Source organism: Magnolia sinica, chromosome 8, assembly GCF_029962835.1.
Source record: "Magnolia sinica isolate HGM2019 chromosome 8, MsV1, whole genome shotgun sequence".
Taxonomy (NCBI): Eukaryota; Viridiplantae; Streptophyta; class Magnoliopsida; order Magnoliales; family Magnoliaceae; genus Magnolia; species Magnolia sinica.
Window position 1 is genome coordinate 47,527,225 of NC_080580.1, and position 144,179 is coordinate 47,671,403.

The 144,179-nt window shown below is 40.8% G+C and overlaps 2 protein-coding genes across 6 annotated transcripts; both read right to left on the bottom strand.

The window, feature by feature from the left end:
- Nucleotides 1-41,414: 41,414 nt before the first annotated feature.
- On the bottom strand, nt 41,415-116,982 carry LOC131253293 (serine/threonine-protein kinase ppk15-like). 5 transcript variants are annotated; one of them, XM_058254240.1, is made up of 8 exons: nt 116,484-116,980; nt 115,103-115,864; nt 114,272-114,593; nt 113,901-114,180; nt 102,572-102,679; nt 101,947-102,225; nt 72,532-72,675; nt 41,415-42,034 (listed from the first exon to the last, which is right to left on the bottom strand). In XM_058254240.1, exons 1-8 carry the CDS (start codon nt 116,791-116,793, stop codon nt 41,861-41,863), a joined length of 2,379 nt encoding a protein of 792 aa, XP_058110223.1. In that variant the 5' UTR covers nt 116,794-116,980; the 3' UTR covers nt 41,415-41,860. The 5 variants fall into 5 exon arrangements, with proteins under 5 accessions (XP_058110223.1, XP_058110227.1, XP_058110224.1 ...); XM_058254244.1 differs by having other exon boundaries at nt 116,512-116,644; XM_058254241.1 differs by lacking the exon at nt 72,532-72,675 and having other exon boundaries at nt 116,484-116,982.
- LOC131253294 (uncharacterized) lies at nt 88,375-89,211 on the bottom strand. The gene has a single exon (XM_058254246.1). It carries the CDS (start codon nt 89,198-89,200, stop codon nt 88,457-88,459), a length of 744 nt encoding a protein of 247 aa, XP_058110229.1. The 5' UTR covers nt 89,201-89,211; the 3' UTR covers nt 88,375-88,456.
- Nucleotides 116,983-144,179: the final 27,197 nt, after the last annotated feature.

Below are 144,179 nucleotides of genomic sequence, written 5' to 3' on the forward strand. Positions count from 1 at the left end.
TATAGATGAGCTATAAAGAATTTTTTTAATTTTTTTTAGAACGTGCAACTTCTTTTAATTTTCAGCATATATCAATGAAGACATAATGATATCTTGAGATAGTTTGCCTCTTCATAAATTTCTAAATCATGGATCATTTCAAGCATGTTCATTTATGCAATCGTCTAACATGATATTTAATGAAGAGTTGAGATAAAAATATCAACATGTTGTGATTGTTAGTATGGGATTTCTTATAAGATTTTTTGTTCTAATAGGTGACACTAGATTTAAATTTAATTAGATGATCACACACAGTTTAAGCTCTTGAGTAGTGGAGCAACGCAGTTTTTTAGACTCTTGAGTAGTGGAGTCAAGTCTCACATGATAGTCTCTATAACTCTTATGAGTTCGCTGAACTTCTCACAACTTGGTGAGTTCACAAACTGCAATCCATCAAAGGGACCTAGTGAAGCTACCGAGGTCGTGAACTCAGTTGGATTTACAAATAGGGTTGGCCGCAGTAACTCTCTACAGTTCATAGGGTGCACAAGGCGACTTTTGGGTACCAAATCCAGGGCCTTCAGTCCATCGATGAGTAAGTTTGAACCCTTCCTCATGAGTTACTACTGAAATCAAGGCAAGGATTTGGGGGTTCTTATGCATGGTTGGCTTATCTATAGACAATGGCTAAAGAGCGCACACTGTAGTTCGCGTTTTCTTCGTCTGTAAGGTCGGACTCATTCTGTTACTCCCCAAACTCGGAAACCGGGCTCACAAAATTCCTAATCACTAAATCTGATGTCGACACTTCTGTAGTACCCCATTCTCAGCTCCCAGCATCCATAGGCCAAATTCCAATCCTGAGATCCTACAAGGAGGATTCTAATGTATATTTAACTCGTAATAAGCATAACCACAAGTTTACCCAAATCACAAAAGCAACATCATCATCATATATCCACTAATATAAACATTTGAATACAGTACTGAAAGGGAAATACATATATCAAAATCAAAGCTCCAGAAGTCAGCGGCATGCTCCAAGCTCAACGCTGCTACAACCTAATGCCACCTGCATGCATCTATCGTGCATAAGCTTATAGAAAGCTTAGAGGATTGTGTAAGTATGTGCCAAGGTAAGTACCAAGTATTCAATACAATGCCATAATCATACAATATCAGAATTACTGGTAAGATCATGAATCATACGATATCAGAGTAAGCTGAAATACTAACAAGTCCATGAGTCATACGATATCAGAGTACGCAATACAGATCAGTTATGCAAATGAGGAGTCATAGAGAGCTAAATATCAGATGTCGAGGATATAATGTAATATATAAATTCTGGTAAGTCCGTCTAGGCCATATAAGTGCAGAAACATAGCAACCCAAAATGTCATATACCTGCGGATGTAATGCAATATGCAATGCGAATGAAAAGACCAAGCTGGAGTGTGAAGTTAGGATGATAGTACCTAGTATCGCAGGCTACCGGGTCCACCACAAGGTACTTCTACCGAAACCAGTCCCATACCTAAATTTGGTAGTCAGACTCAATGTGGTAAACTCCTGATCTCAGGTTAGTTGCGCGCCCCAACTGAAATCCTGGCCATTGCAAAGGTACACGTAATAAATAGCTGCGCACCACCAGCCCAAGTGGATAGTGAATGAATGAATGAATGAGTATGCAACTTCTACTCAATAAGTCCACATAACAATACCATATATCTCTAGGTCATCACCGGGGTCTAGTACACTTCAAGCTGGCTACCACCCCAACCGGCTGCGTAACCCAGTGAGTGAAAAAGACCTCAATACCCACCTACCAGTAGTATAACAATGCCTACCCGACTAGTCGATAACAGACCCATTTAGGAGCTGGTCAAACTCAGTCTAGCTTACAGCCCCCTCACTCGGATGGATAAGGCCACACCCCCTTCCAACCGACCATGACATAGTGGGAGACACAGCCTACTGGTATTCGGCACTCGGACGCTCATGTATATCCACTCGATCTAGACATTGGAGCGTCTCCGGGCCATGGAGGTTTAGGGACTTTCACCCACAGACATCTAAAGTGCCCAGATGCTCGAACCGAACATTTTAATGTCCCATCTGGCCATCCACGACATGTCTGTCGAGGCTACAACCTTGATGTCACTAGGGCGTACAGTAATCACAATCACACAATACAAGATGCAGGAGTCACACAGTCCAATCATGCACTAATCCTGCGCATACTGTGCGCTCATGTGGGATAACTCCACCTATCAGGGAATCCCATAAACCACCTGCACTATAGCATATGCAATGGTCAATCACATCTAATAACAAACATACAAATGATGCGTATGGGTATGTATCATGATGTTATGCTATTACATACTCATAATCGGTATCAATAATCGGCCTCAACATTCGACCTTGATATCTGGCCTCGATAATCAGCCTCGACAATCGACCTCGATAATCAGCCTTGATAATCGGCCTCAACGATCGGCCTCGACAGTCAGCCTCGATAATCAGCCTCGATATCCATCCTCGATAATCGGCCTCGATGATCGGCCTTGACAATCGGCCTCAACAATCAGCCTTGATAATCGGTCTAACAAAGGGCCTAAGGGAAGGTCACAATGTGGACATTTAACCATCATTGCCCATCAATGTGGACATTTAACCAACATTGCTCCCAAGAAGTAGCCCACATAGGGCTTAACATATAGTGGGCCCCTGGCCTCTCAAAAGGGCCTCATACACAACATAATGAGCCTCACACAAAGTGCCTAATATACATCACGATGGGCCATACTCACGGGCCACATATGCATCACATTAGGCCTCATTCAAGGGCCACATATACATCACATTGGGCCTCACCCATGGACCTCAAATACATCACAATGGGCCACATCCCATGGGCTTCAAATGCATCACAATGGGCCACAACCCATGTGCCTCAAATATATCAGAATGGGCCTCTACCCATGAGCCCCAAATACATCACAATGGGCCTTAACATAGGCCCCAAATACATCACAAGGGGCCTCTGACACGGGCCTAATATACATCACAAAGGGCCACATCCCATAGGCCTTAAATATATCACAATGGGCCTCTTATAAGGGCCTAATATATATATCACAATGGGCCTCACTAAATGGGCCACATATACATCGTATTGGGCCTCCCCTATGGGCCTTAAATATATCACAATGGGCCACATCCCGTGGGTTCCAAATACATCACAATAGGCCTCAACCCATGTGCCTCAAATATACCACAATGGGCCCTCACATCTAGGACCACATACATCATAATGGGCCTCATTCAAGGGCCTCGCACATATCAGCCCATGGTCCAACCAAAACGGATGGGAAACATATATGTACGTCAAGGTGGCCCTGCATGACAAGCCTAAGATGGACAGCCTGAATACAATATACACATCATGGTGGGTCCCATAGTCCTAGTAATGGACGGTGTGGATATAGACACATACATCAACAGTGGGTCCCACAGAACTTGCTGACATCATTACAACAGCTATATAGCTGGTGTGTGATACACCAGCCAATCTGTTCCACATAGGTGGGTCCCATGTAGGGCCCACCATAACGTTTATTTTCCATCCCATCTGTTTATAAGGTCACAAAGATCTGGATTAAGAAGGGAAAAAAAGGAAAATATCATATTGATCCAAACTTCTGTGACCCCAAAAAAGGTTGCAAAGGTAGACGTTCAATCCTTGCTGCTTTTTGCATGGTGGACCACCTAATAGTTAGATCTATCTTATTTTTCTTCTCAAGCCTTAGGACGAGCTCACCAAATGGCTGGACGGTTTGGATATAATACATACCTCATGATCAGACCCACACAACTAACTTGTTGATATATTTTTATTTTATTTTATTATTATTATTTTTAACGTGATTTTAGATAGTGTGGACTACCTGAGCCCTGTGTACGGCTGATTTTTGGGGTGTCCCAATTTCTAAAGGGGACCTATCAAATGCACAGTCTAGATGTTGGGCATACATCATGATGGGGTCTATTGCTGGGTCCCACAGACCCAGCCATTCGAAGTAGCTAGACGCTACTTGCTGTAGCATCCTCTGGACGCTAGCAGTAGCAGGAGCATCTGGCATTTATTCTTTTACCATGGTTTTTCATAGGTGGGGACCACATCGGGATGATCTAGTCCATTTACTGCGATCTTGGGCTCGTGATAGGTCTAATAAGTGCAATATTCAATATGTTCTGGTGTAAAGAAACATCACAGCAGTCCTTAATAGTTTTGATAGTAAATTCACTGTTTTCAATGGTGTGGCCTACTAGAGATTTGGATTAGCTTCATTTTTCAGCTCAACACCTAAAATGAACTGGGGAATTGAATGGACAGCGTGGATTAAACACATACATAATGGGTGGGGCCTGTTGTGGGTCCCACACTTCTCCCTCTTTTAAGCAGGCTGGGACACTGCAGCCCTGGACGCTAGCAGCAGCGTCCTTTGCCACCCTTTTCAAAAGGTGGGTATGCACCACCCCTCACCCATGCTGTAGTGAGATTTCATCACCTATGTGGGCCCATTTGATGGACAGTATGGTTGGTCCACTGGATGGATAGCGTAGATAGAATACATACCACGAGGTGGGCCATCATACAAGGGAAAAAAGAGAGAAGAAGAAGGAGAGAGAGAGAGAGAGACAGCGGTTGTGGGAGGGGCCCCACCACTATGGGACCCTCTTACATTACAATACATATATGTGATCAAGGTGGGCCATTGGCCACACCTAGGGACCAAGATGGGATCCCCACCATTGATTGGTGGGTCCCACTTGCCCTATGCAAGAAAATGAAAGGATCTACGTAAAGAACACCCACCATTTTCATTTTTTCTTGGTCCGATGAAATCCCTAGCTCCTCGACTTCAACTTTAACAGAGGATGATGGAGATTGGATGGTTAGATTGGGTGGTAGGGAGTGGGCCACACCAACCTTCTCCTCTCTTTGGAAAGCCATGGACAGTTCTCTCCTTTGGGGTTGCTTGGGAGAATGACAGAGAGAGAGAGGGAGAGGAGATGGGAGAGAGGGATGAGTGAAAGGTGATGGATGTACTTGACATAGTTGACTTTGGGGATGGGTGTTGTACTTAGGGATGGGTGTGAGTGATGGGAGTGATGGGATGTGTACTTAACATTTGATGTGATGGATTCTCTTGGAATTGCAAAGCACGATGTTTTCCTGGAACTGAATGCAAGCCCACATCTCCTAGCCTTGGTATTGCATTGGTGCACGAGACGTGGCGTCGGAACCGCGTGCGACGGCGCTGTCATAAGGGTACAAGTTTCGAGTCGATCCAACTTTGATATACAGGACACGACTCAGAATCACGAACAAACGCCGATAACAAATCGAGGGTCGCTGGAATTTAACTAGGAGGACCGCGAAAGCCTAAGGAACGGTATGGGCTAGGATACAGGTCTTACACATTCACAGGAGGACAATTTCATCTATTCCCCGTGATGCTGTCGGAAAGCTATATAGACAGCATTAGTGTTACGCATGACTAGCCATTCAGGACTTTTTAGCCTTTTAGGTCTTTCAGTCGCTGGCTCCATCCGCTGCCCGCATGGGTATGCATATGATGGCCTTCACGAAATTTTTAGGGCTACTGACTTCTCACTACTGCCCGAATGGCAATGATGATAGGCCTTGCGCGTAGTTGGCCATATAGGCTTGGTTAGGCTACCTTAAATGATGATAAGTTGCCATCGTTGTCGTAATAGTAATAAGCGTCTTGATTGATATATCACCACTGCTAATAATGTCCTTAACGATATTCGCACTATGCTCATAATAATATATCAGCTTGGTGATGATACCAATTTCAACGAGTTTCAGCAAAGCTTGTTCGATGATGACAACAATGGTTACTCTCTTTTAAGAAATCATTGATATGTAATCTTTGACGATATACTTGGAATTCCTCCTTTATTCAATTATCTGAAAAAGAATATATGAACATGACTTCACTTATCCTTGCCCCCTTTTGATATAAAAGCATTATGCTTATAATCTTCTGGATCAAAATTGTGACTATCTTCAGGGACGATACTTCTTGATGAAGCATGTGTTAACTGGTATACGGATACCTTGTCCATCTTAATCGACCACTCTGTATGCTCCATTAGAATATACTTCTTTTATAATATATAGCCTATCCCATTTAGGCTCAAATTTGCCCCCTGTTCTGTGGGTCACCACTATTGGTCTTTTCAACATTAACATCATGTCCCTTTTCTTGAAAGAGCGATATTTGGCTCATTTATCTAAGGCAGCCGATATTCTTACCTAATACAAATGTAGTCGCTACTAAGCTGCTATGCATTTTTCATCGAGCAGGTCCAGTTTTTTTAGCCTTATTTTTGCATTTTCATCATCTATAATTGACTGATGCACTGCCACTCTAAGTGCAACTTGTGTTTCGATTAAGATGACCGCCTCCATGCCATAAACCAATGAATATGATGTTGCTCTTGTTGTTGTTCGGTGGGTAGTCTTATACGCCCACAGTGCTTCTTGCAACTTTTCATCCTAATCATGTTGTTTGTTGTTACTGTCTTCTTTAGTATTTTCACTATTATCTTATTGAATGCCTCTGTTAATCCATTGGCCGATGGATAGTAAGGTGTTGAAAACAAGTAGTGAATACTGAATTTCTGACACAGCTTTTCCATGCCTTTCTTCTTGAAAGGGGTACTATTATCAGTAATGATTTTCTTCGGGATGCCATGGCGATATATTATCACGTGTCGGATGAAATTGACCACATCTTTTTCTTTGACATTGCACAATGCGATTGCTCCTGTCCACTTGGAGAAGTAGTCTGTTGCTGCCAGAATATATTTCTTTCCTTTGGATGAAGGCAGATTTATGAGACCAATAACATCGAGTCCCCAAGCAGTGAAAGGCCAAGAAGTGACCATCTGATAAAGATCTTCAAGGGGAATATGTATGACATCTCCGTAGATCTGACACTCGTGGTGTCGCTTCGCGTAATCTATTGTGTCTTTAAACATTGTAGGCCAATAGTACCTCATTCGATGTATTTGATGAAATAAATTTCGACCAGCCTGATGTGCCCCACATTCCCCAAAGTAAGCTTCCCTTAACATCTGACCTGCTTCTTGTTCATCAAGACAACGCAGCAGTATCCCATTGTAAGATTTTTTGTATAGCACTTCACTACATATGATGAACCTACTCGATCTCTATTTGATTTGTTGTTTTCATGCTGGGTCTTCCGTCAAAATATTATATTTGAGGTAATCTATGAACGGTAGTCACCAATCATCTGTTGTCACTTCCAAACATGATATGGGGAGCGCCTCGATGACTTCATCAATAATTCTAAAGAGGGTAGGAACCTCCTTTCTTCTATAGTCACTTGGAGTAGACTTCGGTTTGGACAGGACAGGGCTGCTGCTAGACTAGCTAGAGCGTCCGTCTTTGCATTTTCATATCGCGGTGCATGCTTGATTTCAACATGACAAAATCATTCCAATAACTGTTGGGCTTTTCGACAATACGGCAAGAGCTCTTGCTTTCTTATTTCAAGCTTAGTCATTAGTTGATTTATAATCAGCTTGGAATCTCTGAAAATCTGCAGCATCTTTATCTTCATTTCTTAGGCGATTTGCATTCCGATGATGAGAGCTTGATATTCATCTTCATTGTTTGTGCATGTGGTATCCAATGTGAAAGAGTAGGATAATAGATCACCCAGAGGAGTGACGAATATTACTCCTGCCCCCGCTCCTGATGCTTGAGAAGCATCATCGAAATACATTTGCCATGGATCTTGCGACTCAGTCATCATAACCTGCTCATTGGGGAAAATCATCACTGATGGTTTGACTTTTCGTTACGGGATGCGCTGCCAAGAAATCCGCTAGTGCTTGTCCCTTTACTGCTTTCACCGGCTCATAAGTAATCGTATATTCCAAAAGCAACAGCATCCATTTGCCCAATCTTCCCGATAACATCGGCCTTGTCATTAGAAACTTTATCGGATCTACCCTTGAGATTAAAATTATATCATGAGAGAGGCAATGGTGTCTCAATTTCTGCACTGCAAATATCAACGCCAGGCATTCTTTCTCAATCAGAGAATAATTACATTTTGCGCCTATCAGAGTTCGGCTCAAATAATAAAGAGCTGTTCTTTTCCATCTTCATTTACCTGCGCTAATAAGGCTCCCAGCGAATTCTCGGCCGCAGATATGTACAAGATAAGTGGCTTACCCTTTATAGGAGATGTCAATACTGAAGATTGTCTTAACAATTCCTTTATTAAATTGAACGCATTCTGACAGGCTTTGTCCTATACGAACTTTGTTCCTTTCTTCATCAAATGGGAAAATGGTTGACATCTCCCTACCAGATTTGAAATAAAACGGCAAATATATGCCAGTTTTCCTTGCAAGCTTTTCAATTCCTTTAATGTTTTTGGAGGCGACATATCTTGAATGGCCTTAATTTTCTCTGGATCAATCTTGATACCACTATGCCTAATAACAAAACTGAGAAATTCTCCTTATGACACTTCGAAAGCACATTTAGTTGGATTCATCTTTAGCTGCTTCTTTCTAAGTCGTCGGAAGACTGATGCCAAATGCTCATAATGTTCCTGATGATTACTTGACCTAATCACCAAATCATCTACATAACATTCAACATGTCTTGAAAGATAATTTACATTGCCCTTTGGTACGTCGCCCCTACATTCTTGAAACCAAATGACATGACCTTGTAGCAGTAAATTCCTAACGAAGTTTTGAACGATGTTGCTTCTTCGTCTTTAGGGGCCATTCAAATTTGATTATAACTAGCATAGCCATCCATGAAGGACATGACAACATATTGTGTCGTACTGCCAATCAGCAATTCTGTTATTGGGAGAGGAAAGTCATCTTTCAGGCAAGCTTCATTCAGGTCTCTGAAATCAACGCACACCCTAATCTGTCTATTTTTCTTCTTTACTGGGACAATGTTCAATATCCACTTAGGATATTTGACCTTTTTAATAAATTGGACTTTTATCAGCTTGTTCACTTCTTCTTCTATTAGAGGAACTAGGTCTGGGTGAAATTGCCTTTGCACTTACCTAATCGGCCTTTTGTCCTTAGAAATATTTAATCGATGCATTGCCACTGAGGGTTCCAAACCCAGCATTTCTGCATATGTCCAGGCAAAGACATCTTTATTTTCTTTCAGCGGTTGGACATGTTTTTTGGCTTCTTGCTCAAGAAGACCAGTGCTTATGAACGTATTTCTCGGCTCTTCTTCTATACCCAGATTTACTTCTCGCAAACTATCAATCGTCGGTTGCCCCTCATCTTCCTTCTTCTTTGGAGTTGTCTCAGGATGCTTGAGTATCTCAGGATCTGTCTCTGATGGCTGATCGACTGTGACCATATTCACCGAAGATTCTGCCCCAATCCTTGAAATTTTTCTCGTCTCTTCTGACTGACTCCAATAGGGATCTAAATTCCTTTTCCATGATTTAAACCAATTGGTTCTTCGTAATCAAAACCCATGCTTTTCATAATTTTCTTGCTTGTCGGACTGTATTTCTTAAGATCACGAGATTTCAATTTTCCGTGATATACATTATTCTCAACCTTTTCTTCTGTCTTTGCTTCTGAAGGGGCATAAAATTCAATTGGCTCTAGATATTTTGTGCTGGCTTTGACATGAAATCTTTCCAGAATAGCTGGAAATGGCTTATTTCTTTCAGTACATGGCAATGGCATTGTGTAATTTGACTGTAAAATTTTCAATTGTTCAGGCGATAATAACGTTAATGGCAGCTATCCTAGTTGTCTCAGATTTTTTGGCACAAAATAGAACTTCTTCTTTGCTTCTGAAACTCCAGACGGTTTTGCCTTTTCAAATTCCTCTTTCATAGCTTTCGCATGAACATATCCCAAGGCTTTGTTTTCATCACCCTTTCTCTCTTCCTCTCTGGCAAATCCGCCATAATAACTAGCGTCTGCAAAGAAGGCTTCAGCTTCTATATATGGCTTCGCATTAGCCATAACTTTATATTGTATTCCATTCTTATAGTACTTGAAACATTGGTGTAGGATAAAAGGTAGTATGCCGTACTGATGTATCTATGGTCTTCCCAAAAGGAGATTGTATGTCGTGACTATGTTAATTACATGGCAGACAACATTAGTAGTTAATTCTCCTATTTCCAATGTCATTGTAATTTTATCGAGCGCACGCTGCCCAATTTGATTAAAGCCTTGTATCATCATTCCGCTAGGGTGCAATTCAAAATGATGGTAGCACAATTTATTCAACATCGTTAGTGGTAATAAATTTACCACAGACCAATTGTTGAGCATAATCCGCTTAACCTCCCTTCCCCAGATGTGGCCTACTATCATTAGTGGCCTATTATGCCCTATATCACAGGCTAGATCATCGTTAGAGAAGGAAACTACTGGCATGCAGTCCTCTTCTTCTTCACATTCTTCATTTTCCATTTTCGCAAACAATGTTTATTTGACATTGTGGTCGAATAACGCTTGAATCAGACTTTGCCAAAAGTTGTCTGATAACTTTAGCATGTCATAAACGCTTAACCGAGCCGGTATGCCTTTCAAGTGACTTACTACATCATAATTCACCTTTGTTGCTTCATTCTTTTCTTCCTTTTCACCACTGTTACATTGATCGTCGACGATCTCTTTTCTTGTGACTCCGGTTTTCTGCCTTGGGGGACTTACAATTCTTTTTCCTGATTGCAATGTGATTACTGTAGCCTTTCCTATCATTTTACGATTTTCTTTCCCTGTTCTTTCATGAATACCTTCCTGAACTGTTTGTACATTCACTGTCGCCTTTGTGTCTCTTTCTTTCTCTTTTTCAATCACTATCTCCCCCTATTTATCATTCATTGCATTATGCATTTCAATGTGTAACATCTCAGAAAAATCCGTACAAGGACCCGAGTACCACCTCTGGCAGAAATCACTAAGGACCGTATTCTGTGAAAATTAGACGAAAACTAATTAAATACTAAACTGAATTAATCCGTGAATTAACTTGAACCACTATCTATACAAACGGTAGGACCCAAACCCATCAAAATTGCTAACTCAACATTACTTAAAAACCTAGGAGAAATCCCAAAAGCCAGTTGCGCTTGGGAGAACATGGAAACTCCGTATCGGACCTAGACCGCACGTCGAAAGTCCGATGAATGTGAAACTATAGAATTATGACCGGCTTATTGGGCTTGACAACCATGGTGGGAATCGAGTCTAGATGGTGCCTCAAAATAGACAACTTGAGCCCTAAGCGAAGTGTGTAAGAAATGCAAATATCCTTCGAAAAAGTATTGAAACTTAAGTGAATTGGACCATTGGCTTGCTGGTGAAATTGAAAATTTTAGACCATCAGTTTCTGGTCAAACTTCACCTATGGATCAAGGAAATTTCCCTACACATATTTGTATGCTTGTGGCCCTAATCGAGTGACAACAGCCGTTGATCTGATACAGTCTGTCACGGTTGATCGGTCTATCCAAACGGGCTGAAATCGCATCCTAGCCTAGATCCATTGTCAGGGAACTTACTCTGTGACATAGATAGGTAATGGACCCCCAGATGAGTCACATTTGTCAGAAACAGTCGTCCTTTGGCTGTAACCTAACTATACCATGTCCCTATGGCCATTTACACCAGTTCTGGGCCTATATAATGCCCTTAAACCACTCCATTTCTATTCCATACGAATTTCTCTAACCTTAGGAGAGAGAAGAGAGAAAAGAAGAGAAAAAGAGTGAGGAGAAGAGAGAGAGTTCGGGAGATCATTGCCGTGATTCACTCCACACTCCTCGAGCTGATTTGCCTTCCCACATCGCTACACGGCTCATTTCAACTACAATTTGGGTAAGAAATCTTAACCCTAATCTTGATTTAGGAATTCAAATAAAGTAATCGATAAAATAGCTAACCTATTTCAATGTTTAGGTAACCGTTGTTCTATATACGGGAGTATAGGATTCGAACTGAGTTTGAAACGAGCAATTGGACGAAAGGTGTGGACTATAAACATTTAAGTTATGGTTTTCAAGGCTTTCAATGTCAGCAATGATTTATGTCTGAATTGATTGCTGCCATATGAACTTAGTTACGATGTTTTCGACAAATTATACATGTGTGAACTATGTTGAATATATGATGCATTCCATGTGTTTGTTAAAATTTTTGAATGAATATGAAATTGTGATTTGTGCTTGTCATGACTATAAATCTAGGATCCATGTTAGCCGTGTGTATCACGACCTCTTTATGTAATGACTTGTTATGGTTCATGTCGTAACTAATCTAGTCTATGTATTTGGTGAAGTGTAACTTAAGTGTCTGATAAAATGTCTGAATGAGAAAATGTTAATGATTTGTATTTATTAAGTGTATTAAGATAGGATTCTCAATTACCTCAATCATATGTATAGTTTCTTTCATGTAATCATACTTACCGCTATACAATTTATGGATAAAATGCAAGTGCTTTGTGACATGTTCAATGTGTTTGATGAAATGCTCAAATGAGGGTTGTATTTGGATTGTTTTTTAAATGCTAATATGCTTATCACATGTATCTATTCATTGCATCTAAGTAAGATTGGGACTACAATGTAGTCTAGGCAATCGGTAACAATTCCCATTTGGGTGGCTAAATTAGTCTCACCCCATTTGATACGTTCAATGAATCTGAGTCGTACGATGATTATCGACAATGGTTAGGCCACGTGGAGTGCTTATGCGCTCCATGTCGATTAATTCAGCATGCACTCGTACCAATCAAACTTATCTAATAAATCGATTGGCCTATTATGTGTCTACCATGTATGAACGTTGCTGCTTGAATCTAAGGTACCACATACCGATGTAAAGGCTTGTTTTAACCACGATATGATGATCCGCTAAGACTCATGAGCCAGGCATGGTGGTATGGGACACCGTGGTCGAGCTGTCGGCTTACGCTGGGGTGACGAGCCTCCCCGTAGTGACCAGTGAGCAACCCAAACTCGTTAGCCAAATATGGTGGTATGGGACACTGATTCGAGTTGTCGGCGTATGTTCAGGTGATGAGCCTCCCGTAGTGACCTCGAGTATAAACACTTGAATTTGCCTATCCACTGCTTTTATAGGGGGTGATGCCTTACAACTTGTCTATCGTATGTGACTAACTAGGATTGACAACCCTAGATGGATCCCCGTTTAAGTTAATGATGTAAAGGGAGGTATCTAAGCTTCCCAAATCTGCTGCATGAAAAGACTAAATAAATACTCGACTAATACGACCATGCATCATATTGCATGTGCTTTGGCGAGGAAGTACACGTTTAGGGAGGTTGCCATGCGCGAATGGTTGATGAAGTCACTTGAGGGAGCTTTGTGCCAAGACATGCATCATTACTGCACACCATCCTTGCATTAACAAGAGTAGCTAGGAAGTGATTGTTGTATTACTTTATCATTACTACTTGATTGAATTGATAACATGTTAACCTTTGCCTTATAGTACCACTAAGTTGATCACTCACTCCCACTCTGGGATAGTGTTTTAAAACACTAACCAGACTCTACTATAGATGTAGGTGATGAGGACTTATATGCAGTGGAGTTGGATTTTGTAGCTGTAAGACCCGTATCCTAGCCCGTACCATCTCGTAGGCTTCCACGGTCCTCCCCGTAGAATTTCGGCGACCCGCGATCTTTATCGGCAGTTGCGCACGACCCCAAGTCGTATCCTGTATTCCAAAGCCAGCTCGATCTGAAACTTGTACCCTAGCGACCGCGCTGTCGCCGCGGTTCCGATACCGTGACTTGCGCGCCAAGGCGATACCCAGGTCAGGAGATGTGGGCCTGCGTTAAGTTTGAGAAAACGCCGCGCATTTGTAAAATCCCAAGAGAATCTCTACAACCTTTCAAATCAATCCCATCAATCATGTCAATGTCAAGTACTCCCATCACCTCACACCACATCCCCAAGTATACCACCCCTCCCCTAAAGTCAACACTCTCTTACAACCAAGTACACCTACCCATCACTCACCATCCCTCTCTCCCATCACTCCTCTCCCATCATCTCTCTCTCTCTCTCATTCTCCCAAGCAACCCCAAAGAAAAAATCGTCCATGGTTTTTATGGAGAAGCCATGTGTGGCCCACCTTCCTATCTTCCATCCCCACCCTCCAAAACCAATCTTAACCGTTGAAGTTTGTCCTTTGGAGCTCTAGATTGTGTTGGCGGAAGAAGGAATAGGCGATCAAAGGTGGGTGCTTCTATAGGCTAGATGTTTATATTTTTATGATGGGCCAAGTGAGGCCTACCGATCAATGGAATGGATCTCACTTTGGACCCTAAGAGGTGGTCGATGGCCCACCTTGATTATCATTTGCTGTATGATTGAATGCAAGGGAGGACCCATAGTGTCGGGGTCCTCCATCACACGTGTCCCACTCCTTTTCTCTCTCTCTCTCCCTCTCTTTTTATTTATTTATCTTTGTGTGTGATGATATGGCTGTATAGCCCACTTGGATGGACCCCACCATGAAGCATGTATTGGATCCGAGTCATTTGTAGGTGAGGCCCACTTTCTATGTGTTGCTCCACACCACCTAGCCATGTGGTGGCCCACCGGGGTAGGGCCCACCTTAAAACGTTTTATGCGCCAGAACGTCCAGTGTCCCCTGGACGCTGGACGTGAAACACAAATATCAGCTTTGTTCACAAGCTTTTTTGGTGGCCCACTTGTTTAGGCCCCAACTTGATGAATGGATTCAATCCACGCCGTCCATCCTATTTACCAGTTCATTTTAGGCGTTGAGCCAAAAAATGAGGTTAATCTGACTCTCAGGCGGGCCATAGCATAGAACACAGTGTGTCTGCTATTAAAATCCACCTTGACATTTTGATGCACCAAAAATATATGCAATAGGGGACTCGTTTGGCTTGTCTTGAGCCATGGAGGCCATTGGGCGGGGTGGATCCATCATACGTGGGCCCTACACGTGAAAAACCATGAAATAACGTGATTTTAAAAAAAATATATGAGAACGACAGCATTGCTGCTGCTGCTGACAAGGAGAAGATGCCAGGCATCCTGCGCGGTGGCGGACGGGCCAGGGACCACAGCTCCAGCCGTGGGCCCCACCATGATGTATATTTGCCATCCAACCCGTTCATTCGGTGGGCCAACTTCTGAGGCGGGCCCCCTCCGAATTTCAGCCACATCCAAGACTCAGGTGGTCCACATTATAGGAAATAGTGGGATTGAATGTATACCATTAAAACCCTTTTTGGGTCCACAGAAGTTTTGGATCAAGATGAAATTTGTTCTTTTTTTCTCTTCATCTAGGTCTGCGTGACCTTATGGACAGAATGGATGGCATATAAGCATTATGGTGGGCCCCACGTGGGACCCACCATTGATATATGTATTGTATTCACACCGTCCAGCGGACGGTGGAGCCACGGTGATGCATGTGTTTTTACCATGCCGTCCAGCCATTTTGCGGGCTGCTGGATGGCTAGTGGGCCCCCACCATGTTGCATGTGCTGTATCCTAGCCGTCCACCGTCTTTGGACGGTGGGGCCCACCCCATGTGTGGGGTAGCACAGTGATGTATGTTGCAGTCCAGGCCTTCCAAGGCCTGGATGTTAGATACGTATAATATATATTATATTATATTATATTATATTATATTATATTATATTATATATATTATATTATATAATATATATATTATAATCATGCTGAGGTGGTGGGCCCTACGTGGAACCCACCTCCCTCCCTTATATGCAGAAAAGCTGCACGTCCAGCAACAGTCATATTTTTTATATATTTTATATCCATGCATGACTTTTAATGCATAAAGTTGTTGTTGTAGCTATAGTGTGTGTGTGTGTATATATATATATATATATATATATATATATTTCATATATATACACAGGAGAGTGAGCCCACCACCAGGTGTTGTATACGGTAGTAAGCTCCATGGGTCCCATCTGTCTCCCCCACACCGTCTATCTATGGGACCCACCCTGGTGCATGTGTTGTATCCAAACCGTCCAACCATCAGTGAGATCATTTTAGGACATGGGTTAAATGAGTGAGGTCCAGAGTTCAAGTAGACCCCACCAATTGCAATAAATAGTGGGATATAGTGACATCCACCGTTTAAAACTTCTTAGGAGCCACGGTGGTTCCCACTCAAGTTGATAATTGTTTTTATTTCACCTATCTCTATGTTAACTTGTGAATAGGTCGGATCTCAAACACATAAGGGTGGGCCCAATTTGATATACATTTGGCCCATTTGACTCGGCCATTTAAATCGGCCCATTGATTCGGCCCATTTGACTAGGCCCGATGCGATGTGCTTAGGGCCCAGTTGGTTAGGCAAATGTGATATATGGGGCCGTTGTTGAGGCCCACCTTGATATGTATGAGGCCCATATGGCTAGGCCCATCTTGATGTAGTTATGGCCCATCCATTGGGGCCCACCTTTGATATGTATGAGACCCATTTGTGAGGCCTACCTTTGATATGTTTATGGCCCGTTGTTGAGGCCCACTTGATGTAATGAGGCCCATATGATGTGGCCCATTTAATGTATTTGGAGTCCACAGGTTAAGGCCCATTGTGATGTATTAGGGCCCATGGGTTGAGGCCCATTGTGATATATTAGGGCCCATGGATTGAGGCCCATTGTGATGTATTTGAGGCCCATTGTGATGAGACCCATTGTAGTGTATTCAAGGCTTGTTATTGAGGCCCACCTTAATGTATATGAGGCCCATTATTAAGGCCCACCGTGATGTGTATGAGGCCCGTTGTTGAGGCCCACCTTGACATATATAAGGACCATATGATGAGACTCATTTGATATATTTGAGGCCCATTGGGATGTATAGAAGGTCTATTGCATTGTGAGATTCTACCATGATGTATATGATGATGTTTTTGACGGTCATGCCTTGGGAGCAATGATGGTTTGACATCCACATTGATGGGCAATGATGGTTAGACGTCCTCATTGTAACCTTCCCTTAGGCCTCGTTAGGCCCATTCTCTTCGTGGGTTAACCTAACTAAGTGGGGCCCATTCGCCATAGACGGATGGCTCTGTGCTTTCGGATTTGATATAACCACAGCCGAGTACTGATCTTTATACTATGGTTGATCGGCTGATCATTTATAGACCCCACTTGGTTTATCTGTTGATTATCGGTGCCATTGCCATGACCGATTTGTCGATTTCGATTATTGACCGATCTCAATTGTCATGGTCGATTGCCGAATATCGATTGAGGCTAATTATCGATCGAGGCCAATTACCGATTCTGATTTGTCTTGGCCAATTGTTGATTATCGATCGAGGCCAATTACCGATTCTGATTTATCTTGGCAATTGTTGATTATTGATCGAGGCTGATTATCGATCAAGGCCAATTTTCGATTCTGATTTGTCTTGGCCAATTGTTGATTATAGATTGAGGCCAATTACCGATTCTGATTTGTCTTGGCTAATTGATTGATTATCGATCGAGGCCAATTACCGATTCTGATTTGTCTTGGCTAATTGTTGATTATCAATCGAGGCCAATTACTGATTCTGATTTGTCTTGGCTAATTGTTGATTATCGATCGAGGCCAATTACCGATTCTGATTTGTCTTAGCCGATTGCCGAATATCGATCTAGGCTGAATATCGATCGAGGCCGATTACTGATTCTGATCTATCTTGGCCGATCGCTGAATATTGATCGAGGCTGATTATCAATTCCGATTGTTGAGGCCGATTTTGATTGCCGAGGTCGATTGTCAAGACCTATATGATGTATATGCGATCCATAGTTGAGGCCCATTGTGATGCATTGGAGGGTCAGGCGATGGAGTCCATTGTGATGTATGATAAGCCCATGTGAAAGGTCCATTGTGGTGTGTATTATGCTATTGAGAGGGACCCATGGTGTTGTACGCTTGGCCCTTATGTGAGGCCATGGGTCCACCATTCCTTGGGGGACAATGTTGGTTAAATGTCTACATTGTTGTGATTGATTGTCGATGCCGGATATTGATACTGATTATGAGTATATGACTGCATAGCATCATGATCATGCCCATATGCATCATTTGCATATTTGTTATGAGATGTGGTTGACCATTGCATATGCCATTGGGCAGGATGTTATGAGACTCCCTGATAGGCGGAGGTTATCTCACATGAGCGCACGATATACGCAGGATTTATGCATGATTGGATTATATGACTCATGCATCTTACATTATGATTACTGTATGCCCTAGCAACATCAGGGTCGTGGCCTCTACAGGCATATCGTGGATGGCCAGATGGGACACCGAAAATCTGTTCTACATGGGGTGCTATAGATATGCATGGGTGAAAGTCCCTAAACCCTCTTGGTTCCAGAAGTTGCTCCAACGTCTAGACCGAGTGGATGCACGAGCGCATGAGAGTCGTATACCATTAGGCCGCGTCTCCCACTATGTCGTGGTCGGGCAATGCTAGGCTGAGTTTGACCAGCTCGAGGAATGGGTCCGCTATCGACGAGCTAGGCCCGATATTGGCAGGCGGATAGTGAGGTCTCTTCCACTCGCCTTGTTGAGCGCGATGGGGCGACAATCTGGTTTGGAGTGTAATAGACCCCGATGATTTTCTCAGAGAGCAACCGTACTGATATGTGGACTTATTGAGAAGGAATTGCATATTCATTCATTCATTCATTCCCTATCCACTCAGGCTGGTAGTGCATAACTATTTATTATGTGTACCATTGCATAGTAAGGATTTCTGTTGGGCGCACGACTAACTTGAGATCAGGAGTTTACCACGTTGAGTCTGACTATCCAAAGTTAGGTATGGGACTGGTTTGGATAGAAGTCCCTTGCGGTGAACCCCGTAGCCTGCGATACTGCGTACTATCATCCCGACTTCACATTCCAGCATGGCTATTTCATTCGCACCGCATATTACATTGCATCTGCAGTACTTAGCATTTTGGGTTACTATATTTTTGCACTTATATGGCCTAGATGAGGTTGATGGTATTTGTGTCTCGTCAAGATTTGCATATTGCATTGCATCCTCAGCATCTGTTATTGTCTTATTATGTTTTGCATCGCATAGCCTTGGTATGGCCAATAGCACTCATGGACTTACCAGTATATTTTTGCTTACTCTGATATCTTATAATTCATGATATTGTCAGTATTTTCACTTATTCTGATGATGTATGATTTATGAGCTTTATTGTATACCTGACACTTACCTTACACACACTTTCACCACCCTCTAAGCTTTCTATAAGCTTATGCACGATAGATGCGTGCAGGTGGCGTTAGGCTGCAGTAGCGTTGAGCTTGGAGCGTGTAGCTGTCTTCTGGAGCTTTGATTTCGGCATATGTATTTCCCTTTCAGCTCTATACTCAAATGATTATATTAGTGGACATGTGATGATGATGTTGCCTTTGTGATTCGGGTAATCTTGTGGTTATGCTTATTGCGAGTTAAATGTACACAAAGAAAAAAAAATCCTCCTTGTAGAATTCCAGGATCGGAATCTGGTGTATGGACGCTAGGAGCTGAGAATGGGGTACCATGGAGCTGTCGGCACCGGATTTGGCGATCGGGATTCCTGTGAATCCGATTTTCGAGTTTGGGGCGTGACAGTAGATGAGGAGGAAGAGTTCTCCTATGTTCAGCTCTCTAGCAGGTCTATGTAGACTTCGTGCTGCTTCGATGGGATTACAAGGATACATGGATTAGCTGGATACTCCACATTTTGACATTTTATTTAGTTTGAACCAATACATATATAAATTTCAGCCTGGTTATATGATCATACTCCAGAGGTTGTTGAACCCTTGCTTGTTCATATATATATATATATATATATATATATTAGTCTTTCACTTGCTTGAGTAAATTATATCTGGAATCTGGAGTATGATATGTTATTTTAGTATAATCCCCCTCATTTTAATGCACTAATATGGGCAACATTTAAACATCATTATATATGTTGCATAAATGATGCATTGGATCTTGGGAGTTGAGCTTTACTTGACCCTCAAAATTCGGGGCGTTACACAACGTGTAACAATTTTCTGTTCGGTGCGACAATGATAGTAGCAGAAATCCCTTTCTCTCATTCTTGTTGCATCTTCGGGATGCTTGGTGCAGGTAATTCTATCATACCGGTCTTCAATAGTTGGTTCATCATGGGAACGACATCTTCCTTATCAAACGCGAACCCTTCATGAGAATTAAGTGATCTGGGCCTCTTTCCTCTGAATCTGTTCCTAGGACAACTTGATTCTTCTTTCCGTTCTATCCTTTTTTTTTTCTCCTGAATCTCGTCTCCTGGCTTCTTTTCTCATGATCCACAGTGTTTACGATCAACCTAATGGGTCCTCTCCTGGCCGCTTCATAGTGAAATGCTGGCATTTTTTGTGTCATCAGCTCTAATGCATGGGCTTGGGTGGCTAGGTCACGGAAAGTCTTGATATCGGCGCTGGTACGCCCAAACGCGATTCCCATCTCCATGGAATTCAAGCACATCTTGACCTGCTCTTTTTCTTCTGGCAACTGTCTGCAAGAGGCTCCCAATATTTTCCATCTGTTTATGAATTTCTCCACAGGCTCCCCTTCTCTCTATCGTACAGAAGCTAACACTGTAATACTAACGTCGTGTTCAGAAGAAATTCTACATGAAAGCGTCCTGCATTTGTTCCCAAGTGCGTATCGATCCTTGAGCTAGACTAGAATACAATCGGCATGCCTTGTCAAGAAGATCCGAACAATCGTAAGCAATATTGTGGTATCGTGGAGAAATTTCCCATGCTGGTGATGAAGTGCATCAAATGTTCCTCTGGTGATCCGTGCCCATTAAACTTTTGAAAGTCTGGATGCTTGAAGTTAACTGGAAAAGGGACGTCTTCCACTTCCCTTGGATATGGTGTTCTATATCTGAATCGGCCGACATTCTCATGCTCCCTTTCTGTTTTGACAGCATCCTTAACAACTTGCCATACTTCCTCTTGAGTTATGGTCCTCACTGCTGGAGCAGATCCGTGTGATCCTAACCATGGTGGCTGAAAGCCCTCGAGTTGGTGTTCTTGTCTATTCATCATGCCCATCATTAGAGGAGCCGCCATCTGGGCCACGTTGTACATGAGAGTTGTCAAAGCCTCTCTAAGATTTCTACACTCTTCCATTAGTGTTCTCTGTGCTTGTGTCATTTCATTCATACAGTCTTCCATGGTCGACATAGTTTCCTGATTCATTTCGGCCATGTGTACTGTAGCTTCCCCACTTCCTGATGAAGCTATAGTTGGAGTAGGATAGGAATATATTGATGTGATGGGGCTTACGAAGAGGGGAGTCTCGTTCAATTTTCTTGTACTTCTGCTGCAACTGATTGATCGAGGTGATATAGAAGTAGGTGATCCTACGAGTAGTGCCTTTTCTTTTTGTTCTTTTGTCCATCGAACTCTTGGAGCAATCAAAGTCAGGGAAGTCACGTGATGTTAACTGCGGAACTGTTTGCCCAGGATATATTGCAAGAGGGGCTAATTCTTGGCAGTGTTCCGTGTTATTGGTCCCCAGGCTCTTGGCGAAGGTAAACCTATTCTGAAGCTTCTTGCATTTCGAGTTCTCATCCTTTGAGATGTCACGACAATCCAGTCCTCATCACCTTCCAGTGCTTGAGGTGAAGCAGACACGACTCCAACCATTGTTTAGGTTAAGTCATTTTTGCTTACAGGAGATAGGGTTTCGCGCCTTGGAGGTTGATCTGGTGCATATTCCACTATGAGTCCAGTTGCAGTGAAATAAAAGTTCACCTTTCTCATTGAGTTTTCCATCGATCGTAGTTCACAATTTTATCTTTTTAACTTTAAAATAAAACATGAAATTACAATTATTATTTGAATAGTAATGTAATCTACTTGAGAGATGAAGGGGAGGATGTTCTCACTGAGAGTCACCATTTTAGCGTCAAAAAGACACCAAATGTCATGCCCCAAACTTGGAAACCGGGCTCAGAAAATTTTCAATTGCAAAATCCGGTGCCAACAGCCTCTGTAGTACCCCATTCTTGGCTTCCAATGTCCATACGCCAGATTCCGATCCTGGGATCCTACAAGGAGGATTTTCAACATGAATTTGTCTTATTAGAAGCATAACTACAAGTATACCCAAATCACAAGAACAACATCATCATCACATATCTACTAATATAATCATTTGAGTACAATGCTGAAAAGGAAATACATGCATATAATAAAATCTTCACAAAACTCAGTCGCACGCTCCTTCTCCAGCTTGACTGTAACCTATTATCACCTGCACACACCTATCGTGCATACGCTTATAGAAAGCTTAGAGGGTGGTGAAAGTGTGTAAGCAGTATATGCGTGCTCAGAATGTAATATCAGAGTAAATGGAAATACTGGTAAGTCCACGAACCAAACAATATCAGAGTAAGCAGAAATACTGACAAGTCCATAAAATATCATCAACCTCATCCAGGATATGCAATGAAAAGACATAGTAAGCCAATGCCATATACTGAGAAAGTAATGTAAATCGGTTATTGTAACGCCCTGAAATTCGGGGGTCGAGCATAACTCAGCTCCCGAGTTTCAAAACATCACTTATGCAACATATTAAATTGATGGATGTATGTTGTCTGTATGAGTGCATAAAACATGGAATAGATTAAGCCAAACTGCAAACATAATTTAGGGATAAGTGAAAGACGTAAGCGGAAGACTTAAAGAAACATATGTGTACATGTGCAAGTCCCTGAAATACGTATACATGCCAGGTCATAATTACAAGTGTTGCTTTCAAAAATACAAGTATCAAATGACATCATCTAGTACAATTACAAAGGAAACCCAGAATCCCCACATATCAGGACATGACTCACATGAACTCGCCTGAGAACTGCATAAAAGAAAATGCGTCCTCATCATCCTCGTACTCCTGCTCTGCCTCAGGCGTCGCGTCAGCATCTGCATCTAAGACAGGGTCTGGTTGGTGTTGAAACATCGTCCCAGAATGTGGGAGTGAGTGATCAACTCAGTGGAATTATACAGTAAAAGTTAACATGATATCAAATCAATCAAGCAGTAATGATAAGGCAATACAATCAACACGTTCTAAGTACTCTTGTTAATGTAAGGATGTATGAAGAAATGATGTATGCCCTCGCTTGCACTCCCTCGGCGTCTTCATCTTACGGTACGCATGACAACCTCCCGCAGTGCCAACAACTCCTACGCACATGCAATGCAGTGCATGAACATGATTACCAAGTTGTTATTAGTCCTTTTCAGACAGTAAGATTGGAAAGCTAAGATACCTCCCTCATATCAATTTCCAAACAGTGATCCATTCTAGGGTCGTCAGTCCTAGACAATCTCATACGATCATATGGTTTTAGGTCGCTGCAAAGGGCTCGTCACCAATCAATGCGCGCCTATCATACCTTAGTTACTATTCTAAGGCTCGTCGCCTCAATGCAGTAGCAAGGTATGCTCGAGGTCACTACAAAGGGCTCGTCACCAATCAGTGTGGGCTGACAGCACGAATATAGTGTCCCATACCACCATAATCGGTTCACGAGTCTGGTGTGCTCACTGGTCACTACGGGGAGGCTCGTCTCCCCAGCATAGGCCGACAGCTTGACCACGGTGTCTCATACCACCATGCCCGGCTCATGAGTCTTAGCGGATCAAGGTACAATGGTTAACGGGATTACATCAGTAAGTTTGGTACCCTAGATTCAAACAATAGCGTCCATACATGGTGAACATCCATCAGGACAATCGGGTTACTTGACAAACTCGACTAGCACGAGCGCACGTTGAGTTAAACGACATAGAGTGCGCAAACACTCCGTGTGGCCAAACCACTGCCGACAACCCTAAAACGACTCGGGTTCGTCAAACACGTCTTTCGTGGTGAAAATAACCTCGGCCACGAACTCAAGGTTTGTTACCGATTTCCTGGACTATTTCATAGTCCCAAACACATTCAATTATAATAGATATTCATATTAACAATTTAGAACAGTAATGGAACAACAATTCAAATCATACAATATATGAGCATTTGAAGAATATCAACTTAATATGGATTTCAACATAAGTAGAGCTTGAACGTAGATAACAAAGAATGTAAATTGAATGTAAGAAATCATACACACCAATAGGAGAGTTGAGAATCTCTTCTCAACACCCATAATAGGTTAATATATTACACACTTAACCATTCAGACATTTCTACAAACACTTAAACTACATAGTTCAACATACATGACGTATGTTGGTGATAACACATTTGGACAATTCTTTTCGACAAGGAGTTGACACACATACAACTAGCACAAGTACACGACAATTAATCATGGCAAACACATATTCATATTTTATACGTATACGATACTTTCTACATATACATAGAATACACAAATCTTAATATAACTCATATATAACAGAAACGCAATATAAACATCACAGTTGGCATGCGAAATTGCATTCACAACAATAATAAACCATTACCCAACATTGAAAGTCTTGAAAACCATAACTTATACGAATATAGTCTGCACCTTAAACAAGAAAAAGCACACAGATCTGATTCAGACGATAAGTCTCCGTCAACGGCGACTAGAAAACCTAAGGCATGAATAGAAATGAGCTACATCAACACATAGACTATTCTAAGCTCTAACACAAGCTAGGGTTTAATTAACTTACCTAAGAAGGAACTTAGAATCGCCGGAATAACGATTCAAAAGTGATGGTTTAGGGATACAGAGTAACAGGAAAGAAACTCAAGATGATTCACCAACTTCTCTCTCACTTTCTCTCTCTTTTCCTCTCTCTTTCTTAGCTAGGGTTTAGGAAATTCGTATGGAATAGAGAGTGAGGGTTTTAAGGTCTATATATAGGCCTAACATTGATGAAAATAGCCCCAGGGCCAAGGTATACTTAGGTTATAACCAAATCGGGTCTATTCCGATCCAACGGAACACTTTCGGTGGTCCTTTCTCCATGTACGGTCGGACTTAAGCTCACTGACCATGGATTTAGGTCAGGCTGAGTTTTCGTACTGATCGGATTTACATATCAGCCATGGCGGACCACTCTCAATTCAACGGTCATCGAAACTCGATCAGGTCCACCGGCGCTATGACATGCCAGGGCCATCTTCCCTGATCCGAGGGTGAAATTGGGTCAAAATCCAATGGTCAGAAAGCTTAGAATCGGCGCGTAAGCGACACGACTCAGATTTCATAAAATCATATTTAATTTCTCAACTTTCTCACACTCTTTACTCCGGACTCAAGCAAATCGACCCAGGACATCATCTGGACTTGAATTTTGAGGTGATGGTCAAGCCCAACAAGATGACCAAAATTTTCTAAGATCGTCTCTGTCGGACTTTCGACGCGTGGTCCAGGTCTGATACAAGGATTCCAAGTACTCCCGAGAGCAACTGGATTTAGCGTTGAATCCTAGATTTCAGAGTAACATAGCGCTAATGATTTTACAGGTTTTGAGTCCTGCAGATCAAATTTAAAGTGATTGGTGCAAATTTCATAAGCAATCGAGTTTAGTGTTAATTAACCCACACATAACTTCTAAGAAAAATAGAGGTAGTACTCGGGTCTTGGCACGAAATTTTTCGGGTCATTACAGTTATGTAATGCGAAAACATAATGAACTAGATATCAGATGTTGAGGATGCAATACAATATGCAATTCGGAAGAGCTACGAATACCATCAGCCTCATCTAGGTCATATAAATGTAAAAACATAGCAACCCAAAATGCTATATGCCGAGGATATAATGCAATATGCAATATGTGGTGCGAATGAAATGACCAAGCTGCAGTGTGAAGTCGGGATGATAGTACGTGGTATCGCAGGCTATGGAGCTTATCACAAAGGACTTCTATCCAAACCAGTCCCATACCTAAATTTGGATAGATATACTCAAGTGGTAAGCTCCTAATCTCAGGTTATTCGCGTGCCCCAACTAAAATCTTAACCACTGCGAAAGTACACATAACAATTAGTTGCGCACCACCAGCCCAAGTGGATAGTTAATGAATGAATGAATGAATGGTTGAGATGGGAGATGACAGGGTAGGAAAGTGGGCCACACTTGTTGTTTTGGGAAGGCTTGGAGATCTTGGACGTTTGGGTGTTTCTCTTGGGGTTGGAGAGTGAAGATATAAATGAGAGAGAGAGAGAGAAATGGTGGAAAAAAGGGATGGATGGAATGGTTGTTGTAAGGGATGGGAATGGGAAAGCATGGGTTGGGTTGAAATTTGTGTAAAGGAGATATGGGTATGAAGAGAGAGAGAGTTAACTTGTGAGGGGGGTGAGGTGGCATGGGGTATGGGTGATGTACTTGAGATAGGGTGTGTACTTAATTGATTGATTGATGGGACATGTTGTAGAGATTCTCTAGAAATTCGCAACGCGAGGCATTTCTTCAGAATGAACGCGGGCCCACATCTTTTGGCTTGGGTATCGCCTCGATGCGCGAGACGAGGCGTCGGAACCGCAACGACGGCACAGTAGCAAGGATATAAGTTTCGATTCGAACCGACTTTGATGTATAGGACATAACTAAGGATCATGCGCAAATGTCGATAACAAATCGCGGGTCGTCAGAATTCGACTGGGAGGACTACGGAGGCCTACAGAACGGTACAGGCTAGGATACGGGTCTTACACTAAACTACAACGAAAGTCCTGTAACCTTCTCAATGTTAACATTAAATAAGATAAGTTCCCAGTAGAGTCGCCATTTTATTTCAAACAAGAAACAAATGCATTTGATTTGGGAGATTATCTTATTTAAATATAACAGAGAGAGTGTATCAAGGACAATCATCGTATTATTAATATTGAGTTCGTTTACATCCTCGGGTATCCCTTGATTCTGAGATAGATAATTTAGAATACAACAAATTGATAGAGTTTGAATAGTGAATCTGAATATCAAATCCGGCAGCACTTCAACATGTGATTTGGTCATCTCTTTAAGAGGAATATTGTGCGGATTCGATCTTCTGATTTCTCTTTCTAAAGCTTGTACAAAAGAAGACTAGAACCTGATCATTTTGGCAGCATTTCGACCCTTATCATTACTGAGTGCATGGCAGTCTGGTTGCGCGGACCCATGCAAACCCTAGGCTTCTCTTTAGTCCTACCTTCATTCTTCTCTGTAGCTCTGCACCTCTTTCAAAATCTTCAATCGAAAAGGCTGAGCTTAAAGTCCTAAAGGGGGGGGGGGGGGGGTGAATAGGACTATGCCAAATTAAAAAATAAATGCGAAATTACAAAGATAAACAAAGATAGATAGCACAATTATAAGAACCTCAAATGCATAAGTATTGAGAGGTTGATACAAACTGAGTTCTAAGGACAACCTTACACCAAAAACTAAGGTTTATGGTAGGACAACCTGATTTCTAGAACATTTATAAGTATTAAAAACTTGAACTTAGAAGGAGGTAAAGAAAATAATCTAAATTATTACAACATTCACCACAAGTGTATAAAAGGAAATTAAAACATTCAGCACCACACATACATCACCAAAAGCATCCATCAAATACTGAGAATTATAGTGGTTCGTGTGTGTACACCAACTATTTGAAAAACAGCCACACAACTACTTCACTCCCAATATCCTCTCCCACCGGATATTGGCTTTCACTATCAAATAAGGTTTTCCAAGGTTCACCTTAAAACCTTCACAATTGTGTTTTTAGATGGGCTTACACAATTACAAAAATCCTACACTCTGAGATTTTCTGGCTTATCTCAGACAAAACCAAAAATACGATTTTCCTGGCTGAATCTCACAAACCACAAAAGATACATAAAATTAAATTGTACTTATCTGAAAATTCTCCTTCTAATAAAGCCTGGTAGAACCAATCCGATGTAGACGAAGATGTTCAATATCCGGTCTCACAAATAAAAGGGTTCTAGGTCTAAATGATTTTTAGATTAAATCAACCTAGGCTAGCCTGATTTGATTTTGTTATCAAAGAGGGTTAAATCACAATTCCATTCTTTAATGAAATAAAGTTGAATGGAGATTACAAAAGCAATTACAAAAAGCTATTTAAGAGAATCTAAAATGAACACAATATAGCTTAAGAACTGTAGGAACTTATCTCTCAGAGTGATGCCTTGATTATGCTTGGAATGAATGAAAAACTCTGAGATTCATCCTCTATTTATAGGTGAAAATATTATTCACTCGACTGGTCTAAGGGTCGGTTCGATTGGTCGAAGGACCAACCACATTTCAAAATTTCTGGCGTGATAAGATAAGATCGTTACTCAACTGGTCGAGTGGAACCAGAAAAGCTTGCTGGACTTTGAGTCGAGCACTGCACGACTAGTCGACACTGTTCACTCGACTGGTCGAGGGTTCAACAGAAAATTCTGAAAATTCACAACAAATCTTGGATTGGTCGAGCCAGTGCTTAGACTAGTCGTACAAAGACTAGGACCAGTCAAGGAAATGACCTATAAATTTATGTAATGACCCAAATAAAATATGCAATGAATATGACCTAACCTATGGTCAATTTAGGGTTATCCATACCTTATTTGTGAGTTTGAACCATCGAAACATCGATCACTTCGGTAACCCGTTCACTTGAAATACATGAAGCTTGTGTTCCAAATCTTGAACTTGAGCTTGAGCTAGGGCTTGAGTTCTTGATTCTTTAAAGTAATAACAATGAGCTTTCAACTTGAACTTGAGCCTTGAACTTCTGTTCTTGCACTTGAACTTGTAATCCTTAAACTTCGATAATGTTCTTCAACTTGAATACATAGAAAAGTTTGGTGATGACGAAGATGACTCATAATGTATGAAGTTGATCTATCCATCTCATTAAAACAAGATACAAATTCTAAGTAGTTTGGCACAAAAAAATTTGACAACTCCGGATGCTAGATTTACAAGATAGCATTTTCAATCTCTCCCTTTGTCAAACTTGTGACAAAACTGACTAGAGAATCATGCACTAGTTCAATAAAGAATCATGCACCCGTCATGGTACAACAACTCCCCCTTAATCCAAGCGAGGTGATTTGTAGAACCTGTATTAATCTAGCCCAGGAGTTGTGGGGCCGTGTTTATTTTGAGAAAACGCCGCACGTTGCGAATTCCGAGAGAATCTCTACCATCCATCATATTAATCAATCAATCACAAATCAAGTACAAAACCCATCCCTCTCTTACACAAGCCTTCAATCTCTCTCTCTCTCTCCACCCATCCCTCTCTCATCCAAAATTCAACCAAGCCCATACCCTCCATGTCATTTTCTTAAAACATCCATTCCTTCCATCCTTTTCATCCCATCACCCTCTATCTCCATCTCATTCTATCCCAAGCTTCCATAATAGAAAAAAATTCTAATGAGAGAAGAACTCAAGAGAAGGCCGGCCTTCCTACCCCCTCATCTCACCATCCAACCATCCAAACTTCATCATCAACCATCAAAGAGAGAGCCGAGGAGCTTAGCATTTCAATGAGCCAAAAAGGAGTGAAATCAGTGGGTGTTTATAGGATTAGATTTGCATTTTTATGATGGGCCAAGTGGGGCCTACCGATTGATGGTATGGATCTCACTTTGGACCCTAGGTGTGGCTGATGGCCCACCATGATTTATATGATCATCCCATGATGGGGCCATTCTCCATAGACCCCATCATGATATTTATTTTCCCATTGTGAATGGTCATCTACAACTTGCAATTAATGGTGGAAAGGGATCTCCACCGTTGACTTTGATTGTTGGGCCCACATGTAATGGGACCCACTTGATGTATTTTTTGTAATGCATGGAAGGGAGGGCCCATAGTGTCGGGGTCCCTCCATCGCACGCCGTCTCTCTCTCTCTCTCTCTCTCTCTCTCTCTCTCTCTCTCTCTCTCCTTTCCTTGTTGTAAGCCACTTTGATGTACAATATATCCGGACCATCAGTTCAGTGGGCCGTCCCCACTGTCCAACCGAGGCCCACCCTTGCCGCCCATTTGGACAAACCCTGATGAAGGGAAAATACAAATTTCTGCTTGATTCAAAACTATTGGCGGGCCACACATGGGACCCACCACCATGTATGCATTGTATATCTTGGTCGTCCCATCTGGACGGGCCTGGACGAAGGAAAACAAATATCAGCTTGGTTGGGTGGGCCACACGTGGCACCACCCTGATGTATGTGTTTTGCCACACTGTCCAGACCCTGGACGGTGGGGCCTACCTTGATATATGTATTTACATCCAGGTCGTCCAAGGCCTGGACGCTAGATCAAAAAAAAATAAAAATAATAATTAATTAATTAATATAATTAATATGATATATAGCATATGTATATGTGGTGGGCCCCACGTTGGACCCACCTGCTGTAAAACGGATTGGCTAGTGTACTGCACATAGCTATATAGCTGCTGTATTGGCATCAGTAAGTAATGGGGGTTTGATCCTGAGGTATGAGTTTGATCCACACCGTCCATTGATAGTGGGACCCACCCCATGTATATCATCCACCGTCTAGCCCATGGACGGTGGATCCCAACCTGATGTAAGTGTTTTATTTACACTGTCCATATGACGGTGGGCCCTACCGTGATATATGTAATTATCCCACCGTCCATCTGGACGGTGGGGACCACCGTGATATATGTGTTTTACCTGCGCCACCCATCTATTTTCTTGTGGGACCCACCTCTATGTATGTATTCTACATCCACGTCATCCATCTGCCAGCAGGACGTGGGACACACCATGATGTATGTACATTGTCTACACTATCCGTGAGACCCACTGCACATGTGAAGTCCACACCGTCCATCCCTGGGTCCCACCTTGTGATGTGTTGTATACTCACACTATCCATCCACGTAGCCCTCACGTGATGTACGTGTTTAATCCAAGTAGTCCATCTGGTGGGGCCCATTTGGAATGTGCAAGGCCCACCTATTGTGTGCATAAGGCCCACCTACTATATGCAGGGCCCACTTGATATATGTGAGGTCATTGTGGCCGTATGTGAAGCCTATTATGGCTGTATGCGGGGCCCGTTGTGGCCCAAGTAATGGGGCTCATTGTGATGTGTATGAGGACCATGAGATGCGGCCTAGTTGATGTATATGAGGCCCATGTGATGTGGCCCACTTGATGTATACAAGGCTCATGTGATGTGGCCCACTTGATGTATATGAGGCCCATTTGATGAGGCCCAGGTGATGTATTTGTGACCTATTTGGCGAGGCCCAATATGATGCATTTGGGGCCCATTTGATGAGGCTGGATGTGATATATATTGGCCCATATGTTGAAGCCCAATATGATGTATTTGCAGCCCATTTGATGAGACCCGATGTGATGGATATGAGGCCCATGAGTGAGGCCCAATGTGATGCATATGTGGCCCATGAGTGAGGCCCATCATGATGTGTATTAGGCCCTTGAGTGAGGCCCATGGTGATGTATATTAGGCCCTTGTGTGAGGCCATGGGCCCACTATACGTTTGGCTCTATGTGGGCCACTCCTTGGGAGTAATGTTTGTTAAATGTCCACATTGATGGGTGATGATGGTTAAATGTCCACATTGTGACCTTCCCTTAGGCCTTTGTTAGGCCCATTCTCATTATTCTAGGTCAACCCAAATCATTGGGCCCCATTAATGTTGCATGGTCCATCATTGTCATAGATGGATGGCTCCGTGTTATCGGATTTGGCAAATCCATGGCCGAGGGCTGATCTTTATATTTTGGATTAGATCGGTTGTTCATCTATGGACCCGCCTTGCATATAGGCCAATTATTGATGTCGATTATCGATACCGATTATGAGTCTGTGACAGCATAACATCATGATACATGCCCATATGCATCATCTGCATATTTGTTATGAGATGTGATTGACCATTGCATATGCCATAGGGCAGGTTGTTTATGGGACTCCCTAATATGAGTCGTTTCACATGAGCGCACGGTATGCGTAAGATTGACGCATAATTGGACTGCGTGACTTATGCATCTTGTATTTTATCATATGACTACTGTACACCTTAGCGATATCAGGGCCGTAGTTTCCACAAGCATATCGTGGATGACCAGATGGAACACCGGAATCTTTTTTTACATGGGGTATCATAGATGTCCCTAGGTGAAAGTCTCTAAACCTCCGTGGCTAGGAGATGCTCCAATGTTAGACCAAGTGAATACATGAACACTCGAGTATTGAATACTAGTAGGTTGTGTCTCCCACTGTGTCATGGTTGGTTGAAAGGGGGTGTGGCCTTACCCACCCGAGGGTAGGGGGCATATCTAGGCTGAGTTTGACTAGCTCATAAATGGGTCCGCTATCAACGTGCCAGGTAAATATTGGCTAACTATTGGCCACGCGGATAGTGAGATCTCTTCCACTTGCATGGTTACGCGTTCAGTGGGCGACAATCTGTATAGAGTGTATTAGACCCCGGTGATGATCTCAGAGATGTACGGTACTAATATGTGGACTTATTGAACAGGAATTACATACTCAGCATTTTACTCATTCATTCATTCATTCGTTATTCAATTGTGCTGGTGGTGTGCAACTAATTTGATATGTGTACCTTCACAATGGCCATGATTTGAGTTAGGTGCGTGACTAACTTGAGATCAGGAGTTTACCACATTGAGTCTAGCTATCCAAATTTAGGTATGGGACTAGTTTGGATAGAAGTCCCTTATGATGGACCCCACAACTTGCGATACTACGTACTATCATCCCGACTTCACGCTCTAGCTTGGTCATTTTATTCGCACTGCATATTACATTACATTCTCAGCATATAGCATTTGGTTTACTATGCTCATGTATTACATATTCTGAATGAGGTTGATGGTATTATGGACTCGCCAGGATGTACATATTGCATTACATCCATGGCATATGGCATTTAGGTTGCTATGTTTCTGCATTTATATGGCCTAGATGAGACTGATAGTATTCATGGACTCGTCAGGATTTGCATATTGCATTGCATCCTCAGTATATGACATTTGGTTTACTATGTCTCCGCATTATATAGCTGATCTACATTACTTCCTCAGTATATGATATTGGCTTACTATATTTTTGCATCACATAGCCTAGATAAGACTGATGATATTTATGGACTTACCAGCATATTGCCGCATTGATCTGATATTGCATATATGGCACTTACCTTGCGCACATACTTACACCACCCTCTAAGCTTTCTATAAACTTATGCACGATAGATGCGTGCAGGTGGCGTTAGGTCACAGCAGCGTTGAGCTTGGAGCGTGCAGTTATCTTCTGGAGCTTTGATTTTCAATATATGTATTTCCCTTTCAGCACTATATTCAACTGTTTATATTAGTGGATATGTGATGATGATGTTGCCTTTGTGATTTGGATAAACTTGTGGTTATGCTTCTTACTAGATAAATGTACACCGGAAAATCCTCATTATAGGATCCCAGGATTGGAATCTGGCGTATGGGCACTGGGAGCCGAGAATGGGGTACTACAGAGGCTGTCGGCACCGGATTCGGTGATCGAGAATTTTGTGAGCCCAGTTTCCGAGTTTGGGGCGTGACATTCGTGACATGGGACCCACCTTTCATCAGACCTAATCTTTCATGAACAACATGTCCTGAAATCCTTTGCGCCGACCCGCGCAACTGGTATCACTGTTTGCATGGACCCGCCCAACCGATATGGTTTGCGCAAACCCGCGCAACCCCTTAAAGACACATCTTTCTTTCATCTTTTTGTTTCTCCTTTTTTTATTTTTTTCAATCTTCAATCTTTCTTCTTCTTTTTATGCCTCAACATTTGGTTTCCCTACTCCACTCCTAATGGATGCACTCAACTCATGAGTGTACCAAATTTCATTATCAGAGGTTTTAAATCAAGTTCACCGTTAATCTTTACAATCATACATAAGAACTGGCTCCCTGAGAGACTTACATGATTTTTTATAGGCTTTCCATGAACCTCTATCCTAGTCCAAAGACCCACTTTTACTTCCACTGGAGGCTCCCTCAAAGACTCACACATACATACCTGTATAGGGTGGCATACAAAAGGACTTGATTTAGGTCCAACATAAGAACCAAGGTCCTACACAAGAATCTAATCGAGTTTGGCAATCAAACTCTTACATTCAATCCTACACAAGGAATGAGTGTACATGGACTCATTTGATGACACTTGTCGAATTGAGCTCCATTGATGTGTCGTCTTAGGTTGCTTGATTGATACTCTCCCGTGCTTCAAACACTCCCATTTTACTCCCCCGATCATTATATCAATGCTTTGTCAATGCTTCAACTCTAAGATCAAACACCATATATAAACTTCTCCTTTGAGGTGAATAAGGTGATAAGATGTTGGTTAAATCTCCAACAACTAATGGAAGGTTGTAATTTCCAAGGGATTTACCTAAATGGGTCTTCTAGAGTATTTATACAAAGGGTATACCAATATGGGTGGCTCTAATCTCTAAAAAATTATAGAGTTCAAGCTCATATTCAAGGTGGAGTTGAAATCCTCACTAAAGTGTTAATGTCATGGAAGATGACTTAGACCTCATTGGTTTAGAGCGTTACGATGAAGGATATAAACGTGTAATCACATGGGCTTCAATTGCATGAAAAACCTATCCAAATGCATAAGAACCAAATGCCCTTTATAAGAAATTGATTTGTAATGGCTAGTTAACAGCTAGTTAACGGTTGTTTCAATATGATCGAAGGGCCATTCAATGGGATCGAAGGACCTTCAATGGGATCGAACCCTTTGTCAATCCCATCGAGAAAATTTAGAATTTCTCCGATGGTTGTTTGACTCATTCTTCGATCTGATTGAATAGAGTTTCGATTGGATCGAGTCCTATCGATAGCCTGTCGATGGGATTAAAGTCTACTCGAAAACTATTATTTTGGGCATACGATTACACGGCAGCGTAGAACATCTTCTAGCCTTATCATATTCCATTTTGGCTCCTAAGGCTAAGAGATGATCAACAAGGTTTTCTTATTAAGCCATGATCATCTAAAGGTTAAAAGGGTTGTTTTGGGTCAAAGGTTATGGTCACCAAGGCACCTCATTTACATGTTCTTTGCTCCTTGATGCTTATGTCCACTTGTGTCTTTGGTCTTTAGTTTCCAAGGGCTCAACCGATTAAATGACACATAGACTCACGTAATTGACAAAAAAGATGCACAAATCAATGCAATAACAGGTTCACCTGAGATATGAATTTACTTAATTTTTTGGATCATGCCCTAAAATGAGCTGTCAAAATGTTGGACAACGTGTATGTAAGGAACATACATTAGCGTGGCACCACAGTGATCCCACTCATTGAAGTCACACCCCCTATGAGAGCATCAAAGATTTTTTATTTTTTTTTTCCAATTTGGAAACATCATCAGTCTTCTTAAGTGGGAGCGGATTAGATGTTACCCGGGTAACAACTTACCAGGTGTTGCCCTTACCGTGGGGCCCACCTTAATGAATGTGTTTGATATCCGTGACACATACTTTTAAAGCTCATTTAAGGACTTTATCGAAAAACTTAAGCTGATCTAAGTCTCTGGTGGACCACACCACTGGAATAAGTGGTGAATGACCATTAAAAACTTTTTGTAGGCCACAAAAGTTTTGGATCAAGCTAATCTTTGTATTTTCCCTTCATCCAGTTCTGGTTGACCTTACAACAGATTGGATGGCAAATAAACAATATGGACCTACTTAGAGCGGGCCATGAGAAGTTTTTAATGGTGACCGTTCAATCATCACTTTCTTGTGGCTTGGTCCACTTGAGATTTGGATATGATTAATTTTTTGAATGTGTCTTAAAATAGGCTTAAAACGGATGGATGGAGTGGAAAGGGAAACATCCACTAAGTTGTTATCCGATAACACCTAATTCGCACCCTTGTGGGAAATTAATTAAAATAACATTTAATTATGACGTAATAAAGGCGTTGACTTCAGAATTTGAAGCCATTATTTATTTAGCCTTCTGGGTACTTTATTTATGTTTTTAGGACAAAAATGCTCCTCTACCAGCTGTCCCCTCGTACAACCATAACTTTTTAGTGAAGTCAAGAGGACCTTTTGAAAATGTCAGTATGAGTCCCACTAAATCAATGATTGAGGCTACCCCTCAATCAATTTGATCCGCTCACTTTAATTGGACAGCCGTTAACCTACAATAGGGTCATTTTGAAAAGAAAAAAAAAAACAAATAGAGCTGTCTGTGGCCCACAACTGCATTAATTTATAAGTTAATTTCAAACTGTTTTTTTCTCCGGTGTAGTCACGATGAGTTTTGCCTTCAAACTTGGGTAGATTGCATGAAATTAAAACCCATTTTATGTGGGCGGCTTGGATCTATTATAAGATGATTTAGTGGGCTCTACACAAGATGTGGGATGGGTTCAATAGGTGGGTCCCTTGCACGAAAAGGTCATTTAGACTTTTCTTTCTCTTTCTTCTTCATTTTTTTCATGGGAGGGGACCATTTGGCACACCTCTGTGGGACCCATTCCGATAAGCTTCCAACATCATTCCCTCCATTATGGTGAGCTTCTAAGCGCTTTTTAAGGATTTCTACCCACACTCTCTGACGTAAAAGATATAATGGCCAAAGGTAGGTTTATGTTAGGATAATAGTAGATTTTGTGTATGTGCGATTTATTTTTTTTATTTTTTAAATTTTTTATTTTTTTGGGGTATCAATGATGGGAGTTTGTGAAAGGGAGGAGGGTGTGTGACTCCTTTTATAATTAGTTTTTTTTTATGGGTGTGAATGGTAGGAGTTTGTGAAAGGGATAAATTTTATAATGGAGGAATGTTGTAACTGATAAATTTTGCAATGGATGAATGTGATAAATGTTGAAATGGATGAATGTTTACTAAAAGAGGGACAAAAGTTTCACAAAAATAGCCATAACTCTCTCGTTACATGTCCGATTTGGGTAATCTTGTACTCGTTGGAAAGATAATTTGATGAAATTTCAAATGAATTTTGAATCATCTCATTTGGACACCATTTAGTTGTGCAAATGTGGGCCCAAAGTTACTATGGATAGCTGGTACTCACCGTAGATCATCGATCCCACGAAACCGATCATAACTCCCTCATTAGATGTCTAATTTGGGTGATCTTATACTCATTTGAAAGGTAATTTGATGAACTTTCAAATGGATCTGTTATCACATTAGTTGGACACCATTTCATTTCCTAAAAGTGGGTCCAAATTTAGTGTGGATTGCCGATACTCACTATGGATCACCAGTCCCACGAAAACAATCATAACTCCCTCGTTACATGTCCGATTGGGTGATCATGTAATTATTGGAAAGGTAATTTGATGAAATTTCAAATGAATTTAGAACTACCTCATTTAGATGCTAATTGGTTGTGCAAAAATATCCCCAAAGTTCATCTATTCCCAAACTTATTTTAATAAATGCCAAAGTTCATCATGACATTTATTAAAATAAGTTTGAGGACATATGAACTTGGTGGCCAATTTTAGGCAATCAAATAGTGTTCAAATGAGACAATTCTAAAGCCATTTGAAAGTTCATCAAATTACCTTTCCAGCAAGTATAAGATCACCTAAATCAGACATATCATTGGAGTTATGACTATTTTCGTGGGATCTGCGATCCATAGAGAGTATCCATGATCCACAGTAACTTTAGGCCCATTTTTTGGAAATTAAATAGTATCCAAATGAAGTGGTTATAAATACATTTAAAATTTCATCAAATTAATTTTTCAAATAGTATAAGATCACCCAAATCGAAAATCTAACAAGGGAGTTATAATCATTTTCGTGGGACTGATGATCCATAGAAACTTTAGGCCCACTTTTAGGCAATCAAATGGTTCCAAATGAGGTGTTTCCAAATTTATTAGAAAGTTCATCAAATTAGATTTCCAACAAGTACAAGATCACCCAAATAAAACATGTAACGAGGGAGTAATGACCATTTTCGTAGGACCTGTGATCCATAGTGAGTACCAGCGATCAACAGTAACTTTGGGACCACTTTTAGGTGATTAAATGGTGTCCGGATGAGGTTTTTCCAAAGCTATTTGAAATTTCATCAAATTACCTTTCCAACAAGTACAAGATCACCCAAATAGAACATGTAATGAGGGAGTGATGACCGTTTTTGTGGGACTGGTGATCCACAATGAGAACCGGTGATCCACGATAACTTTGGGTCCACTTTTAAGCAATCAAATAGTGTCCAAATGAGCTCTTTCCAAATGCATTTGAAATTTTCTCAAATTACATTTCCAACAAGTATAGGATCACCCAAATCAAATATGTAACAAGGGAGTAATGACCGTTTTCGTGGAACCAACGATCCACAGTAACTTTGGGGCCACTTTTGAGTGATAAAATGGTGTCCAAATGAGGTGTTTCCAAATCCATTTGAAATTTTATTAAATTATCTTTCACAACGAGTATAAAACCACCCAAATCGGACATGTAACAAGGGGGTTATGACCATTTCCATGGAACTAGTGATCCATAGTGAGTACCAGGAATCCACGATGAGTATTGACGATCCACGGTAACTTTGTCCCCACTTTTCGAGAAAATTCATCACATTCATCCATTATAACATTCTTCCATTAAAAAAATTAATTCCTTTTACAAACTCTCACCATTCATATCCATAAAAAAATAAAAATAATAAAAAATTTATAAAGGGAATGACCATAACCTCATTCCTTTCACAAAATCCTATTATTGATACCCAATAAAAAATAAATAAATAAATAAATAAATAATTTTTTTAAAAAATGCAAAATCAACTGTTATTCAAACATAAACCTACATTTGTTCATCATAGCTTTTATGTTGGAAAGTGTGGCTGAATATCTATTAAAAAAAAAAAAAAACACTTAAAAGCTCAAGATAATGGAGGGAATGACGCTAGAAGCTCACTGGAGTGAGTTCCACGGAAGTGACAATAGTCTTAATGGCCAAATGGTCCCCTCTCATAAAAAAAACATGAATAAGAAAGAGAAGGAAAATATTAAATGGCTTTCTCATGCAAGGAGCCCAATATTAAACCCATCACACATCTTGTGTGGAGCCCACTAGATCATCTTGTAGCAGATGCAAGCTGTCCACATAAAACAAGTTTTAATTTCATGTCATCTGCCAAAGTCTGAGGGTAAAACTCACAAATGAAGCACATCGGAGGAAATAAATTAGAATTAACTTACGACATTAATATAGTTGTAGGCCGCAGACAACTCCATTTTTTAAAATGACCTTATTATGAGTTCACAGTTGTCCTATTAAAGTAAACAGATCAAATCGGACGAGGGATAACTCAATCATTGATTTAGTGGGGCCCACGTTGTCATTCTCAAAAGGCTTTCTAGACTTACCCGAAAGCTACAGCCGTATAAGAGAACGGCTGGTAGAAAGGCATTTTCATCCTCCAAAAATGTAAAAAGTACCCAAAGTGCTAAATAAATAATGACTTCATGTGTTGAAAGTGAGGTGAGTGCCCAAAGTGCTAAATAATTAATTTCCCCGCCATTGCTAAGTTTGGAATGCAATTTCCTAGGAAAGCCTTTTAATACAAAAGCTTCGAGCTAGAAAGTGAGGTGAGAGCCACCGTGATGTTTGTGAGAAATCTACCTCTTCCATCTGTTTTGCAAGCTCATTTTAGGACATGTGACAAAAAATGAGGTGGATTTAAAACTCCAGTGGGCCATATGAGAGGAAAAAGTGAGGATTCAATGATCACAGTTGAAATATTCATATAGCCATGAAAGTTTTGTATCATGTTGAGTTTTTTATACTCTCACTTCATCTCAGTGGGAATGAATTTATAAAAGGTTTGGGGTTTGGGTGGCATATAAACATCAAGGTGGAGCCAATGAAGGTTTCCATCCCTCAAGTGTGGCCCACGTAAGTTTAAGATCCACCTAATTTTTTGTTGCATATTCTAAAATGAGCTTGTAAAACGGTTCACAAATATCACGGTGGGCCCCACCTAACATGCCACGGCAAGAACTTCCTGCGAAAAGGCCTGGGGAGAAATTCCGTGTCCCTAAGTTTGACTGCACAACTGCACACAACAAATGTTGAGTTGAGGGGACGCGGTTTGGTACTTCCACACCTGTCCCGAGTCCTCTGAGGTGAACACCGTGGTGTATGGATTTTATCAACACCATTCTAACTATTTTGCCAGACAATTTTAGGTTATAAACCCAAAAATGAGGCAGATCCAAAGGCTCAAGTAGACCCCACAGTGGGGATTAAACGTCTACAGTTGAAAACTTCAAGGGTCACAAAAGATTTGGATCAAGCTGATATTTGTGTTTTCCCTTCAAGGTCTATATGATCTTATGAACAGGTTGGATGGAAAATAAATATCAGAGTGGGCCCTAGGAAGGTTTTGAGGGTGGCTGTCATTGCTCTTATGCGGTTTCACTTAAGATTGGATCTGCATGTATGTGTTTTATCCCTGCCATCCATCCATGTCAACAGATCATTTTAGTGCACCATCTAAAAAATTAAGCAGATCCAAGGCTCAAGTGGACCATACACAGGGGATTGAACGGCCCGTGTTAAAAATTTCTTAGTGCTGATATTTTGTTTTCCCATCATCTAGGTTAAAATGACCCAATCAATAGTTTCCATGGCAAATAAACATCACCATGGGCCCTAGGAAAGTTTCAACAACGAGCATCATTATCCCCATTGTTTCTTGTGGTGTGTGGTCCACTTAAGCTTTGGATCTAACTCATTTTTGAGCTCATCCCATAAAATAATCTAGCAAAATGGTTAGACGGGTGGATAAAAGATATACATTATGGTAGGCCCCTTAAGTTTTGGATCAAGCTGATAATAGCATTTTTACCTTCATCCGGTTGGGACACACTTTATGAATAGCTTGGATGGCATGAAAACACCATGGTGAGGCCAAGATGGTTTCAATGGTGGGTGTCTCCATATCTAGTATTTTGGCCCACTTGAGTTTCAAATCTGCAGGATGTTTGGGAAGAGATGTAATTTCAAGTATGAATAGGATCAATGGGATTAGGATGTACAGTTGAGTTTGGACTAAGCTCAAGTCATACTAGAAACAAATTGTTTTGAGTTTTAAATAACAAATATAATTAAATAAAGGAAAAAAAATAAAATAAAAATGTCTATGAGAAGCTAAAGATGATAATGCAAATATTTCTCATATAGCAATGAAACTCATAAGCGGGTCAGCAGATTTGCAATCAAACATATAAATCAATAATAAATGTCCCCCTCAAAAAAATAAAATATAAAAACATGTAGCTACAATAGAATGCCCTGCTAATCTCAGACACACTTGTGAGGAAGTGTGCACCCGTGCAGTTTGATTTATTGCTTAGGCAGTCAACCTAAGTAGAAAAATAAAAACAAGGTTCCATGCTCGGATGCGTGGGTCCCACTGCCTATGTGAACCAATCAAATTGCAGATCACTCAATTTCATAACTATACAAGACTATACATGATATATGATAAGGTAAAAGAAAAAAGAAAAAAAGACAAACCAGCAACACCACACCAAATCTGCTTAGCAGTAGCACTGACTCTGAGATTTTTTAAAAAGTTATTGAACAGGAACAGGGTAGTGATTAATATGGGTGGGATAACCATGGATGTTCTAGTGCCTCTGTAGCTGTGGGCCGCTTATCCGGGTTTGTTTGAAGCAATTCTCTAACAAATTCAATAAATTCCATGTCGGAAACTTCAAGCCGATGTACCAGTGAGGATTTCTCTGGGATTATATACTCCAGCTGGTCAGTTTCCTGAAAGGGAAATAATCCATTTAAAAGAGTGAAATTATATCTTCTTCTCCTCCATTCATTTATAAGATTAAAAAAAAAAAAATTTGTCCTAGTCAGATATGGATGGGTAATACAGCCACACAACATTTTCATTGTAGATGGGAATCAAAAGGCTATTGGAAAATCAAACTGCAAATGCATCAATGGAAACAAAGATAGCTATCCTGGAAAGAGGATTATTACTGAGCAATGTATCTTGCAAATCGGTTTGTATGCAAATCAATCATCTTCCAAATTGAGAAGAGGATGTTTTTATTATTCTCCAACATTTCCACCCACCCAAACATCAAACTCCAGATAAACTTGTCATGAAATGATTAGATTATTTTTATTTGAAACTGCTGTACATGTATACCACAAAGGATACCAATTGCATATTCCAATGTTAGCGGATACTTTGTACACTGTGTAGGGTCAAGACTAACATACAATAGTTGCAACTGAAATAGATATTGCACCTCAAATGCTATGTACTTAGTTACGCCAAGCGGAGAATGTAAGTCTTATGTCTATGGTAACATAAATCACAAAGATCATGCACTAGGGTTTTCAATGGCCCGGGCCTAAGCTAGCAAATGTAGACTTTTGAATAGCTCTGGCCCAATGGCCTTTCCTGAATAGTTCAAAACAACCTTAGGCCTGGCCTTATTTACAGCCCTCACATACGGTGAGAGACAGTGCCAGGCATTGTACACGGAGAATGGCCTAAACAATACTTGTTGGCTCTTCTGTGCTGATTCCCACTATCACGGAAACATGACAAAACACTGAGTTGATCAAGAGGTTGTAAGCAGGTAAAAGAAGGAAAGAGGGCTCGGTCATTCCAGAACAAAAGGGAGGAATTGGAGATGGTTCTCTTAACAAATTACACAGCCAAATGAATCAAAGCCTTTGGTTTGGGCAAAAGTATTAAAAATCAGTTGTACATTTGATGTGTAGTATAGTGACAAGGAATAGATATACAATGTTGATCTTATAGGTTATTTCAGTCATCATGATTGCCTACAAGCATATTCAATCCAACAGGGTTTAGTGTTTGCATGTTCTCTCAGAAATTTATAAAGAGAAAAGGCCGAGGCCAGAATATACAATCGGGAAAACTATACACGGACCCAAGAGCTAAATAAGCTCAACCCGGTTGGCCGGAAATTGAGCTACAACCCTCGCAGCCACAGTCCATTCTATTACATGAAATTTCGCCGCCCTAAGCACATCCTCTACACAACGCAATTGATTCCTGAAAGTTCAGTTGTTCCTTTCCAACCATAATCCTGCCAACAGCACGAGCCGCTACACTTTCTGATCTGCCCTCCCCCCACCACCTTTGTGCCACATGAGAAAGAATTGACCAATGGATTCTGGCGAAACCCACATAGTTCCAAAAAGGTTGAAGAACTTATGCCACACCTGACGCACAAAGTCGCAATGAATGAATATGTGATTCACTGATTCCTCATCCTGAAAGCACATCAAGCATACATTTGGGAGAATCGTATTTCTTTTCTGAGATTATCAACTCTCAGAACCTTGCTGCTCCCCACTAAACAAGCAAAAGCCACCACCTTAGAGGGTGTGCCATATTGCCATACTAAAGCAGATGGGCTTGGCCCACCACTTATATCACCTCCCTCCAAAAACCTTTTAGAAGGATCTAACCGAAAATCTCCTGGATCTATCTTTTAGCCACACCAACGAGTCCGATCCGGATAATACCGGCCTCACCTTATCAAGCAGGGAGAGCAAAGCCGGTAGCTCCTCAACCTCTTCGTCTACTAAATTCTTTATGCAAGGTGGAGACCATATACAACTCTCTCCTAGGATCGAAAAGCACCTTGCCACTACTAGGCCTTCCCCCAAAGCAGCCCTCGACAACCATGGAAAAACCACCCCCAATTTTTGCTCCCCCACCTAGATGTCTTCCCCAAACCTGATTTTCAGCTCATTCCCTAATGAAAACCCAACGCCTTCCCACACCTTTTTCCTCATCCGAGCTATCCCCTTCCACACCGAGGGATGCGGATTGCATCCTACCCCCGCCCGGACGGTAATCCGTCTGGGCAGGGCTCTGTGGGGCCTACCGTGATGTAAGTGTTTTATCCACGCTGTTAATCGTTTTTCTCATATCATTTTAACATATGAGACAAAAAATAAGGCAGTTCCAGGGATTAAGTGGACCACAAAGTGTGGATTGAACGTCCACCATCAAAAACTTCTTGGGAGCTAGAGAAGTTTCGGATCAAGCTGATATTTGTTTTTTCACTTCATCCACGTCTACATGACCTTATTAATAGATTGGTAAAAAAACATCATGGTGGCCCTTAGAAAGGTTTCAATGGTGGGTGTCATTATCACTGCAGCTTCATTTGAGGTGGTCCAATGGAGCTGTTTGTAAGAAGATGAGAATGATAAACCTAACATTGCTCCACATGGGTTAGAACTGGAACTTCAAAGTAAGCCGATTGCGCCATTCCCTCACCGCTTGATTGCAATAAAACCTCTAGCTAACTCACAGGATATTCTAGAGGTGTTGAAACAAGTGAAAGTCAGCATCCCTCTACTGGACGCTATGAAATAAATCCCCTCTTACGCCAAATTTCTGAAAGATTTATGTACAACCAAGAAACGACAAAGCATTCAAAAGAAAAATTTTCTGACAAAAAAGGTGAGTGTCATCCTCAAGCAAGATGTGCCACAAAAATATAAAGATCCCGGTGGCTCAACTATCACCTGTATAACTGGGAATCACCAGATTGAGCATGCGCTTCTTGATTTGGGAGCGAGTGTTAATTTGATTCCCTTCTCGGTATATAAACAATTGGGTCTAGGTGAATTAAAACCCACCCGGACCACATTACAACTTGCCGGTCATTTAGTTCGTGTACCGAGAGGGATGATTGAGGATGTGTTGGTCCAGGTTGATAACTTCTACTATCTAGTAGACTTTATTGTCTTAGATACTCAACCCATCGTAGATATGAGCACTCAAATTCCCATCATTCTTGTTCGCCCATTCCTCGCTACAACAAATGCAATCATTAATGGAATTATGAATTTATCTTTCGAAAATATAACATTGGAGCTCAACATCTTTTTCAATATGAGTAAACAAGCAGAGAATGATGACGATACCCACGACATTAATATGATGAATTCTTTCGTGGAAGATAGAGCACTCCTGACTCTATACTTTGACCTTCTATAGACGTGCTTGGCCCACTCCCCTAATTTAGATGATGGCACCATTAGGGAGATGGATGCCTTGCTTGATGCTGCGCCGATACTTGAAATTAACCGGTGGAGGCCACAATTTAAAAAATTGCCCCAAACCGATGTAGTGCCTCTACAGTTTAGCCTCAAGGCACCGAAGATTGACTTGAAACCTTTACCTGCTGATCTTAAATATGTGTACTTAGGTTAAAATGAGACATACTTGGTGGTTGTTTCTTCCCACCTTGAGCAAGAACAAGAGAGTATGCTTATTTTTACTCTCATTAAGCATAAAGGAGCCCTTGGATGGTCGATTGCGGATCTCATGGGAATTGATCTTTTAATTTGTACTGACTGCATTAATCTCGAGGATAATGTGAAAACCTTCTGACAACCACAAAGTCGATTAAATCCAAACATGAAGTGGTTAAAGGAGAGGTACTTAAATTGTTGGATGTGAGTATCATATACCCTATATCCGACAATCAATGGGTGAGTCCAACTCAGGTGGTTTCTAAGAAGTCCAAAATCACCATCGTAGCCAATGCCAACAATGAACTTGTACCAACTAGAGTCACCACTGGTTGGAGAATGTGCATTGATTGCAGAAAATTGAATACCATAACGAGGAAGGACCACTTTGCTTTGCTCTTCATTGATCAAATTTTGGAAAAGTTAGCTGGTCATTCTTACTACTACTTCCTTGATAGGTATTCGGGCTACAATCAGATAGAGATAGCCCTTGAAGATCAAGAGAAGACAACATTCACATACCCCTATGACACCTTTGCTTACTGAAGGATGCCATTTGGACTATGTAATGCCCCCGCCACCTTTCAGTGATGCATGTTGAGTATATTTTCTGACATGGTGGGGCAATATTTAGAGGTCTTCATGGACGACTTCTCTGTCTTTGGTCTATCCTTCAGCGAGTGTCTAGAAAATCTAAAAAATGTGTTGAAGCGATGCGAGGAAAATAATTTGGTTCTGAATTAGGAGAAATGTCATTTCATGGTTCCCAAGGGAATTGTGCTTGGACACATAATTTCGTCCAAGGGAATTGAGGTAGACAAGGCAAAAATTGATCTTATCTTTAACCTACCTCCACCAAAGAGCATATGTGACGTGCGATCCCTCCTAAGACATGCCAGATTTTATAGACAATTCATAAAGGACTTTAGTCATCTCTCTCGTCCTTCATGCAATCTACTTTAAAAGGATGAACCATACGAGTGGACTGAACAATGCCAAGAAGCTTTCACTAAGCTCAAGGGCATGTTAACTACCGTACCTATAATGCAACCACTCGATTGGAGTATACCTTTTGAGATTATGTGTGATGCATCTGATTATGGTATTGGGGCGGTGTTAGGCCAGAGAGATTGTGCGATGCATCTGACTATGCCATTGGGGCGGTGTTAGGCCAAAGAAAAGAGAAGAAGCCCTACGTGATTCACTATGCAAGTAGAACTATAAATTCAGCCCAACTGAACTACACTACTATGGAGAAGGAACTCTTAGCCGTAGTGTTCGCTTTGGACAAATTTAGGTCCTACTTAATCGGATCCAAGATCATGTGGCGCTGAAGTACCTTCTTTCTAAGAAGGATGCCAAGCCTCGCATGAGAAGATGGACCCTCCTACTATAAGAATTTAATATTGAAATACGAGACAAAAAAAAAAAGAAAAAAAAAAAGAAAAAAGAGTTGAGAACATAGTAGCTGACCACCTTTCTCGACTTGACCTCCCTAATTCCCTTGAGCCTATTAATGATATGTTCCTTGACAAATAATTGTTTAAACTCTACCAATTACCTTGGTTTGCTGACATTACGAATTATCTTGCCACAGGTTTCACGTCGACATATTGGACTGCACAAGATGAGAAAAAAATCTTTGTCAAGGTACGTTAAGTTCTTCTAGGATGATCCTTATCTGTTTAAATATTGCCCAGACCAAATTCTAAGGAGATGTGTGCCAGACAATGAACATCAGAGTGTCATCTCCTTTTCCCTCTCAGGCCTGTGGTGGTCATTTCTCTGCTAAAAAGACCACGGCTAAAATTTTGCAGTGTGGCTTTTACTGTCCCACTATGTTCAGAGATACTCATGAGTTTTGCAAAGCTTGTGAGCGTTGTCAGAAATTGGGAGGATTGTCCTATTGAAATATGATGCCACTAAACCCAATTCTTATCATTGAAGCATTCGATTGCTGGGGCATCGATTTCATGGGACCATTCCCCCAATCCTTTGGAAATATTTACATATTGTTGGCAGTAGACTGTGTCACTAAGTAGGTCGAAGCGATCCGGTGTAGAAATAATGATCATCGAACAGTCATTAGATTCCTAAAAGAAAACATCATTTCCCGGTTCGGAATGCCTCAGGCCATCCTTAGTGATGGAGGGTTAAACTTTTGCAATAGGCCATTTGAGAACTTAATGAAGAAATTTGGCATCTCCCATAAAGTGAGCACTCCATACCACCCACAGACAAGCAAGCAAGCTGAGATTTCCAACAGGGAAATTAAACAAATTATGGAAAAAAGGTTAACCTTGACCGTAAGGATTGGTCAATCCGCTTAACCGATGCTTTATGGGCTTACCGTACAGCTTTTAAGATCTCCATTGGAATGTCTCCCTTTAGACTCGTCTATAGGAAAGCTTGTCACTTGCCTGTGGAATTGGAACATAGAGCCTACTGAGCTATCAAAAATTTAAACTTTAACTTAAACAACGATGGCTCGTTGCTTAAGCTTCAATTAAATGAACTTGAGGAAATCTGAAACGACGCATACGAGAACTCGAGAATTTACAAGGATAGGATGAAGGTGTTCCATGACTGGAACATCCTTCGGAAATCATTTACACCAAATCAAAAAGTCCTGTACAATTCTCAGTTACATCTTTTTTCGGGAAAACTTTGATCTCGTTGGACCAACCCTTTCACTGTTACCAATGTCTATCCTCACAGGGCTGTCGAGATAAAGAATCCGACAAATGGCAATGTTTTCAAAGTGAATGGACATCGTCTAAAGCCATTTGTTGAGAAGTTTAATTCACAGGATATGTCCATACCTCTGATTGATCCCGTGTATCAGGATTGACCTCCTAGTTTGATAGAGGTGTAGTTAGGTTTATTGCTTTCATAGAATTTGGGATTAGGATAGAATGTTTTTTAGTAAGTTTAATCTTCATGCTAACCCATCTACATGTTGAGAACTTTGGAAAAGCTTCAATTCTCCTTCTTCAGGTACTACCTTTCCATCACTTCTCCTTTCTTTTCGTTGTCTCATGTGCAATGCATGCTTATATCTTTTACTTTGAGGATGATGTAGATTTTAGGTTGGGGGTGTGGATTAGGTAAAATAATCAGTGTTTTTTTAGTCGTTAAGCAAAAATTTTGAAAATTTTCAATTTCTCAAATTAAAAACCTATTTGGAAAGTGATAGGTTGTGTAATTAAAAATGCCTTGAGTATGATGATAAGATGGAGATTGAACTTTGAATTGTTGGAGTTTGATCAACCAAGTAGACTATCATCTAAGTTCTTGCATTTAATTGATTAAGAGGAAGTTTGAATATCATGTTAATTAAGAGGAAGTTTGAATATCATGTTAATCTAAGTCACAAGCCACATTCAAATTGCTTTATGTGAATTGTACTAGAATTTCCGATTGTTAGTATGTTTATCATTAATAGATATTGAGGATTAAGTCTGGAGAATACTATCTGGCTTAAAAAGATAAAAAGAACCTATTAGAAAACAGAGAGATTGACAAAAAGTTCATGATAATTTAAAGAAAAAAAGAATTCACTGAAAAAAAATGAAAAGACTAGAAAAGAATGTGAAAATGAAGACCGTCGATATAAAATCTAAAAGTGGAAAAAGAAGGAAAAGGTGATAAATTCGAAATCAGTACTTGATTTCTCAATTAATCTTAATGTGGTGAACATGGCTAAAATTATGAAAAGATGGTATTTTTAAGGAAAGTAAGTAAAATTCACTAAGCACATTGGAAACCTGATATATGAACTTACGTCCTTAAGTGATTGATACAAAACTTACTTGATTAATTGCTCATATGATTCAGCTCTAGGTTTTCAATTTTTCACTCGCACCTCTTTGGATTATACTCATTCATGCTTGTTTACACAAAAGATTGTTTTCTGAAAGAGGATTGCAATTCGAGAATTAAAGATTATGCCACGCATGCTTTGCTCGAGACTAGAAAAATGCTGGTTGGGGGGAGTTTTGAGACTCGAATATTGCATATTTAACCCTTTAATTACATTAGTTTGCTTGGCATTTAATTGATAATTTGATTTAATTATATATGTTTTTGTCATGCGAGGTGATTCGGGAGCTTATGATAAATATGTGCTTAAAAGGACGGGTATAGAGCTCAAAAGAAGATAATGAAGAATTAGAGATTTGGAAGTCATTAATGAAGAATTCACATGCCAAAGATCCAAGGAAACCAAGTAAGGAATGAAGAGAAACGAAGATTTGAAGTGAAGAAAAGGAATCCTAAAAATTGTCCTGAAAAAAAATATTCTGAAATTCCGAGCTAGAAAAACATAGTCCTGAAATAATTCCAGAATAGCCTTCGATGACATCGAAGGTGCAATCGAAGCCAGTTCGATGCATTGATAAATTCAGGAATTTCGGGATAAACTCGCTGGATAGTTCTGGACGATTTTCGATGACATCAAAGCCATTTTCGATGACATCGAAGGTGTCATCGAAGGCGTATGCGGAGTGTGTAAATTTGAGGCAGTTTGCGGATTTTTCCAACTCGATGCGAAAGTTTGAGTTGCAAAACTATATAAAGGAGCTCCTAGGCTATTTTAAACCATCTTCTGGGGTTTTGAAAGGGAGAGGAGGCCTAGGTGGAGCGCCGATGACGTTTTTCTACTTCGATATCTTCATGGGTTCTAAAAGATCTTTTTTGGTTTTTCTTATGCTTTTGAGTTAGCTATGACTAGCTAATCTCTTAGCTAGGGGTAAGAGGTGAAGCTTGTAGCGTGTTGGGATGTTTATTTTGCTTTGATTCTTGTTTATGTTAAACTTCATTGATTTCTAGTTTAAATTTAAGGAATGTTTTTAGTTTTCTATGGTTTATTGTGACTCAAATTTCAATAGATGCTGCGATAGCTCTGAATATCTTCTTTTCCATTATAAGATTGTGAGATCGGTAAATCCCGTTGTTCACCATCGTCTCCTGGGCATGATAGGATGATGGAATCCCTTCCAATCATCACAATACTCCTTCATGTGTGAACAAATTCAATGCAAAGTTCAGATTGTGCTTCAATTATTTTATCTTCCAACTGGATAGGATAGAACTTTGATTCCAGTTGTGTTTATTGAATCAAGCAACGTAGCATCTTGATAGCTACAAGTGGGTCCTTGGGGCTCTAGTTTCCTTTTGATTGATTGATACTTGTTCACAATTACTTCTTTTATTCCAGAATTTAGATTAGTTTTTTATTCTAGTTCTACTTCTAGTTACTTTCAAAATATGTTCAAATTTAGTACCTGCAGATTCGACCTCGGTCTCACCGAGTTATTACTACATCGCGACCCTGCACTTGGGGTTGTGAACAACGAACCATTCACCAATACCAAAAACTTTATTGAAGTAATGCATGCACGAATCCATGCTCGCCATCTCTCTCCACATCCTAACTGACGAAGCATGTAATCAAGAAAGTCTCAATCAACATGATCATACGCCTTTTGAACATCCAGCTTGCAGACCACCCCTTTATCTTTCTCCTATGACATGTATCTATACTTTCATTGGCCATCAACACGCTATCTGCAATCTGCCTTCCCAATACAAATGCTCCCTGGGATTTTGATATGACTCCCCCAATTGCCTTTTTGAACCTCAATGCCAGGATCTTGGCCAGGATTTTGTACGACCCACCAAATAGACTGATAGACCTGTAATCCAATAAGCTTTCTGCACCTTCCTTCGGGATCAATGTTATGAACGTAGCACCAAGCTCCGTAGGTGGCAAACCTGAAAAAATTCGTTAATGAAATCAACTACTTCCTTTTAAAAAACTATCTCGGAGTTGGGGGGTGAAAAAGCTTGTTCTCTCAGATCATGGTCGTGCAAATTTGGGGAATGGGGAGGTGAAAGGTCTCCTCCTCCCATTAGAACTTGTTGATTCTTTGCTCTTACTTGTACGCTCTTTGCATATAATTGAGAGGATTAATTTGGGATTTTCTTTTGCCTTTTTTCCTCTTTGATCTGATTTGGTGTGGAATTGGAACAACCAGTTTTGGGCCAATGTGGTTCAAATTTTTTAACATAGGCTGAATTGGCCTTGTATCACCTATCATATCCAACTGATATGGATACAACACAGTCATGTCAGCCAATAAGAAACCCTTATTGCAAGCCATTATTTGAGCTTGATGGAGGATGATCTGAGATTATCTGGACCTTTGGGAAGGTTAGCAATGATGATATGAACAATTTTGGTTGTCAACATCTGTCTCATAACCCATATAAAATGGGGCCATTGGATGGATCAAGTTCACTTAGCTATATTTAGTGTTCCAAATATAATTGATATATTGATAATATCGCTAAATATTATCAGTATTGCTAGGTCAGCAATACAGATAGTGCTGCCAAGGTAAATTTCTAAACATCACTGATATTTTTTTATATTATCAGTGATATTTCACATTAATATGAATATTGGCAACATTTCATGATAAATCGACTAAATGATTTTTTTGGTGAGAATCTTTTATAAAAATTGCTTGGTATTGGCAATATCAGCGATATTTAAGTTGATACTTGCGTAATTCATTGGAAATTCAATGAAAAATTAAGAAATATCCCCCCACAAAAAAGAAAAAAAGCCTCCATTTTTGTGGGAGGATTTTGTTCCTCAAGTGATTTCCATCACTCCTCTTTCTTTGTTTGAATTGGAGCTAGGATTCGGGGTGAAATCTCAACACGAAGTAGAGGTGGGCCAGAAGTCAAAGGTGAGAAAACATTTCATGAAAATTTCATCTTCTTTTTTAATTTTAGCATGGATTGCGTAGAATTATGCTGAAGTGAAAGGAAATAGAAAAGAGAAATAAAAGACATGGGAAACACCCCAACCCCCCCCCCCCCCCACCAAAAAAATCCCAAAATTACCCCTTAATTGCAACATGGCATTGTGTATATTAAATGCATGTGATAAACTAAATAAAGGGACATGAGGACAAAACTCAAGACAAGGTGGGCGGTACAATGGTATAGCCCAGGCATTAATACTCCCCTAAAGTTGGACCACATGCCTAGCTTGGAATAAATACAAATAGACTGACTGTAACCAAGAGCTTTGGTGAATGCATCATCAAATTGATCCTAAGAAAATATACGGCGAGCAAATTTCACCACTAAAAACCTTTCACTTGTGAAATGACAATCGACTTCAATATGCTTGGTTCTCTCATGATAAAGTGGATCGATTGTAATGTGGGAGTCTATTTGAGTTATCACAAAATAACTGCACCATTTGCCGATCGAGGGCGTCATCTTCTCCGTCGATTGGGTAAACCCATCGTAATCCAATGGGCCCCATCTGTCGATCGGAGACGTTCATCTGGAGGCCCACTTTAACAGATGATCATCCCCAAGGTTACATGTCATCCATGCATTCAAAACAGCCCCTACCTAGCCAATCTTTTCTAACCCATCTCAAAATGAAATTGATTAATAACTCAACTAACTGCTTGCTTAGTTGCTTCAAGCTCTCAAAAATAGGATTAACGTGGCTTATAAAACCCACTCTTTTAGGGCTGCCATCCGAAATAAATAAAAGAAAAAAAGGAGAGAAGGTGAGAGCGTCGCTGCCGCACCAGTTTGAGTCGGGCGGACTCAGTCCAGACGTCGTTGTAAGTAGTAGAGGGAGAGAGTAAGGAAGGAAAGAGAGAAAGAGAAGTCAAGAGAGAAGATAGAGAGAAAGAAGAAAGAAACGAGAAACCAAGAGAGAGGACGCTGTCCTCTTTCTTCATGCTGACCGCACCTTCAACCATGGTGTTGCTAAGGTAGAAGGAGAAGAAAGGAAAGAAAGAAGTAGGAAGAGCAGAGATGAGGGAAGAAGCACAAAGAAGGTCATGCTTTGGGCGTTGTAATAGGATGTCGAGGTAAGACAGTTGCTGGCTCGGTCTAACTCACTGAGTTGGAGAGTTCTAGAGGTGGTTCACGTCCAGGACCTGTTGGAATCTAGAGAACGAGAAGAGAGAGGGGGTTGTGAGTTGGTTTGCTGGGCAAACCGAGACTAATTCCGACTGGTTTGCCTCAACCAAACAGGTGCACTGGCGGGTCGAGCTGACTTGACCCAGTCGGGTATTCATCAAGGTCGAAAGCCTTGTTTTAGGCTGGGGCTAATGCTAGGTGTTCTAACAGAAGAAGAGGAGTGAGAAAGAAGAGGAAGAAGAAGAAGAAGAAGAAGAGGAAGAAGGGAGAGAGAGCAGGGAGGTTGCAGCTGCTGTCCGGTCAAAACCGAGTCGCCTCGGTTCAAGCTGAGTTTGACAGTGTTGAGGTAGGCCTAGTCCAGCCTGGCTTCAACAGGAAAAGAGGGGCAAGGAGGAAGAGAGTGGGCCTGATGAGTCTACTCGACTGAAGCTCACCCAGCCCAAATGAGTTGATCCAGGTTGAGGTGAGTCAACTTAGCTTCTTGCAATGGTTAACCCTGATAATGCAATTAAATATTTAGTCAGTTCCTTAGTTGCAAGTATGTGAATGATATTGGTGCAGATCATTTTTGTTGAGAAGTATAGATCATTTTGAGCCGGGCTAGACCCAAGTTAACTTGGAGTTCTGGTAAGCAAGCCCTACTTTATCTAGAATGTTCATTATACCTAATTAGTGACTAATTTAAGATTTGAGATTACACATTTCTTGGATTTAAATTACGCTTTACCTTATCTAGTTGTACCAATTTGAATCTAACCCGAATACACATTAGGAACCTTAATCATTTGGACGCATCCAAATCTATTCTACCCTAACCATTGACATGTGATATTTTAGGTTAATCAAGTGTTTTGAGTCCTTTAATGATCTCCAACCAAGCAAGAAATAAATCTACGCTCTAAGGTGAGGACTCACCCTTTGAGCTTCCCACTTAAATTCATCAATCTAGACATAAATGATGTCTTGATTTCTCTCATCGGGTTGCTTATCTTACTACATGAATATCCTAACATGTTGCGCAACTGATCTTGTGTTAGATAATGGACATATCTCTTTAAATTTGGCAAGCATAATTGATTTGATGTCCACATGCTATTTTCAGTTGTATAAGATACTAATTGATTAGATGTTACTACTTGTGATCAATTGATGGATTGAATGGGACTTGTTGCGGACTTACCATCTTGCGGTCTATATTTGACCTATGCTGCTTTGATCGTATATTTGTCTTCTATGGCAGGGACCGCATATTTGCCCTACGTGGCTCAGATCGCTTATTTGCCCTTTGTGGCTTTGATGGAACATTGGCGCCCTTTTTGTGGCTTGTTAATTCTCTCTTCATCTTGCAGTGTTCAGTCGTATGGTCATTTCTGGATGGAGCTGAAGTTCGCTTGTCAATTTTCTAACCATCTTGCGTAGTACACATACGATTTGATTTCCATCTGAAGTAGAGTTTTGTATGTTGGTTTTCTAGCCATCTTACGATGTTTAGTCGTACTATGATTTCCGGGTGGAGTGGGAATTCGCTTATCGATTTTCTAACCATCTTGTGGTGTTCACGTATGATATGATTTCCGGGTGGTCTAGAGTTTGTATGTTAATTGTCTCTTCATCTTGCGGTGTTTAGTCGTACTGCGATTTTCAGGTGGAGCGGGAGTTCGCTTATCGATTTTTTAGCCATCTTGTTGTGTTCACGTACGATATGAATTCTGGGTGAAGTAGATGTTTGTATGATGTTCTCTCTTCATCTTGCGGTGTTCAGTCGTACTATGATTTCCAGGTGGAGCGGGAGTCTATTTATCGATTTTCTAGCCATCTTGCAGTGTTCACGTACAATATGATTTCCGGGTGAAGTAGATGTTTGTATGTTAATTCTCTCTTCCTCTTGCAGTATTCAATCATATTGTGATTTCCTGGTGGAGCTGAAGTTCGCTTATCGATTTTCTACCCATCTTGCGGTGTTCACATACGATATGATTTCAGGGTGAAGTAGAGGTTTAAAGCTTGATTTTCTAGCCATTTTGCAAAGTTTGTATGATTGATTATTCAGCTATTTAGACACATCCACTTGCATTGAGATTGCTATTATATTCTGCTTATGATGAAATTATGTTAACTGGCTTATTTTTGAATATATGACCATGATTTTAACTTGCATTGTTTAATATGTCTCTTCTCATATATTGTGATTTATATTGGATTATGAATGATGGGTGTGTAATCTTAGAGGGTACTCACTGCGATAGTCATTGACGCTATCAAACCATATCAGTTGATGCAGGTGCAAAGCGAGCCGAAGCTATTCACTAGATTGCTAGAGCAGATCGGGTAGCTGAGGAGTTAGATGGGGTCCCTGCGACCCATATTAAGCTCCACCATTAGATGATAGATTCATGTTTTCGTTTAATGAACTTTTGTTATTTGGATTGTATAAGTCCTGTATGGGCACTACATTAAGACTAAACTTTAAAGGCTAACACTCGGGTTTTTGGAAAACGAGTTGTATACTCGGGTTTCAAAAAACCGGGGCGTTAGAAGTCTACTCACAATGAAAATGACAAGATGGTACAACCAATCATGACGTGCCATCTAACATATCTTCTTCAGAAACTTGTGGTCTAGTAAGTTATCCAGATATATCTGATATTCCTATTGCCCAAAAAAAAAAAAAAGGGTAAGAATACATGTGTCGATCATCCCATCTTTAAATATGATCCCTTTCATCGCTTATCTCCAAATTTCAACAACTTTGCCCTGTTCTAGTCTTCTCGCTTTGTTCCTTAGTTATATGAGGAAGTGATGGGTGCACTTCATCAGAATAATAACTTACCACTCTTTTGACTAGTAAACATGTTGTGGGTTACAAATGACTCTACACAATCAAGTTCCATCATGGGTATACTCAAACAGTTGGTGTTGATTACATGAAACCTCCTCTTATATGGCCAAGTTAAATTACATTCGGGTTATACTATCTGTAGTTGTTAATTATGGGTGAACCCTCTTCTAAGTTGACATAAAAAGTGCCTTCTTTCATAGTGATCTTATGGAGGAAGTTTATATGAAGCAACCTTCAAGATTTTTTGCTAAGGGAGAGTCTGACAAAGTGTAAACTTTGAAAAGCAATTTATGGGTTACAATAGTCTCTACGTGCATGGTTTGACAAGTTCAACAAAGGTTGTATTAAAACTATGGCTTTATTTGAAGTCATGCTCATCATTCCATTATTGTACGTAAAGGTATCTCAGTTCTCATTGTGCTTGTAGTATATGCACATGATATTGTTGTTACATGAAGTAATAACAAGAGGATTGAAAAAATAAAGTATGTTCAACAACATTTCCTCATAAAAGATTTGGGTCATCTTCGATACTTTGTTGGTGTGGAAGTAGCCAGATCCAAAGGAGTTAATTTATCTCAGTAGAAATATGTTTTGGATTTACTTATAGAGATGGATAATCTTGAGACTAAGTTAGTTGTCACTCAAATGGATTCTAATCATAAGCTTGTAAGGGATCAAGGAGATGCAATGGAAGATCCAAGGAAGTACAGAAGATTAGTTGGAAGTTTTATTTACTTAAACCATTACTCGACCAGACATATCCTATGTAGTGAGTGTGTTAAGCTAGTTCATGAATTCTTTAAAAGTACCTCACATGGAAGTAGTAATTTGAATTTTGCACCAGGTCAAAAGAGCACTAGGTCAAAAAAAATTTATATATAAATGGAATGGTCATTTTTAGGTAACGGGATATTCAAATGTAGATTGGGCAGGTTCTTTAATAGCTAAACAATCCATTGCTGGATATTTGTACATATGTCAGAGGAAATCTAGTCACATGGCAAAACAAGAAGCAGTGAGGTAGCCCGATGAGTGCCAAAGCAGAATATAGAGCAATGGCTCATACCTCCTGTGAGTTGATATGGATCAAGAAATTGTTGCAACTAGTGGGATTTATAGTGCACCTACCTATGCAATTATTTTGTGACAATGGTGTTGCTTCACATATAGAAAACAATCCAGTCTATCATGAAAGAACTAAAAACATCAAAGTCCACCATCACTTCATACATAAGAAAGTTTCCAGTGGTGAAATCTCTACTCTGTATGTTCGATCTTAGGACCAACTTGCTAATGTGTTCACCAAGGCACTTCGTTTCACTCAGGCTAAGCACATACTCCAAGCATGACATAGATAATATCTATGCTCCAACTTGATGGGGAGTGTTAATGAATGTGATATGGACCTATAGAAACCACTTAGATGGGTTACTTTGGTATAGGACATGGAGGGGATTTTTGCTTTTATTATTAATTACAATATATGCAGTTATGAAACTTCCATAATATAAAATAAGGGGGATGTGAACCCAAACTTCAGCCTATTCTCTTCTCTCTACATTTTCTTTACTTCTTTCTTCTTCTCTATTCTATCTCTCCTTCTACTATTTTACAATCTTCATTTTATAAGGTACTCCTGATGCATATCAGAAAAGTTCTCTAATTGATAGGCATTCCACTATTGGATATTGCCCACTTGTGGGAGGTAATTTAGTTACCTAGAAGAGAAAGAAGTAGAGTGTGGTTACATGATCTAGCAAAGAAGCTTCTAAATGAAATGGAGTTTGTGACTACTCTAATGTAGTTGTTCTGTGATAATTGAGTAGAACCACTCGTGTTGCAAGAAATCGGCTTTTAATGAGAAAACCAAGCATACTGATGTCGACTATCATTTCATAACGGAGGTCTCAGGTGGTGAAATCTCTAAGCTAGTCAAATCTCAATGTCAGGTAGTTGATGTCTGATGTTGGACAATGGAAACTACCATAGGATGCAAGATGAGAGATCAATTACGTATTAATTTCAGCAATCAACATTTAAAATCAAACATATGCACAAAATAGATTCAGAAATTCAGATTTGTTACACAAAGGTCCTAGGTTATCACATACGTGATACACGAAAATATAAAATAATTCGAGAGTGGCCCACTTGGAAGTAGGGACTTTTAATCTATAGTGGGTAGTGTAACAGCCACGTGAATAGACAATGATGCAAATAAAATTCTGGTTTGGGAAATGTTTTACGAAAAAAATAAAAAATAAAAAAATCAGATTTCGATAGGGTTTTAGGTTCATGAATTGAGATTTGGAAGTTGGGGTCCTGGTGGTTTAAAGGATAAAGGAATGAGGTAGCGTTGGAAGGAGATCACGTAGGGAAAGGATACGAAACAAGGCCCACACATTAATAAACGTACGGATGCACGTACGTGTGTGTGTGCAAGCGGGCGGGCGAGTCAACACATGGATGGGTAGGGAGAAAGAAGAAAAGGGATGGATTGGGTTATGGTTTTGACGGGTTTAGAAAGGTTGTAAGGGAAGGGAAGTAAGGAAGAAAAGAGAAAAGGATGAATACCTTGTTGGAGAAGAGAGAGAGGAATAAAGCACCTTGGAGGAGTCAACTAACAAATAAGCCTCTACCCTTCCACAATTCAATTGGAAGGGGAGGTTTCTTGCAAACCTAAAAAACAAAGAGGAAAAATACCTTCACATAAGAGTCTCTCTCTCTCTCTCTCTCTCTCTCTCTCTCTCTCTCTCTCTCTCTCTCTCTCTGTTTTCTTTTTTTTTTCTTCTCAATCTTCTCCAGTAGGGTTGGACAAAAGGATACGAAATAGGGCGAAGACCCATATGAACGCACGTGCGTGCGTGTGTGCATGCGGGCAAGTCAACACATGGATGGGTAGGGAGAAATAAGAAAAGGGATGGATTGGTTTAGAGGGTTTTGACAGGTTTAGAAAGGTTGTGAGGAAAGGAAAGTGAGGAAGAAAAGAGAAAAAGATGAATACCTTGTTGGAGAAGAGAGAGGAATAAAGCACCTTGAAGGAGTCCACCACCAAATAAGCCTTTACCCTTCCACAATTTAATTGGAAGGGAGGGTTTCTCGCAAACCCTAAAAAACAAAGAGGAAAAATACCTTCACATAAGAGACTCTCTCTCTCTCTCTCTCTCTCTCTCTCTCTCTCTCTCTCTCTCTCTCCATGCTTTTATAATGAAATATCAAAATAATTACAACTATGCCACTCACTTAACCGAAATGGCCCATTATCTAAAATAAGAAAACTAATATTTACTATCAATCTCAACCGTCAAATAAATCCTAAAATTAATAATAAAAACATAGAGGAAGCAAGATCAGATTCCAAGGGGCCCAGATATAGAAGATCAGGTGGATTTAGTGGCCCGATGGCCTGATCGACAAGATCCAACAGTTGGATCAACACGAAATAAAAACCATATGACAAAAATGGTCTCCTAAGCAGCCCACATGCATCATCCCAAAGTGGGGTCTTCCTAATGCACGTCCAATGCATGTGGGATCTTCAAAATGGCCCAGAGAGTCCCATTTAGAACTCGTCTCACATCCACAAAGAGAGTTGCACTGATGTGGGTGGTCGCCTCCATCTCTGGTACACCCAAGTAGGTCGTCTGATATCCCCATCAATGTCTTTACTAAAGTGCTAGGGAAAAATCATTTTGACAGTATTTTTTGCGTGTGGGGCATCAATGACGTGCGTGTGTGCGTGTCTATATATACATACATACATATGTAGATATATATATATATATATAAATACATGTGTATATATATGTATGTATATACATATATATACATGTGTAAAAGATACAAAAAATCCAAAACTTAAGATATCGTACGATATTATCGTCGATATCGTGCGATATATCGTCGATATCGTACGATACATTGTCGACATCGCCGATACAACCCACCCCGATTTAGATATCGCGGTATTTCCGCCTCCATTATTGTCGGAAATCGACAAATAGAGTCACGGACAGTCACGGGTGCGTTTGCAGGGGACTCACAAGTCCCACTGTAGCCAACAACCCCCGACGATAAAAAGCCGATGCCGTAGGTGGTGGAGAATAAAAAAAAAAAAAGAGGGAGAGAGAAATCGGAGACATACCTGTAGCCGGAGGTTGTAGCAGTGATCGGAGGTGGGCCATTCGACAGGTAAGTAGCCTTCTTCCTCTTTCTTCGAATTTTTCTTGATATTTTCTTCAATTTCTCGGTTCCTTCGCTGATTGGAGCATGCCTGTGCGGATTTCTCGGCGAGAAATCAGGCCGGATTTGAGGAAACGGAAGAGAAATCCTCTCCGGAACCCTCGCCGCGTGAAGGAGAGGGAAGGCTCTCGCGACGGACGGGGAAAATGAAGGAGACGTGCGGGACGGGTTGAAACAGGGATCGGTGCATCCCGTGGTTTACTGAGCACGTTCTTATCGTACTCAGTAAACTCAGTTGGGCCCACCTGTAAAGTATGTGGTCTATCCACGCCGTCCATCTGTTTTCCCATTTAAATTTAGGGGTTTATCCCAAAACTTAGAGAGGGCCAGTGGATCATACCACATGAAACAGTGGAGGTGTTTTAACGGTGGATGTTCAATTCAACTGTTTTGTAATTTGTGGCCCATTCAAACATTATATATGGTTTATTTTTGGGATAAAGCCCTGAAATTATCTAGTAAAATGAATGGACGGATCCGATAATATACATAAATCGTGGTGGACCTCAAGAAATTTTTAATGGTGAACGTCACTCTCTCCACTGTTTTCTGTGGTGGGGTCCACTCGAGCGCTGGATCTGACTTATTTTTTGGCTCACGCCCTAAAATGATCTGTTGAAATGGATGGACGGTGTGGATAGCAAAAATACATCATGGTGGGACCCACGTAACTTGGTGGCGTCACTTGAAATCGGATTGCGTACTGAGTTACTCAGTACGCTTTTATCGTACGGAGTAAACTCAGTTGGGCCCACTGTTAATGTATATGGTTTATCCACACCGTCCATCCATTTTTACTGATAATTTTAGGGGTTAATACCAAAATTGAAGTGAATCCAAAGCTCAAGGGACCATTACAAGGGAAACAGTGTGGAATAATGATTTCCACCGTTGAAATCTTCCTAGGGTCCAAATTAATTTTCATTTGTCATACAACCTGTTCATTAGATCTCAAAGACATGGATGAAGAGAAAACACAAACATCAACTTCATCCAAAACTTCTTTGGCCTCCAAAAAATTTCCAATGGTAGAGGTTCAATCAAACTGTTTCCTGTAATGTGGTCCACTTGAGATTTTAATTTGCTTCATTTTTGTGCTGTAGCTCTAAAATTATCTGCTAATATGAATTAACGGAGTGGATAAATTAAATAAATAACAGTGGACCCCACACAGTTTACTCAGTACGCTAAGGGTATTGAGTTACTCAGTACGCAATCCGCTTCGGACGCGGATTTCCTGCGAAAGGGCGCTGGAAAACTGGGTGGGGCCCAACGTGATGTTTTTAACAAATCCACCCCGTACATCAGTTTTCTGAGCTCATTTTAGTACTAAAGACCAAAAATGAGAAGGATCCAAAACTCAAGTGGGCCGCACTAGAGTAAAAGGTGGGTAGGAAAATTCCTACCGTTGAAAACTTTCTGGAGTAGTTTGTGATGTTTAAATGATTATGTAGACCGTTAAAAACGTCAATACTACTTGGATGAACTTAAAACACAAATATTAGCCTGATTCAAAACTTCTGTGGCCCACAAATATTTCAACTGTGTACCTTCAATAATCACATTTTAGGTCCACTTGACTATTGGATACGGTTCATTTTTGGCCTATCATCCTAAAAATATCTCGGAAAATGGATGGCCGGGGTGGATTTCTCAAAAACATCACATTGGGCCCCACCCAGGTTTCCAGAGGCTTTCGCAGGAAATCCGCGTCCATCCGGTTCCGCGCAGGACGGGAACGGATTGGCTACTCCCCTTGACACCAGCCCCGTGGCTGGTGTTCGGTGGTATGTGGGCCCCACCATGATGTATGTGTTTCATCCATTCCGTTCATACATTTTAAAAGATCATTTTAGCCCTTCATACTAAAAATAAGAGTGATATAAATCTTAGTGGACCACACCACATGAAAACAATAGTGATTGGATATCCAACATTTAAATCCTCCTAAGGCCTAATGTACTGTTTATCTGAAATCCAATCTGTTGATTAGGTCATAAAGACCCAGATGAAGGGAAAAAACAAAGATCAACTTGATCCAATACTTTTAATGCCCCAAAAGGTTTTTAATGGTCAAAATTCATTCAACACTGTTTCCGGTGGTGTGGTCCAATTGAGGTTTGGATATACTTAATTTTTTGGCTAAAGCCCTAACATTATCAGGTAAAATGGATGGACGGAGTGGATAAAATACATAAATCAAAGTGGACCCCACAGATTTTACTCAGTGCGCTAAGCGTACTGAGTTACGCAGTACGCAATCCGCTTCCTGCTGTAAAAGGGGAGCACTGATGCTCCTCGAGCTCCAGCTGTACGAACGGTTCAAAGGAGATCAAAGTTACATTCATTTATTTATCAGGGCCCACTGTGGATTGCTTTGGTTAGGCAATCCTAACCATTGCATGTATGGCTTAGTCAAAGGATGGCTACCAAAAAGTGATGGGGATGGGTACCATCTTGCCTGATTGACGCTCGGGATAGGCAGGGGCTCTGAGGGCCCCACCATGATGTATGGGTTTTATCCACACCGTTCATCCATTTTGTCGTATCAAAATAGGCAGATCCAAGGCTCAAGTGGACTACACTAATGGAAGAAACGGTGATGATGAAGCAAGCAGTGGAAACCAGATTAAGGAAAACCATATTAGATTTCGAGCATCCATAGGTGGTGAAATTCCAATAGCGTGAGTGTGTGGGGTTGTGTCTGTGCGTGTGTTAAAAAAAAGAAAAAAGCAAAAAAAAAAAAGCTCTAAGGCTCCCAATAAGCTTTTAACGGTGTGCGTTCAAACACCACGGTGTGGTCCACTTCATCGTGGGATCTGCCTTGTTTTGGGCTTATACGCTGAAAATGATATGGAAAAATGGATGGACAGTGTGGATAAAATCCATACATCAAGGTGGCCCCACAGAGGCCCTGCTTGTGCTGAGCTTTTGAGATACGTGGGGTAGTACCCAATCTACGTCCACAAGATATAAGACCAAATAAAAAATGAATTAGATCATCGGTTTGGTATGATTTTCACTGGGTAGTCTAGCAAATATGTTCTAGACTTGATGGACAGTTCAGATTGATTGATGGAATTGTCAAAATGCCCCACTTCAACTAGAGGCACACTAGGTTATGTTGCTATGAGCCCAGCGCAGCATTTCTAAACACAGTAATAAAAAGGTAACGTGAACGCATGGCCAAGATAAAAAAAGAAAACAAGTTTTTCCCATCTATTTTGAAAAAAATGCTCCAGCGCCTTCGGGGTACTGTAAGTTATAGTACTTCTAGTTGCACCATGATACTTGAATAGTCCAATCTATTGATCTGTACCGTCCATTAGATGCACAATACATGTCATGGAGAACCATGTAAAAATCACACCAATCGGGCAAATCTAAGCGTCCAATGCCATGTACATGTGGATGGTGCTCTATGGACTATTCCTTAAAATAATCTAACAAAATGGATGAGTGTCATGGATATACAGCACATGCCCCAAGGTGGGCCCTAACAAGTACTAATATAATATTATTTTACAGATAAAATATGTCGGGAGGAAGAGGAGGTAGGCAACCTGATATAGGGTGGACGTACGGTCGGCCCATTCCCGATAATCGATTCGGGAGTATATGTAATTTGTGTGGTCATGTATCGAGGAGTGGTGGGGTAACCCGCTTAAAGGAGCATTTAGCGGGAGGGTATCGCAATGTTGTGGATTGCCCGAAGTGCCCACAGGATGTGCGAGAACAGATGAGGACCATATTGACAAAAAATGTGAAGACAAAAGATGAACGACATGCACGGGAGAGGGAGATTAGGGAGGAGTTGGGGCGGCCACCATATGCAGGTGAGGATGATGTAGTGGATCTCGATAATGATGATGATCCCGAATACAGACGTGCAATTCAAGAGTCCATACAGGATCAGTGGGAGAGGGATCAGGATAGGAGATGGGACACAAGTAGGCCTAGATTTGAGGGGTCTATCCATGAGCGTGGTGGGGGGAGTGGAGCAGGAGGGAGTGGAGCAAGGGAGAGTGTTAAGGGTGGATCAGGGGAGGGTAGTAGGCGGGGAGGAATATGGGGCATGGGCAGGAGTAGCAGCATGCGGGTACCGGATCTACCTTCAGATCCGAGGATGTACAAAGAGGCAGGAGGGACACAAAAGAAAATAAAAGAGATGTTTAGTGGAGGGGATGTGAGGAAAAAAGTTGGAAAATTTATAGCAAAATTTTTTATATATGATCAAATCCCCGCAAATGCCGCAGCAAGCCCGCACTTTAAAAATATGATAAGTGAAGTGCAGCGTGGGGGTGAGGGTGTGCAGCCTCCCACACCCGCCCAGATCATGGGAAAATACTTGGATGATGAACATGCAGAAATGAAGACATACGTTGATTCGTATCGGCAGTCATGGGAGATGTACGGCTGCACCGTCATGTGTGACGGTTGGACCTGACCGACGAAGATGTCGATTATAAATTTTATGGTCTATTCCAGGGGACGGGCGGTGTTCCTAAAGAGTATAGATGCGAGTAGTAAGATCAAGGATTTTAACTACATTTACAAACTAATGCACAACGTCATGCAAGATGTTGGGAGGAGAAATATTGTGCAGTTTGTTACGGATAATGGGAGTGCATTTGTTAAGGCGGGGAAGGATATTCAGAGCAAGTATCATATGTATTGGACCCCCTGCGCAGCCCATTGCATCGATCTCATGCTGGAGGCGATCGGGGATAGGCCATCGGTGAAGACTGTAATTACTGATGCACGGCTTATCACAAACTTTGTATACAACCACAGCTGGTTATTAGCCGCAATGCGCGAGAGGTGTGGTGGGGATATAGTGCGCCCTGGAGCGACGCGGTTCGCCACAAATTATATTGCCTTAAGTAGCCTTCTCAAACACAAACAAGGGTTACGAGAGCTTTTCGCCTCTCATGATTATGTAGAATGGAAAAAGAGGTTGACAAAAGTAACCTATAGAATTGAAGAGTTGGTGCTGGGAAATTCATTTTGGGATAAAGTGCGTGGTGTTGTGGGTATTATAGAGCCTATTTATGTGGTGTTGAGGATGGTGGATAATGAGACAAATCCGTCGATGGGGTCGTTGTATCCGTCTATACAGCTGATGAAAGAGGCTATCATGGTTAAAGCTCCCAATGCATATAAGTGGGTGCATGCAATAATAGACGATCATTGGGAAATGACGCTTTCTCACCCACTACATCAGGCTGGTAAGTACCTATATGGATTTTTTTTCCCATATGCAATAATAAATGAGGGTTGTATTGATGTGTATATGTTGGTTTTCAGCATATTTCCTAAATCCCAAATACCACTACAGCCGGAACCTCTTCGATGATAATTCTTTAAAGAGGGCTGTGCATGAGGTGTACGATCACTTATTCCTCGACTGTCCAGGGAAAGGCACCTTTGGTAGTGAGGTAAATACGTTCCGCACTTACATTCTCCTTATCTTCATCTCAATCATTAAATACTTATTCTAGTTGCTATACACCATCAACAGATTGTTAAATTCCGTGAGGCAGTTGGGATGTTTGGGTGTCACCCTGCAGTGAAGTCAAGGAACGCCATAATGCCATGTGAGTCACTGTAGTAAACTTAACTTTTATATTATTTTGAAAAATCTAGGATAATGAAATAATCTTATGATATACAGGCGAATGGTGGTCCATGTATGGGACTGACTATGAGGTTTTATAACGATTGGCTGTCCATGTGCTTGCATAGATAGTGTCCTCGTCACCCTGTGAAAGGAATTGGAGTACATTCTCCCTTATACATACAAATAAACGTAATAGAATACGGTATGAGAGGCTTCAAAAGCTAGTGTATTGTCACTACAATATGAAGTTATGAGAGAGGTTGCTTCACTCGGAAGGAAGAAGAAAAGCACAGGAAGACCCACTGGACCTGATGACGATCGGACAGCATGCATATGTTGAGGATGCGGAGGATGACCTAGTTTACCAGTGGGTTAGGTCGGATGACTTAGATACCTCGGATGGGCGACCAGAGTCACATATTGCGGCAGAAGCAGAGACACAAGGGATTAATGTTGACAAACATGTGGAGCAGCAGAGGTCTCCCGATGAGGCATTCGACCCATTAACGAGGAGTCCGGAGGGCAGCCCGTGGCAGTCACTATCACGCGGGACACGTGGCGAGGAAGCATTATCTGACACCGAGACTGAGTAAGAGAGTGATGCAGGAAATGAGTCTGGTGATGATGATGGCGGCGATAAGGGTGACAATGACTCTGATGACAATAAGGATGATGATGATGGTGGTGGTGGTGGCGACGGGGATGGTGGCGACACGGGTGGGAGTCAGGATAAGAGGCCTCTTAGCCCTTTTACCGGGGAGGAGAATTTCGATCATTCCACGCAGGACCCTGACCATGGTTCTCGTCCAGGAGAACCACGACCTCGTCTTGTTTACAATAAAACATACACGCGTCAAAAGCTACTGCAGAAAAAGAAGACTCATAAACTTTCAGATTTTGAGGAGGAGCTGCTAGCAAAATGCATGAGGGACACAAGCGTTCGTGGCAAGCGAGGTGGCTCTAGATTTGGATCACGGACGAGGGAGGGGAGCTCGAGTTACAGGCCACAACATGAATCTGGATCACAAACACTGGAGAGTAGCTCGAGTTCTGTGCCACAGTATGGGCATGGATATGGACCTAGTGGATATGCGACGAGTGACTCCAGCAGTTACGGCACATCATTTTTCAACCCTGGTCAGGAGTTCACTTCTGCATATGGGCAAGGATATGAGCAGCAGTATGGATATGGCCAACAATATGGATACCAAGGAGCTTCATATGTGCCCTTCCCAGATCCATATCAGTTACAGACTGTGACGATTACACAGTACCCACAAATGGGCGTATTGATTCAGTTTGGAGAGGATGAGTACCAGCGTTATGTAAGGGAGTATCTTAACTGGTACCACTCTACTATGACTTGGGCACAATATTGTCGAATTATGGAGCAGCAGTACTATGCCCAGCCTCGTCGAGATGGAGATGATGATTACGAGCCACCACGCAACTCTATGTGGGTCGAGACCACAACTAGTCCCTATCATTGATATGTATATTTATCAAATTTTACTTCTTCAGTTCTTATTTTGCTTTTCAATGAATTGGTTGTGTTTTCATACATGACTATGATATATTTATAAATATCATCCATTCAATTTAAATATAGTTGCATTAGTTCAGTTAAACACCGCATAACTTAGGACCCTATACAAAGGAAATTTATTATGTGCATATTTTTTTGAGATATTATGATTTAAAAGTATGTATTAAGGGCTTTTTTAACAATCCCCAAAGTTCCATTAAAAATTCAACCATTTTCCCAATGTTTCCCAAAATGTGGGATAAATTATGCGATACAAATGATATATCCCGTGCGATAACCGATACATATCTGTATTCCAATGATGCGATACATTGTGCGTGTCTATATATACATACATACATATGTAGATATATATATATATATATAAATACATGTGTATATATATGTATGTATATACATATATATACATGTGTATATGTATATATGTATATACATACATATATGCATGTGTGTGTGTGTGCATGTGTATACATACATATATACATATATGTATGTATATGTGTGTGTGTATGTATATATATGTATGTATGTATACATATATGTATATATATGTGTGTGTGTGTGTGTGTGTGTGTGTGTGTGTGTGTGTGTGTGTAGATTGAGGGAGAGTGTTGAAGTTACTGAACATCTGCATCATACAACCCAATTGGATGATGTGCGTGTCTATACATACATACATACATAAATATATTAGTTGAGGGAGAGTGTTGAAGTTACTGAACATCTGCATCATACAACCCATTTGGATGACTGTAATACACGGTCCATCTTTACTCTTTTTTCTAGCATTGAAGTCCCTCACTTGTCACATTTGAGAGTCTTAAGATGCAATGGTGCATATATCAATTTGTAAAAAGTGAAGGGAATTTTCGGCATTTTCGTTTTTTTGTTTTTTAAACTCAAGTCATTAAAAGCAAGGGAGGATGGGTCATAAACTACAAAAAGAAACTAGAAGACGATACAGTTTTCTAAGGCAATTCTAACAAACAAACGTCAATGTGGTTATGATGCTCCGAACTTTCAAAACCCATAGCACTGAGTTGGATGCTTGCATAAGGATAAAGGGATCTGCCTTCCTCAAGATCTCCAGATTGTTCAGAGTTCTGAACTCTAGACGTGCGGGTTATTTAAAATTTAGGGTGAAGTGGACTTACCCGCTAGGCTACAAATGTAACTTCCTATTGTTGGAAATACTTTTAACATGATTAAACTAATGAATACTGATCAACCCTTCATGAACTGGTATTCTAGGATTTTTTGGTTTAAGAGTATTCCCTCTTACTTGGTCCCCTGTAACATTCAATACTCACACCTGTACTAGATAAACTTAGCAGCATGGAGATTTCCCAAAACATTTGTATGGTAAACACTATCACAGATTTCTTTAAGGGTCCATATCCCAGTTTAATTCATATGTTGGTTTTCAATTCATTTCTGAAATCAATGAAAGCATTGACATGAAGATCGTTCGCCATTCAACATAATTTTTTATTGGTGTAAAGGTCACAATGCTGTCCCAAAAATAATTTGAAAACCTCTAAAGCTCAAATGCTGTCCCATACATTCAGGGGTGTGATTCAAGAGTATCCAAGACTAAATAAATATGTTTCAATAGATTTTGCTTCCTATGAAATATGGACATTGGGTCTCTTGGTATGTGATTCTGCAACAAAACAAACCAGCCAAGTAGTAATCTTTCCAGTGCAATGCTATCTTATCAAAGCAGCAACAATGACAACGTCTTCACAAATCTAGCCATGGGGATTTTCATTTACCCCATTGGAAATTACTACAAAATGCACCCCTTCCAGTTTGTATATATGGTAGTATGGCTACAACATGAAATCCAAAATTTCCAACCTCTAACATCTATCCAATGTGCAGGTCCTGGATCAGGGGGATCCTTACTCTTGCTTGGGTGGTAGACTTTGAGGAGTTTCAACACCCGGTCAAGGGTTCGAGTATCCATAGGTGGTGAAATTCCACTGTGGCATGTGTGCGTGGGGGTGTGCATGCGTGTGTAAAAAATAAAAATACAAAAAAAATAAAAATAAAAAAAGGTCCTAGATTAGGGTAAGAAGACACAAAGCTAAGATGAAGATGTCAAAACACAAACACCTGTAGCTGTAGAATATCAATTGAAGATAGTCGACGAGACATCGAGTGCCAAACCATGATTCATGAAATATACAAGGTGCACAAACCGGTGACGCCAGGTATTCCATAATGGTAACGGTGGCCGTAACAGCCACCACCATGACCTTTATGATACGGGCTGTAACGGCCATAACAGTCTTTTTTTTTTTTTAATTACTGGAAAAAAAAAAAAAAACCTCAAAAAACCTGTATCGGCCCTGTAATGGACCGTTACGGGTCATTTTTTTCCGTAACGGCAATTACAGCTGTTACAACCCCATAACATGTAACTGTTGCCACTGTTGCCCTTACCTAACGGCCTTTATAGCCTCAGTCAATAAACCGGTTATTTGAGTGGGCATTTTCCCATTGCATATAAACGGTTGGCAACATTTTGATTTGAAACGACCATTAACAAATATCATGGAAAAGCTAAGAATCCCTAGGGAGGACTTTTTCACTGTTGCTCACTAATGTTGTCTAACCTGATGAACGGTGTGGATCTCTAAAGGTGGCCCCAATATCTGCCAAATGCTGGCTCAATGTGTTTATGTTGTACTTTTCTATCTGTACAAGACATGATGATTGGATCAGGCCAATGGGCCAGACCATTCACCACAAGCCAACCCAGCCCAGCCCTCAAGTTGCCTCTAACCCGAGATAGGGTGTGTATTGGCAGTAGATAGGGTGTGTGGGGGCCACCATGTTGTACATCCTTCATCAATGGGATGTATGTGTTTTAATCCATGTCATTCATCCGCATATCATATCACTTAATACAAGCTCGCCAAATGGATGGACGGTTTGGATTCAACACATATCTCGTGATCAGACCCACATGTACAATAGCTATATAGCTGGTTTGATGTACACCAGCCAATCAGCTTACCACTTGTATAGCAGCTATAATAGCTGATTGCGCGACATGTCAATACAATTATGTATTGGAAGTATGGTGAGATACGTCACCAGCAGCTATGTTTTAGTGGTTGACTTTAATACAACAACTATTTAGTTGGTATACATCACGTGGATTCTAACAAGTGGGTCTTATTGTACGGAAATCATCAATGAGATGCAATGGATTAACGGTGTGGATTTAAACATATATGGGCCCACTTATCAGAATAAGAATGTGTGTACTTAGCCATTCCGTTTCTCAAATACATCAGCTAGTGGTGTATTTCAATACAACAACATCAGCCACTAATAGCTATGTTGTATTTCAACACAACAACATCAGCCAAACCGATCTCCACGTGTGCTTAAGATATGGCATAATGTAGAACAACCATTATGACCACCCCCCCCCCCCCCCCCCCCACGTGTACGAAAGCTATGGTACGATGCATATTTGTGGTGTACACGCATGTGGTACATCATGTGGACCAATCCATAAATCAACAAAATGGTATACATGATCCAATACCATTTGAAAGCCTTGGATTCCAATCCAAAAAGAAAGGATGAGCCACTTACCTTTTTAGATGAAAATAATCGGAGATCCGCCATTGAATGCTCTGATACCACTGTAGGGAAGCACAGAAGATGAGCCCTCAAGATCTGACGGTCTACACGAGTTTTGGAACCCTTACAAAGCAGAAGATTGACGCTCCAACGGTCCACCTATCTACTACTGGAGCAGATGGATCTATTCACACCTCTGATCCTACGGTATAAGTGACCCTGGATTGCGATCTATAGATTAGATCGTCCCAAGGACAAGCCAAAATGGACAGACTACTGTGCACACTATATCTCTCTCCATATACTCTCAATATTTCTTATGATTGATTACGAGAGAGAGTCCCATCCTTTATATAGGAAGGAATGAGAGTTTGGATGAGATTGGATGATACCATATCATCCGATCACATCCCCATCTCCCAGCAAAAATCAAATTCATATTTGAATTTGAAATTTAACTAAAAAGAAGAGGCCGGAAAAGGCATGGGACATACCCACTAGTGATTGCTCACCAGTGGGCCCCACTGGCCTATGTCCAACAGTTATCACAACCACACCTAAACATAATAGGCTAATAAGAATGGGTGTAGAATGAGAGCATTGAATTGGTTATAACCACTGCAGTTCACTAATGATAAGTGATAATCCAAATGCTACTAAAGCACCTAGGAAGGTCACCCACCTCTTATCTCCACGTAAAAGCTTAGCCAAGGGGATTTCAACAGGAACATAGTAACGTTATACAATTACGATGAACAGTCTCAAAGTACTAAATACATGGGTGATTGCATCATGCTCCAATTCAGGCTTTAGCGTTTTGGTTTTATACAGTCCAGAACATTCACTTACATATTCATCTAATAAAATTTCTCATCCATTTACTGAAATATGAGCAGCTCAACGAACAGGGAAATAATTACTTTCATAAATGATCCTCCTTAAGTTGGGACAATTTTCTAGAGTTACATATCAAAGAAAGTCCAGCTGGAATGTTCTACACTTTAATCTGGTCTATGTAATTCTTTTGTTGCATTCCTATTAGCGAAATAATTAATAAACAAAGTAAGCTGTCCAAAAATTTCATTTAACAATATTCAATAAAAGAAACAATAAGGTAGACATTATGTAACACATTTCGAGGTTTCTACTCTATTCAAGTTAAGAGAGGGAGATTGCAAAGGAACCTCATTTCTATGATAAAGATCGTAGTCACTTGTGAAATACTTGTGCGTCTCCTGTCCCCCCACTAGCATCTCCATGTCAAAAGGACCAAGCATCCCAATCATGCGTGCAAGCAACATCACTAATGAATCATTTGGAAACAGAACCTGTGGACGACAGAGAGAAACAGAAAAAGAAACACATGATTATGGTACTTTCATGGGTCTATGATGAGAAAAAGATACCTATAGAACAAGCATCATTAAAAAAAAATTTAAAAAAAAAAAAAATTCAAATAAAAAAAATAATTTTTATCATTATATCTTTATTATAGGTCACCTTGGAATGAAGAGAAGTAGGGCACAATATCATCATAATAGCATAGTCCTAGCTATTTGTAGTCAGCTTTCTCAGCATTGCTTGGCAAAGTTTCAACAACTAACTGCCCACCTGATATCAACCTCCTCAAAAGGAGAAGACATGTAAGGCTAGCTATATGAAAGGTTCCCTGATATGTTCCTTGTGCCTCTAAGTATAGTAGCTTCATTTTTCCCCCTTACCATAATGATGAAGAGGCTATTTGGTTTCTCAACTTTGCAAACCAGAAGCCCTTGTTGGTTTTTGCACGAAGTATAGATTGTTGCAAGAGCTCATGAGGTTTATTAATATCCGTGCACAAAATGAAGCAATGCCCAATGTTCGAGCAATTGGTATTGCTACAAGTTTCGCTGGTTGGAGATAAAGATATAATATCATTATCGCTGATAATATCACTGATAACTAGAAATGTGGGGGAAAAAAAAAAAAGGGAAAAACATGGGGACAATGGTGGAATTTTTCAATGAAACTTCAGAACATGCCTAAATACACATATTCGCATATTTAGGAATAAAAAAAACTTGCAAAAAGAATGCATTACATAATATGTTTTCATTTAATGGGGCCCAAAAAAGCATGTGTTGCCATAAGAAATCACTCCACGGTGGGCCCTACAAAGTTTTCCATGGTGGGCATTCAATCCCCACTATTTTCTGTGGTGGGGTCCACTTGAGCTTTGGATCTGCATCATTTTTGGGCTTGGCGTGGATAAAATACATACATCACGTGGGCTTCACAAAGTGCGACGGATGACATGCAAGAACTTAGAAATTGCAAATGTGACACAAGTAGTCAAATTAAACCGTCCAAATTATGGTACCTAGTGTAGATGGATCATGGAACCAAAATTACGGTTATTCCATCATCTAAGTAGCAGATTTATAAACATTTATTGGATGGTTAAACGGAAAATATCCAAAGGTCATGTTTCCATAAACAGGCATCCATGGATAAGAGGCTAGAATTGTTCTCTCTGCCACATGTACAATTTATGACTGGCTATGTAGCCCAAACCTTAAGAAGATTTAAATATCAGGTGGACCACACCACTAGAAACAAGGATAAATGATCATTAAAAACTTTTTATGGGCCACAAAAGTTTTGGATCAAGCTGATCTTTGTGTTTTCCCTTCATCCAGGTCTGCTTGACATTATCAACAGGTTGGATGGCAAATAAACATTTCAAAAACTGGTTTTACAATGGGCCCTTTGGAATTTTTAATGGAAAGGCACTCAATCACCATTGTTTCTTGTGGTGTGGTCCACCCAAGATTTGGATCTACTTAATTTTTGGGATCACGCCCTAAAATGGGCCGGAGAAATGGCAAGACAATGCAGATATACAACACATCATCAAGGTGGGCTCCGTGGTAAGGTAACGGATAACAACTAATCTGGTCCCCTTTTTAATATGGATCTCCTGGTTTTGGGTGCGGCTTCGGTGGATCCTCTGAGGTAGGTTAGATCCTTGACCGTGAGGCACACCATGATGTCTGTGAATTATATCCACATTGTCTATCCATTTTGAAAACTCATTTTATGGCATCATCACAAAAATGAAGCAGATCCAAACCTCAGGTGGGACCATAATACAAAAACAATGGTAATTGATCATTAAAAATTTATCGTGGGCCACAAGTTTTGGATCAACCTAATATTTGTGATGTCTCATATAGAAACAGTGGTAATTGATCATTAAAAATTTATCGTGGACCACAAAAGTTTTGGTCAACCTAATATTTGTGTTGTCTCTTCATCTAGGTCTTTGTGACCTTATCAACAAGTTGGATGGAAAATAAATGTGCTGGTGACATGGTCCACCTAAGATATGAATCTTGTTCATTTTTTGGATTATTACATAAAATAAGTTGTCAAAATGTATGGACGGTGTGGATGTAAGGCACATACATCACAGTGGGACCCACAATCAGGGATCCACTAACCTTGGTGGCCACCCAAACCGTGCCCCCGATTTCCACCTCACTTCTCAAAATAAGGGCAGAGAGGAAGTTTTTAATGGTGAGTGTTCAACGACCACTATTTCTGGTGGTGGTTCACCTAAAACTTGTATCTAATTCATTTTTTGGACCAAGCCCTAACATGAACTGGCAAAGCAAATGGGAGGTGTGGATATGATGCATGCATCGAGGTCGGCCTACGATCAGGGTCGCACCTACATCACTGGTTATGAGTCGCAACCAGGTTGCACTCCACTACCGACCGCGCTCAAAATGAAGCAGCTGATCATTAGGAAGTGACGCAGTTGATCAACGTGAGTAGCGATCGTACAAACTTCGGTCTCGACCGTCCTTTTTGCAATATAACTCGCTGCCGACCGATCCCGATACATACAAATTTGTTCGTCTATAAATTCTAAATCTGTTGAATCGATCGTATCTTTGGCGTAAAAGGAGCTGCCCTGTTCTCGTAATTTGTACATCATACCAGAGCGATACGACTGTAGTGTTTGGAGCATCAACCGATTGAATTGATGAACCTAAACACATCGTAGCTTGTGGTACCAAGCCCTTTCATATTTGCAACTCATGTCGGCCGATTCTTGTTGCTCAATATGGCAATTATTTACTCTATGTTAGGAGGCTTTTTCATAGCAATATGCCATGGTGGTTAGCCGCTTCAGTTTCTGGAGTAGTTCTCCCAGCCGATCGTTTAGTTTGGTCGAAGGATTATGACCGAGCAAGCAAGAGGCATCAGCGACAAACTTTTTCACGTTAGATGGTAGGAAACAAAAAGTGAAATCTTTCAATCCTTCCTCCAAGATCTCCTGAAGAAAAGAATCAGCACCAACACTAAGGGGAGGTATCTTGACAGCCATTACTAAAAGCTAGATTAGAAAGGATAATGGCTAAATTAGGAATCCGATATCATTTAAATAGCAAGTCATGTGAGGCCGTTATTTGTAAGTGGCACAATATTAGGATTCGCACATCGTAGTTCATGCTAGACGTGGGCGGTTAAAGCGAGAAATTTGGAAGTGGGATGAATCGTGAGAAAAGCAAGGAAGAACATGTCCAAGATGGTTAATAAAGCAGTTAAGTTGTAAAAGCTCAATAGTCATTCATTTACAAAAGAAAATTACAAATCAAAGGATAAAAGAGTTTGCAAGAACGTTTCGGCCATCCCTAGTCGTCTTTTGGCATCCCATAGTAATGCCTCCTCTTTCGTCGATGATCGAGATAATCGGCCGATGTCTTCTACTCTAAGGCGTGCTGCAGGGACTAATTTGGAGATTTCTTCAAGTGTCTCATCACGTTCTGCTCAATTATCAACCACATGTTTCCACAATGTAATCAGCTCGGCCTCTAAGGTCACAATTCTGGCCTCTTACGTTCTCAATTTCCATTTCAGCAGCTTTTGCGACAACATTCTTGGCTGCGAGCTCTTGAGCAATTTCCTGTGCGCTAGCTTTTTCGAGATCGGTCACTCGCTTTTTTGCTTCAAGACTAGTGACAATTGCCTTGGCTCGACAATATATGTCAAGCATTCCCTAAAGTTCCGGGAGAGGTGGTAGTCTGGCCGTTAGAGATGGATCCAAATGGGACATCATGCATGCCAAATCGACTAACTGGCCGATCTTGGTTATCAATTCAGTGTCAAAGGTTTTGACCAATCCTTTCTGAATAGCAATCCTTTCTGAAGGAGGTCGTGCAACTCAATTTGTAAACTCTGGAGATTGTCATGTTGGAGAGGAGACGTCGTTGTGGGTATTTCTCCAACAATGGCTTTCTCAAGAAGGGAGATCACATCGTCAACAGAAGAAGGAATGATGGAAGTTGAAGTATCGACCTCATGAACAGCCAGTGAAGGAGGTGAGGGAGGAATTGTATCAGCCACGTCCACTTTGGCCGGTTCATTAGGTGTATCGGCCGAAACAACTTCAGGCTATTAATCTGCATCAACTGGTAGTCGTTCTAAAACTTCAACGCAAACTTGGTCGATCAGCTTTGCAGGAGAATCGGTTGTCGCTTCTTCTTCGGTTATGACCCTTTCAGTTTCGTTCGATCGATCAAAAACTTCTATCACCTCGGTCGCAATAGGCTCGGTCAGAGCCAGGATCTCCCTTATCACTATGGGTGACGAAACCATGGCTAATTTGAAAGGTTGAGTAGGAGAGATTGAAACTCTTTGCTGCACAACTAATACTGACAGAGAAGGAACCTGCAGGGAATCATTAGTGTCAACTCCAGGTGAAGTATCTTTTGTGTTGGTCATCGTCTTTGAATCCAAAGGTATTGCTATCGTAGAAGTCAGAGTAGGATCGTTGAGAATCACAGGAGTGATCACGGTTGTAGCTATTGTGGTCGTCGTTTCTGGGATCTACGGTATAATTGCAGTCAATGGGATTGCCAGTATTAGCTGCACACTCCGTTCTTGGACTGTCATTGCCATCTCCTTAGGTAATTCTCCAGTCACTGAAAAGAATCAAGCAAAGGATGTGAGCATATGAGTGAAGGTATCAGTCTAGGGAAAGACATGAGCAAATGGTTTCCACCTAAATTAGACCGAATCGCCTGTCTAACTGGCAGACCTCTGACAGCTTCAGGATTTTTTATTATAGTTGCTAACGGCCGAACAGCAGTAGGAAATGGCGGAGGTTGGGGACAATAAGGCTTGAGATATCTTTCAAACGGAAGGTTAGGATCATTCAATCCATTTGTAGCTTTGGTCTAGTTGTTCCAGGATTTGTTAAAATGAGTCTCCTCATGTTGTTTTATGCCCTCGGCCATTTCATAGGAATAATCAGCCATGCTAAAGTCAGGCCGGTACTTTAAAATAATTTTCGAAGGCCGCTACGGTTTCAGCCGAAGAAGTGTCCAATGATTTTCTGGACCTTGACAGTGATTGATTTTTTATCGTTGGGGAAGGTTTGGAAGGAACTGTTTGTTGTAAAGAAAGGATAGGAAATTTTGAAGGAGGACTAATACCTCCTAAGTCGGAAATCTTCCTTTGGGCCATCTGTGGCCGAGCAGCTACCAAAATGTTGAGGTGTTCTTGAGTGATATGTGGAACATTTGGATATGGGGGTTCGACTACCAATGTAGAAACTGCATTAGTCCGTCTTGTCTTCACTCTTGTCGTCCTTTTAGCAGTAGTAGTAGGGACAGCGGGGAGAGCTCTCTTCTTATTCTCCGCTAAGCCTGGAAGAGAGCAGAACTGATGTAAGAGTTCTTTGGTACTTCGACTGCCTAAAAGCTTGGCATATTGGCGCTTCCACCAGGATATAAAGTTATCCAGCATTGTCGGGTGTTCTGGATACACTGGCATCTAAAGAGTGACTGCTTCTTTGAGATAAGACAAGTTAAGGGATGCGTAAAATTCCTTGTCGATAACTATCACACCGCCAAATAGAGGTTGGTTATTAGTTACGTGAATAAGAGGACAGGGGATGTGCTGTACAAAGCCCAACTATCGGGCGAACAGAGAAGGATGATACTATTCAATTCCAGCTTTTGCGTTTTTCCCTTTCTCAATAACGCCTCCGAAAGCCAGATCTCGACCAATAACAAAGCAATTCCAATCATGATGAAGCTAACAGACCACATGTTCATTAGTAGGGTCAAACTATCCAGTAAGCCATTCCAGGCCGTAAGCATTTGTCTTTGCGAAGGGCACGAAGGACGTACTGTTGTTAGAAAGACTAAGAGAGAAGAATTCTTGCAGATATGCAGCAACAGTGGTAATCTCTATGGGGATATGCATAATTTGGTCGCCATAGGAAGAAATATATGTTCCTGTTTGAAGAATTGTGGCCGAAAATACGCAACGAACCACATTTGTGCAAGCTATATAGGGCCCCTAGCTGAGTATAATCCTCTCGAATTAACTTCATAGAGACATCTGTACAAATGGCTGAGATGAACGACGTTAATGCTATTCACTGACCTTGGACAAGGCTTTCAGCCAAAGCAACGTACTCGGTCGTGACTTGTTGAGCATTAACGCATAGGAGATGTTGGGAAATCTAAAAAAGGAGGAAAGCGAGATGCTCGAGTTTTTCGACCAGTCCTATAAGTTTGCGTAAGAGTTCATGAAATTGGTGTACCCTTCAGCACTCTTGTTAGGAAAATTCGTGTGTTGTCCAGCTTTGGCTTTCGCATGGTAGGGCATACCGAAAGCGGTAAGTTCGGTAAGATGGCAAATGTCCTTGATGGAAATACTCATCGGCCCGCAACCGAACATAAAAGTGTTGGTGGAGATGCTCCAAAACGATGTTAGGGATAGAAGAAGAGGGATATTGGAGAGATATTCGGAAACAGAGGTTTTAATACATTCGAAGATACCTAGTTCTTTCCATAAATTTCCGAATTGGGCTGATACTCTGATGAACCAATCTTCCCATCCAGGAAGAGGTTTCGGCCATAACCTCGGAAATTTGAATGCATTCGTTGTATCGGGTATATTTCTGGATTGAATCAAGATATTACTTCCCAAGCAAATTGGGAAGAATGGATCTAGAAGTTGTAGCGATTCAGCCAAAATATCTGGAGAAAATGAGGGACCTAAGCCATAAGCATCCTCATGAATCGAAGACTTGAAAATTATGTCTTTCAAACAATGGTCTGCAAAGAGATCCATCACGGACATGATGTCTTTTTGGTCGAAAGAGGGTCCAGATGAAGAAGCCATAATCGCAAAAAAGAGATAAGAGTAAAGGAAGAAAAAGATAAGAGATTGTATGAAGTTCGAATATAAAGCCACACACACACACACACACACACACAAGGAGTTAGAGGCAACATTAATTAGGAGGCACACCTCTTCTAGTAGAACGGCTCTTTTTTTTACGACACATGTCTATTTGAGACACATTTACCGTTTTATATCAACGTGATTGATGCTGGTGATAGGAAACACGTGTGAACATTTAATATCTACTCAAATGTTGCAGCCCTTTTCTCCAAAAAGATAACGACGAGGGGGGCAATGTTCATACCCTATTTCAACCAGATCCTGTTTCTGTCAAACTCGTGTGAGTCACACGTGCACAAGGTTAACGGTCGAAGAATTATTCTAAGAATGTGCGATCGAATCTCAGAAGAATGCTATCACATGTCGTGCACGCCATAAGCAATCATTGTGGCGCGACCGAACTCAAGTGTTTAAACAAATTGGTTAATCAGTGGTTAAGTTCATGTAGATTCTGAACGGATGTCAAACGTCTAGGAATGCAAGATCGTGGGAAGAATCTGGAAGCAGAGTAAGGGCAGAGGTAGTTATAGTAACCATCAGATCATGGAAGGATCCATAATGGTTGGATCAAAGCTATAAATAGAAGAAGATTTCAGCAGGAAAAATCATCTCATACCAACCCAAACAAATCAACAAATCAATTAGCTATCAACTATCCTGTTGAATTTACATTTCATAGTGTAATCGCTACTTTTATCAAGTAATTTCTTTCCTTTAGAGTAATCATTTACTTATCACATTTACTTGCTTTCTTTAGCATAATCCTTTAGAGTAATCATTTACTTGCTTTCTTTAGCATAATTCATAGCGTAAACACAATAGTCGATAGTTGTAACTGTAGTCTAAGTACTCACTAGCAGTTGATTTTGATTTTTCGCTTTACATTCCACTCTTCATGCATTAAGGAAGTCGTTTTGTACAAAAGGCAAGGAGAAACCCATCATCAGAAGACGAACCCCACTATCTAACTATCGCCAAATCCATTTACACTTTGAACAACTGGCTGAATAGGCGACCAATCTCCTCAAATCTCAGTCATACTCGGTGTCTATCTACTTTGGCGCTCGGGGTCATTGTTGTTCGGTTTAAATTAGAACCGCAATCCCAATTCTGGCATGCCCATGCACTCGTCACCTGTGCTGGAGAAAGGAACGTCAAATCAAGGGCGAACACACCCTTCAAATCTAGAGGAACAAATTCCCTGAGACATCCTAGATCTACATTGCGTGCAACTTACACCATGGAAATTAATTTTCGACGGGTCGAGGATGCATGAGTGTCTGGAGCAGGGGTCGTATTGATTGCCCCCAATAGAAATCAACAAGAGTTAGCATTTTAGTTAGAATCTGAATGTACTAACAATCAAGCAGAGCATGAGGCTATGATAATCGGCCTAGAATTGTTACTGGAATTACGAGCGAAGAAGGTGATGATAATTGGTGATTCATGACTGGTAATAAATCAGATGGCGGGATCATTCAAATGTACCAGCCCGTCATTGTTACCATATTACGTTGTAGCAATCCAACTAATCGACCGATTCGAGGAGGTCAAATTGATGCACATTGCCAAAGAATACAATGCAAACACCAATGAAATGACACAATTAGATGCAAGCCTAGAAGCGCATGGAGGGGATCGGTCGATTGGTCAATCACGGTCCAGAGAAGGTCTTTGCCTTCTATTTCTAGAGGGAGAATATAATGAAAATCTGCCAAATATAGGTGGAGGAAAATGATTGGAGAACCCCCTTCATGAGATACCTGCAAAACCTACAAGTTAAGGCCGATAGAAGTATACGAAGATCGTCCACAAATTACGTGATGGTCGACAATGAGTTACATAGAAAAGGAGCCGATGGACTGTTGCTTCGGTGCCTATCTAAAAAAGAAGCTATGATGGTCATGGAGGGTGTTCATGAAGGAATTTGTGGGGCCCACTAGGCAGGAAGAAAGATGAAGCTTACACTAAGATGCTATGAGTATTTCTGGCCAGAAATGATGGCCAATTGCGTTCAGTATGCGAAAGGCTGTGAAGCCTGCCAAAGGAGCGGGCTGGTCTAACACGTACCCGTGACCGAGTTGCACCCAATAGTAAAACCTTGGGCATTTAGAGGGTGGGCAATAGACCTGATCAGTCAGATTCATCCACCTTCAACCCGAATTGATACATTAATTATAGTAGCAACCGATTACTTTACCAAATGGGTTGAAGCGAGACCTATGAGGAAAGTCAGTCACGAGGAAATTATTGGCTTCATCGAAACTAATATTGTCCATTGGTTTGGAGTGCTAGAATCCATTACCATGGATCGAGGAGCTGCCTTTTTAGCCAAAGAAGTGCGAGCGATGGTCGATCGATACGGTATAAAAATCCTGCATTCGACCCCTTATTACGCCCAAGCTAATGGTCAAGACAAAGTCAGTAAGAAAGTAATCAAGAATATCCTGAGGAAGATGATACGAGGGAACCCATGGGAGTGGCATATCAAATTATCGGAGGCCTTATGGGCTTACAGAGTGTCGCCCTGCATGAGCACTGGGGTCAGTCCGTTTGCATTGACTTACGGACATGACGCAGTTCTTCCCTTGGAAATCACGGTCCCATCACTACGGATTGCGTACCAAGCCCAATTAACTCCGCCAGAATTCACAGAGGCGATGCTAGTCGAACTTGAGGACCTAGACGAAGTCCGCATCAAAGCTTTAAATTCGGTCATGGCCAACAAAGCAACCATAGCAAGGGCTTATAACAGAAGAGTAGAAGGGAAATCCTTCGGGGAGGGTGACACGGTCTGCAAGATGGTTTTGCCCGTCGGCTAGAAAGACCGAGCGTTAGGTAAATGGTCGCCCACTTGGGAAGGACCATATATCGTTGAGCAAGTCCTCGGAGGAGGAGCCTATCATTGAGCAAGTCCTCGGAGGTCGTTTCTTAAAGCAGCGCTTTCCTTCATTATGGGAAGTCATGAAAAATCAGGCCAAACAAAGTGGATAAAATAGATATTTCATTTCAAATAAAGCCCTAGAATGAGGGTTTGTTACTTACAATAGATATTGTATAATAAAGGCCATTTAGTTACAAGAGATTTGCAGATGATGAAGAAGAAGAGGGCCAAGATGGGAACTATAGATGGGCCGATTTGATATCTTCAAACCTTTTAGTGGCCTCAACTTCCGCTTCCCTCGTCGCGTTATGCCTCTCAGACCATGAAGCTTGTTGACTCAAAAGCTCCTCAGAAGTGCGATCAATGTAGGCCAGGCGACGGTCGATGGCCACATGCTCTAACTCGGCCGATCTCTTTTTAGCCTCACTGACCTCAGTACGGCCCCGATAGAGAGCTATCTAGGACTCGACGAAGGCGACCAAGTCAGTGTTTTATGGCCAATCGTGGTTCGGATAGAGCCGATTAGTCTCAACCAAGTCAGTGAAGAGGTGGTCATGAGCACGCTTTAACGTCCATAGCATTTTCTTGTTAAACTTGAGCTCTCGAGTCCAGTACAACCTGTTTTTCCAAGCTGCTTCAGAGCGGGCTGGCAGAGCCCTGCATTCGGCATGAAGGGCCGATAAGCGAGATAGAGCAAAGGAACACTGCTTGATTCCTATGTCTGCTTCGGAGAAATCATCTCCGAGTTGTCGAAGTTCTGAAATGATTTTCAGAATCTCCTGAGGAGGTCGTTGGTCTTCAGGGAGATCATCAACGTCCCTAAGAAAAGGGAAGGGATTGCCCATAAAGGAAGAGCGCGAAAAAGACTCAATGTCTTTTTAAAATATTTCCTCCATTATCTTGATCAACAGAGCAAAGAAATCCATGAGTGTCGAAGTTGCTGCAACTAGGATTCTGGTTTGAATTAGTTCATGGTACAATTTGCAATCCAAGTACCGTTTATATAGGCTAGAGATTCAACAGTTAAGGCACTTGGGATTCGAAGCGACTACTGGCTATTCGAGGTTAGGTGAACCGTTTCCCGAAATTCCGGGAATACAGTGAAGTAAATACGATTTTTTGGGAAAAGAAAGCGGCGCTACAATCATGGTCGAGGTATGGCATTCACGTACAAGGGAAGCCTACCATGCGTCCATACCATGACACTGGAGCCACAAACAATGAGGCAAGTACAAAAGTATGACTGGGAGGGAATACAATTTTTCCAAGGACGTTCTTATTTAACATAAAATTTACTGCCTTGCCAGTCATCGACTGCATGGCTACAAGAGGGAAACAAAAACAAAACATCTAAAAATGACCAAATGATCTACATCTTCATTTTCTCGAAATCATCAAGGAGAACTTGCATTTCTGCTTCAGCCTTCTCTTTAGATGGAGCCCAGCCAAGCCTTCTTCTATGACGAGTGGTAGGAAATGAAGTAGTTGGTCGACACAGGTTCCGGTCAAGGAAACTTCACTTTTGGTCGCCTTCCAAGCACTGTAACGCAACATGGTGCGGTTGAACTAATGAGCCTAAGCACATCGCAACCATTTGTACCAGGCTAGTTCATATTTGTCGTTCATCTTGACAAACTCTACTTTGGTCGTGTCTTGCTGTTGCGAGTAACATGAGTTCACTTGTTGTGAGTAATATAGACTGCAACAGCGCGTCCCCATGGCATGCAAACACTTCAGCTTTCGAACAAGTTCTTCAAGCTGGAGGTTTGATTCAAATAAAGGGAGGCCGTCTATCGAGCAAGAGACATCAGTCGCAAATCTATTAGCGTCAGAAAGCAAGCTGGAGAAAGCATAAGCCATAATCAAGGGTTTCCTTCTAATGCGGGCATCAGTGGTGCGCCGTTTAGAGTGTACCAAAGGAGGAGGCGTCGCCGACAGAGTACCAGAGAGGGGGAGTTGATGTGGATGGACAACAGGTCCATTGGACCCACTTTCTGACGTGCTACGAGTGCAGGAGCGGCATGTTCACCCCGACTATAGATCCATGGGTCAGATTTCACACCCTACTACATGGGTGTTTTAGTTTTTGACTTTTTTGTTATTTTTCTTATTTCAGGGGCTTTATTGCAACTTTCTTTATTTTTCATTTTTTTTGTTATTTTTCTTGTTTCTAAGGGTTTTAGTGCACTTTTATTTTTTCCATATCTTATATATACGTTGTGAGGAACCCTATTTTCGTTATTATTATTGAACGAATAAGAATTCGTCTATTTTCTTCCTCTTTATTCAAGAGAATAGGGTTTCAGGATTAACACTTGGGTGTTGAGGATTCCACCCTGATTTCGGGTTTCCCTCTTTCTAAGATCTTCGAGGTGCAGGAAAAGGTAAGAATCATCCTCCTCCTTTTCCTTTGACGACAAAGGACCTATACCTTCTTCATCTCGAACCCCTCATCGTTCACCCCTTTCGTTTTTCTCTGGATACCCCTTTCTAGTTCAAACGGAAAAGAGGGATGGTTAGTCAGTAGAATCAGATCTAAGCTTACTCGTGGACTGACTTATGTCAGATCTAGGATATCCTCATATCCCGAAGTCCTCCCTTTTTATTGTTTACGTGATCTTATGCTAAGGGGCGTGATCCTGACGGAATAACCTCATCTTTGTGTTGAGATTTACCTAATCCCTTTGTTTGGAAACAATTAGTTAATTGGTTTATTTATTTGAATATTCTTTAACCTGATTATACATGCATCTAAGGTTAGGTTATCACGTCCCTGCATCACCTTTAAGTAAGATTTAGCACCGGTAATGAGGGGATGAGTGGAAGCCATTGAAATATATTGAGATCGTAAGGAATGGTAAAAAATGAAAGATGGGACACCGTTTAAATAAACAGGTGTTTAGCACCCACAATCTAAATGGGGTATGGCGATAATGCCGCCACATGTTCTTGATCGTTAGGAAAATGGGGAGTGGGAAGCCCAAAAACAGCCCACGTTTCACCGAGTTTTTAGAGATTGGTCAACAATCGATTGCAAATGACAAGTCCAAAGAATCAAAAGAGGCATAAAAAGGGCTCAATGGCCATCCATATATGAAGTAAAATGATTATATTAGTTCAAATGTTAAGAAATTCTGTAAAGACCCTCTGGCCATTCCCAGTCGTCCCTTTACAGCCTGTAATGACGCCTTCTTCTTGGTTGCTGATCGAGAAAGCCGACCGATGTCCTTTACTTGGGAGTGTGTGATAACAGCTAATTTGAGGACCTCGTCTTCGGTCCTGATGCATTCTCTATGTTCGTCCGCGAACTCCCTCTTCAACGTGAGCAGCTCGGCCTCCAACGCTACAATTTTATCTTCTAGGTTTTCTAGCTTGGTCCTAAAAGCCTTCACAGCAAAATTCTTGGTTGTGAGTTCCTAAGCGATATCCAGCGCAGAAGACCTCCTGGACTCGGCCGCAACTTGCTCCGCCTCAAGGCAAGCAATTAAAATACCTGCGTGGTAGCACGTTTCAAATAGCCCTTGAAGCTCCAGAAGAGAGGACACTTTGGCTGCCAAAGCAAGGCGCAAATTGATTCAACTAATCGGTTGAGCCTCTCGACCGATTCAACATCAAAGGCTCCCGTTAGTCGTTTTTTAAGGAGGGTATGAAGTTCGGCCCTTATGTCTTGCAGGTCATTGGAAGGAGAAGGGGGTTCGACCGCAGTTACATCTCCAATAAGGGCCATCTCGAGTGAAAAAATGATATCATCCACAGAGGGGAGGCCTTCATTGCCAGGAATGGAAGCAACACCTTCGGACGTAATCGCTTGAGCAGATGATGGAGGTGGGTTGGGATCAACCATTTCAACCTCAGTCATCCCTACAACAACCTCGCTCGAAGATGTTCCAATAAATCCGACCGCAACGGGTTGCCCAATATCGACTAAAGTTTTGACCAAGACTGATTCAGCAATCTCCACTGAGACATCCGTTGTTGTGCCCTCTTCGGTCCTATCCTTTTTAGTCTCGACCGATTCAGTTTACTCCGTAGTTTTAGACTCGGCCGAAGCCGGAGTCTTTTCGACCGCTACATGAGATGGAGTGGTAAAGCAAGAACAATCGCGAGACTACATGGATAGGTAGGTGATATCACAATCCACTTCTGAATAGTTGGTATGGGGTTAGATGGAGATTACCCTGCACATTCCGAATGATCAGGAATGGTAATGACCTTCGATCGACTGCAAGGATGAGATTCTTCTTCACCGACAATTGTCACCGAGTAAAGAGACACGACTTCGGTGGCCACGGGACTGGGAGCCTTCAAAATCACTAGGGTGACAATGGTCGTGGCTGCGATGGTTGTTGAGGTCACAACTGTCGGAGGGAGCGCAGTCAGTGGGATCGTCGGTATCGGTGGCATATCCTAGCGTTGAGTCGTCACCATTTTTACTATGGCCGGTGGCAGTTCTCGTGTCACTGCAAAAAGAGCAAAAGAAGGATTTTAAGAAAAAGATGCGCAAATAAGTATTCAATGCAAACAAGATATATAAATAGGCAATTTCTACCTAAGTTAAATCGAACGGCATGGACGATTGGGCAATCTTTCACAGCTTGAGGATTTTTTATTACGGTCGCCAACGGCCATGATGAGGTAGGAAATGGTGGTGGATTAGGATGCTAAGGTGTGTGATATTTCTCATCGAAAGGGGACTTGGGATTATTCAATCTTTCTCTATCCCGCCACCATTTATTCCAACACTTATTGAAATGGGCTTCCTCGTGGCATTTTATGCCTTCGATTTCTTGCGAGTAATCCGTGACGGTAAGTCCAGGCCAGTACTTCGTCCTGAAATATGTTTTAAAAGCAGATACAGACTCGGCCGAGGAAGTACTCAATGACCTACCAGATCTGGATAGCGACCGATCTCCTACTACTGGATGAGAATTGAGAGGATTAGAGAGTTGGAAAGTATGGGTAGGAATTTTTGGAGGTTGGCTAAAGATACCTCACAAGTCCAAAATCTTCTTCGAAGCCATTCGTTGTGGTCGAGCAAGTGAAAGAATCTCTAATTGTTCCTCTGAAAGTTCCTGGCTCGATGGGGGAGGAACTTCAGCTGTCAAGGTTGGAGTAAAAGAAATAGCAACCGACCTCATTCTCGCCCGGCTTGTCAGTCTCTTAGCAGTAAGAGTAGGTGGCATTGCGGCGGTCCTCTTTTTGCCCTTCTCTGTACCCAGCTGGGAACAGAATCAGGAAGTAAGCCCTGTTGCATCCCTACCACCTAAGAATTTGGTGTAATGACGATCCCACCATGTTATGAGACTATCCATCGCCCGAGGAGAGTCAAGATAGCTTGGAATCTTCAAGACAAGTGCTTCTTTGCAGTATGAGTTGCTAAGAGATATGTAGAGATTAGCATTGGTCATTATCAAACAATCATAATGAGGTTGATTGCATGTCTAATGAGTGAGGAGGCATGAGATGCACTGGACTAGGCTAACTTGTTGAGCAAACATGCGCTGGATGGTATTGCTTGATCCCAACCTTGGCATTTTCTCCCATTACGATCGTGCCATAGTAAGCAAGGTCGCGACTGATGACGCAGCTGGTCCAAGCTTGATGCGAGCGACCGGCCCAGTACTCATCGTTAGGCTCAAATCGTCCCGTAAGCCACCCCAGTCCATAGACTTCTCCCTCTGAAAAGGGCATGAAGGATTGTTCTTCCTTGAACTTGTCAAGGGAAAAAATCCTCTAAGATAATCTTCGACCATGATCTTCTCTGGATGGATGTGAAGAATTCAGTCGCCAACAGAAGAATATAACTTGTTGGTTTGTGTATGATGATTGAAGAGAGAAGGCCGGAAGTATGCAAAGAACCACATCTGTAGGAGCCAAAGTGGTCCTCCCGCGGAGTGTAGGCCTTTGTGAATAACCTCGTATAAACCCCGGTACAAGTGACCGAGAACATACGGTGTCAAGGCTATTCGATGGCCTTAGGCGAGGTATTCGGCCAAGACGACATATTCGGAGGTGACTTGATGGGCACCGACATAGCAAATGATGACAAATCCAAAGAAGAAGGCGACATGCTCATCTTCTTCGAACGGACCCTCAAATTTGTGCTGGGCCTTCATGAAGTTGGTGTAGCCTTTATATGCCTTGCTCAGGTTACCTTTGCGTCTCTTCATGGCAACACCCGCATAATACGTCATCCCGAAGGGTAACAGCTTGGTCAGATGGCATACGTCTTTGATGGTCGAACTCATCTGACCACAGCCAAATACGAAAGTATGGGTGGAGGAGCTCCAAAATGTCGAAAGTGCAAGCAGAACAGATGGATTGACTTCATACTCAAGAAGAGAGAGCTTTATGCACTCAAAAATGCCCATATTTCTCCACGATTCTTCATGATGGGACAACACCTGAACAAACCAGTCCTCCCATTCTGGAAGAGGCTTCGACCATGTTCTAGGAGTCTTCGGTGCGTTCGTTGCGTCAGGGATAGATCCAGATTTGATTAGGATCTCTTCTCCTGGGCAGATAGGGAAAAATGGATCTAAAGGTTGAACTTCACCAACCGAAACATTCGGAGAAAATGTTGGACTGAGGTAGAGAACATTTTCGCCTAAAGGAGATGTGAAGATAATCTCTTCCGTGCATCTCTTCACAAGTAGATCCATCATTGCCATTATGTCTTTCTGATCGAACGAAGGAGCAGATGATGAGCAAGTAGCCATTGCAAGGGAAACAAGAAAGAGAAGAGATTCAAGAAGAAAGTTGCAAAGGAAGAAGCAATTTGAAAGTGTAAAGAAATCAGATTTGTAGTGATGAATATATAGACGCAAGAAAAGGGGAAAGGGGGCGTTTATTGCAAATTCGAGATTATTTCAGCAGAATGGCTAGAAGAGACGTGTAAACAGGGGATTCATTCAACGCCTCGATTCGAAACGACCAGCAATAAAGAAAACCTGCCTAAGGCATTTTATATTAGGCAACACGTGCGGCCATTTATGACAACATTATTAAAGCATCAAACGTCGCTCTCAATTTCATCAAAAGGACAGCGATGAGGGGGGCAATGTTTGTACCCGTTCCGTCTGAGCCCCGTCTCAACCAATCAGGTTCGTTTACGTGTGATATGTACGAGCACGAGTGGTACGATTGAACGATTTCCTGAGATATGTATGGTTATAGTTTGGAAAACAAAGCCATAGTATAACAGTCATGACCGAACATTGTTAAAGCGGTTGATGGGGTTAGCGAATTGAGTTTACACTAAGGGATGATAGATATGCAACAATTGAAGTCGCATGATCACTTGACATGTGGCTAAAGGAAATGGTAAGTGAAGAACGTGCAAAGCATTCATAAACAAAGTAATGACGAACGGTTATTATAACCATCAGGATGTGGGAAAAATCTAGAATGGCTGAACTAAGGCTATAAGTAGAAGAAGATTACAACAAAACAATTCGTCTCACACCAACCCAATCCAACCAAATTTATTTTTCATTTATCTTGCAGATTTATGTTCCTTAGTGTAATCAGTTACTTTCCTTGTTAAGAAAATTACATTCTATAGTGTAATCTTTACTTCCTAAGCTTGTTGTTTTACATTCTGTAGTATAATCCGTAGAGGTAACCGAGTAGCTGGTAATCTTTAGCTGTAATTTGAATGTGAGCTCGTGCGTAGTAATCAGTTTCACCATTAGAAAGGCATTCTTCCGGCAATCTGCACAACTGACTATAAGGCTTTCTTTTTTGTTTCACTTTGTTTTGTGTTGAGAAGTCCTTTCGTACGGAAGGCAAGAGAGTAACTCAATTTCACAGGACGAACCCCACCCTCTGAATATCGCCTAACCTGATCTTACATTGAGCGAGTGGCTGAGTAGGCAACCGACCTCTTCAGATCTCGATCATACCTTGTGTCTGCCTATCTTGGCGCTCGGGGTCACTGTTGTTCGGCTTGAATTGAGGCCACAATTTCAATTCTGGCATGCCTGCCCGTTACTACTTGTGCTAGGAAAGACAACGATCGAACACATATCACCCTCAAACAGACAGTCAAACTGAGGTTGTCAATAGGAGTCTTGGAAATCTACTTACATGCCTTGTGGGTGATCACGTTTGAACTTGGGATACAGTTTTACATATAGTCGAGTGAGCATATAATAGTTCCATTAATAGGTCCATAGGCATGAGTCCATTTGAGATGTGCATGGCTACAAACCCAGGAAACCTGTAGATCTCATACCTATGTCTGTGTCCCATAGGCTATCTGAGATAACACATGAGCGTGCACATCACGTACATGAGTTACATAGTGAGATCAGGAAGCGAATTAATGTAAGTAATGAAAAATACAAAGCGTTTGCTGATTCTCATCGCAGATTTCATGAATTCCAAGTAGGAGATTATGTCATAGTTCGTATGAGGCCTGAACGGTTCCCACATGTGGTCATTAAAAAGTTACAAGCACAGCGCAGGACCATACAAAATAATGCAGAAACTGGGTCCTAATGCGTATGTAGTAGACCTTCCACCTATCATGGGAATTAATTCTACTTTTAATGTGGAAGATCTAGTACAATACAAGGGTCTTACTACTTCGCTTGTTGATCCATCCACAGACCCTCCCACTAACCATGACCCAGTCCCAAACCCATGGCCCCTACCTAATCAATCATCTGAGCCTTTACCACCTTTACCCTCCCTGCTTGCTAGAAGCGAACAAATTCAAGACATACTGGATGCACAAGCAATTTCCACTCGACATGGGGAATTTCAGAAATTCCTCGTCAAATTGAAGTATAGGCCGATTTCAAATAGTATGTGGATTACAAAGGACGAGCTACAACATTTTGACCCAAACATTTTGGAGCGCTACAGGAGTTTTAGTCCGCCAGAGGTGAACTCTTCTCAGCCGAGGAGAGTTGATGAGGACATCTAGGCGAGTACCCGTGATCGTACTAAAGACCCCATGTGCATGTGCAAGCATCTAGAAGACCCCACACTAGAAAGTGCACATGAGCTGCTTTATGAAGTGATCCAGACTGTTGGATTGGAGGGACGTGACGATCGGGTCGTTGAATCACATGATCGGGTCATTAATCGTGAATCATCCACACTAGTTTTTCTTAGACTTTATCAGCTTATAGGATTTAGTTTTGTTTATGTTATGTTTGGACACCATTATGAATGTTTTTAGTTGATTTTATTTACACTAGAGGCATTTTCATTAAAATTCACAAAACAGGGAGGTTATTGTAATTATTGAAACTTCTTAGAGCTATAAAAGAGGGTGGGCATGTGACTCTCTCCTTTATTGGATTTTGTGAAAAAAAAAAACCTTCTTCTTCTTCCATCTTCATGAGATTTGAAGATACTTTCATGTGATTTGTAAGGGAGATTGGTGTGAGGTTAATCTTCATCAACGGAGGTGTGAGGTCTCCATCTATCCTCATATCACCATCCCTTCATTCTCCATCAAGGTATTTTCTTCAAAGTTCTTCGATTCTCCATTCCCAAATCTTCATCTTCTTCTAAACTTAACTTTCCCATACCTATCAACAATCCAAACCCTAAAGGGCCTAAACGCATCCAACCTAGCCACACGTGTGACCGTACGGCCACACGTGTGAACCTCTCGGGTTGGCCGTACGGCCACACCTTGTATTTTTTTGGTTTCCCATCACCCTTAAATCAAAACCATCTTTTCTCTTTCCCAAAACCCTAACCCTAAACCTAGAAATCCCTTTCCTATTTCCCTAATTCACGAAACCCTAGCTCATCCCATTCTTCAATTAACCCTAGTCTTTACATCCTATCCCTCTTAAACCCTAATTCCCCACATCTTCATACCTCAAACCTTTTAACCCATTCACCCAATTTGATCCCATGAACCCTAATTCCTAGATTTCCTCAATTTCCTAAAATCTTAATCTCACCCTGGGTAGTATTGGGTCTTCTACTTTGAAGTAGGCTTTCCCTATGCTAATTGGATGTCCCTACATCCATTAGATCCTTGTTTCCTTTGCTTAATGATCTTGTGTAATGATGCTTAGTAACCGAGGCTAGGATTGTGCATGATCTTCTTTGGTTTTCTTAGTATTGGTAATGATAATGGCAAGTTTTATGATTTTTTGTTAATTACCTTAATTTTGCTACTTGATCTCACGTAATATTTAGTACATGCATCGGTCCTACATTAGTACCCTTCATCATGAATGTGCCCATATCTCTTATAAGTAGTTCCACAGCTAGGGGATCCCTTCAAATGCCTTACTATATGAGTAACAACATCTCAACGAGGGGTTCTAGGAGCTTGCATGAATTGACTTACAAGTTTACAACAACTCACAGCAAATGTTTAGTATGGGTGATTGTCAGGTATATAAGCTTGCCAACCAACATATGACACTTGCCTGGATCATCAAACAAATCTCCTAAATCTACAACTAACCTCTGGTTAGGATCCATAGGAGTATCAATTGATTTGGACCCAAGCATACCAGTCTCTAATAGTAAGTCTATAATATACTTCCCTTGGGAAAGATATAACTCATGCCTTGGACTTGGCCACTTCAATACCTACAAATATTGCATCTTACCCAAGTTCTTGGTTTGGAAATTATGCCAAAGAAACGCTTTGAGATGATTTATGCTACCGTCATCATGGCCAATGGTCCAAGATCACTTAATTCTAATGTAGCATTCTTCCCCATGGGACAAATGATTGGAGGTGGCCATGACAGTGGTGATCTTCATCTTCTTAATTCTTCAAGCAATGTTAGATCAACTTTCCAAATTTCGGGTTGAGAAAAGCCAAAAAAAAATAAAAAGAGAGCAGATTATTTATTGAAATTGTTGCCCAGGACATTTTCTTGTCGATAATTTGATACTGCTATTTCCTTCTTTATTCATGTCCAATAATTATTGTGGTTTTCTTATGCGGAACGTGTCAACTTGCCAAACATTTCCAAACATTATATCCTAGTAGTGTAAATTAAGGATGTGTGGTTCCTTTTTCACTATCTTAATAGTCCTTCGGGCTAACATGTATCGGAAATATTTCAATAATATTGCCAATGTATCGATGTCACCAAAAATCCATTTATTAAAAAATATATATATATTTCAATTTTTTATGGGTGCATGGTTGTATGATGAAATGCATGCTTTTATATGTATATGTATGCATGCACGGATGGATGGATGGTTGGATGATTGGTTGGATGGATGGATGGATGATTGGTTGGATGGATGGATGGATGATTGGTTGGATGGATGGATGGATGGATGGATGTGTGTGTGTGTGTGTGTGCGTGCACGCATGCATGGATAGATGGATGGATCATGCATGTGTTTGTATGTATGTATGTGCATGTATTGATGGATGGATGGATCCACCATTTTTCCCACGTTTCCCCAATGTTTCCATGAGTCAACGATGTGTGCTTTTAAGCCCCATTCAATGAAGACTTGTTTATGTGATTCCTAAATATGCAAATATGTGAATTTTGGCATCTCCTGTAGTATCATTGAAAAAAATCACCATTTCCCAATGTTTCTTTAATGCTTCCTTGAATCAGCATTACATGTTTTTAAACCCCCATAAAGAGAAACTTATTATGGATGCATCTTTTTTATTCAATTATTTGATTCATAAATATGCAAATATGTGTATTCTAGCATATCTTGAAGTTTCATTGAGAAATTCCACCATTTCCTCATGTTTCCCCCAATTTTTCTCTTAACCAGCAATACATTTCTATATATCAGCAATAATACTGGCAATATCGATACATGTTTCCGTATCCCCAGGCAGTGATACATGTAACGATACCGATACTATGACCATTGGGTCAAACTGGCGCATTCTACAATACATGTTAAAGTTGAGATAGGCATGCTTGTCCAATCACAGCAACAATCAGAGCATGTAAATTGGAGTCCAACTTTATAAGGGCAACGCTACATCAACAAAGAACCAATTGACTGTAGAAGCAAGAAGCAACACCTAAAATGTGGAGAGCACTAACACGAAAGGAGGTGTTGTGATCTATAATGCTATCTAATGGGAACGGTTCTGATCCAACATGTAGCCTTTACAATCAACTATAGACAACAAAATGCATTAAAAAGCGAAATCAATCTAGTGGATTGCTACCCGCCTATTAACTCGAAGATGAGTTCCTTCCAACTGATGGGAATAATTTAAGCAAGAACAATCAAAAGAAGCATGCGATGAAGAAGTGGGTTCCAAAAGCCCAATTTGCATATCATATGCAAGGTGTGCTTTAACAACTATTACAATCCCGTATTTGTCATTACGTAATGGTAACAGTAATGGTGCTACATTATGAGGTCGTAATGGTTGTTACGGGAAAAATGACCCGTGACGGCCATTACGGGGTCGATACATTTTTTCTAGTTGTTTTTCAGAGAGAGAGAGAGAGAGAGAGAGAGAGAGAGAGAGAGAGAGAGAGAGAGAGAGAGAGAGAGTAACAGTCATTACGGCCACTACTACGGAATACCATGATCACATGGTTTGTCCAATGGGCCTCAAAAGTACTGTTAGAGATTTTTAAGAGATGAGCAAGATATTCCGTAATGGTAATGGTGGGTATAACAGTTCACACTGTTATCTTCACATTACGACCGTATTACGCCCCTTATAATGGTCAAATTATTTATTTATTGCAAAAAAAAAAAAAAAAAAAAAAATCCAAAAAACTATGGAAAAAATCCCTGATATTTAAATGATTCCAAATTTGAATTCTTTTTTTTTTCTTTTTTCTTTTTTTACTTTGTTAATGATGGCATAATGGTCCACTCTTTGGTGAGAATGTTGTCTCGGCCTGTTGATGATTTTATGAACTTGGAAGGCTTAGGTAGTCTATTCTATGGCACTCATCCCACTAATGCATATTCCTAAGCTTGTGATCATTCCCCCAAATAATTTTAAGGAAAATTTTGAAATTAAATTCGAATAAATAGTACCGCCAATTTGAGGGAACACTCGAATGCCCCAAATCAGCTTGCTTCTCACTTGGCTACCCAATGTTTACCGTAGGCACAATAACTAGTACACCAAAGGCGCCTCCTTCCGGGTCCTCTTGTACTAGGGAAGGTCCTCTCAATGCTCTAATGCCCAATCCTCCCTCCTACTTTGGGCCCTGGCCAGATCCCCTCATCTTTTTGCCTTTGTGAGTTTCCCCTATTTTGCCAGAAAGACCTAAGCCTGGTCCCTAACTCCCTCTTCCATGGCTTCTTTACCCAACCCTCATCCCGCACCCGAGTATGACCTACTCAACCATCTTCAAAGAATTTTGGCTGAAATACCAAATGCAAGTTAGAATTGAAAGTCGAAAACACAACGTTTAATCGAGGAGTGGAGAGGAGAGGTGGAAGAAAAGGCTCGGGATGGATATAGGAGTCTTTGAGAGAGCCATATGCGGTGAGAGTCACACATAAGGTAACGAGGGGGGGTTTGTGTCTATACATGTAGTGTGGTGGTTGGGCCTACCCTCTTTGTTCCATGATCAATGGGTCTTTTAGAGCTACTCACTCCATTCAAGTAGGCAACATTTTAACGGGATATGAAATCATTGGTGTTCGATCTAATGGATTCATCCCACTAATGCATATCCCTAAGCATTTGACATCATTTTCCCCAATTAATTATAAAAAATAAAATAAATTTAGATTAATGATGTCGTCAATTTGGGAGACCACTCGAATGCCCCAAATCAGTCCAAAATTCACACAATCTATGGAAATTACCCCATAATGCATATCTGTAAGCATTTGACAACATTCCCTCCAAAAAAATCTTTGACATTAAACTCCAATGAATAATGTCGCCAATTTAGGGGATTGTTAGAATGGCTCCAAGTTGGCCCCGTATTTATGCAATCTATGACATTCATTCTACTAATGTTTATCCCTAAGCATTTGATCTCATCTCCCACTCAAATGCCCCAAATCGATCCAAAATTTATGCAAAAACAATGGCCCCCATCCTACTAATACAATGGACCTTACATTATGCTTATTTCATTATCCGACTAGCATTTGATCTCATCTCCCACTCAAATGCCCCAAATCGATCCAAAATTTATGCAAAAACAATGGCACCCATCCCTACTAATACAATGGACCTTAAATTATGCTTATTTCATTATCCGACTATCAGATCAGTGGAAATTTATTAGACGGTGAAGAATTAAAAATGTTCAACGGTCTATTTTAACAAACAAGTGTCTGCAAATCAATGGTTAGGATCATTAAAAAATGTATGATTTGGGGACTGTAACTCAGCAGCAGTGGGTCCTACATTTTAAAAGGTTTTGCTTGATCTAATGTACGCGACATGTATACTTTTTGAGACGTGCAAGTGTATCAGGCATTACGCCATCAAAGTATCATATAAATGAGTTCATAAAACTGTGGCTAATGCTGGTACGTCACCGACCATTTCAGGCCCGTAACAGCCACTTCATGGCCTGGTCCACTTATTTGGAATGGGCCGTTACAACCACATAACGCATAACAACCCAAACCATTTCCTTTACGTATTAACCGTTACATAACCATAACGCAATACCTTGGAGATGGGTATCTTTTCTGTGGGTCTATCTTGATTCTTACCAAGTCTTTAAAGGGATAATGGTTTTCTATTTCGAGAGACTTCAGTTATTGGAGAAATTTACTTGAATATAAAAATATGTTGTGGGATCTCTAATAAGATATATTTTTATCTTAGAGATTCATATTAGGTGCCGTTTGGTAAGCTCAAAATTGAGGTCTGAAAATTAATCAAAGTGCCTTGAAGTGCTGAATTTTAGTACTTATAAGTACTGAAATATCTGTTTGGTAATTTATTTGAAAAAAGTTCTAATATCTGAGAATAAGCACTTCTTTCACAAAAACCAGTTTGGTAAACACAAATCACAAATGTCTGAAAATTGATAATTTGTCATATTTGCCCCTATTGTTTCAATTCTATCTTTTGTAGAGTATGAGATGAAACCTGTTATCACCATATCACAAAATTTGGCACACCTATGCCCAATCCACATACATCTCTCAAACATATTCCTATGATTGATGGACCTTGTACTATATTGTTTTTTTATAGAATAATCATAACCCTTTGAATGGTGTCCTTGAATTGGATTAGCTAATACGAGAAACACAACATCTCATATTTAATTGATAAAGGTTGATTTGAAGGTTGGGCTCATCTCTTCTTCTTCTTGTTTCCTCTTTTTTTTTTTTTTTTTTTTTTGCATGGTCCACCCATGGCAGACCCCATGTTGATAGTACCATTGGGCGCACCTGTACAAGGTGCACCACTATAACTTGGAGACCTAGAGTACTTCTCTATATATAATATATAATATATATAGCTTGAGACAAGGATAGCCCTAGCTTGGCCCAAAATTATTGGGGCTTTTACATTTTGGCCAAAGCTCATCCCATGGGCCTAAAAGGCATGCTAGTATAAGAGAAATTGTTTTAAAATGAAGTGGCCCACTTTGATGTATGTGTGAAATCCACACCATCACACCATTTTGCTAGCTTGTTTTAGGGCATGAACCCAAAAATGAGGCAGATCCAAGTCTCATGTGGGCCACACCACAGGAAACAATTGTAATTGAACACGCGCCATTAAAAATTTCTTAAGGGCCACAAAAGTTTTGGATCAAGCTAATATTTGTGTTTTCCCTTCATCCATGTATGTGCAACCTACTCAATAGGTTAGACAATAAATAAACATTACAATGGGCCCTAGGAAGTTTTTTAATTGTGAGTGTTCAATCACCACTTTTCCAATATTGTGGTCCGTTTGAGATTTGGATCGGCCTCTTTTTTTGGGCTCATGCCATAAATAATCTGGAAAACTGGATGGGCGATGTGGATAAAATGCATACATCATGGTGGGGCCCACAATGCATGCGAATGCAATCCATGTCTTTATGTGATAATCCCGCCAGCATTGCACAAGTAGGCTAGAAAAAAATGATGTGGCCCAACTTGATATATGTGTGAAATCCAAGCTATCCCACCATTTTGCCAGCTTATTTTAGGGCATGAGCCTAAAAATGAGGCAGATCCAAAACTCGGGTGGATCACACCATAGGAAAATACAGTAATTGAATGCTCACCATTAAAAACTTCTTGGGGGCCACAAAAGTTTTAGACAAACTTGACATTTGTGTTTTCCTTTCATCCCTATCTATGTGAACTAATCAACAGGTTGGATGGAAACATAAACATTAAAGTGGGTCGTATGAAGTTTTTAATGGTAGGCGTTCAATCACCATTGTTTTCCTGTGGTGTGGTCCACCTGAGATTTGAATCTACTACATTTTTGGGACCATACCCAAGAATGATCCGAAGAAACCGATGGACAGCTTGGATATACAACACATACATCGAGGTGGGCCCTATGGTTAGGGCAGCATCCACCAACGTGTTACGTGGTGAAACCTAAACTGCTGAAGTCCATAATGGATATCCCAGTATAGATCATGGCACCAGAGGCTGGTAACGTGTTGACATGCTAAAGTTTTATAGGCCCCACCATGATGTATGTGTTAGATCCACACCATTCATCCTTTTTTTTTTCAGATTATTTTAGGTCATGATCCAAAAAATGAGGCAAAACCAAAGTTCAAGTGGACCACACCACATAAAACAGTGGGGATTGAATGCCTACAATTGAAAACTTCTTAGGGCCATGGAAGTTTTGGATCAAGCTGATATTTATTTATTTTTCCTTCATCCAGGTCTGTGACCTTATGAACAGATTGGATGACAAATAAACATCATTGTGGGCACTAGGAAGGTTTCAATGGTGGGTGTCACTAACTCCACAGCTTTCTGTGGTGTGGTCCACTTGAACTTTAGGTTGCCTCATTTTTTGGTTCATGCCCTAAAATGGTCTAGCAAAATGGATGGACGGTGTGGATGTAACACATACGTTATGATGAGGTCTAAAGAACTTTGCCACATGAAAGCATCTTCTAACCTGCGCAATTAGAGAGCTTAGACCAAAAGTAATTTCAAAGAGGGTAAAGTTGTCATTTAAAAAATATTTTAACTCAAAATCACATACCGCATTCCGTGTTAAGTGTTAAGCCAAAAGAGGAAAGCTTTAACAAAAACTATTTTTTCAGTGAAATTCAAATTAAGCACTTAAATTCTTGGATTTACCAAGCGAACTGAATTAGGGAAAATTACTGAAAATAGCTCGTTTCAGTGATAAGCACTGAAATTAAGTTTTACCAAACAGGCCCTCAGTGTGGTGCCTTTGGATTTTTATTTTTTTTCTATTTAAGATAATTGAGATTTATATATACGTATATGTGTGTGTGCGCGCGCGTGTGTGTGCACGTGCGTGTGTAGATGTCATAGGACAATGAAGTTTGGAATAGGAAAAAGGAGTTCAGGAAGAAGCACTCTCTTGTAGACAGAAAATCCCATAAAATCAACCCCTTTGATTGTGTGGTGTATGCGAAACTCGTTCTTCACCTCTTATTATTTTCTTTCCACCTTGCATCAAGTTGAGGTTAGACTAGGCACGGGATGGAATTCCTCAACCCGACCCCAGGTTAGGACCAACCCAAACCTGATCTTGGATTACACGTATGGTTACTATAGTAAGAAATCTATGAAAGAATCTTTGATACTCTGGCAGGGTGTGAAAATGATATGCAGGCACTTAAAAATTATGTAGAATTTGCATGCTTGGAATACGAACAATTCAGATTGAATTCTCCAAATTGTGTGCCCCTGTCTAGATGTACTGCAAACCAAAGATTATGCTTCATTGATTAGCTGATCATCTGACTGGTGGATCTTATTGGACAGTTAAAATGAAAATATCAAACAGCCCTATTTGGAGAACAAGTGTCCATGATTCAGAGGTTGGGATTGTTCAAAAATCTTTAATTGGTTCAATGTGAGTTAGTGTATGCCTCGTGTACAAGTTCTACGTGCCTGTGCATCACGCTTCATATACAGTTTCAACTAATTCCCCATATAGTGTAAAGATTAAAGAGTAGTGATCCAGTGCCTGTGCATCACGCTTCATATACAGTTTCAACTAACTCCCCATATAGTGTAAAGATTAAAGAGTAGTGATCCAGTAGGGTGTAAGGAACCTTCCCATGGGCACAGTTGATTTGGCTCATTGGCATCCCATCACCCATCTGGCCTGTAAATAAGGTCCAGTCCACTATTTGCCAATAGGATGATCCAAAACATTCTGTCAGGGGCATAAATATGAATGGCAAGATTGTTGGAAGAAGATAGGTCCAGTCAGGGATGTTTAGGACCATCTTTTGTTATGATTTATATACAACAGTGGAACAAGCTCCCTCTGTGTGTGTGTGTGTGTGTGTGTGTTTGCTAATATTATTATAATCAAGGACATAGCGTGGGTTGGCATCAAAAGAAAGGGTATTTTGGTCATCTAAATAGGTAACAACCCCCCTTCCGCCCTCTTGATGTTACTATTAACGTAGGGTGGTTTATATCCAAAGAAAGGGGTATTTTAGTCATCTAAGAAGGAAACAACTCATCTCCCCCTTCTCTCAGTATATTCCATGTTAGCAACTCTCCCTCCCTCCCTCCCTCCCTCTCATTCAGGACAATCACATATGATGAGGCCTGAATGCTTGCTTAAGGATCCCATACTCTCTATGGACATGTTGGTGGCTTGCCCGTTGTACATGTTGAATATGTAAAACCAATCGGGTATGGGGGTTTTGATACTCTGGTTAAGGTATGCAAAAATGTTTATGTAACGACCGTAACGGTAATGGTGGCCACCGTTACACATTACGGGGATGTGTTACAGCCGTTACAGATCGTAACGGTGACGGTGGTGGCCATTACGGCTTTACCGTTATGGGATACCATAACTTTGGTGCATATGACACATGATAGGTTCGCCGCCCAGTAGTTGTAAATGTGGCATGCATTGACTCGAAGTAAACTGACTAAATTGTGGGGCCCATTGTTGCTAGGTCATGGACCAAAAGTCAAATTGATTGGACAATCATAGCCTCCGATTTGTGTGGCGCTTATTTGTTGATACAGGGCCATTGGATATTTTCATTTTTGACGGTTCAATAGGCCCCTAGCTCTAGTTGCAACCCAGCCCAACTCAACCTGACCAAATAGACTAGCAGTGGGTTATGGTTGAAGATATGGTAGTCGGGTCGAACCTTAGTTGGGGAGCTTGGGTTGGGTCGGGCCATAGGTTGACCCAGTTGGATGTCAGTTTGGGCTCGGGTTGACCTTCAACCCATACCAACCCGCCCAATTTTCACTCCTAGGAACCATTGCAAAAAATAAAAAACATATATATATATATATATATATATATATATATATATATATATATATATATAACCAACAGGTGAAATTGAGAACTATAGTAGAAGAAAGATTAGATTAGTAGACTTACATCACCAGAGCAAAGCTCAGCCAAGATGCACCCAAGTGACCAAATGTCAATCTTTTTATCATACGCGAGACCCAAGATAACTTCAGGGGCCCTATAAGAACGAGATTGTACGTATGAGCACAAGCTGTCTGTCTGAAAGCAACTACTTCCAAGGTCAATAACCTTTATCTCGCATCTGCTGTAACTTTTGATGAGAATATTTTCAGGCTTTAGATCACAATGAATAATTCCTAAATAGTGCAGGTACTCCAATGCCTCCAAACATTGCCGAGTTATGCTCTGACAAAAGGAACAACCAAACAGCAACCAGTTACCATCCACGATGGCTTATCAAATAATGTTTTCTATAATTCTTCACTTAATGCTTTTTGAAAAAATAAAATAACCATATTCTTTATTTTCTCAGCAAAAACTGTGATGTTCTATAATTACAATTTTGAGAATTATAAAATATGGGAACTCAAATTTATAGCTTTAAGATCTTGTATGCATCATCCCATAATTATAAGCCAACAAATGAACCACTAAACACTAAAGATTGATGACCTACATCATATGAATAGAAAACAAGACATTTGGCCAGAAATAGAAGCATTTCCAAATCATGAGATCCATCAAAACAAACCTGCAACCTGGGCAAAGTGAAATAAATCTCTCCCCCAGATTCGTGATTAAATTTCTGGAATTCATATAAATTTGCCCGCAGAAGCTCGCAGACAATGAAAAGATGTTCCTGTAGGGTTTTCAAAACCATCATCCAAGGGTTAGATGCAATCAAGTTAAGAAGACAGCGTCAAGTTATTTCTTCATTTGATACCGTTAAGGAAAAACTGCATGATGTATATTTATGAGAATGTCTCACAAGCATCCAGGTTTAGATGAGAATTCGTGAAACTATCTGTATATGTGATCCACTATGATGTGTGATCGGCATCGAATCCACCGAGCAGAATCCCCCCACCACGAAAATGGAACTCCCCAAAAATCAGCCTGATCCAATCATCAGGTGGCGCACATGATACAAAACAATGGACAGCCACAAAAACACTCCGAATTCACGTGGGAGCCCACCTGATAGTTGGATCAGCTTGACTTTCAAGGGCATTCTGTTTTCATGGTGGGGTGAGCCTTCTCATCTACAACTAGTTGCATATGAGACACTTCCCTGTATGTACATACAGATGCACAAATGAAGAACCACTATAACAGAGTACAAAAATGGCAAACACATCCCATGAAAATAATTAAAATGCCGAAGAGGGTAACAAATTTGAATCAGATTGAAAAAGAGGAACAAGAAAAACAAGGCTAGATGCAGGACATGAAATTCAAATATGATATACAAGAATTCAGGCTTATGATCACATTAGTTTAGAAACAACTACACAAATTCCATATCTCACATGAAAGTCCAAACATTCAATTAAGGGGAATCTATGCAGGTCCAGGCCTACACAGGCTAGGGCTGAAAAAATAAAAATTATAGGCCAAACGATACTCAAAGGGAAATAGAATTCAGCCATACATGCATCGTAATCAGCCTCTAATCCAAGGGATTCCCCAATTTCAATTCGAGGAACTCTAGGATGAGAAAAAAGGGAAAACAAATTATGGATAATGCAAACTAGGACTAGGGTTATGAAACTAGGTAAGAAAAAATGGGAAACAAATTATGGATAATGCAAACTAGGACTAGGGTTATGAAACTAGGTAAGAAAAAAGAAAAGAGAAGGAAATCCTGAACCTGGAATAGATCTCGCATGCGGGCAGCGGGGCAGGGTACCGGCGCACGTGCGCAGTAGGGAGCCGCACGTGTGGAGGAGACCCGAATCCCAAAAGGGACTTCTTGGCCTTGGTCGGCCAGGGGAGGTCCCCAAACCCTCCAAATTTGATGACGATCTGACGTATAGTTGAGGTGCGGTGCTCTGTCGAAGTTTCAGCCCTCCTGCAGGGCCAGATTCTGGAAACTAGCGGTAGAAAGACAAATAGCTGCAAAACAAGTGGATTTGAGGCGAAAATGATCGAAGGATGGATGAAATAAGATAGAGGGGCAGATTGGGATAAACGTGATTTCGCACTACAGTAATTAGCCCTTCGAAAAGGGAGGGTTTCGCACCCACTTGAATTTAGCCCTTCGAAAAGGAAGATCTTCGCACCAACTTGAATTTTTTCACAACTCAAAAACTCAGAGAGTAGAAAAAAACTTGCAGGAATTTTTATTAAACTTGAATGAATCAAAAGAACTACAAGGGGTGCCTATTTATAGGGAAAACTCTATACCCCAAAACTCGCGCCATACGCGCAACCTATTACTTGGCAATGAAGTAAACCAAAATAAAAATTAATCAAAGAAATCTAAAGCATTTATGATATTCTAAATAACATAAATAATCAAAATCCTAAAATATGAAATAAATCCGACTAGTGGGCCCCGATCATAAGATCTCATGATGGGCTTTACTTGATTATCGAGCCCACTCCAATGAACCAAAACTCTGTCTTCTAAATAAGAGGCCCTCCCTAGACGTCGTCATCGAGCCAGATCGACGGTGGGGCCCTCCCTCTCCTTGCGTAGGAGCGGCATGCGTGCGCGTGATGTCCCCATCACTAGTTACATGCATAAAGGAATCAAGTGAATGCTACATTTTGAAACAAGGACAAAATGGTTACCAATTTAAAGTAAAATAAATTGGATAAAGCTTGCCATTGAGAAGCAATTCTAATGCAGAGACATTTTCACACCGGGCTCGAGTGGGGTTGCCCGTGGGATGTAGGGGCACACTAGGGGTGGGCAGCCCGTGTCAGGCGGATGGCTCGTGTGAGGCCGTACCCATGTGATGTGGAGCCCATGAGAGGGGGTTCGGCCAAGATCCTAACCCAAGGGATGTGGGGCCTAGGCTATGAGATAAAGAGATTGATTCGCCATGATCTATTAGTTCGAGCTTTTAGAGCAAGTGGTTAATTGTCATATATCAAATTCCATTATCATAAACTAGAAACATATTAACGCAAAAAAGTCAGCAAGTAACAACTTTCTTTCACTAAAGTACAGCACCACCACGTGTTTACACAGCATACTCATTTCTTAACGCCAGCTGGCCAACTGTTCTACATAAAAGTGTGTCCTCATTTCTCTCTAAGCCTCGGCACCAAATCTAATGCTTCTATCTTCCATCTTCTTTTTTCAACCAATTTAAGAACATGGCTTCCTAAATCCCTAATTCTTCTTATTAAACATGGAACCTTAATGCTCCAAAGAAATATACCATAAGAAACCCGACCATCAATAGAATGCTTCACATGGGAAGACCTTAATGTAAGTTTTAAATTTAGAAGACATACCTCCCCAATGGCAAAAAAGTCATATAGAAGGCAAACTTTTGAGACCCATAGGCAAGAAGCTGCTCCTAGCAGATGAATATGAAGCATGCGTGGAAAAAAATGGTACAAATACAAAAGATGAAGCACAAAGCCACAGCATTAGTTAATCCAGATTAATAGACCACATGAAGTCACTAGAAGGAACCTCATGACAAACACAATGGCAATGTCCCTGGAGAAGAAGCAACTCAAAGGAACCCTTTGAAAGAGTAAAACATTTGACTTTGCCAATGGAGGAGCAATCATGAGCTTCATTTACAGTCAAGCCTGGCTTCTTACCGAGATGCAAAGGTGTAATTGTGACATAGTGCAGCCTAGGTCGATACGGTTCGTAACTAAATTCATCGCCTTAAGCAGCCTTCAAAAACATAAGGACTCAAACGCCTATTTTCCTCAGCTAAGTGGGGTGAATGAGATAAGAGTGATACTCCTAGGGGGAGGACTTCGAGAATTTCAATTTGGTCCCAAGGTAAGGAATAACCAGTTACACGAAACGATGCAGTCAATACAGCCAAAATCACACCCGTAACCCAAGTCAATTCACAAAGTTTTTTGAATCCACCTGTGAGATACACACGAAATAGGTGTAGGATCATCATCATTAGCACCATCATACTTTCTGACCATCGATCAACTGATCGGATTAACCAACCAAAGTTGGCTTCAGTCATTATGTATTGAATAGAGGCAAAAGCCTCCGCAACGGTCGGACGATAGTATCATAGAAAAACCGGTAGCTAATTGTACTAAAAAAATAAAGTGTTCTTATTCGAACTGCCATGTCAACAGGTCTTGAGTATGTCTTGGGCGGTCACCACACTAGCTTGTTATGCTCATCACTGAACAAGATACTCCAACCTTGACCAAAAAATCATTAAACACGACACGACCATGGCTAGGAGCAGCACGTCCTATATCATAACCGAGTCACCATGACCCATATTACAGCTGTTAGATCCAAGTCGCCTATTGTGATAAGACCGACCTTTACCAACATCTCCTCAACCATGTCCACTATAACCACCAATCACCGAACTATGTAGCAGAGATCTATCATGAGAACTAGAGGCAACATTTAACCCCACTTTCCGACAACTTTCTTCTCATTGAAGCAAAAAAAAAAAAAAAAAAAAAGTTGTGTACTCATAATTGAGCCCAGCTAATAGATCAAATATTTGTTGCTTTTCAATCTCCACCTTACGCTCTTGATCACAATAGTGGGATTAGTCTATGATGGCCCAACTCAAACCACAACACTCTAAGAGCCTTATAGTAATCTCTCGAGGACCTCTCCCCCCGACGAAAATTTGCAATTTCTCGTGTTAATTGAAACGCGTGAGCTCCATTCTTTCTTCTTCTTCTTCTTTTCTTTAGAAGTTGCAGTAGCTATGGAGTCCCAAATCTCTTTATTAGATTCACATTACATAAACATGTCACTAATTTCAAGCTTCATCGAGTGAAGTAAACACACAATTATCATTATATTGTCACCTACCCAATTTGCATGAGTAGGATCAATTTTATCAGGTTCCAAAATGGTCTCATCTAGATGTCCTAGCTTCTTCTGGCCTTTAAAGAAGAGACGGGCTAACTTAGACCATGCTAAATAATTTTCATCATCAAACTTGATAGTGAAAATATGCAATTTTGGATTACCATTCAATCCCGACTACATTGACTCCTCTTGGTATCATTTAAGAACTCAAGTCATCACTTGAATGAGAAGTACCTTCCATGGTTACTCTGGAAGTACTTTAAAGTACACCAAGGTGTTCCATAACGGTAATGGTGACCGTAACCTTTACGGTACAGGCTATTATGGCTGTTATGGCCTTTCTTAGTTTTTTGGGAAAAAAAAACATGTTTCAAGACAACTACAAGGCCATTACGGCCGGTTTTTTCTCTAACGGCTGTTACAACCGTTTCAGCCTCATAACGCGTAATGGTTATGGCCGCTGCCATTACATTATGCACAAGGTGCTCATGGCCCTAAGACACCATGGAGTCTGTAGTTGAGAACATCAACCTAGAACATCAAGCAAAAGAAGGGTCATATGACAACCTCTCTTCACAAAAAATCATCCTCACTTTCTCAAATCTCATCGTAATGTCATGTATTTTTATCCTAGAGATTGCACATGCCCAACCGCATTAAATAAATGTGGAAATTTCCAACAAAAAAAAAAAAAACCATAAGAACACGACACAATAAAAAACACATCGGATCTCCAAAAAAAATCTACTTTAGGTAAAACACCACCAAATACTAACTAAAATATCCAAAAAAAAAAAAAAAAATCATAATAATTCTTCTAAATTGATCATCTTCTAGATCCAACACTTCTCTTCTTCATTGGGCCATTTGATGGTAAACTATTGTAACAGTGGCTATATCGGTCACCACTGTTATAGATAAGGGAATCGACTATAACGACCAATACAGCTGTTAGTGTTATACCCCCCGTATCGATTGATTTTTTTCCCAAAAAAATCCAAATAATCTAAATATTCCAAATATATATTCTTTTTTTAACAAGTTTATGGTAGTGTAACAATCCACTCGTTGGTGAGAATATTATCTCAGGCCTCTTGTCTTGTCTGATAATTGCATTAACCTGACAAGCTTAGATTGATATCAAATTGGCCCACAATTCATGCAAGTTATAGCACTCATCACGCTAGTGCACATCCCTAAGCATATAATATCATTCCCCCAAAGAGATTTTTAAAAAAAATTGAAATTAAATTTGGATGAATAATGTCACCGATTTAGAGGGCCATTCGAATGCCCCCAAAATAGTCCTGAAATTCATCTAACGTGTGGCATTCATCCCACTACTGCATATCCCTAAGCATTTTACATCACTCCTCCCAAATAATAATAAGAAAAAAGTTAAAATTAAATTCAGATGAATAGTGTCGATGATTTTTATTTTTTTTTGGGGCGGGGGGGCACTCATTATGACACCTATACCACTAATGCATGTCCCTAACCATTTGACATCATTTCTCCCAATAAAATTTAAGAAAAATTGGAATTAAATACAAATGAATAGTGTTGGCGATTTGGAGATGATTTGGGGGACCACACAATGCCCCAATTTGCCCTCAAATTCATAAAATCTATTGGCATTCATTCCACTAATGTATTTGGCCCTAGATTGGTAAACATTTATTGGATGGTGAAGAATGAAAAATATCCAATGGTCCCAAATTATGCAGTTGGCCCTAACTTATGTTTATTTCATCATCCTATGATCAGATAATTTGAAATTTACTAGACAATGAAGAATTAAAAATATTTAATGGTCCTATTTCAACAAATAACCGCCCATAAATCAATGGTTAACATCATTCACACAATCTGATTTTGGGATTTTAACTTAACAATAGTGGGCCCTACATTTTAATGGATTTTGTTTCCATTAATACATGCCAGGCAAACAAATTTCATGTGTATACACTTCATACTCCACTAGACTAGTGGGCATTGCACTAACCGTGGGATCCACCATGATGTATGTGTGTACATCCATGTCGTCCATCATTTTTTCCAGCTCATTTAAGGGCATAGTCCTGAAAAATGAACCATATCCAAATCTCGGCTTGAGATTTGGATCTGCTTCATTTTAGGGACCATGCCCAAAAATGAGCAAGAAAAATTGATGGGCAGTGTGGATATACAACACATACATCAAGATGGGCCCCACGGTCAAGGAAATAGTGCAAGTGCACTTAGCGTAATATGCCACCTAAGTATTTTAAAAAAGAAAAAGTTTTAATACTTGGTTGTAAAAGGGCCACATACGCCAGTCTAGTTTAAAGATTAGAAAGAGGAGGGAAACCGAAAAGTGAGAGAGAGGGGGGGGGGGGGGGGGAGGAGGTTGGAGAGAGAGGGTAGCAATGTCGCACCAAAAGGGGGAAGGAAGAAGAAGAAGAAGAAGAAGAAGAGTAGCAGCATTGTCGCAACAGTGGTAGCAGGAGGAGGAGAAGAAAAGAGGTATGCATTTTTTTTCTTCAAGGGTTACTGTGCATAACGGCCCTGGGCGACTATTACAAGAATTGTAATGGCCATTACGCTTCGAAAATTCCAACCAGTTCAGACCCATATCGCGTAACAGTCATGGCCATTACCCTTACATATCGGTTGTTATGGGCTTATACAAAATTGATATGGCATACCTTGCTCGTACAGCGTGATGAGAGATTGAGATCAAAAGTGGGCCCAACCAAGAACATCGTCAACCAACACTAAAGCTTGGCTCTAATACGCAGTAGAAAGTAGGAATGGAGAAAGGGGAAAAAAGAGAGGAGAAGACCAGAGAAGAAAAGAAGGGAAAGAGAAAGGAAAGAGTCTTAGGCCACAATAGTCACTTATGTTGGCTCCAATTGCTAACACAATAACACTTACATTATCAAGAAAGTAAAGTATGGTACTCTACCGGATCTCTCTCTCTCTCTCTCTACACAAAACACATCTCCCAATTGTGCACAGATGTCCAACATGCTATCATGCCTCTCATCTCATGACAGTTGCCCTCCCAGTAGGTGGACACAATTAGGAAGTCTCGTGTATAAGAAGAGGTAAGCAAGAAGTCGTGGAAGGCTCCCTTAGAGGAGGAGGAGGAACAACAAATTTCCCTTGAGATGAGTAGAATGGGATATCCTAAAAGGTGGCATCTATAAAAACGAACCACTAGCTCAAGATTTTAAGAGCAAAGCATTTGTATCCACCGTATGCAAGGGCGGGCAGCCCACTACACAGCAAGCTTGGGCTTGTGCTCAAGATGTGTGAGATTCATTACATAACGATAAAGGTACCGCAATGTCTGTTATGGTGTAACAATTAAATTCTATTATTACGGTCTAAAAAAGGCTTTTTTTTTTTTTCTTTTGGGTCTATTTAAATCAATGCATTTATAATGTTTTCCATTTTTTCCGTTTCTCTCACATATTCAAGCAATTCTAATCCATTTTCGACCTTATTTGCAACTCATTTACGGATTAAAATGAGGCCGTTTTTACTGATTTGGCATAATTAAATCTCCATGGTCCATTTTGGAGAAATTTCGAAAAAGAGGTAATTTGTTTTTTGAAATTTCTTATTGGATTAAATGTAGTGTGTGTTGGTGTGTGTGTGCGTGTGTGTTTGAAATTTCTTATTGGATCAAGTGTGTGATGCTTAAATGTAGAGATTCATGCCCTTTTTGTCATCTTAATCACGACTGCTTTTTTTTCTTTTTTTTTGGATGATTTTCGAATGAACAATGTATTTTATGAAGAAGCCCAAAAAACCTTCTTTTTTTTTTCCTTTGAAAATTAATGTGGATGCATAAAATATATGTAAGATGCTCAAATATGCAGATTCATGCCTTGTTTTGGATATGTAATCACAATTGCTATTTTAAAATAATAATAATGATAATTTCATCTGATTTTCAAAAGAAAAAAATGCATTTTCCTTTAAAATTTAATGTTGCTACATGGAATAGATGTAAGATGCTCAAATGTATAGATTCATGCCTTTATTTTTGTCATCTTAACCATAATTAACTTTTTTTTTTTAAATTTCAGAGATTTTCAGATGAGCAATGCAATTTATAAAATAAAATAAAATAAAAACATACAATGCATTTTTCTTCAAAACTTAATGTTAATGCATGAAATATATGTAGAATGCTCAAATGAATAAATTCATGCTCCGTTTTTTTTGTCATGTTAACCACAATTGTTATTTTTTATAAGTTTTTTTTTTTTATTTCAAGTAATTTTTAGATGAACAGTGTAATTTATGAAAGAAAAGCAAAAGAATGCATTTTTTTCTTTGAAATTTAATGTTGATGCATGTAATATATGTAGAGTGCTCAAATGTACAAATTCATGCATTTTTTTTGTCATGTTCATCAAAATTGCTATTATTTAAAATTTTTAATTTTAGCTGATTTTTTAATAAACAGCATATCTTGTGGAAAAACCCCCCAAAAAATGTTTTTTTTCTTTGAAACTTAATGTTGATGCATGAAATATATGTAGAATACTCAAATGTATAGACTCACTCCTCTTTTCAAATGAATAGGGCATTTTATGAAAGAAAAAAAAGTTACATTTTTTCTTTAAAACTCAACGTTGATGCATGGAATATATGTAGGATGTTCAAATGAACATATTCACGCCTTTTTATTATGACAAATCATTCACTCATTGTTGTATATATGATGCAAGACAATTAACCACTTGCTCTAAAAGCTCGAATTGATAGAGCATGGTAAATCAATCCCTTTATCTCATAGCCCAAGCCCCACATCCCATGGTTTAGGACCTCGGCTGAACCCCCCTCGTGGACCCCACTTCACATGGGTTCCGCTTCACACGAGCTACCAACTTCACAAGGGTTAGCCACCCCGAGTGTGCCCCTGCATCCCACAGGCCACCCCACTTGAGCCCGTTGTGAAAATGCCCCTGCATTACCATAGCTAATATAATCTTATCATTGATCTGATATATTTAGAAAAATTAAATTTAGGAGTTTTATTGTCAATCTAAGCCTATCAACTTCATAAAATTATCAGACAAGCTAAAACAATATTCTCACCAAAGAGTGTCATCAACATGGTCAAACCCAAATATAATACATATTTAGAATCCTCTAATTATTTGGTTTTTTTTTTCCAATATTTTGAATCCTCTAATTATTACGGCCATTATGTGTAATGGAAATGGTGGGGACCGTTATGTCCACTGTTTCTGTTACGTCATACCTTGTTTGTGCTTGGGCTTGGGGGCATGGGTGCTTTAGGCACTATTGGCAAAAAGATATAGAATATGGAAAAGTGTAAGAAGATCATAATTCGTATCTAGAGCTTAGTTGAATGAGAGATTGCACTAGAATCAAGGATCAATTGAATAGATGAAATTTCATTCTTGACAAGCTAAATTTCAATTGCTATATAATGGTTGGATCACCCATTTTGATCATAAAGGTGATTTAAATTTTCAGCAAGCCAAAGCCTCAATCACTTCTAAATTACCATAAGTGTTAAACATTGATATGAAAGGAGCTACCAACCACCGCAAGCAGTTATATGCATTGTCCAATGTTTTACATATATAAGGTATAGATGGAAATACACTTGTCATTAGGATTTAAGAAATTTAAATTAAAAAAAAAAATGACAAAAATAGAAACTTCAAGAAGAAAGTATGGAAAAATACAGATTAACAACTAAAAGTCAGTCCACAACATGAATAAAATAAATAATAATAATAATTAAATGTAGAAATCATTTTGGTAGTTTGAGCGATCATTATTATTACCATAACCTTGTTCAAACTATTATTTTGGGGAGGCATGGAAATATGACGGATACACCCTTTTTTTATTTTTTTACATCAATGGTCCATGGATGATTCACTTCTCCTTTTCATTGATATCTTCACTTCTTTCCTGTCTCTCACAAAACAAGATGAAATTACACATTTGGACCATTTCTTCTCTTGTCGACCCCAATTCATTGGGATAAGGCTCAGATGATCATCATCATTTCTCTTGAGGTCATCTATCACCTCCTCCCAGAAACTTTCTTGTTTCTTTTCTTCTAGATATGTACATGATCTTTTAAAAAAAAAAAAAAAATGCAATGGCTTCCAAAGTAACCACGTTCCCAAACCCAAAAAAGGAAAAAGAATAAAGAAAATCAAATTTTGGTATAGTTCCATCGATCAATGTTGCACCACAGGCACCTATTGGAGAAACCAGGACAATACAAAAAGGTCAATGAAGTAAGTTTTAAATTTTGGTCAGTGTGTCTTGCCATGGAGGAAAAGATGGTACAGGAGATTGCAATATCCATAGTATCCACGGATATCAGCCGATACTATTAATATTGCATGTGAGGGATATGAAACCAAGCTTCAGTTCACGTTCTTCCCTGTATTGTGCAATATTTCCCAAAATATAGCAATGGATAGACCATATACTAATACATTGCGATATTTTGAAAATATCATAATGATAAACTCATTTGTATTGTTGATACCATTGATACGTATCGTTGATACCATTGCCAGCTCCCTTTGTAATTTTTTTTTTTTTAAATATTCGCAAGAATCCCCAAAAATTAGTCTTTGTTAATTTTTTTGCTTTGGTTACCTTCCTAAGGTGATTTCGACCGCTCCTTAGTACCAGGTTGAAAATGCCCCTGCATTACCTGGGATCCACCAATATGGTACCAGGTTCATCTTCAGTACAAAATACATGAGTACCCCTGGGTGCATATACAAATGCTGAAAGATCTTGACAGAAAACCGGACAAGAATAAATGAAAATTAACAGTACAAAATTTTGGAGTGAGTGCCCTACCATTGTACGCATTTTTTTCCTATCATTAGGAAGAGAAATTGAAATGAAGGGATAGAAAACATCAGTTTGCATGTTAGAGATATGAACCCATGCATGCTTTTAATGGTATTGAAGACAGATGATTCTGATATGAGTCATGTGATCCTCAAACTGAAAAGTGGAGAAAAGAAATACATCAGAGCTCCATATATTAATTTAGTTTTCAACCACACACCTGATGATAGAAGTAGTCATAAAGGCGTAAAATGTGGCGTTCATCCACGGGGTCATGTTTGTTCACAAACTTTAGGAGCTTGATCTCATCTAGACTCTGATCGAAAAAATCCTTATCATTTTTTATTATTTTCAGACAAACGTCCATGCCAGTCTGAAGATCGTGTGCCTGAATAACCTTGCTGAAAGCAGCAGAACCAAGGTATTCGGTGACATAATATCTGCCCGCTATGATTGTGTTCAAAACAATAGGAAGATCTTTGTTCTCTTCAAATCCGGTCCTGTAGAGAATTATACACATGAGTACAGGAGAATCATTATAGATTAAGTAAACCAGTAAATTTTCAGTCGGAAGGTCAACAGCAGGGAAACCTGTTTTTCCGATGTATAATTCTCAGATCAAATATTTCATATTCTTCTTCTTGGTTGTCATACATCAGAAGCTCACTGGCGATACAATTCTCCTCTGTATCCCTAACAGTTCCATTATCTTCGGATTCTATAATCATTGCTCCACCATCTCCTCTTTCACATTCATCATTTCCACCAGGTAAGGAAGCTTTTTCGGCATTATGAAGATGTGAATCAGAGTATTGTTGGAACTCCTTGTCATCGTCAATCTTAACTTTTGAACTTCTTTTATTAGAGTAGTTGGAACTCCTGCTACTTTTATGGTTTGACAGAGAACCACCATCTGCAAAGTTCAAAAGCTTCATGAGTTGAGCATGCACCAAGTAGACAATAAGACAATACATGGGACCATGGATACTACACCTGAATAAAGGAAAATCCATAATAGAAGCAGCACAATAAATAGCAACAGGAGCAAACAATATTCGACAGAGCAATTTGCTCGCCTCAACAACTGTACAAATGGGACACGCCTTTTCATAAAGCAAACCATTCATTTGGTGAGCTATACCATGGAAGGTAGTACCATAAAAATCCTCATCAGGTGATCCAAACTGTCTGGTTGGTTCAATCTTTTTACCTGATGGTTAGCCATATTTGTCCATTTGCAAGCCAGTGTGGCTGGGATTTCCTGACGCCCATGCTGTGAGAGAGCCCACCAGATGAGAGGATTAATTACTAAAAATGGGCCTACAAACAACATATACACAGGCCAAACAAAAAGCAGTTGGTTCTTGAACCAATCGCCTCAAACAGAAATCATAAAAATGAAGCAAAGAACATGTCTCTTACTTGTGGAATTAGTCCTTGTAGTCATCATCAAATCAAGCATCTGCAATTCCTTCTCAGGAAACTGAGACACAAAATCTTGCTTATTTCTAGATGAATTTGTACCATGGAGCGAATGACATGTTACATTCTGTTCCCAAAAAACTGCTGAAGGGCATTCATCCACAAGCTTTGAGGGCAATTCATCCAGCTCGGTTGTTTGAAAGATCTTTGGGTCGTCAGACATCAGCTCATAACAGCACCCATAAAGAGGGATGTGAGACTCCTTAACCTCCTCCCTATCACTCCGCCCATAGTCCGCATCCTCTGATCCCAACCTATAATATCCCTTGAACCCAGAGCAGCAAGCACAGGGAGGAGTCATGACCGTATCAAGTATTCTGGAATGTAGGTGGCCTTTCCCATCATCTCCTGAGGTATCATCAACACTTGTAAACGCCACCTCACTAGAATAATTAATGCTTGTCACTGAATGAAATCCTCCAGAAACAAGATTCAAAACGGCACCAGTTTTCCCAAATTGATCCTCTGCACCGATGGTCATCACGAACTTATCTTCACTCAGACAGCCAGAGTCATCCGTGGATCCAAAGCACGGTTGATTGTGAAATCCTCCCTCTCTATCGTTGCACCAAAATGAATCATTGAGGACTTCAAGGTCATTGTATTCACGAGCGGTCCCGAATTCAGAGAGTCTATCAGATGATTCGTCTTCGCATTTGATCTGAGCAGTGGCAGACCAGAGTCCAAATGGGTTCACCAAATCTGTTTAAAATGTGGAGCCTGTCATAAGTCCAAATGAAAAAGAAGGCAGGCAAAGAATCTGGCAAGACCCATCATCATAAGTGGAGCCATCAAAAATCTAAAAAAATAAGTGTTCCAATTCACAAACAAATTGATTTTTGTGTTGCAATTGAGCTGAAAATCAAACCCAAAAACAGATGAACAAGATTTCATTCAGAAGCATAGTACACTAGCTGACCCAAATTACAGCATCATCATCTGTGACAGCATATGGTATAGGTGAGGCCCATATTTGGTTTATTCAAGATTATTCATCCGGCTGGGCCGTCATAAATGGTGGACCAACCAGAAATATCCTCCTCCTCCCCCCCCCCACCAAAAAAAAAAAAAAAAAAAATCCCAGCTACCGGATTCAGAATCGATAGCCATGTCCTCTTTTCAGCTCATCCATTCACAAGCCAATTATTGGATATGGCTAACATTGTCCAGAGATGAACAGCCAAGTACTGTATTGAATGAGAAATTCTGGAAATTTTAATGCTTAAACATTGTAAGATTTTAAATTTCTAAGAAAAATCAAAGCATAGGAATTTTCCAAGGCAGAATTCATACAAAGAAACCAATCAGCCTTTATGTGTACCAGAAGGAGAAGAAGAGCCCATGCTTACGAAAGCGGACGAAGAGTCAGAACTGGAACTAGAATCGTTGTCTGCATCTGCGGACGTCTCTCGCAGCTGGAAAGGTCTGCGTCCTACCATAATTCTGACGGGTGGAGGAGGGGTAGGCAGTTGAGTGAAGTCGATAAAACGAACCGAAGAAGAAGAAGAAAGTGAAGAGACCGGATCATTGCCTCTGTCGACAATGTCGTCTCTGAGAGCGGATTCGGCCTCCAGGAATCCGTTACGACGAAGGAATTCGAAGACGGAAGGGACGTCGGGATTCGTGCACATGGTGGGATGATGGAGAATGCGAATGTAAACAAGGAGTGAGAAAAGAGGTCAAAAGGAGGAAGTGACAATTGCAATCGTTGCTGCATGCTTGAGGAAGGATCTCCTTCCTTTCTTCTTTCTGCTGTAAAACTACTCAATGGGTCAGCAACGAAAGATATCTCACCAACTTTGAAAAGCAGGGTTTTGGTGGGGTTTCTCCATGCGGGGCCCTTTTGTTATAGCCGTGAACGAGGAACCATGTTTCCACGTGGCGCCTCCATTGCTGTACACGTGTCTTTTCATTCTTTCTTTTGACGTGGATTAGGTGGCGTGGTGATGTGTTCGGCGCTGTGAGGGCCACTTTGATATGTTTGTTTTATATCGACGCCATCCATCCGTTTTTCCGTTCATTTTAGGGCTTAAAGCCAAAAAAGATGAAGCAAATCCGAAACTCAAGTGGACCACACCACACGAAAAGAGTGGGGATAATGACAATCACCGTTGAAATTTTCCTAGGGCTCATCGTAATGTTTATTTGCCATCCAAACTGTTGATAAGGTCACACAGACCTGGACGAAGGGAAAACACAAATATCAGCCTGATCCAAAACTTTTGTGGCCCCAATAAGCTTTTAATGAGAGGCGTTCAATCACCACTGCTTCATATGATGTGGTCCACTTGAGCTCCAGATCATTTTCAGCTTTGGACTCATGCCTAATATGAGGGGGAGAAAATGGATGGACGGCGTGGATATAAAACACATACATCAGGATGGCCCCATAGCGCCCAACAGATCAACACAGCCCATGTTCCGCGTCCCTGTACTTTTTTTTAATTTTGGGGGAAGAAAAGTAAGTATGGATTTTTTATAGTCTGGCATGGTGTGAAGGATGATACACAGGCATAAATGGCATGCGAGCCACCAGTAGGAGCTGTGCCGAGAAACGAGTGGACTTACCATATGTAGTGCACCCGAGCTGATAGCCTTCTTCTCCCACCAACCACACTGACACGTAACCAAATGTCACTCGTGTACGAGATCAAACCGCTCATCACGCGCCTGGCATACTCACTAGATAGGTAACACGTGTACTACAGAAATTTATGATCAAAGAAATTAAACGACCTATTACATTAAAATTAATATATATATATATACCTAAATTACTATCAACGCAGACAATCTACGCCAAGTGTCTTGGATCTCGCACAGGTTCACTCGCGCGGGTATAATTGGTTTCTTTCTTCTTCTTCTTTATTTTTTTTATTTTTTTTCTTTTTATTTAAACTTTACGGTGAGAAGTCATGAGGTGGGAGGGTTGGACGAGACCTGCCATCTAGACATTGCTTTCCATTTCAAAATGAAAAGACATGCTAACAAGAATCACAGAGAGATGACTTCGATAGATAGAGCGGCTGCATTACAAGTTCTGATACACTCATTTTTATTTTTATTTCTCAAGCCAATAAGTCACATACCTAGGGTATCCAATCCGTGGTTATCACCTCATTTGAAAATCAACGCAATCTACTTACTACACTCAGTGATTCCAATGGCTTTCCATTGAATTTGATGCAGCCTCTCTCTCGCTCTTTTCTTTTGTTGTGCCTTTCCTAATGTGGGACACTCATTGGCCTGATTTTCATATCAGGTTATTATGATGGCATGGCCCAACTTTTGCACCGACTGGATATTTTATATATTTGAGGTGACGGTGAAAAAATAGTTGTAAGAAAATTTCCAATATTATATATGTTAGGAAGTATGAAAGGTGAGCCCTTAAGATCTGACGGTCTACAAGAGTTTTGGAACCCTCACAAAGCAGAAGATTAATGCTCTAATAGCCCGCCTATCTACTACTGGAGCAGATGGATTTATTCACACCTCTGATCCTACGGTATAGATGGCCCCGGATCAAGATGTATGGATTAAATCGTCCCAAGGACAAGACAAAATGAACAAATTACTGTGCACACTATATCTTTTTGTATACGCTCAGTATTTCTTATGATTGATTGCATTTTATGAGAGAAAAGATATCCCTTTATATAAGAAAGGAAGGAGATGGGATGAGACTAGGTTATCCGGTCTTCTCCCTATCTCCTATCCAAAATCAAATTCAAAATTAAATTTGAAATTTCAACATAAAGGAAAAAGCCGAAAGAAGCTTAAACATATGAGACCCACCCACTAGTGATTGTTTACCAGTGGGCCCAACTGGCCTACGTCCAACATCTCCCACTCAATCACATTGTGGGATAGGCACAAAAATTTGACCATCTAACTCGTCTAATAACAATCAAAGACCAAACATCGCGATCAAAAGAATCATAGGCGTGGGACCAGTTGGATCACCGTAATCTTCTCATAGGTACTTAAGTACTAAGTAACTACCTAACTAGTACTCAATAACCCAAGTTTTGCGATGCTTGTCCTAATCCGTATGACCACCCCGGATGAAGTTAACTCCCTGGAACGCCCTGAAATTCAGAGGTCGAGCATAACTCAGCTCCCGAGTTTCAAAACATCACTTATACAACATATTTAATGATGGATGTATGTTGTCTGTATGAGGACATAAAACATGGAATAGATTAAGCCAAACTGCAAACATAATTCAGGGATAAGTGAAAGACGCAAGCGGAAGACTTAGAGAAACATATGTGTACATGTGTAAGTCCCTGAAATACGTATACATACCAGGTCATATTACAAGTGTTGCTATCAAAATACAAGCATTAAAAGACATTATCTATTCCAAAAGAAACCCAGAATTCCCGCGCATCAGGACATAGCTCACTAGAACCCGCCTGAAAACTGCATGAAAGAAAATGTAGCCTCATCATCCTCGAACTCCTGCTCTGCCTTAGAGGTCGCATCAACATCTGCAACTAAGACAGAGTCTGGTTGGTGTTTAAGCACCGCCCCAGAACGTGGAAGTGAGTGATCAATTCAGTGGAACAATACAGCAAAGGTTAACATATTATCAATTCAATCAAGCAGTAATAATAAAGAAGAACAATCAAACATGTCCTAATTACTCTTGTTAGTACAAGGATGAATGTAGAATGATGCATGCCCTCGCTTATACACCCTCAGCGTCTTCATCTTACGTTATGCATGACATCACCTCAAGTGCTCCACCTCTTCCAGGCACATGCAATGCGGTGTATAAACATGATTACAAGTTGTTATTAGTCCTTTTCATACAGCAGGATTGGGAAGCTAAAGTACCTTCCTCATATCAATTTCCACACAGTGATCCATTTTAGGGTCGTCATTCCTAGGCAATCTCAGACGATCATATGGTTTTAGGTCGTTGCAAAGGGCTCGTCACCAATCAATGCACGCTTATCATACCTTCGTTACTACAATAAGGCTCGTCACCTCAATGCGATATCCAGGTATGCTCGAGGTCACTACAAAGGGCTCGTCACCAATCAATGTAGGCCGACAGCACGAATATAGTGTCCCATACCACCATAATCGGCTCACGAGTTTGGTGTGCTCACTGGTCACTACGGGGGAGGCTCGTCACCCCAGCGTAGGCCGACAACTCGACCACGGTGTCCCATACCACCATGTCTGGCTCATGAGTCTTAGCGGATCAAGGTACAACGGTTAACAGTATTTCATCGGTAAGTTTGGTACTCTAGATTCAAACAATAGCATCTATACATGGTGAACATACATCGGACAATTGGGTTACTTGACGAACTCGACTAGCACGAGCGCACGTTGGGTTGAACGACATAGAGTGCGCAAACACTCCGTGTGGCCAAACCACTGCCGACAACTTTAATACGACTCGGGTTTGTCAAATCACGTCCTTCGTGACGAAAGCAACCTCAGCCACGAACTCAAGGCCGATTACCGATTTCCTGGACTATTTCCTAGTCCCAACACATTCCACAACAACAGATATTCATATCAACAATTTAGAATAATAATGGAACAACAATTCAAATCATGTAGTATGTGAGCATTTGCAGAATATCAACTTAGCATGGATTTAAACATAAGTAATACTTGAAATTAAACAACAAGGAAAGTGACTTGCATGTGGGTAATCATACACACCAATAGGAGAGTTGAGGATCGCTTCTCAATGCCCGCAAATAAGATAGTATGCTACCCCCTAGACCATACAGACATTTCTACAAACACTTAGAATACATAGTTCAACATACATGACGCATGTTGAAATACACGCATTTGGACAATTCCTTTTGCCAAGGAGTTGACACACATACAATTAGCATAAGTACACGACAAATAACCATGGCAAACACATGTTCATATTTTATACGTATACGGTACTTCCTATATATACATAGAATACACAAATCTCAACACATGGCATGTATATCAGGAATACGATATAAACATAACATTTAGCATGTGAAATCTCATCCATAACAGGAATAAACCATTAACTGACATTGAAAGCCTTGAAAACCATAACCTATACGAATATAGTCCGCACCTTAAACCAGAAAAGAACACCGAACTGATTCAGACGATATGTCTTCGTCAACGGCGACAAGATAACCTAAAGCAAGAATAGAAATGAGCTACTGCAACACATAGACTATTCTAAGCTCTAAAACAGATTAGGGTTAGGTTAACTTACCTAAGGATGAACTTAGAATCGCCGGAATAACGATTCAAATGTGATGGTTTAAGGATGAAGAATAATAGGAAAGAATCTAAGATGATTCACCAACTTCTCTCTCACTTTCTCTCTCTTTTCCTCTCTCTTTCTTAGCTAGGGTTAGGAAATTCGTATGGAAAGGAGAGTGAGGGTTTTAAGGTCTTTATATAGGCCTAACATTGATGAAAATAGCCCCAGGGCCAAGGTATACTTAGGTTATAACCAAATCAGGCCTCTCTCGATCCAACGAAGCACTTCTGGTGGTCCTTTTTCCACGTGCGGTCGGACTTAAGCTCACTGACCATAGGTCTAGGTCAGGCTGAGTTTTCGTACCGATCGGCTTTACAGATCAGCCGTGGCAGACCACACTCAATTCAACGGTCACCAAAACTCGCTCAGGTCCACAAGCATAAAGACATGCCTGGGCCACCTTCCCTAATCCGAGGATAAAATTAGGTCAGAATCCAACGGTCAGATTGCTTAAAATCGTCGCGCAAGCGACACGACTCAGATTTCATAAAAGCACACTTAATTTCTCACCGTTCTCACACTCTTCACTCCGAACTCAGTCAAATCGACCCAGAACATCATCTGGACTTGATTTTTAAGGTGATGGCCAAGTCCAACATGGTGACCACAACCGACTAAGATCATCACTATCGGACTTTCGACGCGCTGTCCAGGTCCGATCCAAAGCTTCTAAAAATTTCCAAGAGCAACTGGATTTAGCGATGAATCCCAGATTTCAGAGTAACATAGCGCTAACTATTTTATAGGTTTTGAGTCATGCAGATCAAATTTAAAGTGATTGATGCAAATTTTACAAGCAATCGAGTTAGCGCTAATTACCCCACAAAGAGCTCCTAAGAAAAATAGAGGTAGTACTCGGGTCTTGGCACAAAATTTTTCAGGTCATTACACTCCCGATCTGGAATACTCGGCCAACATACGCATTTATCCAACTTATCGAGTTATTCTGAAAACTTGATTTTTCACAAACTTCAACTAAAACCAATTTAAAGCAATACTTATATATATGCTTTTTAAGAAAAATATTGTTTACAAAAGTCTAATAAAAACAACTCGATATTGCCGGCAGATAAGTCTTCAAGCACGTATTTATAGTTGTAGAAACTTAGTGTAGCTGTCACGGGATCTTCCCCATGCAGATGTGTAATTTGGAATTAATCAAGCCGTTTTCCTAACGTAACTGAGTCTGGCCAATCAAGGACATTTCGTCATAGTATACTAAAGTAGCGACACTCAATCTCATCCTCATATACATAAGAGGAGGGTAGCTAAGGACACAAAGAGTCACATATGGGACTAGCTACTCGCACGTTGCAATGCTTTGATCGAATCAAAGCAATCTATAGGTAAAAGGTCCTACCACGTGGCTACAATCCACGTTGTAAAGTAGACAATACTAGGTGAATGTCGAGTCTACAATACGCAGGTCATTCTACATGAGGTACGACTTATCTCATAACCTCATAACCTGGCTATAAATTCAGGCCATAACATTAATCGCATGAAAAATGAATGATGCGATTATGTTATTTGACTTTATCAATTTCATCTTCAATCTTAAAAGATTGTAGGTGGATACAACTCACTCATATCATCATCCTTTATTATTCATAATAAAGAGAAATTCATACCTCAATGTATAAACATAGCCCCAAATGTACCTCTCTCGTACATTCAAGGTTGGTCAACCCATGCGAGTGGGCAACCGGCCTGCCGACAAAAATAGAAATCCTACATGATCTCAAGGTAAATGCTGATGATCTACTTACCTAGTGTATATTAGTGTTCAATACTGAATAAATGGAATGTGTATTCATTAATGAAAGATCAAAGGTACTACAAAACAAGTACATCACTCAAGCTTTCCTCAATCCCATCTGCCGAACATGAACATGAAATAGATCTCTAGCTATAGGTTTCATCATGGGATCAGCCATCATCTCCTTGGTAGAAATGTAGCTAAGGGCAACCTTCTTATCTCTTACTTGATCACAGACGTAATGATACTTGATCTCAATGTGCTTAGATTTCTAGTGGTGTTTAGGGTCCTTTGCCAAGTCAATGACAGAAGTATTGTCTATCTTCAATGATATAGGCTGACGAACATTCGGTACAACACCCAGACTTAATAGAAATCTATGAACCCATACACACTCCTAAACTGCAACACAACATGCAATGTACTCGGCTTCCATAGATAAAAGAGCTATGGATGTCTGTTTCTTACTCGACCATGAGATAGCTCCTCCTCCGAGTAAGAATATATATCCTGAAGTAGACTTTCCCTCGTCGGCGTCATTATTCCAAGCAACATCAGAATATCCTTTGAGCTCAAGGCTTGTGCCTTCATAACACAACATTAGGTCTTTTGTTCCTATGAGATAGCGGAATATACGTTTAACGGTTTGCCAATGAAACTGTCCCGGGTTACTTGATAGTGGCTGACTATGCCAACTACATAGCTAATATTCGGTCTAGAGCAAAGCATAACATACATTAAGCTCCCTATTGCACTTGCATAAGGTACAAAGGACATAGCCAATTTCTTGGCTTCAGTTTGGAGACATGATTTTTTGTCTAGCTTGGTAGTTTTATCCATATGGGTTTCAATAGCTTTTAATTTTTTTTATCCTAAACCGCTCTAAGATCTTTTGTATATAGGTGGCTTGATACAAGCCTAAAAATTTCTTAGGGCGATCCCTGATGATTTTTAATCCAAGAATAAAATTGGCTTCACCGAGATCTTTCATCTCAAAGTTCAAAAATAACCAATCTTTAGTCATTATCAACAATTGTATGTCATTATCAGCTAGCAGGATATCGTCTACATATAGAGATAGTATCAGAAAAGATCTTCCAGACCGTTTCATGTATATATATATATATATATATATATAATGATCTTCTTCACTCATCGTGAATCCAAAAGTAGTGATAGCTAAGTGGAACCTCATGTACCACTGTCTTGAAAATTGCTTCAGCCTATAGATAGATTTTAACAACTTGCAGACTCTCTTTGGATGTTTTTTGTCCACATAACTCATGAGTTGTTGCATGTATATCTCTTCATCCAAGCCACCATTTAAGAATGTGGTCTTTACATCCATTTGATATAACTCTAAGTTTAAACTTGCAACAATGGACAAGATCATACGGATTGAGGAGAACTTTGCAATAGGTGAAAAGGTCTCCTCATAATCAATGCCTTCTTTTTGTGTAAAACATTTAGCAACTAATTGTGCTTTATACTTGTCCATTGTACCATCTGTCTTTTTTTTAAAATCTTTAGTACCCATTTGTTACCTATCGCTTTGCGATTGGAAGACAGATCAACAAGTTCCTAGACTTTATTCTTTTCCATGAAAGCGATCTCTTCGTCCATAGCATTCACCTAATCGGCCGAGTTAGAAAATAATAATACATCCTGATACGAATCAGGTTCATCATCATCAACCGCAATGCAAGAGAATGTTTGCCCCTCAATATCGAAGTATCTTAAGGGAATTAATCCTCTTTCGCTTCGACGTAACTCAGGAGCCTGCTGAGATGTCCTCCCACTGTCCTGACGAACTATAGGAACATCATCTTCTTGAAAAGCAAAATTTCCACTCTCCTGAGATACATCGGGTATTTCAAAAAGTTCTATTAGAACCGTTTGCTGCTTTCGGCTCGGATATCTATCTTCAACGAAGGTCACGTCCCGGGATTCTATCTCAATCCATCGTCCATGGTCTTCATAAACTAGAATGTATCCCTTTGAATGCATAGGGTACCTTATGAACACATATTCAATGGTTTTACTATCAAGTTTACCTTTATGCGGAGTAGGTAGTAAAACATATCCCAAAGATCCCCAAGGGCATAGGTTGGCTAGAGAAGGAATCCTCGCAGACCACATCTCATATGGGGTCTTAAGAATGAATTTGGATGGGACTCTATTAAGGACGTAGACAGCTGTTAACAGTGCGTCTCCCCAGAATGTGGTAGAGAGATTGGCTTGTATCATCATCAATCTAATCATGTCCAATAGTGTCCTATTCCTTCTCTCTGCAACACCATTTTGTTGTGGAGTGTAAGCTATTGTGTACTGTCGAAAAATGCCAAAGTTTTCACAATATGATTTAAACGTTTCAGATATATACTCGCCACTTCTATCAGATCGAAGGATTTTAATCTTTTTCTCAAGCTGATTTTCCACCTCAGCTTTATATTTAAGAAAACAATCAAAAGCCTCAAATTTATGTGAGATAAGATACACATATCCATAGCGCGAGTAATTGTTAATAAAAGTAACAAAGTATTGACATCCATTTCTGGCATGTACATTGAAAGGTCCACAGATATCTGAATGGATTATCTCTAGTGTGTCATTGGACCTAACCGCTTTAGGAAATAGTTTTTTTGAAGTCTTCTCGAACACACAATGTTCACAAAATGACAAATAACCTTTGGATAAGGAATCTAACAGACTAGAACGTACTAGTCTTGTCATATGATCCTTTCCGATGTGACCTAACCTTGCGTGCCATTTTTGAGATTCAGATACTATAGTTTCATTCGACAAAGCAAATAAAGCAAGAGATGCATTATTAGTATCTACGTCTTGTAAGGCCCGTATCCTAAACCGTACCGTTCTATAAGCTTCTGCGGTCCTCCCGGTCAAATTCTAGCGACCCTCGACCTGTATCCAACGTTTGTGCGCGACTCTAAGCCGAGTCCTGCACATCAGAGTTGGCTCAATTCGAAACTTGTATCATTGCAACCACGCCGTCATCGCGGTTTCAATGCCGCGTCTCAGGCGCTGAGGCGACACCCGGGCCAGGAAATGTGGGCCAGTGTTCAGTTCGAGGAAAACACCGCACGTTGTAAATTCCAAGAGAATCTATCAAATCCATTACATCAATCGCATCACTTATCAAAAGTACACCCATCACTCAATCCATTACTCTCCCCATGCCCAAGTACAAAAGCAACCCCAAAAAGTCAACAAGCACCTTATCTCTCATGTCACTCCACCATTCCTCCCTCCCATCACTTCTCTCCCATCACCCATCTCTTTCTCATTCTTTCTCTCATTCTCCAAAGACAAGCAACTCCAACGTCCATGGCTTTCATGGAGAACCTTGGTATGGCCTACCTTCCTATCTCTCTTCTCCACCCTCCAAAGTCCATCTCAACTGTTAAAATCCAACCTTGGAGCTCTAGATTGCATCAGTGGAAGGATGAGTCCGAGAAGATCAAAGGTGGGTGAATCTTCATTGTTTATGGGTGATTTTTGTATGATTTTGATGATTTTAGGGCCCACTTGTGATGGGACCCATATTAATGTATGTTTTGTATCTAGGAGGGGCCCATAGTGGCGGGGTCCTTCCCATTTTCACCGTTCTCTCTCTCTCTCTCTTCCCCCTTTTCTTTTATGATGAGGATGATATGGGTGTGGTCCACTTGATCCATGCAGTACAACTATGTGGACCTGGCCATGGTGCATGTGTTTCACCAATGCCATCCATCCATTTGGATGTGGATGTGATCCACCGTGATTTAGATATTTGGGGGGGGGGGGGCGGGGGGGCATCCATCTGACGGTGGAGATCCAGCAGCATACAGCTGCTGGAAGGACGCCAACAAGCCACGTGGGTCCTACATGTACATCAGATCTAGGCCATCCAATTGTGCATCTCACGAGCAGCATAGCTGCTGTACTGACCCCTATAGACGGTGGACCCTACCCTGATGTTCGTGTCTTATATCCAGCCGTGCATCCGTGGGCCACATCGTGATATGCATATTTTATCAAAGCTGCAGAGCAGCTATGGGACCCACACACGTGTGGACTCCACATGCATTGAAAAAAAAGAAGTCCATCTGTCCAGCGTCCAGGTCTGGACGCTGGAACCTATTTTCAAAAAAAAAAAAAGAGAAAGAAAAGAAAGAAAGATAAGTAATATAATATAATATTATATTTTATACATAAGTGTATATATATATATATATATGTCTAGTGGGCCCCACGTGGGCCCCACCTTGATGTAAGTATTTTACATCCACACCGTCCGTATTTGGACGGTGGTGGGTAGAGCACACCGTAATATATGTGTAATCCACTCTGTCCATCCATTCACCTGGACTGGTGGCCACACGTGTGGACCCACCTGGTATGTATGTTACATCCAGACCGTCCATCTGGACAATATAGGTGGGACCCACGTAGATGTATGTATTAGATCCCTGCTGTCCATCTATTTTTTAGGACGGTGGGTCCTCACTGCTGAGTGACATCAACAAATCTTGTGGGCCACCAGACGTATGTGTTTCCTTACCTATTCATCTGTCTTGGACGTGAAACCACTCCACACGTGTTGTACGTGTGGAGGTGGGGCCACCTTGATGCATAAATACTAGATCCACACCGTCCAATGTTAGGGCGGTGGGTCACACTACTGGTTGGCGTCAGCAGCCCTGTGAGCCCAACGTGATGTATTTGTTATCCTATCTGTTCATCTGTGGACGTGCAGCAGAGCAGCTGCTGTGGTATTGCCGTCAGCAAATTCTGTGGGGCCACACATGATCTATGTATTATATCCATGTTGCTCAGTAGCATGGGCTCCACACACGTGTGGACCCCACCATATGATGTATGTATTATTTCCTTGCCGTCCATCTGACAGGATATGTGGGGCGCACCACAATGCATTTGTGATCCACACCGTCGATCTATTAGGTGGACCACACTACAGAAAACCGTGGAGATTAAACGTCCACCATTGAAACCCATTTTGGGGTCACAGAAGTTTTGGATTTGTATGAAATTTATTTTTTTTTAAAGACAGGCCCACGTGACCTTATGAATAGACTGGATGGAAAATAAATGTGATGGTGGGCCCTACCTTGATGTATCTATTTCATACCCACACCTCCAAGGGTGGACAGTGCTGTGATGCCCATCTCAATGTATTTATCCTATCCACACCGTCCATCTGTCCAGGACCGTGGGTCGGATCATGAAGTTGTGTTATATCCAAATCCCCCATCCGTTTAGGCTTGTGGACAGGTGGGACCCCACCTTGATATATGTGATTCATATCCACACCGTCCGTTTGGATGGGCAATGTAGGGCACACCGTAATGTAACTGTTTCATCCCCACCATTCAGCCCACCTTGTGATGTATTATACATTCACACTGCCCATTCACTTGGCCCCCACGTGATGTGCGTGTTTAATGCTAGTTGTCCATCTAGCGAGGCCCATTTGGAACGTGCAAGGCCCGCCCGTGATGTATATATGCGGCCCACCTTGATATATTGGTGGCCTATCCATGAGGCCCACCTTGATGTATTGGTGGCCCATTCGTTAAGGCCCACCTTGATCAATTGCGACCCATTTGATGGGGCCCATTGTGATGTGTATTAGGCCCACGTCATGTGGCCCAATGTAATATGTATTAGGCCCATGTCTTGTGGCCCGTTGTGATGTATTTCTGGCCCATTTGGTAAGACCCGTTGTGATATATTTTCAACCCATATGTCGTGGCCCATTATGATATATTTTCGGCCCATACAATTAGGCCCATGTGATGTATTTGAGGCCCAGGTGCAAGGCCCACCTGTTGTGTATTCGAGGCCCGATGTGATATATATGAGGCCCATCGTGATTGTATGTGAGGCCATGGACCCACTATACGTTTGGCCCTATATGGGCCATCCTTGGGAGCAATGTTGGTTGAATGTCCATTTTGATAGGCAATGATGGTTGGATGTCCACATTGTGACCTTCGCTTAGGCCTTGTTAGGCCGATTCCGTTAGTCGAGGCTGATTATCGAGGCCGATTTCGATTGTCGAGGCCGAATATCAAGGCCGATTGTATAGGCCAATTCTGATTGACGTGACCGATTTGCCGATTCCGATTACTGATCGTATTTCGATTGTCGTGGCCGATTGCCGATTAGTGATCAAGACCGATTTTCATAACTGATTGCCGATTCCGATTATCATGACCGATTACCGATTCTGATTGACGTGACTGATTTACCGATTCTGATTATCGATTGATTCCAATTGTTGTGGCCGATTGCCGATTCCGATTGTCGTGACTGCTTTGCCGACTCTGATTATCGATCGATCCCGATTGTCGTGGCCGATTTACCGATTCTGATTATCGATCGATTCCGATTGTCGTGGCCAATTGCCGATTCTGATTGACATAACTGATTTACCAATTCTGATTATCGATCAATTTCGATTGTCGTGACTGATTGCCGATTGACGTGACCGATTTGCAGATTTCAATTATCGATTGATTCCAATTATCGAGGCCAAGTATCGAGGCCGATTCCGATTGTCGAGGCCGAGTATCGAGGCCTATGTGATGAGGCAATAGAGCCTATTGTGATGTATATTAGGCCCATGTGAAAGGCCCATCGTAATGTATATTAAACTCTTGAGTGAGGCCCATGGTGTTGTATATTCGGCCCTTGTGTGAGGCCATGGGTCCACTATATGTTAGGATCCATGAGGGCCATTCCTTGGGGGCAATGTTGGTTAAATGTCCACATTGTCGAGGTCGATTGTCGATGCTGGTCGTTGATACCGATTATGAGTATGTGACAGTATAGCATCATAATACATGCCCATACGCATCATCTGCATCTTTGTTATGAGATGTGGTCAATCATTGCATATGTCATTGAGCATGTTGTTATGAGACTCCCGGATAGGCGGAGGTTATCTCACATGAGTATGCGGTATGCACAAGATTGATGCATGATTGGATTGTATGACTCATGCATCTCACATTATGATTACTGTACGCCCTAGCGACATCAGGGCCGTAGCCTCCACAGGCATATCGTGGATGGCCAAATGGGACACCGAAAATATTTGGTTCTAGTATACGGGCGCCATAGATGTCCCTGGGTGAAAATTTTTAAACCTCCGTGGCTAGGAGACGTCCCAACGTCGAGACCGAGTGGATACATGAGCGCCCGAGTGCCGAATACCAGGAGGCCACATCTCCCACTATGTCGTGGTCGGTTGGGAGGGGGTGTGGCCTTACCCGCCCCAGGATAGGGGGCAATACTAGGCTGAGTTTGACTAGTTCCTGAATGGGTCCGCTATCGACGTGCTGGATAGGTATTGGTAGACTATTGGCCAGGCGGATAGTGAGGTTTCTTACGCCCACTTGGACTATGCGGCTAAGAGAGCGGTAGTGCCATTTGGAGTGTACTAAACCCCGGTAATGATCCTAGAGATAAACTGTACTGATATGTGGGTTTATTGAGCAGGAGTTGCATACTCATTCATGCATTCATTCATTCACTATCCACTTGGGTTGGTGGTGTACACCTATTTGTTACGTGTGCCTTCGCAATGGCCAGGATTTCGGTTGGGGCGCGCGACTAACCTGAGATTAAGAGTTTACTACATTGAGTCTGACTATCCAAATTTAGGTATGGGACTGGTTTGGATAGAAGTCCCTTGTGATGGACCCCATAGCCTGCGATATTACGTGCTATCATCCCGACTTCACACTCTAGCATGGTTATTCCATTCGCACCACATATCGCATTACATTCACCGCATATGGCATTTCGAGTTACTATGTTTATGCATTTATATGACCTAGATACAACTGATGGTATTTGTGGACTCATCAGGATTTGTATATTGCATTGCATCAGCGAAATCTGATATTTTGCTTGTTGTCCCCGCATTCCATAATTGATCTACATTGCTTCATCAGTATATGATATTGTTTTTATTATATTTTTGCATCGCATAGCCTGGATAAGACTGATGGTATTTATGGGCCTATCAGTATGTTTTCGTATTACTCTGATTTCGTATGATTTATGATCTTGCTAGTGTTTCTGATATTGTATCATTATGGGTTCACCAGTATTTTCACTTACTCTGATTACTCTGATATTGCTTACTTGACACTTACCTTATGCATACACTTTCACCACCCACTAAGCTTTCTATAAGCTTATACACGATAGATGCGTGTAGGTGATGTTAGGTTGCAGTAGCATTGAGCATGGAGCGTGCAGCGGTCTTCTGGAGCTTTGATTTATCTTATATATGTATTTCCCTTTCAGTATTGTACTTAAACGATTATATTAGTGGATATATGATGATGATGTTGCCTTTGTGATTTGGATAATCTTGTAGATTATGCTCATTACGAGATAAATGTACGTTGAAAAATTCTCCTTGTAGGATCCCAGGATCGGAATCTGGCGTATATACGCTGGGAGCCGAGAATGGGGTATTACGGAGGCTGTCAGCACCGGATTCGGCCATCGAAAATTTTGTGAGCCCGGTTTCCAAGTTTGGGGCGTGACACGTTTAGAATAAATAAATCTGAAATTAAATTTTCCCATGCAAAGATGAGATATTTAGTCTCAAAGAAACTCTTGTCTTGAATAATCGAATATCAAAATCATTAAATAATAACCTAGAAATAGAAATTAAATTCCGATGCATCCCTAGTGCATAAAGAGTATCACGGAGGATTATTGTTCGCCCTATGCGCGTACAGAGATGGGAAACGTCAATCCCTAGTACGTCTTCGACATCATTATTTCCCACATACACCTTGTAACTTCCCTTAGCTACAGGCCGAAATTCATCGAGTCCTCGATGACTCCATGTCACGTGCTTTGTTGCGCCTAAATCTAAAATCAACTCGTTAGATATAGTATTAACAGAAAGGATCTCAGAACAAACGCCTACATACAAATTATCTAGTGACTTAAGAATTATCGTCTTTTTATGGGCACACTATTGAGCATAATTGCTGAAATTTTCACAGACAAAGCAAACTATATTTGTCTTTTTCTGCTTCTTCTTTCCATTCCCCTTCTTGAGATTTAAAAGAGGTGTTGTGGACTTCTGTTCTTGGTTATTCTTTTTCGCCTTCTTGCGAGCTTTGAACCGTTTCTTGTTAGTTTTCCGCTTATGGGTCTCTGCTACAAAGGCCTTGGCCGAACCTGGCTGAATTGCATTCATTTCAACCTCACCAACTAAGTAGCCACAAAAGTCTCTGAACATAGTAATAGATTTAGAATGATTCATAATTCTTTTGATTGGGGCCCAAGATTCAGGCAAGAAATGGTGCATTGCTATTATCTTTTGATTTTCAGTCAATTTATATAACACCCCGTACTTTCTAGTACTCGGGTGTTATCTTGAAGGCCTAGATTAATATAAATATGAATCTAACTCGATCTGACAATATTAACCTAAATCGGACCACCAGAGTCAAACCATTAATGACTCTGATTTAAAGATAGGTCCCACAAAAATAAATACATAAATAAAATAAAAAGGTAAATAAATAACCATGTATATAGGTGGTAACAACTATAATAATAATAATAACATAAAATAATGAGACAGATGGTCCTAATAACCTACAGAGTGGGACCCGCAACAAAAGATACATACATATGTGAAATTAAAAATAAAAATAATAAAGTGAAATAATTTATGATAATAATAATAGTAATAAAATTTATATTAATATTAGTAATTGGTATAGTGGTATACTATGAAGGTCTTGAACGTACACATGACCAAGTAAGACTCTTTTAACCGTTGACGCTCAATGCCAGGATGATCCAACCATTAGATTGACAGAAACCCACCGTGGGGAGTAGAAGTTTAGGTGCATGGCCCACTTAAGATTTAGATCCGCTCCATCTTTGGTCAGAAGCTATGGCAGGGCCCACCAAGTGGGATGAATGGTATGGATTGTCCAGGGCACCAATGTGGAGCCCACGCATGAGCACACATGTGCACGGTGTAGGAGCTCTAGCGAAACACCGGATCAAGAGGAATAGGTTAGACGGGTCTGACCGAAAATTTCCAAAGAGGGAAGGTTTTTCCCTTCCTTTTTCTTTTCCCACTGCTGGGATTTTCAAACGGACAGAGCTCGTTTCTGTTTAAGAGATGGCCCACCATTAGCCGTTTATCAGGTGATTTGATCCATGAGCGCAATTGAGGTCTGACCAAAACCTCGTGGTCCTCACATGTAGACGCAACAACGTGTGTACACAAACATCGACACAAAAAGGCCCTACAAGCACATGTTTCCGAAAATGAAAACTATTTCACCACTCCACGTCGGCGATCCGTGTGCCCTAGCGTCCATCCATCCAAGCCATCCATTTAGATAAATCCCAGCCATCCGTTTTACACAGTTTAGGGCTCCCTCAATACTAGGGAGAGAAAAACCTCAGCTGGTTTTACGTTGCTAGCTGTGCAAGAGGGCTTTTGTAAAACAAATCAAATCCTGGCCATTTGATCTCCATCTAGCGCCTCTAGATGAGTATAGGGCGTAAAGCATAGGGAGAAAAATATATGTATGAGGGTGCTCCTCCCCTCTCTTTCGAAGAACATTAGAAACAGCCGCAACCTTCGAAATCTGAACCTACCGACCTTATCACCTCCAACCTTCGAAGAAGGTCATCTACAAGCTTCATAGGGTCCATATGGACCGTCTGAAAGAAGCAGATCGAAGGAAGAAGCTCTCATTTGCAAGATGTCATTAATGACTGTCTTCTTCTCCACCGAGAAACAGGAGGTTGCTGGTGGTTTTAGCCTTCGTCTGGCCTTGTCCAGGCCTAGTGGGACAGGTCTAAAAAGAAAAGAAGAAAAGAGAAGAAGGAAGTAGGTGCGTGGGTGCGGTTCATCGCACTGCCTCAGCCCAACGAGTCGCTGGCCATGTGCACGGGTTGCTGCCGACTTTGGACTGAGGTGGGGGTTGCTGTTCGACCTCCCGCTACACCAGCTCGAGTCGAGATGACTCACTCTAGGCATTTCTGGAAGCAGACAGTAAAAAGGAAGAAGAAAATAGAGTAGAGAGAGAGAGGGGAGGTGGGTGCGACCGTTGCACCACTTCACTCTACTCGTTGGTGTGAGTTGGTGTCCAGGTTTCGGCCCAACGATCTTGCTGAGGTGAGAAAATGAGAAAGAAGGGAGAGAGATAGGAAGAGAAGAAAAGAAAAGGGTAGAGAGGAGACAGAGAGGGTGAGATGGGGCTGAGTTATGGGTTGACTTGTTGCCGAGTCAACCGGGTCAAGTTCGGCCTGAGTGGGCCTGTTTCAGTTGAGTTATGCTGGTTCATTCCAGCAACCTTGTTGGACGTGTGGGTCTGTGTAGGGGCAAAAGTAGAAGAGAGAAGAAGAAGAAAGGAGAGGAAGGAAAGAGAGTAGAGGAGGAAAGAGAGAGTTTGGGTCTGAGCTATGACCTGATTCACTGAGTCAGCTGGGACGAGTTGACCATGGGACTGGCTTGGGTCTAGCTAGGTTCTAGTAGGAAGAGAGAGAAGAAGAAAGCAGAAAAAGAAAAGATAGGGAAGAAGAAAAAGAGAGAGGAAAGATGAGAAACTTGAAGAAGGGCCGAGTTGACTCGGTTAGAACCGAGTCAGGGCTGAGTTCAGCTGGGCCAGATAATGCTTGGGCCTAGTCCAGGCCTTACTGAGGTCAAGTTGGGTCGACTTAGCTGAGTCGAGTCACGGAGCGGGTCTATGGCTTGAATAGAGGACGAGTTGAACTACCAAGTCAATCAATGTGAGTAAACTTCCTCTCCCTAAGCAAGCTCCATGATTTATCATCTTCATTAGCATTACTACAATTATTGCAATATGATTAACCACTAGTAGGATAACTTTGCTAATAATAATTATTACAAAAACTTGATATTAACAATTATCGTTATTAATGTTATTCTTATTTTGTCATTGATTATAATGTTAGTATTGTTAGTATATATAAGTGGACAATTACTGATTATTTTACTTCATTCTAATATTATTACAATTAATTATATAAGTTAGATTTCAAAACCTAAACCTAGATAGAGTGTTAGGTCTGGATCTAGTTATGGAAGCTCGTAATTCATGGTAGACTATAATACTTACTATCATGACTAGACTCACTGTGGATAGCCCAGGGCTATTAGCATTAGAAACTATTTATCATTGTCCTTTTGGGATTAATATAATACTCGTTAACATAATTATTACGTATTAATCCCTATTATAGTATCATTAGTAAATATTCTATTGTTATTACTTGAATTATTTGAGAGATTATCAGTAACCATAAGAATATTAAGTAATGTCGGTACATTTGAACATGAACTCATGAACCATCATTAATATTGCTGAATTGATACTCCTATTATGAATAATAATTGATCCATTGTACCATAATAATAATAATGATAACAATAATAATGATAATCTAGGATTCAAATCTGAGAACCTAAAGCCTATAACTAAACCCTAAGGTGAAAACCCTAATTCTACACTAAAACCCTAAAAGATAACCCTAGGCTATGACCTTAAACCCTAGGTAGTAATTAGAACTTGGACCTAATTATACAAGTTCATGATTTGTGGTAGGATACAATTCTAAGGGTGCAAGCACTTAGCAACACTAGAAGGCGATTCAAAGTATAAGGTGATGATTCTTCCCCTTAAGCTTTCCATCTTCTCATTAGCTTAAGTTATAGTTTTTTTAATTTAAATTCATTATTGATATCTCCCTTTATAATCACATGTGTTAGCTGGTGGAAATTGAATTATTGTATTACGTGCTTTATGATTATTCCGTATAATTGTTCATGCTTGTGGATTTTCTTTTGTGGATTGCTTATGGAACTTAAACTGGTACATTAGTGGAAAATTCCCACATATGAATGTACACCCATACTTGAGATGTAACTTGACTAGTTGTAATCGTAATGGACCTTCGACTTGGTGGTTATTGAGTGGTGGTTTAGATGGATCATTGATGTGGGCCTACCATCTAAGGTTGTTGTGCTCAATAGTTTTTAAGGATGGTCTTTATCGTATAGTTTTGATATCAGCCCTATGTGGTATATTTTGATACTCGCCCTACGTGGTTTTGTTTTGGCATTTGTCCTAGATGGGTTCGATGTTTTATATAGTACAACCATGCGATGGTAAGCCCCATATATTGTAATATGATTGGCCACTAGTTGACGGGGTACCATTAAACATCCTAAGGTGGTAGTCTCATGAGCCGGGGATGGTGGTATGGGACCTATGCCCGAGCTGTCGGCCTATGCTGGGTTATACGCTCCCTGTAGTGACCTTTGATATTATTTAAAATAGCTGGTTGTAATTGGATTAATAATGGATCAGCTAATCATGCATACATGGCACAGACCAATATCTATTGCAATCGTATGTGAGGTACGTATTGTTCCGACTGGAGGATGTTTCTCAGGTTCGATGATTCCGACTGGATGATGTTTCCCATGTTCGATTATTACATCGATGATGGCTCATTGTCTGCATAGATGAGCATTGTAAGACCCGTATCCTAGTCCATACTATTCCGTCAGTTCCCGGGATCATTCCCGTCGAATTCCGGCAACTTGCGACGTATAATTGACGTTTGCGCATGACCCTAAGTCATATCTCGTAGATTTGAGTTGGCTTAATTCGAGACTTGTACCACTGCAACCGCACCGTCGCCGCGGTTCCAACGTTGCGTCTTGTATACCGATCCGATACCCGGGTCAGAAGACGTGGGCCCACGTTCAATTCGAGGAAAACACCGTGCGTTTGCAATCTAAAGAGAATCTTTACAACATATCTCATCAATCAATCACTCAATCAATCAATCAATCACATCATGTCAAGTACAAGAGCAACCCATGCTTCCTTTCTCTACAAGTCAAGCAATCTACCCCAAAAGTCAACAAGTCTCTCACCTCACCCATCACTCACCTCACGTCCATCACCCATCACTCTCTCTCCTTACAATCCCCTCTCTCTTTCTCTTCATATTTTCCAAGCAACAAAGGAGAAGAAAAGTGGTGGATGTCCATGCATTTCTAAGGAGAGAAAGTGAGTGTGTGGCCCACTTCCCACCCCAAAATCATTCATCCTAGCCATTCATCTCTCATCATCTTCCATCAAAGAGAAGCACAAGGAGATCAGCGTTCCATCGAACTAAGGAGATCGAATGGTGGGTGCTTCTATTGCCTAGATTTCATATTTTTATGATGGCCAAGTGAGGCCTACCGATTGATGATATGTATGTCACTTTGGACCCTAAATGTGGCCAATGGCCCACCTTAATTATCATGATCATTCCATGATGAGGCCATTCTCCATGGACCCCATCATGATGTTTACTTCTCAGTTTGATAAGGGTCATCTAAACCTTCCATTTTGGTGGAGAAGTAACCTCCACCATTGATTTGATTTGGTGGGCCCACATGTATTGGGACCCACTTGATGCATGTTGTAAATCACGGAAGGGAGGGCCCATAGTATCGGGGTCCCTCCATCACACGCGTCTCTCTATCTCTATATCTCTCTCTCCCTCTCTTTTTTTTTTCATTTTATATGATGATGTGATTATGTGGCCCACTCGGATGGACCCCACATTGATGTATGTCTTATCCACACCATCCATGCATATAGTGGCCCCACCTGGACAACATGTCTAAAGGTGGGGCCCACCTTAATATGCGTTGTATTAAAAATCGTCTCGCATCTCTGGACGTTGGACGTTACTGGGATGAAAATAAAAATATCAGTTTGATTTGAAACTTGGGGTGGGTCACTTATATAGGCCCCACCTTAATGTATAAATTAAATCCACACCGTCCATCCCTTTCCCTAGCCCATTTTAGGCATTGAGCCGAAAAATGATGTTAATCCGATAATTAAGCGAGCCATACCATAGAAAACAATGATATTGACTATTAAAGGCTGTTAGGACCCACTCTGATGTTTCTATGCACCAAAACACATCGAATATTGGGCTTATTTGGACTGTTTTGAGCCGTAGAGTGTAATGGCTGGGATGGATTCACCTGATGCGAGCCCCACCTGCGAAAAACCGTGAGAAAATAAATTTTTAAATAAAAATAAAAAAATAATATATGTAACAGCCTTGCCACTGACGTCCAACGAATGTGCAGCAGGCGTTGCTGCGCTGTGCGCCGTGGACGGACGTGCAGGGACCATCGTTCCCAGCTGTGGGCCCCACCGTGATGTGTGAGAAAATCCACTCCGTGCATTTTGATGGGCCCCTTTGGTATAGTGGGCCCTCCCAAAATTAGCCATGTGTGGGACTCAGGTGGTCCACACTACAGGAAACAGAGATGATGAACGTCTACCATTAGAACCCTTCCTGGGTCACATAAGTTTTCGATTAATATGAATTTGTTTTTCCTTTTCGTCTAGGTTTGTGTGACCTTATCAACAGTTGGATGACAAATAAACGTTATGGTGACCCCACGTGGGACCCACCAATGATGTTTGTGTTTTTTTCACACCATCCATAACATTGGATGGTGTAACCCACCATGGTGTATGTGTTTTCATCCACACCGTCCACTCCACTGGATGGTGGGACCCGACCCACCAAAATGTAGGTATTTTATCTATGCACTATCCATCTGGATGGTGCATGTGAGGCCCACATATGAGGTATGTGTTGTATCCTCAACGTCCATCCATTTGGGAACGTGGACCCCACCTTGGTGTATTTATTCTATATCCACTCTATCCATCTGTCCAGGGTGGTGTGGGGCCCACGTTGATGTATACATTGTATGTCCATACCACCCATCTACCGGGCCACAATATGATGTATGTGTTTTATCTATACCGTCCAAAGGACAGTGGGCCCTACCATGGTGTATGTATTTTATCAGCATCGTCCAGTTTGGACGGGACCCACCTAAGGTATGATTTGTGTGCATGCCGTTTATGGGCTACGGTCCACCATGATATATGTTTTATCCTTGCCATCCATCAATTTTCAGGCTCACCAGAAGCATGTGTTTTATCAGGCCTAATTGCTGATTGAGTGACGCCTATTGTGAATGTATGAGGCCTGCCATGATGTGTGTATTGCATACACACTATCCATTTGGTGGGGTCCATCTTGCAGGTCCACCATGTTGTATATGTCCTATATTCATGCTGTCCATTTATTCTGGATCGTATGGGCTATCCCATCAGGCCCATTGGTGCGGCCCATTTGATATACATATGATCCATGTGATGTGGCCCACCTTGATGTGTATGAGGCCCATTGTTGAGGCCCACCTTGATGTGTATGAGTCCCATTGTTGAGGCCCACCTTCATGTGTATGAGGCCTGTTGTTGAGGCCCACTTTGATGTGTATGAGGCTCATTATTGAGGCTCACCTTAATGTGTATGAGGCCCGTTGTTGAGGCCCGCCTTGACATATATGAGGACCATATGATGAGGCCCATTTGATGTATCTAAGGCCCATGGGTTGAGGCCCAATGGGATATAAACAAGTCCTTTGCAATGTGTAATTCCACCTTAGTTATGTAATGATGTTTATGGCAGTCTAAGCCTTGGGAACAATGTTGGTTTGACGTCCACATTGTAAGGATCATGTTGGTTAGATGTCCGCATTGTAACTCTCCCTAGGGCCTATTGATAGGCCCATACTTATTGTGTGTAGGCCGTATAGGCCCATCTTCATTGTGAGAGTAGTTCATCACATTATAACATGCTTAGTGTAACTCCATGATTCATGCTCATACGAATCATATGTATGTTTGATATGAGGAGTGACTAATCATAGCATATGCCATTGAGCAGATTATTTATGGGACTCACTGATAGGAGTTACCCACATGAGTGTATAGTATGCGTAGGATTGCTGCATGACTGGATGGTATGACTCATGCATCTCGCATATGTGTGACTTGATCATTGTATGCCTTAGCAACATCAGGGCTGTGACCTCCACAGGCACATCGTGGATGGCCAGATGGGACACTAGAAATACTTGGTTCTAGCACTGTAGGCACTTAGGATGTCCGGGGGTGAAAGTTCTTAAACCTCCTTGGTACCAGGAGATGCTCCAACGTCTAGACAGAGTGGAATATGAGCGTTGGTGCCTATACCATGAGGCCGTGTCTCCCACTGTGTCATGGTTAGTTGGAAGGGGGTGTGGCCTTATCCGCCCGAGTGAGGGGGCTGTAAGCTAGGCTGAGTTTGACTAGCTCGCAAATGAGTCCGCTATCAATGAGCCGAGTAGGTATTGACAGACTACTGGTCAGGCAGATAGTGTGGTCTCTTCCACTTGCTGGGCTGTGCGGCTAGGGAGGCGGCAGTCAGTGTGAAGTGTATTGGAACTCGGTGATTTCCCATAGAGGAACTATACTAATATGTGGACTTGATATGAGGACTAGCATGATATTATGACACCTCGTCGCTGTTGCACATGTGGGTGGGCACATGTGGGTGGACACTGATGTGGGTGGGGCTGAGGCCTGGGCGAGCTACCACACTAGGGGGAGCTACTAATGGTTGGCAGGCTACTGTGCAGGAGTTGCGTACTCAGTAATTGACTCATTCATTCATTCATCCACTATCCACTCGGGCTGATGGTGCGCAACTATTTGTTACGTGTACCTTCGCAATGGCCAGAATTTCAGTCGGGGCACGCGACTAACCTGAGATCAGGAGTTTACCACATTGTGTTTGACTATCTAAATTTAGGTATGAGACTAGTTTGGATAGAATTCCCTTGTGATGGACCCCATAGCCTGCGATACTACGTATTATCATCCCAACTTCACTCCAGCTTGGTCATTTCATTCGCATCGCATGTTGCATGTCATCCATGGAATATGGCATTTTGGATTGCTACTTTTTTGCACTTATATGGCTTGAGCGGACTTGGCAGGATTTGCATATTGCATTGCATCCACAGTATATGATATTTGGCTCATTATGATCTGCATTGTGTACTCTGATATTATATGACTCATGTACTTACTAGTATATTTTCGCTTACTCTTATATCGTACGATTCATGATCTTGTCAGTATTTCTGTTTATTCCGATATTGTATGATTTATGGTGTGGTATTTGTGTGCTTAGCACTTATCTTGCGCACACACTTACACCACCCTCTAAGCTTTCTATAAGCTTATGCACGATAGATGCGTGCAGGTGGCGTTAGGTTGCAGCAACATTGAGCTTGGAGCGTACAGCTGTCTTTTGGAGCTTTGATTTTTGACATATATATTTCCCTTTTAGCATTGTATTCAAATGTTTATATTAGTGGATATGTGATGAGGATGTTACCTTTGTGATTTGGGTAAACTTGTAGTTATGCTTCTTACGAGATAAATATACATTGAAAAATCCTCCTTGTAGGATCCCAGGATTGGAATCTGGCGTATGGATGCTGGGAACCGAGAATGGGGTACTACGAAGGCTGTCGGCACCGGATTCGGCGATCAAGAATTTGTGAGTCCAGTTTCCGAGTTTGAGGCATGACAAACATCCCCGGAGCGATGATTGCATTTACGCATCCATGCATCTAATAAGACCTGCATCATGTATTATTTTATATGCTTTACTTTATAACTATGCTTACCTAATGTGGCAGTGTGTAATCTTTAGGGGAATTCACACTGAGTTGGCCACTCATCCATCAAATATATAACCGTACAGGTAGCACAAGTGGCCCAGGTGGAATTCATGTTTATATTGACGAGGAGCAAGTTATATTTGACAGGGATGCATAATTGTAATTGTTAAGGGTTGCTAAAGGATTTCATATCCCAAATTTGCTGTAATTTACTTTATTTCACATGTAATATTATTTCATATTATAATTGTGAGAATGAGGACATTGGTTTGTATAAGTCATCATGGGTAGCTCTTGTATATTTCAAATATAAACGAAAATTTTCCTTTATGTTGATTTGTCCATTCTACGCTCATCTGCTTACTCTGATAGTTGAAAAAAAAGTATACTTGAATTTGACTATCCTTTAAGGTTAACACTCGAGTTTTTAGGAAACGAGTCGTATACTCGGGTCCTGAAAAGTCGGGATGTTACAATTTACACCCAACATTCCTAAGGGCACATATCATCTACTCTATCTTACGGATATGATCTTTGATGGGGCAGTCGATTGATATCCTATACTCCTGAAATTCTAATTCCATTGTCCGAACTCTTGCATCTGACTTTTGCGCATAGGCATTTGTCAGTGCTTCCCAGATTCCCTTAGCGGTGTTATACACTTCATACGTAGGTTTGAGTTCTTTGTGCATAGTGCTAATAAGGACATTATGGGCTGAACGATTCTGTTTACGCCACTTGTTGTAGCGGGTTATTGTAGCCCCATGTTCTCCTAAATTTTCATTTTCAGCCAGTATGGGTTCCTCTTGAACCTTATCGAGTGTGTGTGATATGTCGTCCTCGTTTAAAAGGCTTCGCATTGTGCGGGACCACTCTTCATAGTTGTTATCATCGAAATATTGTCCTTTTAGCTGTTTAGTGATTAACACTTTGGTGGCCATCTCTACATTGCATAAATATCACTACTTAGATATGATCTATGTTATTAACTCTAATCATCAGTATTTCTACGTGTTATATAAAATTTTAAAGTATAAAAGTAGTTAACACATCTCAACAAGATCTGAAAGTCCACATACCCGAATGGGCGGTGTAGAACAATCAAGTTCTCTTTTTAAGATGAAATTGATGCTTTTATAAAATTATAATAGTATAACGTGTAACCTTCCATTACTTGGTTGCATGCATCATTTAGTGGAGGTGAATAAACTCCCACTCAGGTTATGCACAACCATTATATATAGGGAGCATCTAAGCACTAAGTTTTATATTTTCCAATGAACAAGTAAGGAGGGCTTAGATCTAATCACATCAAGTCTAATTATATCACACATATAAACGTTATCATCAGAAAACAATAGAAAGTGTTTAAATATGAAGAGAGTTCAATCTTTATTAGTGATCATGTCCATTAGTGATAGATCCGATCATCACCGTTAATGATCATTGTTGATGATGAATCCTTTCATTAACATTAATAATCATGGCTGATGATCGTTTCAATCACTAATGATCTCTATATCACTAATTCTCAAAGCAGATTTTATCTACACCATTCATCCATTTTTGTTTGATATATTAAGATCATTTATTACAATCAAGGACAACTGATTCATTGCCCAAATCCTCTTCCAGTTAGATATGATTGTATAAACCAACATTAAGGACAAAGGTGTGATTGAAAGATCATCTCAATCCAACAAAATGATCACAAACATTAGAGCATATGGTAATATTTTACCACAAGTTCAAGCTGCATGCACCCAAGATGTGTTTCTCATTTTGGGGTTTCTCATCTGATGAATGGGTATGGACATGGATGAGCCCATGTGTGCCATGTGTACAATTTCTGAGTCGTTGTCCCACCTTATGTGGTGCAGCAGAATCAGATTAGTTAGATGTTAATCATCGAGAAACTATAAAGGTTGGTTGTTTTGATCTATTCGAGTAGGTCAAACTATTGTATGGTTTGAATTGGTTTACATGAATGACACGTGTGCACTTTCAACATGCCTATGTATGGATGTTCATGCCGTGTCAGAGTATTTAAAGTTGACCACCATTGGAATTAAAAGACTACAATGTGGATTTACAACACCTTAGTTCTGATTAGCTACTCATAGCTATACACGTGGATACATTCATGTCAATCCTCGTAACGCCCTGAAAATCAGGGGTCGAGTAGAGGCTCAACTCTCGAGTTCCAATGCATCACTTATGCAACATAGATAATGATGTTTGAATGTTGTCTATATTAGTGCATTAAACATGAGTGAGATTATACTAAAACAATATATCA

Bases quoted from the DNA above. Each gene is read 5' to 3' on its own strand.
- LOC131253294 (XM_058254246.1), bottom strand. From the start codon at position 89,200: ATGGCTACTTGCTCATCATCTGCTCCTTCGTTCGATCAGAAAGACATA.
- LOC131253293 (XM_058254240.1), bottom strand. From the start codon at position 116,793: ATGTGCACGAATCCCGACGTCCCTTCCGTCTTCGAATTCCTTCGTCGT. The intron at 114,594-115,102 runs GTAAGAGACATG...TGAACTTTGCAG, and splicing joins TACAAGGACTAATTCCACAA to ATGGTGGTTCTCTGTCAAAC. The intron at 72,676-101,946 runs GTAAGTCTACTA...TGTCGTCCACAG, and splicing joins CTGAGCTTTGCTCTGGTGAT to GTTCTGTTTCCAAATGATTC.